At 39.3% G+C, this 118,976-nt stretch overlaps 1 protein-coding gene across 10 annotated transcripts; it reads left to right on the top strand.

Moving 5' to 3' along the window:
• Positions 1–12,957: 12,957 nt before the first annotated feature.
• LOC134211809 (uncharacterized) lies at positions 12,958–118,701 on the top strand. Of its 10 annotated transcripts, XR_009979106.1 has the most exons (10): positions 13,094–13,279; positions 17,175–17,721; positions 63,152–63,363; positions 63,417–63,706; positions 70,676–70,809; positions 70,882–71,022; positions 71,083–72,574; positions 110,350–110,550; positions 118,064–118,362; positions 118,463–118,701. XR_009979106.1 is itself a non-coding variant. In XM_062689075.1 (9 exons), the coding sequence occupies exons 2-9, from the start codon at positions 17,492–17,494 to the stop codon at positions 118,148–118,150; spliced, it is 2,787 nt and encodes a 928-aa protein (XP_062545059.1). In that variant the 5' UTR covers positions 12,958–12,975; positions 17,175–17,491; the 3' UTR covers positions 118,151–118,701. The 10 variants fall into 10 exon arrangements, 9 of the variants coding, with proteins under 9 accessions (XP_062545059.1, XP_062545056.1, XP_062545058.1 ...); XM_062689075.1 differs by lacking the exon at positions 13,094–13,279 and adding an exon at positions 12,958–12,975 and having other exon boundaries at positions 118,064–118,701; XM_062689072.1 differs by having other exon boundaries at positions 13,080–13,226; positions 118,064–118,701.
• Positions 118,702–118,976: the final 275 nt, after the last annotated feature.

Here is a 118,976-nt window from a genome sequence, read left to right as displayed (position 1 = left end):
TGTGCGGTTAGCGACGTCAATCGTCTAAACGCATGTGCTACGGAGTGTGGGTTCAATTCCCCGCCCTGGTAAGGAGGAAACTTTTCGTGATCGAAAAATTCTTCACTGGTCCACTGGATGTTACATGTCCTGTCCGTTGTATCATGCTACGTGTTAGCCCTTTTTATAAGGCAGACGAATCTAAACAATAAATTAACAAAAACAACAAAAGGGCATAATGTTGACATGGTATTAAACTTAGAAGAATGTTTGTTATACATTAAACAGTTCAGCGTTAGGAACCTCTGCCGGTAAATCACGCCACGTTGCGCGCCAAGCTTCATACAGGTGTGTAGGAAAGCTTGGTAAGCAATTTTAAATTATAAAAGAGCCAGCGCCACGCGGCTCGGTCTCTCTTTCTTCTGTTAGTGTAGTGTCAGGTAGTTTAAACTGTTGTTCCGGTTAAGAATAGATGTAAATGTGTAAAAGTGATAATTAAGTTTTTTAAAAAATTATTCCCGGATGACAACATTCCTTACTCAGATACGTTGAAAAATTGGTGGCAATATAGTTACCACTGCCCGGCAAGCGGGACAACATTAATGGCAATATAGTTGCCACTGTCCGGCAAGCGGGAAAACATTGCTGACAATATATTTGCCACTGCCTTGTAAGTGGGAAAACAGGCAACAACAAAAATAAATAAAAGATTTTTTTTAAATTAGGTTTTACGTAAATGCGAATAAGGCCTTTTACGGATTGCGTAACGTTTAGGTCGCGAAACATGCAGACGGAAACGAAATTTGCTCTATACAAAACTCTGATTCTACCAGTAGCCCTTTATGGACATGAAGCATGGACATTAAAAGAGGCGGACCGGAGAGCTTTCGGGGATTTCGAGCGAAAAGTTCTGCGTACAATAATCGGAGGGAAACTAGAAAATGGTGTGTGGCGCAGACGCATGAATCATGAGCTGTTTCAAGTATACAAAGAAGACAATATCGTGAATCGTATAAAATATGGCACACTTCAGTGAGCTGGTCACTAAGTGCGAATGTCGGAAGAAAGAATAGCGAAAACAATATTCAACAGAGAACCAGATAGGGGCCGGCGACTTCGTGGGAGGCCACGAACACGCTGGCTGCACGCGGTCGAATTGGACCCTGAACGTTCAGGGAAACTGGAGGAACATCGCCCAAGACCGACGATTATGGAGCTCTACAATACGCCAGGCATAGGTGTATCGACGCTGTAGCCAACCAGGTATCAGGTAGGTAACACCTCTGCTCACTCTGTTTAGGCTGCCCATCTCCAATGACCACTTCCCTTCATGCTGGAAGACTAACATGTTTCCTGTTCACAAAAAGGGAAACAGACGAGACGTGGACAACTACAGAAGAATAATGTTCGAACTTGTAATCATGGAACTTATGCTTTCTCACTGCAAACATTATTTGTCCGAAGAACAACATGGGTTTACGATTCACCATCTCTAACGTTGTGTGCCTCACTTCATATATTACGGAATGCATGAATGACAGGGCGCAAACGTACGTAATATACACCGACTTATCCGCTGCCTTCGACAAGCTGAACTATTCTATTGCTATAATAGCTAAACTCCAAAAGCTTAGGATATGTGGTACTTTCTTAGAATGGTTCCGTACATATATGACTGGACGCCGGCTGTCGGTCTCTGTTGGAGAATGTACATCCGACGATTTCACGGCATCATCGGGAATACCGCAAGAAAGCCACCTAGGACCGCTGATTTTCCTATTATACTTCAATGACGTGAACTTTATATTTGAATGTCCAAGGCTTTCGTACCCTGACGATTAAAAGATGCTCCTCCAAAATCAACTATTATTATTTTCAGGCTGGTGTTCCATCAACCGAATGGTGGTCAACCCGGAAAAATGCTCTGCGATTACGTTCTCCTAAAAAAACAAATTATTTCGATTATAAGCTACTTGACTCCACAATTGAACCGAGGACGCGGGTGAAAGATTTGAGGGTAATCCTCGACTCCCAACTTATGTACAAGCTGCACATCTCATATGACGTGGACACGATCTCTATACTGGAATCCTGCTCCGCAGCTTGGAACCCGAACTACCACAACGGTTCCGACAGGATCGAGTCGGTTCAACGCCGATTCCTACGTTTGGCTCTACGTAAACTGCCATGGATAAATCCACAACGTCTTCCAAGCTATGAATCAGGATGTCAGTTGATACATTTGGAACCACTTCGACACCGTAGGGAGACAACTCGGGCTCTTCTAATTGCTGACATCTTGCAAGGCCGAATTGACTGTAGCTCTATACTGGATCAAATTAGCATCAACGTCCGCCCAGTACAGTACGAGTCGGCGCAATGCTCAGAATGCCGTTCAGCCGAACAAACTACAGCATGCATGGCGCTATCAGCGGGTTACAAAGAAACTTCAATCGTGTCTCAGCCTTGTTCCATTTTAACATTCCCCGATAGACGCTCCGCCGCCGTTTCTACCAGTTCTTTTTAGCACAGTAGACTTCGTGAAGACTGATAAGTTTTTGTTAATTATTTTGAACGTATGACTTTTGATGTTTTGTGTTATTCGCCCAAATAGTTTTTTTTTATCACGCCATCATTGGGACAAAATTTGTCTGTTGATGTAGCAACAATAAAGACCAAAAAGGTATTAGGTATCATCCTTAGGGTGCTCATTTTACAGTTTTTGCACTGAAAGTACCTCAGGGTGTTGATTTTTGCCAAAAACTATTGATCTGTATTGAAAAAATCGATTCGGTGCCAATTTGTTTAAAACAGTTTTTTGTTTTCTCGAAATTGTGTAAAATGGATATAGGGTATCTGTTCTATTGGGACAATTGAATGAACACGTCTGCTTGGTTTGATATGATAGTAGAGACTGATTTATTAGCTAGACAATTAACGATGACATACTATGATCTTTACGAAATTCGATGGTTACTGCGCCAATATCCCCCCTTAACCGAGAATTCTTGCTACTCCAATGACACGTCTTTCCGATTCAAATTTGGGAGCCGGCACCGCCTTCGTTAGTAAATCTGCTACCTGCTGCTGACTGCCAACGTGCACCAAACCGATCATGTCCTCCTCGATCTTCTCACGCACGAAATGATGACGAATGTCAATGTGCTTACTGCGTGGTGAGTAACCGACTTCTCGCTCAGCAAGGTGGATCGCGCTCTTGTTGTCGCAAAAGATGGTGATCTTCTCGGCCACTCCATATAACTCCTGTCGTAGTCCGCGCCACCAGATTGCTTCTTGTGCTGCTGCCGATACCGCCATGTATTCGGCTTCCGTCGTTGACACGGCCACTGTAGACTGTCGTCGACAATTCCACGAAATCGGTCCGCCGGACTTCATGAAAACATATCCAGTGATAGACCGTCGCGTCTCGACGTCGTTACCCCAGTCCGCATCACTGAAGCCAGCAAAACGCTCATCTGCCTGCTTGCTATAGATAATCTTCATAGTGAAAGTCGGTAAGGATTGCAAGTCAGGTGATGGTGCGTTCTATAGTCATTCAAGACCGGAGCCGAAATTGATGGATAAGTCAGCGGTGAAGTGTTTCCGGTGCAAGAAATCGGGATATTATGCATCACAGTGCCAGAGGAAACCCAGCGAGAAGGACAACCGTGAAGTTCGTGGGAAGCCAAGCGGTCATGCCGCATTTTTCGCGGCGTTTAATGCAGTCCAGTCGGCGAAGGACGATGTCGATTGGATTTTCGATTCCGGTGCAACGACGCATCTGTGCCGGAACAGGGAGATCTTGAGAGAAGCGGAGAACGTGTCGGCTAGCATCAACGTTGCAAATAGTACTGTAGCGGTCGTCGTCGCCAAGGGTGTCGTCGATCTGGAAGCAGACATAGGAGGTACGTCGTGTGAAATCTCACCGATTAACCAAAATGCCAACAAACTCATGCACCATGAGTTGAAGCTGTACTTGAAGACGATGGATGCTGCATTTGAGGAGTATATCAACTTTCAGAACCGCATTTACCTCAAGGACCCCATGAGAAGAGAGGAATTCGAACCGAAATTTATTAAACTTGAAGAACTGTACGAGTTTGTTCGAATTTCTTTGTGTGACAATCTCACAGTGAGATGATTCACCACTTTGAGGATATTGAAAAGGTTGTTGCAAAAGAGACAGGTTTGAAGCGGGCAAAGGAGCTTTTCTTTGTAAAGCTTTGGATGTACGTGCTGGCGCTAGTGGCGATCAAGCAAGTAACGCACCGTATAGAATGCCACCATTTCTGTTGTTGCAACAAATACCGTTGCCGACGTTCGATGGTCGGTACGAGCATTAGTATGAATTTTTTGAAGTTTTGTAAGGAGGTAATATTAGATTATCCGAATCGAAACCCGCGTTAGATGTCTTTCGCCATACAAACTTCAGGTGGTTAACTCATGCTGGCTATTTTTACATATACGATAGCGCCTGGATGCTGGCAGCGGCGGGTAGGAAACCAGCCACTGTATGTGATTCATTATCATAGAAATCTAAACAATGAATCACATACAGTGGTTGGTTTCCTACCCGTCGCTGCCAGCATCCAGGCTCTATCGTATATGTAAATATAGCCAGCATGAGTTAACTCTGAAGTTTACGTAACGAACATCTAACGCGGGTTTTCTCAACAGTAGGAATTTTTTACAAAAAACTATTCGGTAACACTTATGTAGGAAGTTGTCCGCTACTACGCCTAGCAAATATTGTTTCGATTAAGGTGCTTATTTTCGAGATAATAAACCGAAAGATGTGTCCCGGTGTAAGCACGCTTAAAGTAGGCGATTCATTTTTGAAAAGAACAATATGTAACATGAATTCTTTCCGGTCAGTCGTACTGTTGATGACACGGTTGCTATGGAATTGCACGGATTCGGAGATGCATCCAAGATGGAATACGGTTGTTGCATATATCCATATCTGAGAAGTGTGAGATGTTATGGAAAAGAAGAAGTTCGTCTGATTTTCGGAAAATCGAGAGTCGCTCCGATGATTGAGATTCAACGAGAGATCAGGGTGGGTTCTACACCTGATGAGATGACGATCCCTAGGCTTGAACCAACACTTGAACTGTGCTGATTTGCTGTTAGCTGAACAAATGATAAAAGTGCGCGAAACCTTAGCATTAACAATCACAAAGATAGGGCTTTGGTAGTGCAAATACTCCAGTGTTTGTACAAAACCGCGTAGAGAAAATTCGAAGGTTGTTTGGCTGAGGGTGGCTGGGTTTAGATTAACGATGCCGGTCTAGACAATTTACGGATTGGAAATTGTCTCGACTTTACTCGGCATAAAAGTATCATCGTGTTAGCCTCATGATATACGGATGCAAAAATAGTAACTTGACTTAGAAACCTCGCAGTAAATAACTGTGGAAGTGCTTAATGAACACTAAGCTAAGAGACGGCTCTGTCCCAGTGTGGGGATGTAATGCCAATAAGAAGAAGAAGAAGTGTAGATGCCGGTTGGATTGACAACGGTAGAACTACAGGTCCGTGGCCTAGGAGCAGCTGAGGCAACGATTTCATCGACCGGTTGGGAATGGGCCAATTGTTTACCGGCGGAAACAGGAGGCGATTGTGTTATCGGCTCTAGTTGTGCAGCGGTACTGGATGTAAAAAAGTTATTCAAATCTGCATACAGACACCTGAAATTATCACTCAGGGAGTGGGGTTGACGCGGAAGGCAGAAGGCCAGTCCGCCGGACCCACTAAACCCACCCAAGCAACAGAAGGTTACTTGAGTTACCCTCTCTACTGATACCCTGGTTCCCCCAGGAACTGCCTACCAGCATTGCTTCTGGCGGATAGGCAGTACTTAATGTACTCGCTCATTCACGCTCACACAGATACTTATCCCGTATGAGTCTTACTTGGGTGCTCTCTCTAACACACCCTCAGACACACCCTGACACTCTTTCTGACGCAACACCATTGGGCTGCGAAATGGTGAGTTGACATCTGGGAAGGAGCGACCTACACAGCTCTGGTCCTCACAAGTTCCAATCTTACGCTTCCACGGGTCTTCCGATGATAATCGACCGCCAGTTAAGGGTTTTGTACATAGCTGGTGGTGCAGCCTGGGCACTGTTGTCCTTCTGACATCAGCTAGAGTGAGTGGATGCGACCAAGGGGACCATCGTTCCTAACCCCTAATCCCAAGGCGTTAAGCGACCCGTGCCGAGAGGATGCATGGCCAGAGGGGGGAAATAATGAGCTAGGCCTTTAACGGAGCCTGTGGGGTACCTGGGCACCCTCCACAGTAATTGTCCCTTACCGCGTCATGCTGGGCTCTGGCGTGGTGGACCTCTTTTCCCGAGCAACTCGTGGGACCAAAATGGAAAATCAAGTCAATTCTTCAATTAGTGGTAGTAGTGTAGGCGACAACCCCTTCGCAAGAGGTGGGTTGTTCAGGTCTCCGCCTAGGAGGCCAGAGGCAATAGTCGGCAGCTCGGTGCACAGGCCACTGGGCTACGCCGGTAGAGGTTATGGACGGCCCATGGCTTGTGAGGGCGATGAACCGCAAACGCGATGGGCTTTCGGCCTTCGAGGTGGCGACGGAACAGCTGGACGCCATCATCGACTTTGCGTCATCGAAGCATATTATCAGTAAGGGCCTCAAGAGGAGCTTGCTGAAACTTCGAAAGTCGATGTTGGACGCCAAGCTGGAGAGGGCGGTCTGAACAGCCAAGTGTAAACCCGTGAAATCCGTAGAATCAAGATCTACCCAGACTGAGGCCCAAGGATTCGCGGACTCAGGCAAGGTTGAATCGACCGAGGGTGTGCCAGCGAAGACGGTGGTGCCAAAGTCTACCCAGACTGAGGCTCAAGTATTCGCGAGCACGTCGGGTGTGACTGCTCCAACGGAGCAGACACAAAAACGTGGGAAACAGTCTCCAGGGGATGAGCTCCCTGGGGGCCGCTCCAAAACGCGTAGAATTATTACCCCAAGAAGGGTAGTTGGGCTGGGAAGCTGAACCCCGGCCAGGTACCTCCACAACCGGGGGCGGAAGGACCTGGAAAGGTCCGTCCACCCAGGAAAGCCGGTGGTAAGGGGTTACGGCAGGCTGAGAGCTCTCAGCCGCACCAAACCAGGGGAATAGAAGGGAATGACGCAGAGGAAACCGAAGACGTCAAGAGCCGAAAAGAAGGACCAGGCGAATGAGGGTAGCAAGAAGTGTAGGGTAGGCGCCAATCGCTCCAGGGGCGATGCCCTAGTCATCAAAACGGACAAGGCTAAGTACTCGGACGTCTTGAAGGCGATGAGGAGTGACGTCAAGCTCGGTGAACTCGGCGCCGACGTACGTCGAATCGGCTATCGCCCAAATCGTCTCGGAACTACACAGAAGGTGGCGCGTGGACTCAAGGATGGCTCAGGCGCAAATAAGAGGTGGTCCAAGGGTTCGAAGTCGGCTTCATGGGTCATACCGGTGGTCATGCCCTGTGGTCGAACTCGATCCATTTATCGAACAAGTGGCCGCGCGAAGAACAACATGGTATCGTCGCTTTCGCGGCGTCGGTCAACCGGGCGGGTTCCGAGCCCGAGGACGGAAAGAGGTCCTCGTCAAGGCTGGGGCAGGCGTAGGCACCGCGTCGGCAAGTCCTTCTGTGTGTTGGCGAATAGACCCTATCACAGAGAGGTCAATTTGGGGTACACGCGACATCATCATTCTTGATACCAGTCGTGCAGAGGGAAGAAGGCGCGAAGTCGACCCTTCCCACCTTCCGAGAACATAGGGCGTGGTAAGGCCACCTGGAAATCCGGCAATGCGCTGGCACGAAAATCTTCTAAACCACCATTCTAATCTTCTAAAAAAGCGAGTCACGATGTTCGATGCTGCAAGGACACGCAGCTAACCTCGAGGGTGCGTTGTGCACTGGCCCCCCTTTGAAGCATTACTTTCTGGTTGTACCGAAGGAACGATGGGCTTGGCGGCAATGGAAACGGTTTAGCGGGTTAGTCCTGCCTCCCTCGTTTGCTGTTGAAGGTGGTCCCTAACCCCGCACTTCCTGGACAACCCAGGATGTCTGTTGAGCAGATTCCCCCTCCATTATTTAGGAAAAAAACATATGAGTCTTACTTGGATGCTCATCACTGACATACCATGTGAGTGTAACTTGGGTGCTCACCCTTTACGCACCATGTGAGACTAACTTGGATGCTCACCCTACCACCTGATTCACGCTCTAGCACACGAATCTGAGACTCTTTTAGTTGCTCACTCTAGCACACCCTGCCACTCCTCCTGACACACGCTCTGACACACCATGTGGGAATTTTTTAGGTTCTCTTTTCTGACATGACCTATGCGGTCACTCTTCTGCCATGCCTCGTGGTGGCGACTGCGATTGCCACCAGCTGCGACACTCTTACCTCGACATGTGCAAACCTCTCATTCATTTCCCCGCGCTCAGCCTGTTCGCTCTAACTAACCAATCACAAGTTAGTCATGCTTGTCGACTGCTGCTCGGCGCGCCAGATTCTCTGCAAGATGCAGGAAATCTGAGTGGTTGCACTCGAAACTGCATATGATATGTTAGGTATCAGTCGGTGGGTCTACCTACCTTTAGAAGAGTTTTCCCACTCGCGCTGCCATCTGGCAACCGAAGTCACCCTGATGCGTTCGCTGGCTCCTCTGGTGCCACGTAGCTCGAAACACTCCTCGCCTTCCCGGATGACCAGCCCGACTGGTATCATGTTCGCAATCACGCAAGCTGCATCGTGTGATTTCGTGCGGTAGGCAGATATCACTCTGAGACACATTAAGCGGTACGTGCTCTCCAGCTTCCGCAGGTAACTGTTTACCCCCAGAGCTCTCGCCCAGAACGGGCCGCCGTACCTAAGAATAGATACGGCAACGCCTGCCAGTAGCCTACGTCTACTGGCACACACCTTGGAACTGTTGAACATCATCCTCGATAATGCCGCAACAGCAGTCGAAGCCCTCTTGCACGCGTAGTCGACATGGCTGGCGAAGGTCAGCTTGTCGTCTATTATGACCCCAAGGAACTTCAAACTCCGTTTTGATGCGATCGCGCTTCACCCACGTTAATCACTGCATGTTGAACCGACTTGCAGTTGTTGACGATAACCAACTCCGTCTTATGTTGAGTGAGCTTCAGACCTCTAGCGCTCATCCAATCCTCCGCCGTGCTGATCGCGTGTGCTGCGGTTAGTTCTACCTCGGGAATTGACGTCATCTGCGAAACTGACGATCTTAACACCAGGAGGGAACTTTAGCTTCAGAACCCCGTCATACATAAGGTTCCATAGTACCGGGCCTAGGTATGCTTCTCTGACCGGCATCGGTCTCGTATAATAGTACACAGTTCTGGAAATAGCTTTCCAAAATCCAGTACAGGCCCACCGGCAGGCTAAGCCGGTGTAACCAGAGTGCGATGGCATCCCAGCTTGCGCTGTTGAATGCGTTCTTCACATCAAGTGTCACTAACGCACAGTATCGAATACCTCGCTTTTTCTGTTGGATCGCTATCTCGATGGTCTTTACCACCGAGTTAATAGCGTCCAACGTGGACTTACTCTTGCGAAAACCGAACTGGTTGCTAGACAGGCCGTTCGTACCCTCTGAGTACGGGGTCAGCCTGTTGAGGATGATCCTTTCTAGCAATTTGCCCGTCGTGTCTATAAGGCAGATTGGTCTATGCGCCGATGGGTCGCCCGGCGGCTTCCCGGCCTTATGCAACAACACCAGTTTCTGTCATTTCCATCTTTCGGGGAATCTACACTCATCTAGCCATCTTTGCATAGCTAGCCTGAACATGTTCGGGTTCGCTATGATTGCTGCCTTGAGAGCGCTTTTCGGAATTTCATCAGGCCCTGGAGCTTTGTTCGTTAGCAGGGATTTGGCCACCGCGAGTAACTCTTTCGTCCGTCACCGGAGCCACCATATCGGCCGCACCCATATTGCCTTGTGGTGCAGGAGGCCAGGGACTTGTGGCTCGGGACGGGTATCGTACCTCGATAATCCTCGCCAACCTATCCGGGGACCGTTCAGGGGGTGAAGAGCACCCTTTGGTCTTGGCCATCACTATCCTGTAGGCTTCACCCCCATGGATTCATGTTGGCTCCTTCGCATAGGTTGTCGAAACACGCTCTCGTACTGCTCTTGATGGCCTTGTTAAAGGCCAGTTTCGCAGCTCGAAACACTTCACGGCGGTCCGCTCTTTCATCCTCTGTGCGGGCACGTTGCATCCTTCGTCTAGCCTTGAGGCAGGTTGATCGAAGGGCCGCAATCTCGGGACTCCATCAGTATACCGGCCGTCGGGATGGTGGCATCACACGCGCGTGATAGGGCAGCTTCCAACGCATCCCCGCATCCAGTGTTGGCTTCCAGCCCCAGAGCCGCGGTGAAAACTTCGCTGTCGAAGTGATTGGTTCTCCACCCCCGGACCTGATAGGGATCCCCAGACCTCGGATGTTGCACGCCATAGTTGATCTTAAAGCAAATTGTTAGATGATTACTATGGGTGGAACCCTCGTTCACCCTCCAGTCCTCTAGTAACGCTTGACCCCTTCGATTGGTGCAGCGGCTGCCCCACTCCACTGCCCAAGCGTTAAAATCTCTTGCTATGACGACCGGCTTACGACCCACTAGGTCAGACGATAGCCTATCTATCATCTAATTGAACTGTTCTAATGTCCACCTTGGTGGGGCATATCAGCTACAATAGAACACACCATTGATCTTAGCTATCGCGACACCCTGAGCAGAGGAGTATATCATCTCTTGGATTGGGTACCGTCCCGTCGTGCAAATCCTAGACCCGTCCGCCACCCAATTGCCGTTATCGACAGAGACGTTGTACGGGTCGGACAGGAGAGCGACATCAGTCCTCAACTCCGAGACCGACTGCCACAACAGCTGCTGGGCAGTTGCACAGTGGTTAAGATTCAGCTGTGTTACATGCACGGCTTATTCTTATTTTCTCTCCGATGGGACACGAAGACCCACCCATAATGTGATTACAGGCTTGGTTTTTGCTGGCGCAGATAAGGCACTTTGGTGCCTTATCACATTCATGCGCCTTGTGCCCTTCCTCACCACAACGACGACACAGGTTGCTACGGTCTGGTACCTTACAGTTGTAAGACTTGTGTCCCAACTCTAAGCACCGATAGCACCTGTCCACTGAAGGCGGCTGGAGTTTGCTCACTGGGCATACTGACCAGCCGATCTTCAACTTCCATCGCTCCTTTATCTTTTAGGCTTCCGCAACCGGTAACCTAAGGTAGGCTACCTGCGTACCAAAGGGACCGCCTCTTAGGCGTTCAGAGGTCTTGTCGTCCTCTGTACCGCACTGGTCTTTGACGGTAGAGACGACGTTGTCCGCGTTTGGGACCTTGTCCAGTTGCTTGCACTGGAGGGTCACTTCCGCCCCCAACGACCTCACCTCGGTGTCGTCACCCAAGACCTCTTGGGCCAGCTTCCTGTAGTCAGTCCCACTAGCCTGCGCTCCGCGTTTCAGAACCAAGATCATTTCACCGGTCTTGGTGCGTCTGACGTTTCGCACGTCCTGACCCAGCGCCGAAAGCTTTTCGGCCGCCCGCATCGATTTAAGAACTTCAGCGTACTTTGCCTTATCAGTTTTCACCAACAAGGCCTTGCCTCTGTCCTTATCTTTCTTTGCGTGTCGAGATGCATTCGACTTCCGCTTTGCCCTACTGACCAGGGAGCTGCCAGGGATTTTCGGTCCCTTGTGCCGATGGTACAGGCTGGCTGGTACCCTCTTGCGGCCCGGCAACTTGCGCCTGGTTGATGCCTTTCGCCTTTCTGGGCCGAGAAGTCACCTTCTCGTATCGACGCCCTTCGGGCTCATCTGTACCCCGATCTGCTCCGCCCAGACGACGTTTGGCCTTTACGGTTGCACGTCGTTTGCCTTTGCTCTGAGCGCTTTCGCAGGATTGCTACCTGGGCCGTTTCGGGTTAGGCGCAGTCTTTTCTTTATTGGCCATCAAGGCGAACTCAATCGCCTCTTGGGCCATGGTTGCTCCTCCAAAGAAGGAGAAGGCATCGGTTTGAGCACCTTTGTCGGCCTTCTTATCTTTCTGATGATCACGTTTTTCGGAATTCTCACTGAGCTGCCGGCATAGTTCAGCACGTGAATCAAAAAATTATAAGTTTGGCATTAATACCAGATTTACTACGTTCAACACCACTTGAAAGTATATCTCTCACCTAGAAAGGGCAAAATTAATCGGTTTTGTAAATAATGTTCAATTTGTGAAAATTCTTAAAAAATTTCCTATAATTTAATTTTTGGCTTCTCGCTTTGACAATTTGACGATGGAGTGACAACATTTGTATCGGTCTGACATGAATTTTAAGTGATGCCTAAAACTTCCATTGCCATTTTTTAAATTTTTTTTATTAGTTTCAGTTACCTAATTATGTAGACGGTTTAAGTCACTAAAATTCAACAAACGGTGTACACTCCTGCGAATAATATTTTCCCACATTCACCCTATACAACATCCACAGAACGGTTTGTCTAATTCAGTTTTGCTTTCGTTGGTATGTTATACTTGCCAACATTGGACGGTGTTTGCTGGATTTTCAATTTTGTTTCGATGTGGTATTCGGTGACAACAGCAGACATTAGATTGTGACGTGCACTGTCGCTATTTTCTTTTCCCAATGTGTATGTGCAGGAATGAAAAACTGAGAGGATTTTCCTCCGAGCTTCGTCAATGTTCACTCACCAGGCGCGACCATGGGGGTATGCACGGACGAAGTCACAATACTATGGCTCGAACGTGGTATTCGCATAAATTAGTGGTACCAAAGTGAGAGTGAGTGCAGGCTGGTGTCAAGAACAGGCGAGATTCACTTCAAGTGGAAGGAAAAACTTCGACGCGGAAAATCCTATTGTCAGTAACATGTGAGTGTGCGTTCGGCGAGTATTGCAAGTATTTTCACGTCAAACGGGTGAAAAGTAAAGAGGGAAGAAATATACGTGTGGGAAATAATGATTTTCGTTTGTATTGTCAAATATTTTGATTTAAACGTAAAAATACCTTTTTCCTCATCGTGAAACACTACACTGTGTCCACCAATTTTCACCATACGTTGAGTGAAATGAATATCGGTGATTTTAGAAAAGTGAAAATCGAGAATACTTTGAAATAGTTGTTAGGTTACCTTTTTTCGTACATTATGTGGTTAAAGTAGTGTTGCACCATTACGGTACTATTAATTCCACAAGCCTAGTTTCAATGGAAATAAGTGAATTGTGTGCGGTAAATGATCAATTTCATGGTCTTCGGTCGGTTCTCCTTGTGCGTTTCTACGTTTTATAAAGCTCGCTGTTAGTAGTCGAGAGAACAATTAGCCGCAGACACATTTCAGAGGAAATTCCCTTGATGTACATGGAGAAATTTGTCGAAAAGTCTACGTTCAGCCGAAAAAATGAGCTCATACTTTCGCGAGTGCTGACGATGTTGATTTGCATGATTTCACCCTAATGCAGTAGTTTGTTCTAGTGGTTTTTTGTCAGATACTTCCTATTCGTAAAGCTGAAAAAAAAACGAAAAAAAAACGTGTAAAATTGTAGTTTTCCTTTGAAGGCCAATAAGTGTACCAGGACGATATTCAAATTCGCAAAAGTTGTGGATTACTTCGTAGCATGTGTATGGGTGCAGTTTTAGACATTTTTTCATCCCACTTCAGTGCACAAAAAAATAGCTTAGCCCGAATGGATTGTGTAAGAAATTTAAAACCATTAAGAAATAATCGTCGTTATATACCGCAATCCATTGATCTTTGCATAAGAGAGAAAATGAAACACGTTACGCAGAAATGTACATGAGCCCTGTAGCTCTGTTCAAGGATGTTAGTATAGTGAAATATGACATACGCATAAATTTATAATAAGGCAGGTTGGGCTGGACTGATAGTCACATATGTACTCTGATAAGTCCAACTGTCCATATTTTTCACATCGCATTGGATGATGTTATTTTTTCAAATGGTTACCAAAAATTAATGAATCGCTCTCAATTTTTTTTTCTTCTGCTCGTTTTGACGTAGCTTTTCAGTCAGTCGAATAGACTCATCAGTACTTTCGAAAGACGTTTACGGATCGAGCAGAGTAGCTGATATTTATTTATATATACCAGTGTGTTCTCATCATCATTCAGAAAAACGACCATCAGTTTTCTGCATGTCGTGTGTTGTAGTGAAAGTCGGCAAGTGGAAACCGTTGGGTGTTGTAATTTTGAAATGATTACTCGTTAATTTTCTTCTAAAGATATGAAGTACTTAACAATGGGAAAATTCGAATTGAATGCTCTGTTGTTGTTAATAACAAAGTTACATTGCGCTCTTTGTTTGTTACCAAGCCAAAGCAACCGTCTTCCAGTTTGCGTTGTCAGACACATAAACAGTATTTTTATATGTTTATAATAAAAACATATTCAAATTCATTAATTTCACTCGTTGCGCCGTTTTTGAAAATCCTGGCAGATTCTTACCTTAGTATTCATGGAATATATGTGTTACAAACCTATTATCAGTCACATTGCTACTAACTGAATCTATTTGTTTTCGTACATTATTAAAATTTCTGATATACTAACCATGTACTAGGGGTAATGACGGCTTTGGCAGGTTTTGACTGACTAGGTTCAAATTTGGCCTAAACATTCTTTGCATATCAAAGAATATTGCGGCCAAATTTCATAAAATTTGGTCGACAAAAACCCCCTTGCCAATAACAGAACAAAACCTGCCAAAGCCGTCTTTCCCCCTATTACGACTAAGAAATGAATGTTTGGGACAACAAATTGTGCGTTTATAATTTACCAGACAGATGACATTTTTAAATCTCTTGCATATTGCGAAGTTCAAAAACGGGGTGAGAAGAATTATCACAGACAGCTTAACAACTGTGAAAAGAGCAATAAACTAGAATGAAAGATAGGCGGAGACTCCATGTTGTTTCGAATTGAACCGTTCAAAGCGGTTCCAATCCGACATGTTTACATTGTTCATGCAATGCACTCTGGAAGTGCTGACTGAACACTATAAGCAGCGAGGCGGCAATGTCCCAGGGGGATGTAATGTCAATAAGAAGAAGAAGAAGACTTGAAGTTAACCGCATTTTACAATGACTTGGAAGTGCTAATATCATTTACTAAACAAACAAACATTTTAATGATAGAATTAGAGGCTGCTTCCGCTGGATACAGTTTAGCATCAAATGGAAGGTATTCGAGTCTTTCAATTATTAATTTCATTATTCTCCAGAGTTTGCTGTTGGTAGTGGGTAACGAATACGCGAGAGATAATCGCAATCGCCTAACGAAAGCGCAAGACGTGAGTCGTGTGCGCAAAAGTACACTGCTAGAAAAATCATGTAAAATTTGAAGCATGAAAATAAACGTTAAACTCAACGAACGCGCTGTAATTTTAAATCTAAATCAATTGTAAAAATGAAGCAGATTTTAAGTTTAAATAAAAATAAATTTTAATTTACCTCCCCTCCCCTCCCTCCCCCTTCATACGGGAGCTTGGCAGAAGGAAGGTCGTGCGATATGTGCCATCACAAATATTGCCCTCCGCTCGCTTTCAAATCGACTTCTATAAAAACATTCTTCATGCCTGCCGTATCCTAACGGAACTATCAATTCTATACTTTCGCCTCTAATGCTATCATGAACATGTACGTCCAAGTTTGGAAGATGATATTAGCATTTCCATATCACGATAATTCTTGTTAAATACTCAACAAGCTCTCTGGATTGAAATGGTCTTGTATAGATAGAGCGGAATTTCGGATTTTGTGGTTTACTGGTGGTAGAAGTAAAACAAGGATATGGATGCAAAGTAAAACAAGGATATGGATGCATTGCCAAATAACAGTAATACTGTTTTGATTTTCCCATAAAAGGAATAAGTTATGATTGATTAGAGGCGCGCCTTGAATGAGAAAACTCTCAGCGAAGGGTTTAATTAATTGTGTGCCCTGTGATAATACTTAATTCCTTCTGAAGCTTATTAGAAAAACAAAACAAAATCTGTATCGACACTGATACTGCATTGCTTCTCAGCAGCACTGGAGTAATTCGACATGCAGTTATACAGAAAAAATACGCGTAATGCTAGAATAGATCTAATATTGTCTATCCGGAACAAAGTTAGAACGCTTTTTATACCGAAGTTGGATTTTTCTTCAGATACAGGAAACTTTCCCAACTTCGGAAGTAGTGCGCTGGATTCGCCTAAAGATGCGCTAAAGAACGCATCAATAAGTTTGACAGATAAAACTTCGGAAGAAAGTTCAATTCGGAAATCCCGACTTCCGAATTCTAAGTTGGTGCTACGCCGACAATAATTGGTCGTAGTGGCACGCTCGATTATAATTTTTTTAATTCAATACATCATTTTCCTAATAATAGTTGATTAACTGCCTATCCCCCATCCTGTCGAATGCTACTTGTTGTGAGAAAATTGTTTAAACACAATTAGGGTAACGATGGTATAAAAAATATTTTTTTGCAATTCCGGATCATAATACCAGGCTTAACAGTTCTTGTTTGAGTGATGAAACGGCCATACCAATGAAATGGGCGCTTTAACAGTTATTATGCAACTTAAAAGGACTCAAAACGTACAATTCTTCAAGCAAAAACATGTGAGTTCATAGTTTGAAAAGGAATTTTCTGACAACCACTTGTAGTGCCCTGCGTGCTTTCTCTGTGCCTATTTTAATTGATGAACAAAACATGCTAGAACAAATTTGTCTCCAATAGCTCGCGATGTTGTTATGCGTGATTGTTGAATCAGAAGAAAAGACAATTTGGTGCTCACGGTGTCGGTTTTAAATATAGTAGTGAGTTGATGTTTTTGCTGAAACAAGTTACATATTTTGGATACGGAATGTAATGCATTAGGATTAACTGTACAATTACAACACTATACAATCACCAATGTACAGGAAGCATAAAGTACGCGTGACCTCTTAAACTGGAAGTTCAAAAATGTTTTCATGGACCTATGTCATGTAGAAGGAAGCTTAGCAACAAGTGAAATGAATTTAGCATGCGATTATCGTTGCTAATAATTTCAATGTGCACCGAAATAATTGAATATTATAATGCTGTTTATGAATTAACCTGTGTTTTTGTTAACTAGATCTAGCGAAATGGTAGTGGATAATTATTATAAAATACCCTTATCGAAGAGTTATTTACACCAGTAGTCATTGTGAATAGTTGATACAATAGTGCTCAAAGCATTCAAATCATATTACCAACAGCAATGATTTAGTGAAAGCATGCTATACTCTTCCCATGAAGCTGCGAAATCATTACTGTTATTATCATCGAATGCGATACAAGACCAGAGAAAGCAGAATAAGTGTAGCCCCTTGAGAGAAGATAAAAGTGATAGCTGGCCTATATGCGAATAAATAAGTGTATAAGTGAATAAATAAAATAAAGCATGCAAATATGGCTAGTAGTGGTCCAGAACAAGGAATAGTGGGTCCTGCTGGCTCTGACGGTCATCAGAAAATCAGCGGTGGTCGCTATGACTTTGAGGATGGCGGTACATTTTGCGGTGGATGGGAGGATAATAAAGCACACGGTCATGGTGTTTGTACGGGTCCAAAAAATCAAGGTGCCTACTTTGGTGCTTGGCACTACGGTTTTGAAGTGTCGGGAATTTACACCTGGCCTAGGTAAGTTGTATAATTGTATCTACATATAAACTGGAAATTACGTACATTCGGCCTAATGATAGCATAATGATATACATATACCATTAGGCTCGTCAACCCAATTTACGTAGTTTTTAGTCCTAAACACACATTTCAAGCGAATTATCATGTTTAAAGAATCGTCGCGCGGACTATCAGCACCCTTGGCGAAACCTTTATTGTGTGCCCTTTTTTCACTAAGGAATATAAAATGTGTACACTGACTCCACAATCATGGGTCACACACTAATATGGGTCATTTCCATTTGATCAACATGCAAAATTGAGTGACTAATAATTGTTACAAAGTGACCCATATATGTGGGATCAGTGTATTATTCTACATTTTCAGAACAATTTGAATCATATACCTAGACTAGTAAACTAAATTAAATAAGTCAAAATTCAGCGGAGTACAGATGCTTCAATAAAATTCAATTCTGGAGTTAAATGGTCGATGATCCGAATATAGCTATCGGACCACCTCGAATCAACAAAAAACCCAATTTTATAGTGGGCTAGTTGATCGTTGATGGTCGGAATTGTCATTGGATCTACTCTGATCAAGAAAAATGGTTCGAAGGTATTTTTGGACATAAATAGTTGGGTCAATATAACTCCAAATCTAAAGCCAAGCCAACAACCAACCGATGATAGAAATTGCCACGGAAAGCAGGATAAAAACAATTCTGGACTAACTCGGGTTTACATATAATGTCATGGAGAGAAGAAAAAATAGTAATGAACTCATTATAAACATTTTTCTCCAATCAACTAATGCTCTACTAACAATGTTTAAAAGGGAAATATTTTGTTGGCGAAATCCCTCGATGCAGATGCTTCTATTAGCATGATCGTTAAATGAGTTAGACCGTAAATTCGTGGTTAAAATTACTATTTCGTAGACTACACTCTGTTTTTTATATGTACTATGAAATTTCAGTACAATTAACCATGGTCTCAGAGATATTCATCACTGTTGCTGTTCATTTGACAACATTCCGCAAGGGCCATAGTTGATTTGTACTACGTGCGTGGTAAAATCAAACGGGTTTGTTATCTGCTGAAAATCATCGGTGCATATTCTTAAATTAACCCTCGATATAATAACTTCAGCCGCAACATATTTTTGCGAGTAGTGAAGAAAACACTCTTTACTTAAAATACTCGAGATAATACTTTATCTTGAAATCATGTTTTCTAAGTTGGCAGACATCATAACTCAAGAACGGTTCGTCGGATAATTTTAACACGGTTTGAATTTTTGAATTCTACCCAACTATTCCTGTCATTTTTGTTTTTTTTGTCTTTAAAACACGGCTGTTCAGTACAAAAATCCCTCGTAAACTAAAAAAAGTGGCATAGTAATTTCTACCAAATCGTGGGTGAAATTAAAAAACATTTTACCATTTGATTTGTGATTTGTGTTACGTACAACTAGTTAAAATGACATGTTTGTTGAAGTACTGGAATATAACTAGCTCATCTTCATCGGCATTATATCCCCCAACGGAACACTGCCGCCTCGCAGCTTGGTATTCATTAAGCTCTTCCACACTTATTAACCGCGAGGTTTCTAAGCCAAGTTACTATTTTTGCATTTGTATATCATGAGGCTAACACGATGATACTTTTATGCAAAAGAAAGTCGAGAAAATTTTCTAGATCGGACCGGGACTCGAACCACACTCAGCATAGTCACGAATATTTATTAATTCAATTAGTAACAAAACTGATTTGAGATACTATACAACTAGTGAAATCCACCATTATACTGCCGTAATCTGGAAAAGTGACGTAACAGCCATTGTACAACATGCATGTTTTCTATTTTTCTGTTAAAGAGCTCGATGAGTAGTACTCGCTAACACCATTTTTGGAAAATGGCGTATACGTCACTTTTTCAAATTACGGCAGTATATGTACGTCAATGTTTTAAATAAACTATTTAATTAAAAAAAGCAGAATAATCCACCTAGCAGTGATGGTGTCTTTCTCGTGTATTTATTTGCGTTCATTTTAGTGCATTTCAACAGTATTTGAAAAAAAAAACCCAGATTAATCCACCTACAGTGAGATTTTGACCCTTCCTTAGTTATAAGGAATTTTTTCCAGACTCCAGTATTTAAAACGAGATAAAACTACTCAGCCTCCCACGGCGATTTACCGTGAAAGTGACAAAATAATTGCCTACCCAAAGGCGGATGTCTTGGGTTGAGTGACAACTTAACGAATGATAACGTACTGTACTTCATGCTGCCTATCTATAAGGCGCTCGTCGGATTGAATAACTATTGTGACATGGTTAGCAACTATCGTAACGCTGGTTGCATATATTGTACTCGTAATTTCCAGAGACCTCGATATTAATTAATCCAGAACTAACTAAATCAGTCATTGATCTAAGCGAAACTCAATAGCGTTCAATAATAACATATATTTTACCTTATGGATGCCTAATTTGGTAAAACTAAACTTGTTCAATACCTTAAAAATGAGCGAGATTTTTATGGTAGTAAATTTCAGAATTTGCACACATACGCACACATACATGCATACAAGTGATCTATTAGTGTCTCAAAACATGCTCACATTTGCTATCTAGCTTCTACTGAAGAAATTTTTGAAATCCCTTTCAGTTTTTACGTTCTTGCTTTTCCGAGAAGATTTTTTTGTACATGCTTCTATATGTTCCTCAATAAAAATCATTTGTTTCTTTGAAACAAATCAGAAAAATAGGCATAATTCCATATCATATCATTTGTAATAATTATATTTTCAATGTCAAAGTGAATTTGTTTAAAATACCATACATTTTATTTAATAATTAACGAGATTTCTTGATAAATTAATACGTAACACACCTGCGTAACGCATGAAAAGTGAAATTATAGACACTTCCGAAGGAAGGGTAAAAATGATCGGTTTTGACATTTTCTTTCAAAGGGAAGGACCCTTGGAAAAAATGGGGGCAAAGCAATGTATTTTAAATAATTCTGGAACGCAATGGCCGATTGAGCCAATTTTCGAAAGCGAAAAAATTGGATTCCGCGTCGAATGCAACCTGTTGCAAGCAATCCACGTGGTGTATGGACAGCCCCTAAGTACAAAAAGCGTGTCTCACATTTTTTTTTGTACACACACACATACATACATAATACATATACACACATACAGACATCACCTCAATTCGTCGAGCTGAGTAGATTGGTATATAACACTATGGGTCTCCGAGCTTTCTATCAAAAGTTCATTTTTTGATATAGCCGTATACTTAATATACGCGAAAGGCAAAAACTAGAAAAACAATATTTTTGAAAATTTGGGGGAATCAAAATTGGTGCATACAATGGAATAATTCAGGACAATTCCAAACTGAATATATTAATTCATGTTCTACCACCCAATTTTTGTGATGTGAGCAGGAAAAGCTTAAGAAAGATGCAAAAAACTCAAAGACATATGACCTATACTATTATATGTTCCTCGTAGATTTCATGGGATATATTATATTTATTGATATGAAAGACATAACAGTAGAAAATATTTCTCATTTACTCACTAATGTGTCCTGAGCACCTGTAGAGGTACATAGGGCCAACGTAAAAGGTCAATTAAGATTTCGGTTTAATCAAAGTTAATTGCCTATATTACCTATATTGGATTAAACCACCGGACTTGGACATTATTTTACAATGTTGTGAAAACTCATATGTGAATATGTACATTATGTGGAAGATATTGATTTGAAAAATGTATTGGAGGTAACCACTTTCCCTTCGATGGGACTCGAACTCACGACCCTCAGTACTGAGAACAGCAGAAACAATCAACTTAAAACATTACTTGGAATCGCAGAAGACCCCGTGAATGCCTTGGGAAAATCTGGAGTTTATAAAATATTATGCCCTCACTGTTACAAAATCTACATAGGACAGACAAAACGAACATTAGACACGAGGTTCAAAGAATATTTGACAGAAGTAACAAAAGCAACCAAAGACACAGAAAAAGGTTTACATTATCATTTCATATCTTAAGTAGCAGAACATATATTTATCGAAGATTTGACGGATTCACAGATTCAAAACACTGAAGAAGTTTTCAAGTAAAAAACGATTAATTATTTTGAAAGGATACATACGTTTTAACTAGAAATTAAGTGGAAAAAATATCATGGAAACAGATGTATCTGCTAATATTAATCGAGCAGTGTATCAAACCAGCAGTAGGTAGGAAAATAAATGTATTTTATACTTTTGTTTTGTTTTTATCTAATTTTATTTGCTAATTATCTAATACATGCATTCATCTCTTAGACTAGGTGTTCCGTGTTTTCTTAACACTATCATCCTTATTTGCTATGTTACATTTTTAGTTATTATTAATACATTTCAATTGCCTCTGGCAGTTAGTATTTTTTCTTTGGTTGAATTGAACCGTGTAGGAATTACAATGTTTTCAACTTAAACTATACTTAACATAATTTCTTCTAAAGGTACAAGGAGCTAATCGTTGTAATAGAAGATTGCAACGATTTTTGTCTAAAATTGGAAATTATATTTTGTTGGACATTTGTTGCAATGTCTTAATATTAAAAATTCTATGAAGTTCATTGGTACTATACCTCCTCTGAAGTGCCTTCTTTCTGGTATTACAACAACTAGTCCATTGGCACAGCATACAACATGGCTGGTCTAAAAATTTGTTTGTAAATCAAAAGTTTGTTCTTAAGATAATGTTTTGATTTTCTGTTTATAAGTGGATATAGACACTTAATATATTTGGTACAGTTGGCTTGAATGCCTTCAATGTGACTTTTAAAAGTTAATTTTTGATCTAGCAGAAGTCCCAAATATATAGCTTCACTACGCCAATTAATTGGAACCCCATTCATATTGACAATATGTCTGCTAGAAGGCTTCAAATAAGAAGCTCTCGGCTTATGTGGGAAAATTATAAGCTGAGTTTTGGGCCGATTTGCTCGCAACATTTGCATTCGACGCGGAATCTTGTCCCATTGTTTCGTATTGAAAATTAGCCCAATCGGACTATGGGCTTCGGAATTATGGCCAAAATATATTTTTTTACAAGAAAAAATCTCATTCACGTTTTAGGCACTTACTCTTAGCTGATTTACTCGCAATGAGGTTCATTCGATGCAGAATCTTGTCCTATTATTTCGTATTGAAAATTGGACAGATCGGACTATGGGTTTCGAAGTTATGGCCAAAATTCCTTTTTTTACATAAGAAACACATACAAAATTCTCACTCATTTTTCAGGCACTTAACGGATTTGCTCGCAACAAGTTGCATTTGACGCGAAATTTAGTCCCATTAATTCGTATTGAAAATTGGCAGAATTGGACTATGGGATTCGGAGTTAGGGCCAAAATACATTTTTTTACAAAAAAAAATCTCACTCATTTTTAGGAACTTACCCTTAGCCGATATGCTCGCAAGAAGTTGCATTCGACGCAGAATCCTGTCCCATTGTCTCCTATTGAAAATTGGCTGGATTGGACTATGGGCTCAGAATAGGGTGGCTCAAAAAACACTTTTTCAAATTTTTTGATGGGCCGCTCTTTTATTCGGTTTTATTTGATGCCCTGATGCTCTGGACAAAATTTCAGCCAAATCGGTCAACGTTTGAGCGGTGCTAAACTCGTTGGAAGTTTATATGAAAAAATGTATGCAGAAAAGATTAGACTTTATTAGGCAAAGATATTAGCATTTTACTGGAGTGTTGTAGGGGTGAATTTATTTCTTTTCAAAGGTAAAAGAAACGAAATTTGCTCAAACCCCACTTCAGAGAAATGCTAATAACTTAGCCGGGCAAACTCTAATCTTCTCGCGGTTTTCTGCATAACATTCTGTATTTAATTCTACAAGAACTGTATGTAGAGAATGAGTATAATTGTTCTTGATCGTAAACTGTGCCGTCCAACTGCAAATCACTGTTTTTGGATGTTTCTGCATACATTTTTACAACGAGTTTAGCACCGCCCAAACATTGACCGATTTGGCTGAAATTTTGACCAGAGCATCAGGGTATCAAATAGAACCGAATAAGAGGGCGGCCCATCAAAAAATTTGAAGAAAGTTTTTCCCATACTAATTTGAGCCACCCTAGCTCAGAAGTTATGGCCAAAATCCTTTTTTTTCATACCAAAAGTGCGTAGAAATTACTCACTCGAAAATAAACGAGAAAGGCACCATCACAGCTAGGTGGATTATTCTGGGTTTTTTAATTTAATTTTGCAAATCACGCCAAATAACTTTCAACGCGGGATCGCGAGTTCTTTGGTATTGCCTTCGCTTCACATTTTTAAGACGGATCAGTAGCTGAAGATCGTCGTCAATAATAATGGAGTTGAATTTAATTTCACATTTAGGAATTGCAATGCCTCTGGCTTCGACAATTAAATTTGTCAAAGATACGAGAGCATTGTCAATATCACTTTTTGTTCTAGAGGAATATCAACACCAAAATTCCTATCGATATACGTTCTATATAAATCCCTATCAGCTCTATTATAATTAAAAGTAGAGCTAATTGGAATGTTAATGGCTTCTTGTGAGATTTCAAACGTCACAGGAAGGTGATCAGAGTCAAAGCCAGCATAAGTTACCAATTGGCCACACAGCTGACTTGAATCCGTTAAAACTAAATCAATTGTAGAAGGATTTCGACTGGAAGAGAAACAAGTTGGTCCATTGGGATATTGAATAGTATAATAGCCAGCAGAACAATCTTCAAATAAAATTTTACCATTGGAATTGCTTTGAGCATTATTAACACATGAACGGTGTTTGGCATTGAAGTCACCAATTATGAAAAATTTGGATTTGTTGCGAGTTAGAGTTTGAAGATCAGCTCTCAGCAAATTCCTTTGCTGCCCATTGCACTGGAAAGGCAAGTAGGCAGCAATAAAAGAGAATTGTCCAAAATTTGTTTCATCAGAAACTCCCAAGGTTTCGAAAACTTTGGTTTCAAAGGAAGAATATAATTGATGTTTGATACGTCTATTAATGATAATGGCTGTCAAGACGATCATTTCGGTAAATAAAATAATTTGGTTCTCTTTTCATGAAAAGAACAGGTTTTAAATATGTTTCAGTTATAATGGCAATGTGCACATTATGAACTGATAGGAAATTGAATAATTTATCTTTCTTACACTTTAATGAGCGGGCATTCCAATTTAAAATTTTCAAAGAATTATTTGGATTCATTAAAACGAAGTCCAATAACAATCTTTTGAGTAAATTTGAACAGCTTCAGTTTTGGTATTTGCTTTGAACATTGCATCAATCATGTGATGCAATTTTTCATTTAGAAAATCAAAGTCGGAAGCAGACATGCTACATGAGTCGTCAAAACGAACGTTATTTTCCGTTGAAGACGTTGCATACGTAGGCAAGTTTGAAAAATTAGAATTCGACGAACTGTTTGTTACTCGGTGAAAGGTAAGAGCAGAATTTGTTCGTTGATTGTGGTGGGTATGAATTGCTCGACCGGCAAATGCTTGCGGATTTTGAGCGTTTGTTTACCCGGCTAAAGGCCACCTTACACCTCGGGGAAATTTTCCGCCGGATTTTTGTCCCTGTGCATTTTAAATGGGGCCGGGATTTTGATTTTTCGTGTCCAAATCCCGAAAACATCGCATATGTAAAAATGCATGGGAAAAAATTCCGCGGATCAAATTCCCGAGGTGTGAGGCTACCTTAATCTGGGATCCTATTGGAATTTCCCGTCATCAATTTTGCACGGGAATTCAAAACTTTTTTGCGTGAAGAGCATTCCCAGAAATTGGATTTATGATTGCCCCCACAATTGGCACATTTAAATTAATAAAATAAAATTCTTGAGAAATACCCCTCTGGGAAGTACCAGTAATAAGTAATTGAGAAGTTTCAATTTTAATCTCATCCAGTGATTTATCAAGACGTTTGCGATCTTCAAAGGATCCCGGAAAAACGCGGCAGTCATCCTTCCTGGCAATCTGAAATGAAACCTTGTTCCCTTGAAGGTTACTCAAAATCTCATTTCTAAAGCCAGAAAACTCGGCAACAGATACCACAATTGGCGGAATCCTTTGCTTTTTCACATGGATCGAATCACCTGGGCTAGAGGTAGATTCGATTTGCTCAATTTCGTCATGAATCAAATCGAATTGCTTGCTCAGTTTGAAAGGAGAAGAATTATTTTGAATGCTAGAGTTAAAAGGAATATCTGAAGTATCCAGCTTCCTTCTAATTTTTCCGCGCTTTGCCAGGACGGTCTTGAAACATTGTTTCTTTGAAGGAAGTGGATAATTCAGCGATTCCCCCTTCCTCTTGTTTTTATCAAGGGCCTCATACGCCTGTCACTGGCGAACAAAGCTCGTGTACTCTGCATCGAAGCTTAGAACCGGTGTTAGGGCGCAATCGTTAATGTGAACATTTTTATATTCGGTTAGTTACTGCAAATAAATTCTTTTTCGAGTCCCTATAATCAAGCAGGTTCAAGCATACCACATCGTTATATTGCTGCATGATAGAGTGTTTAATTTTGATAAAATATCGAAAACAAAAGTGTGCATAAAAATTGCCTCGCCATAACAAAAAGGTGGTAGAGAATTAACACTGTTGTTTACAGTTTAGAACCAAATCCAGATGTCGCACATGTTGGGGTAGGGATTCAGTGCTCCACCTTCTCCCCCTGGTTTTTATTAATGCTCATTGCTGAGCCCGGAGACGTGACATTCTAAGAGGTTTTGCCTTTCTCGTACAACTAAGTTGTACCGAAAGGCTATCATTTCACTCCAAATTCGAACTTTTGATAGAAGTCCCGGAGACCGATAGTGTTATATACCATTCGACTCAGCTCGATGAGCTGAACAAATGTCTGTCTGTCCGTGTGTGCGTGTGTGTGTGTATGTGTGTGTGTGTGTGTGTGCACAAAATGCCATAAAAAACATTAGCCAAATTTTCACATAGAAACTCTTAACCGATTTTCTTGCAACAAGTTGCATCCGACAGAGGCTAAAACGCTGTTGATCACTATTGAATTTCATAATAATTGCGAATTGCAAAAAATAGATAATATTAAAATAGTGATGAGACATAGTCACAAAGAACAATAATGTGTTATGAAAAATGCCTTGCATCTATGAATGTTTATCCGTGGCTTGCTCTCATAAAGCGTTTCATCGTACTATAAAGATGCTCGTGTTGCACGCATTTAGGCGTAAGTATGCTCTTCGTTCAGTTTCATAGTACTTTGAAATTGTCCGAATGTCAAAATTCGAACATAGGAAATTCGAGAAACTTTTGGCAGCGCCATCTGTCGTTTACTAGTGTAAATTTTCTATCATAACATTAGACGGTGTAACTGTTTTGGTTTTCTTGTACATCATCGAGGTGTAAGCGTAAAGGCTACATTTATTACCTTTTTGCGCGAGAAAGGCACCATCACCGCTAGGTGGATTAATCTGGGTTTTTTCCTAGAACGGTGTCGCTGCAGGTAGAGATGTCGCAAATTAATCGATTATTTCGATTAATCGATTAATCGTTGTGATAATCGATTAATTTTGAATCGATTATTACCCAACGACTAATCGATTCAATAATCGAGAAGAATCAACAGTAATCGATTAGTTACTAATCGATTAATCGGGATTTTACGACATCATAAGGATGTCGCAAATTAAGCGATTACTTCGATTAATCGATTCATCGTTGTGATGATCGATTAATTTTTAATCGATTACTACCCAACGATTAATCGGTTCAATAATCGATAAGAATCGAGAGCAATCGATTAGTTACCTACCTAATCGATTAATCGAGATTTTACGACATCTCTAGCTGCAGGATTACCACCGCATGTCGGAATTCACATGCATGCCGCAATTCACAGCGGCGCCCTTTGAATTTCAAATGTCTCTAATTCTCCTTCGGTTACAATATTTTAAGTTTTGATACCTGTAATGCTTGGTAAATAAGTCTAGACTAACATTTGAAAAGGGCGTAACAGCCAAAATTTATTCCTTCTGATTCTTCGTCTGCATATAAAGCTATATATGTACACAAAGAATCAGAAAGAATAAATTTTGGCTGTTACGCCCTTTTCAAATGTTGGTCTAGAAGTATAATGACCATATGCAATGAATTTAATGTAGCTATTGATGATAAATTTGAATAAATTACTTGAAATTGTGCTGTGCAAACACCTCAAAACCACGTGAAGGAAAAAATCCTTAAACATGACTTATATTCCATTTTTTTTATAAAGGTGATCGGGGCAATATGGGCCACCTAAGGAAATCGTTCTGAAAAGCGCTGAAAAGCTAAAAAAACATCATTCAAATGTAGTTGACTTATACTAGAGAATGTTACCTTTCATATTACGTCGATGAATGACGAAAAATGCGTTTGGAAATTGTTGGAATGCACTTTTAAAAATGTATTGATTTCAATGTGTGTTCCCGACTATACGGGGCAATATGAGCCACCATTTGGGGCAGTATGGGCCACCCATCCAAAACGTTTAATTAGGCGAAAAAAGTATTGTAATATGGAAGAATACGATATTCCTACAACAGTTTGAAGTATTCCATACCAAATAAAATTAATAAACCGTACAACAGCGGACTGAACCGATTTGCCACTCTTCACAGTTTGAACAGCCACATTTCAATTGGTCAATGGTTATTTTTTCTGTAGTGATCGCAGTTATGCGCTGTTGTAATTTTTCCGTAATGAATCTTACATATATGATAATAATCTTGTATTTGACTACTGAAATTAGAATTTGTTCGCATTTTAGGGCCTGTTATCTTGATCTGTGCAGGTATGCCCATATTGCCCCATAGAGACTGGTTTTGGAAAAAATAAGTTTTATGATAAATTCAGATTTGTATCAATACAAACATGTGTGCACAATATTCAATTTTAATATATCTTTTGATTGTGGTGTATTTTTGACCTGTATTTTAATCAGTTTTGTGTCAAAACCTTATTTATAAACTTCAAATCCAATAATAATTTTGACTATGCAGCGAAAATTTACATATTCAAGTGTATTTTCATGTTGGAATTGAATTTGAATGCGGTTTTCACGTTGAGGCATATGTGGAGCATCCTCTTAATGATCATATAACTTTTACATGATAAAACTTGTCAATAAGCTCAAAATGAGGGTGGCTCATATTGCCCCGTATGTTCATATTGCCCCTACTGCCCCTATTCCATAAAATCTGTAAAACTCGACACTAGAAGAAAGTAGACAAGATAATAAACTATACGTTGCCAAAAAACTTGTGAAAAACCCAGATTAATCCACCTACAGTGAGATATTGCCCCTTCCTTAGTTGTTATGAGGAAATATTTTCTTTCTCCAGTATTTAAAACGAGATAAAATTACACAACTTCCCACGGCGATTGAACGTTTGAAGTGACAAATTTATTGCCTAACGAAAGGCGGATTTCATGGGATGAGTGACAACAAAACGAATGATGACGAGCTGTACGTCAAGCTGCCTATCTATCAGGCGCTTGTCGGATTGTAGCTATTCAACATAATTATCAACATTGTTACATGGTTAGTAACTGTCGTAACGCTGGCAGCATATATACTCGCAATTTACAGAGGTCTCGATATTAACATGATAACAATGGATCGATCGCCGCGATTTTATGTTTTGGTTGCTAATCGAAAATCAATCGATTAGCAACCAAAACATATTAATTATTCCAGAACTAACTAAATCAGTCATTGATCTGAACAAAACTCAATAGCGTTCAATAATAACATATATTTTACCTTATGAATGCCTAATTTTGTTAAACTATTTATTATTTATTCAGACTACGGCCGAAGTGGCCTGTGCGGTATATAAGAGTCTTCTCCATTCGCTCCATTCCAGTCTCCATTCTCCAGTCCGCAAGTCATCTTCCACCTGATCGATCCACCTTGCCCGCTGTGCACCTCGCCTTCTTGTGCCCGTCGGATCGTTGTCGAGAACCATTTTCACCGGGTTACTGTCCGACATTCTGGCTACGTGCCCGGCCCACCGCAGTCGTCCGATTTTCGCGGTGTGAACGATGGATGGTTCTCCCAGCAGCTGATGCAACTCGTGGTTCATTCGCCTCCTCCACGTACCGTCCGCCATCTGCACCCCACCATAGATGGTATGCAGCACTTTCCTTTCGAAAACTCCAAGTGCGCGTTGGTCCTCCACGAGCATCGTCCAGGTCTCGTGTCCGTAGAGGACTACCGGTCTAATGAGCGTTTTGTAGATAGTCAGTTTGGTACGGCGGCGAACTCTATTCGGTCGGAGCGTCTTACGGAGTCCAAAGTACGTACGATTTCCAGCCACTATGCGTCTCCGAATTTCTTTGCTGGTATCATTTTCGGCAGTCACCAGTGAGCCCAAGTACACAAATTCTTCTACCACCTCGATTTCGTCACCACCGATGCAAACTCGCGGTGGGTGGCTCACATTGTCTTCTCTTGAACCTCTTCCTATCATGTACTTTGTCTTCGACGTATTAATGACTAGTCCGATCCGCTTGGCTTCCCACTTCAGTCTGATGTAGGCTTCCTCCATCTTCTCATAGTTACGTGCCAAAATATCTATGTCGTCGGCGAAGCCAAATAGCTGGACGGACTTATTGAAAATTGTACCACTCGTGTTAATCCCTGCTTTTCGTATTACCCCTTCCAAAGCGATGTTGAATAGCAGACACAAAAGACCATCACCTTGCCGTAACCCTCTGCGCGTTTCGAAGGGACTCGAGAATGCCCCTGAAACTCGAACTACGCACATCACCCGATCCATCGTCGCTTTGATCAACCGTGTCAGTTTATCCGGAAATCCGTGTTCCTGCATTAGCTGCCATAGCTGTTCTCGATCGATTGTATCATATGCGGCTTTGAAGTCAATGAATAGATGATGTGTGGGCACGTTGTATTCGCGACATTTCTGCAGTACTTGGCGAATGGCGAACACCTGGTCCGTGGGGGAGCGTTCGCCCATAAAACCCGCCTGGTACTGCCCCACGAACTCCCTTGCAATTGGTGTTAGTCGACGGCATAAAATTTGGGAGAGTACCTTGTAGGCGGCATTCAGCAATGTGATTGCGCGGTAGTTGCTACAATCCAGCTTATCGCCCTTTTTGTAGATGGGACACACGACACCTTCCATCCACTCCTGCGACAAAACTTCCTCCTCCCAAATCTTGGTAATGACCCAGTGCAGCGCTAGCTAGTGCCTCACCACCGTGTTTAAATAGCTCTCCTGGTAGTTGGTCAACCCCAAGGGCTTTGTTGTAAAACTAATCTTGTTTAATACCCTAAAAATGAGTGAGATTTATATGGTAGTAAATTTCAGAATTAGCACACATACGCACACATACATGCGAATAAGTGGTCTATTAGTGTCTCAAAACATGCTCACATTTGCTATCTAACTTCTACTGAAGAAATTTTTGAGATCTCTTTAAATTTTTACGTTTTTGCTTTTCTTAGAATAAAAGTTTTTGATACATGCTTCTATACGTTCCTCAATTAAAAACAATTGTTCCTTTGAAACAAACCAGAAAAATAAGCATATTTCCACATCGTATAATTTGTTGTAATTTTGATTTTCAATATTAAAGTGAATTTGTATCAAATACCATACATTTTATTTCATAATTCAAAAGATTTTTTGATAGATTAATACGTAACACGCCTGCCTAACGAATACAAAGTGAAATTATAGATACTTCCGAAGGTCATACTTCAAAGGTCAAAAATTTAAAAAAGTTAGTCAAAAACCAAGAGTGTACCCTATGTACCGGGCGCTATTGCATCATGTTCAAATAAGAGCAAGTTCCTGTTACATGAGTAATAACATCATCTAGGATAGTAATATATTTCCGTTGCTTTAGGTTGTAGTTATTCATATGTATTAGTGCTTTATGCTTTATGCTTTATTTGGTTGTATTTCGCTTTAGTTTTCAAAAAAACTGCCTTTTGCAATATTTTTTCGCAAGAGGGGAAATCGACGATTTACTCTCACGCTTTCTTATATATGAGAGAGCGTGAGAGTAAATCGTCGATTTCCCCTCTTGGGAAAAAATGTTGCAAAAGGCAGTTTTTTTGAAAACTAAAGCGAAATTCAACCAAATAAAGCATCCACCAGATATAATTATGTCTTCGCTATTGGATGATGTAGTTTTGAACCAAAAATACTTCCATCCAGCTGGAGATTGCTTTTTCTCCTCGGTGGGTGGTTTTATTACTGAGGGGTGGTACGAGCACGTGGCTGTCTTTCTCGTCAATGACTGGTTGACGGTAATTTGAGCCTTAAACAACTTTGGAGAAGATCATAAAAATGTAAAAAAATATGTTCAAAAGTTATATTCAAACAACTGTTTTCAAGGTGTTTTCCGAAAAAAAAAACGATTTATATCCCAACATTTTGATCAGATAGAGTTTCACTAAACTCTTCAAAGCTTCGTAACGAAATTTTCCACAGTTTTTATGAAAACGTTAACATTGTACCTAATTTGTTGGTGAAAAGAAAATTTTTAACTCACTTCTAGGAGGATTGATACTGAAATTTTTATTTCAAAAGATGCGTCTTTTTATGTCTAAAATCTTCTTTGAGAATGCCGAACCTTTAAATTAAAAGGTTTGAAAGTACATTGTATCATTTTAGATTGTAGTACCAATACATTGAACACTTCTTCTGAATGTAACATACCCTACCCACTCTTGCCTACAAGAGATTTCACATGTCAGTTAGAGAAGAAAGCTAGGACTTTCAGACGCCACTTGAACCAACTGCGCCGTTTTGCGCTGGAAAGATTTTCTTAAGGTAAAAATTAGTCTAAAAATAATGGAAAAACTTGATTAATTTTGTTAGCTTAAAAGATAGAAACTCTCTTTAGTAATCGAAACACGTATTTTGTTAGCCCGAATTACTTTGTAGAAGACCACGAAAATGAAAAAAATCAAATTGAAAAGGGTCTGTTCAAATATTACGTAACGCGAAAAACGCCGTTTTTGAGAACCCCCCACCTCCTCGTAACAATCTGTAACAATTTTCCGAACTGCCCCCACCCCTATGCGTAACGCGTAACAAATAGATTTTGGAAAAAAAAAGATTTTTGGTAGGATTTAAAACACGTTACAATAAATTATTATATGCATTGTATATTTTATTCTACTTTAAAGAAAATATAAATTTTTTAACATTTTTATTATTTTTTCTCTAATTTGTTACGTAACAATATTTCGAAACACCCCCCATATTTTGTGTAACAAATCGTAACAAAAATCAAACAACCCCCCCCCCCCTATTGCGTTACGTAATATTTGAACAGACCGGGTCTGTTCACAAATTACGTAACGCAAAAATCCGAGTTTTTGACCACCCCCCCCACCCCCCTCGTAACAAAAAGTAACATTTTTGGTACCCCATCCCTCCCCGTATAACGCGTAACTATGAAAATTTTAAAGGCAGATTTTTTTTCCTTTCTGAAGCATATGGGTTTTTGGTATTTTATGAACAGCGTTATAATAGGAATGGAACATGATTAAAAACCAAGGATATTAAGAATGCAGCTAGTAGAAACGCAATTTGCGATCATGACAATTCAAATAGTTTTTAGGCATATCGGTTAAACTGAACTGTTTACATGGTTGAAGTGGTTGAGCTAAAATGCAACTGCTTTAAATGAAAACTCTCAGGGTTGCCTCTATTAACATTGGCTTTGGTTTGAAAGAAATTAATTTTCATTCGCGTTATGCGTAACATTTGGTAGTACCCACCCCTCCCCCACCTTTTGGTGTAACAAAGTATAACGCAAGTTGAACCTCCCCCCTCCCCGCAAAAGCGTTACGACATACTCTTAGCTCGCAACAAGTTTCATTCGACGCAGAATCTTTTCCCATTGTTTTGTATTGAAAATTGGACAGATCGGACTATGGGTTTTGAAGGTGTATGTGTGTGTGTGCGTCATCCTCTATCCCTCACCCAGCTGGGGGTGTTGGTCAAGTAGTACTACGAATAATTTGATCAGATCTTATGCTTCGTAATAATGCCCTTTTTGTTACGAAGACTAGTACTACAAAAAGGATTCACAGGAAAGGATTCTTCAGAAAGTGTAGGGAATAGGATGTACTAGTCGTCCATAACAGGTACAGCAAAACTTCACAAGGACGCCCTTATTCGTAATAACTACTCAGGGAATAGAAGGTCTAGAAGAGCCACCGTTGCTTACTAAAGCGTGAACCGGATATCTGGGACTCCCACAATATCCGCGGCAATAGCAGCAAACGATGCCCTGTACGTATTTAGTCAATTCATAAAAGCAATTAAACAATTTAAAATTCAATAAGGTAAAGAATTCAAACAAGGTAAAGAATTGGAACGTGCTCACCAATTTAGTTCGTCCACTAGCTCCAGTTTTGAATAGGACGTCGACGCACCAAGGATATCCAAGTGAAGACAACATCATTTTCATGCATTTCTTATTCTCTTATGCTTTCATCTGGCGGCTGTGAAGATTCTCTTGAGGTTCGTAGCTGCGGATTGTTGCTGTCGTTGGAGCAGTTGAATTGGCTCATCTATACAAAAATTGCCTTTTTTTGCAGCACGAGTTGTACGTTTATCCTTCAAGACTTGGAGAAAGTCGAACTTTTTTCTTTGCCCTGACGAAAAAGGGAATTTTAAATTATAAATCGGAACCAAAACAGTCCAGTCTAATCTATTTTAGATAACTCTACTTGCCAATAATTCAAGGTTGTGCAAAAAACAATAAATTTCTATGGTATTGAGCCACATTGCACAATTCTAGAACCCATGATGCGATGTCTAAATCTGCATATATGTAAATTTTCGTCCATCACACTATTCCACTAATTGCGGGACGCATGGAATTCTCTATATAAACCCTCACCTAGGCAATTTGAGCAAAATGTAAACATGTAATTGGTGTTCTATATTTGCTTTTCCATTATAGCACCCAAATGAATTTTATAATAAAATTAAGGCAAATCATTTGGATACAGTTATTCCTTTAGTATGGAAAATAGAATATTTTATCACTCTGACAAGAAACTGTAAAACCAGGTACCGTGGAGAATCAAATTTCGGACGCACTCAAACTTCGGACGCTTCAATTCGTATGGGAAATTTTCTGAAATATTTCATCGAAATGTTTCGTCAAGCTGGGTAAGAAGGACTAATAGTTTTAGCTTGTTTTAGTATAGTTACATTCTAATAAGACATGTAAAAACAATGCAACGAAATAATTGAAAGACAGTCTGTGCTGTGCAGTGAGAATTGTTTTCAATTATTCTCCCGGTACTGTGTAATCAGGTGTCTGAAATCTGAATCTTTGTGTCCGAAATATGAATTCAACCCGCCGGTGTCCGAGGTTTGAGTCAAACAGAAGCCGGACATTTTCATAAATTGCAAACATTCTTCGCAATATCTTGCACATATTAAACACGTAGTCCAAAGATGAATACTTTACTTGATGATTGCAATGGTGATTTAAACAATGTGATTAAAAATGCGAGTAAACTGGATGATTTTATATCAGAAAGTGCTTAAGCGTCCGAAGTTTGAGTTTGCACGGTATTATGATCCGGAACTGAAAAATAGTAGTTTTTTCACTTCTCTTTCCACCAGCAAAAAAAGTTGATAGGACAATAAAAATACTAAAATCATAGCATAAACCTTGCTAAAATATTGCTTTACAATTGGGCGAATATTCCCTCTTAAGTAAAAAAATAATAATGTTGAAAATCCATAATTTGCAGTAAAATCAGCCTGTTATTACATTTCCTGGTGAATTATTAGGTGATTAGGACGAGTAAGTAATTAATCTGATCTTTGAAGACATCAAGTTATCACAAAAAGAAACAGTTCAAGCTTAGTTATGCGGAATCTTTTTTCCTATATAAACTACCGAAATCTTTGATATTTATTATAAAATAATGCAAGCATCAAACGTTAAAAATAATTTCGTAAAATTCATTTGTTTGTTGTATTATTCTTACATAACGTCCCAAATTTATGGGATTTCATACGATGAAAACCCAGAATTTGTAACTCAAAAATCATCCCTAGTTTAACGAGGAATGTGTTTTTATTATCAAAGGGTCGAAGATTTTTTTATGTCTGGTTAAGATTGCAAAGCGAGAAGAGTTTCGTTTGTAATATCTTTTACCCATAATTATTTTCAGTTTCATCATTCAACGCTAATATTGAGAAATGAAATATAAAATTGAAATGATACTTAATGGTTCTTGTAGCAATTGCAGATCACGGATGATCATGACGAATCGATTATCCATAATACGCCAACTGCAAAGTCAATGCATTGCGTTCATCTGGTCTTCTATCCCCGGCGCAGGATCGATTTGTCGACTGGAACTTGATTCATTTTTGCTATGCATTCAGCATCGGGATGTGAGGATCATGATTGCTTGACCGTCAGATTTCGAATTCTTCCCTAGCGAATTGCCAACTGTTTGATAATTGGACAAAATTCAACTTCACACATTGGCTTGGAACTTCATCGACTTGGTTTATAACTCTGTCTCTCTGGCTTTTGATCAGAGTCCGGAAGTTCCGAAAAAAATGTATCAGTATAGTATCAGTATCGTAATATTTTATCAGCACCAAAAAAAAAACGTAATTCGCGCCTGATCGGACTATGGGTTTTGTAGTCATGGCCAAAATATTTACTCGAAAGAAACGAGAAAGGCACCATCACCGCTAGGTGGATTAATCTGGGTTTTTTTACTGTTTTTTTGGGGATTACGAGATTGCCAGTTCTGCAAATAGACAAATGCAAAGTTTTCTCACAGACAAACAGACATAACACATTGAACATTTACGTATTGAATTCATCGTCGTTCAAACACTTACGACATCTATTGTTTTCACTAAGTTGGGCAAATCACGAACCAGATGGCAGTAGTGAGCAAACGTCAAACTCGAGAAAAAACGATGCGCGCGCCACGAGTGATCGATTGGCCAACTAATGATTATTTGAATTGACCAGCAAATCAGTGAACGATAGAAATTTGACGAGTGTTATGTCTGATTGTCTGTGGTTTACCTCTGGCAGTCATAACAGAAACAATAACTTACCAATATAATTCTCAGGAAACAATTTTGCGATCACCTAATGAGTGATTTGTGGTGTACTGTCGTAGATTTGTCAGCGGCTTTGATCCGGGTTTTTGAAACTTGCCCTCAAAATGGATATGCATGATATTATTTTAAACTTCTTTTAAGTGTTAAATTAATTTTCTTTCTCCACAAACCCAGTGTACGAGAATAGCGCCCTTTCCTGATTTTTCTTCTGACAGCAGTACCATTATAGTTTTTCGTAATAATACCATGGACCATTGACGGTGTAGCATTTTTAATAAAAAAAGTAGTTAATTTAAACTCAATTTGATGCAATATAAAAACATTGTAGAATAGTTATTTTAAAAATGGTTCCATAGTAAAAATTACTACAATATTAATTTAAATGTATGTATCTTGTGTGGCAAGTACAATGGATACCCACACGGAGAACCCCATTTTACCCATTAGTGGCTACTTTTAAATGCTATCCTTTTCTGTCTACAGAAAATTTTACCCATTTTTTCAAAGTTAATAACTCATTAATGAGTTATGGCACTGAACTTCAAAAAATGGGTAAATTTTTCTACGGAAAGAAATAGATAGTACAGAAAAATACTAGTCATAAGAGTTTGTACTATTCCATATAATTCCACTACTTTATTATAAAGTAGTGGAATTTAATGGAATAGTACAAACTCGTCTTATGACAAGTAAATACTTTCCATTAAGAGCTTAAAATAATATTCATAACATAAAAGTACCTATTGAGAAAGTTTCCAACGCGAAAACTTCCTAGACCGGACCGAGAATCAAACTCGTCATTTCCGGATTGGCAAGCCTACGTCTTTGCTCGCCTTGATCACAGTAGCATGTTACTTGATTGATGTTTTCTGGGTCTGAAAAAAATAAATCATGATAGCAAGACCAAGATCAGCAGTCATTTTTTGAGTAGATGTAGAATATGCAGTCTAAGTCTTGAATTTTATTCCTGATTTGATTTTGTTGCTTGATTGATGTTCTTGAGTCCGAAAAATTAACACATGATAAAAAGTCCAAGATTAACACTAGGATTCATTCGTTCAGAAAATCGTTGTAACTAAATTTTCAAATGGCTATATCTTAGTGGTTTTTCAACCGATTTTCTCAGTTTTTTCACCAACCTCTTAGCCATCTCTTCTAGTTTCTGGGCATTGCAAAATATTGAATCTAGGGGTGTTCAATTTTTCACTAGAGCTGTGGGAGTAAAGCAACGGATTTAGAAAAATGCGTTTTTGGAGATATACTTATATTTCATCACCCAAAATGATATCTATTCATATAGTGATGATGGATAACACATAAAAGACATCACCTGGAACATAAGAACACATTTTGAGCATCCCTACTGCTACTATGCATATGATGATAATTCGGTGCCTTTAGGAACCACTTTATACTACAGGATGTATGAAGCTTCAGAAAATGTTTTCAAGCATGTTGTCTACTGTGAACATGTTAAAATAGATGTAAACTATATACGAAACATGTGTGATAATAAATTATGATGTTCTAGGATCTCCGAACTGTACTGGAATTTGAAACAAATGGTCTATCGAATCAACCAAAGCATCCATGATGCCCTTAGTCGCAGTATCAACCCAATTATGTCCTCCGAGTATTTGTCTTTCACTTGCGTCTCAAATCCAGGCATATGAGATATTGTAAGATTTCCAAATTGTCCTGGAGTTTGAATCAAATGGTCTACCGAATCAACCAAAGCTTCCATGATGTCCCCAGCCGCAGTATCAACCCAATTATGTCCTCCGAGTATTTGTCTTTCACTTGTGTCTCAAATCCAGGCATATGAGATGTTGTAAGATCTCCAAATTGTCCTGGAGTTTGAACCAAATGGTCTACCGAATCAACCAAGGCATCCATGATGTCCCATACCGCAGTATCAACCCAATTATATCCTCCGAGTATTTGTCTTTCGCTTGCTCTCAAATCCAAACATATGAGATGTTGTAAGATCTTCAAATTGTCCTGGAGTTTGAATCAAATGGTCTACCGAACCAACCACGACTTCCATGATGTCTCCAACCGCGGTATCAACCCAATTATGTCCTCCGAGTATTTATCTTTCACTTGCGTCTCAAATCCAGGCATCTGAGATGTTGTAAGATCTCCAAATTGTCCTGGAGTTTGAATCAAATGGTCTACCGAATCAAACAAGGCATCCATGATGCCCTTAGCCGCAGTATCAACTAAATTATGTCCTCCGAGTATTTGTCTTTCACTTGCGTCTCAAATCCAGGGATTTGCATTGTTGTAAGGTCTCCAAATTGTCCTGGAGTTTGAGTAAAATGGTCTATCGAGTCAACCAAGGCTTTCATGATGCCCCCAGCCGCGGTATCACCCCAATTATGTACTCCGGGTATTTGTCTTTTACTTCCGTCTCAAATCCAGGCATATGAGATGTTGTAAAATCTCCAAATTGTCCTGGAGTTTGAATCAAATGGCCTACCGAATCAACCAAGGCTGTCATGATGTCTTCAGCCACGATATCAAAGCAATTTAGTGGACATAATTGTTTTTAAATTACTTACCAAATCAACCACGACTTTCAAATCAACCCTGCCTTGAAATATGTCTCCATCCGAGCCCATGCACATGTTTGGTACATAAAAATGCGATGTTATTAGTCCCTCAAATCGCCCTGGATGTGGATCAAGTAGTCTGTCAACCAAATCAACCTCGCCTGGAATTATGTGGCTATGTTGGCCGGATCAGACTTTGGGCTCAGAAGTTATGGCCAAAATACATTTTTTTATTCCAAAAACAGGCGCGTGAAAATTTCTCACTCATTTTTTAGGCACTTATCCTTAACCAATTTGCTTGCAACAAGTTGCATTCGACGTGAAATCCTGTCCCAAAATTGGCCATATCGGACTATGGGCTCAAGTTATGGCCAAATTACTATTTTTATAACTCACGAGAAGGGCTCCATCACTGCTAGGTGGATTAATTTGGGTTTTTTACATATACTTTTACTCGAATATTTTCATATTTTCGTTTATTGGTTTCCCCATTGTAAAGTACCGTTATCGGGGGTGAGAATGGGTCACTGTTTCAACTACTTAGAATACTTGTAGAATGGATTGAATGTATCTGAGGGCAAGAAGACTAAAATATAAGAGACCTTTTTGAACGATTTTGCTCTATGACCTCCAGACTGCCGGTGAGAGCGATGACCCATTCTCACCCCCAGACCCGTTGTCACCCCTGTCGAAGGTAAACCGAAAACTTCTACTCTGATAACCATGTAACATTTTCCAAAAGACGCTCTTAAATAATAATTCAGTATATTTTCTTATATTTATATTTTCATTTTAAACATATTCATATTTTCTTAGTATTATTTTTTTCAAATTTTATCACATTTTCATTTTGTATCATTTTCATATTTTCTTTTTTCATATTTTTATATTAAAATTTTATATTGTTTTCATAAACTCGTGTTGAAGCGATCATAATTGCATATATTTTATTTTTTTTATTTTCATAATTACATATTTGTTGTCTTGTCTAGTTTTGTCTTGTTGTATTTTAATGTTTTAATTTTTCCGTGTTTTACATCTTTGTATGCTTATTTTTATCAGATATTTAATCTTTATACTTTCATGATTATCATATTTTAGTTTCTCAAATGTTTTATATTATCATATTTTATATTTTCATATATAATATAAATTTATTATTACATTGATTAACAAAATACAAAAATAAAGTTACAAGAAGATTGGTCATTTACCTACACAGCAATAATTTTGAAAAAACAACGAAGTGTAAAGTTGCAGCTCATCCCAACAAGCGAATTATTATTTGATATTCAATTAGATTTGGCTGAATTTTGCAAACAAGTACATTTTAAATTTATTTCGAACAGTTATATCGATTGAATATTGCGTTTATTTGCATGCTTCAAATATGTAGAGAATTAAGTCACGATTGAGTTGCTGCAACCCAAATCATGCAGCAAGGGATGACAGTTAGAGGTGTGCGCCGGTCCGATATTGGTCGGCGGCGGCGTTCGTCAAAATTTTGGACGGCGGCGGCGTGAATCGGCGTGGCGATTTTTTCATTAGGATTTTCTAAGATTTTTTTTTTGCATTTTTCCGGATGTCTTGAAACATTAAAAGAAAAATCTTTTGAATTTCGCATGAAAAATCTAATGAACTTCTCCAGAAAAATCTATAAGTTTATCCATAATTTGGAAAATATTTTCGAGCAATCTTTAGAATTACCAAGAGAAGGTCTTTGTAATTCCCAAATAAAATTGTTTGGAATTTCAGCAGAAAAATCGTCGCAATTTCCAAGAGAAACTTCAGAATTTTCACAAAAAAATGTTCTAAACTTCTACAGGAAAAACTTTAGAAATTTACGAAAAGTTCCTGTTGAATTTCTGTTGAGTATTCTTCGAAATTTTCACAAAAAAATCTTGATAATTGTGGGAGAGTGCGGTTGGTAGAATAGGTGTTTAACCGTTGGCTTTCTCAGTCTAGAATAATAAAGACGGCTAGCTTGGCATGGCCAACAATAAAACAGTAAATTCTTAAGAATTTCCGCGGGAGACTAAAGAGTTTTCAAGAAAAAATCTCTGGAATGTTCACGAGAAATTGTCCGTAAGTTTAACGGAAACTTCTTTAGAATTTCCGCGGAGGATTGTTTAAAATGTCTCCACGAAAAATTGTTCGGTTTGGGTTTCTCTGGGATATTTTTTGTACATTAGACGTTCGATAACTGGAAGTAATTTTAACAGCATTTCGATAGTTACATCAGTTTTGCAGTTATCGGTCAGCTGAGCTTCAAAACGATGTCAATGCCTATGATAGCTGCATAGCGCTGAACAATCAGGTGCACTTCTATTCTGACGCCGTCTGACAATTGTTTGCCGTCTTGAATGCGTCGCAGTTATCGAACGCCATTGGCTAACTGAAACGAAAACATGTTGCAGTTATCGAACGACTAATGTATTGTCCATAAGAAATTGTTGGAAAATCCCATTGGCCGCAAGCGACACACGGCCGAACTGGTAATTTGGCCCAAATAGTCGTTTGCCCTAACAGGTCGTTTGACCAAATGCTGTTTGGCCGAAATGGTCGTTTGGTAGAATGTGTCCGAAAATATAGTTTAGGCCAACATGTTATACGGCCAAATGTCAATAACTGAACGGGTAATTCATTCCAAAATATGCATCCATTTCGCCCAATTACAAACATTTACGTTGAAAAAGCTAATTGTCAAACGACCCTTGATGAATGATATGACATCAAACTGTGTACTTATTATGTTATCGGAAACCAATATCAAAATTAGTGTTCGATTTGCTCTCATCCACAGCAGGAATAGTTAATGATTGAATGTCACAGTAAGATATTTCTGTTAATACGTTTTGTTATTTTAACCATTAAAACGACCAAAAAGATATCTAATTAAGTAAACATAATCGAGTATTTCACAACATTAAAAAAAAGTTATCGGTTTGATCGGGAAGGCTTCTACCGAATAGTCTTTTCGGTTAAACGACATATTCGGCCTAATAACTTTCAGCCTTGTGGCTTTCTGTCGAACGACTCTTTTCTGTTCAAAAATTAAATTTCAATTAGACTTTTTTGAATTTCAACGGGAACTCCTTCGCAATTTTCACGCTTAGTTTTTACGGAGAGCTTTTCAAACTTCCAACAAGATATTGTATGGAATTTTCATGGAAATAATTGGTATCTTCACGAAAAATTCTCTGGAGTTGTAACGTGATGTTATAGAGATCTATTAGAAAATTATATGGAAATTGCACTGAACCTTTGAAGTTTCCACTGAAACTTTGAATAGGCGTGGAAAATTATAGATCAGCGGCGTGAAAAATTTGAAACGGCGGCGCGCCGATGCAAAAATGTCGGCGTGCTAAAAACTGTCGGCGGCGGCGGCGTGGCGCGGCGGCGCACACCTCTAATGACAGTGTAACGGAGTGTGAGATTTCTGCTGCCGTGACTGGTCCTACGTAGTACTTAACGTACTCCTCCCAACACCAACTTTTTTGGATTGTTTCACCATTCTCTTCATAACTTTTGAAAGCAATGACCGTCGACTAGAGTGTGCCAATTACAGAGGGATCACCCTTCTGAACTCGGCGTACCCAATTCTGTCGCGTATTCTGTTTAACAGACTGAGACCGTTAGAAGAGTCATTTGTCAGCGAATACCAGGCAGGTTTTCGTGAGGGTCGATAAACGACGGATCAGATGTTTAGCCTGCGGATGATTATTGATGAATTCCGGAAGTACAACTTGCAGACTTACCAAAATTCGTGTTGGTGTATCGGGTAACCACCCTCCTCCCCCTATTTTTTGGCGATAATGGACATCAATGTGCTTGCCTATACGTTCCATTCTAGTCTCTTCTTCCGTTTACTTCGAGGACACCATTACTAGGAACTGATTGTACCAATTTGATCAATTATGATCGGATTTAACGAGACATGCCCAAAATTCGACTTCGACTGAAAAAGTGAAGTTCTTAAAATTTAGGTTTTTTGAGTAAAGTTTCATTAGGACAAACATACACTGTCGGATAATTATAATAATAATAATAAACAATAAACATCATAAATAATGTACAATATATCATATGCCTGGATTTGTAATGAAAGTAAAAGACAAATACTCGGAGGTCGTGATTGGGTTGGTGGCGCGGCTGGGGACATCATGAAAGCTTTGGTTGATTCGATAGACCAATTGATTCAAACTCAAGTGTAATTTGGAGATCTTACAACATCTCATATGCCTGGATTTGAGACGAAAGTAAAAGACAAATACCCGGAGCTCATAATTGGGGTGATACCGTGGCAGAGGACATCATGGAAGCCTTGGTTGATTCGATAGACCATTTTACTCAAACTCCAGGACAATTTGGAGATCGTCCAACAACTCAAATGCCTGGATTTGCGACGCAAGTTAAAGATAAATACTCGGCGGACATAATTGGGTTGATACCGCGGCTGGGGGCATCATGAAAGCCTTGGTAGATTCAATAGACCATTTTACTCAAAATCCAGGACCATTTAGAGATCTTACAACATCGCCTATGTCTGGATTTGAGACTCAGGTGAAAGACAACTACTCGGAGGACATAATAGGGTTTATACTGCAACTGAGGACATCATAGAAGCCTTGTTTGATTCGGTAGACCATTTGATTCAAACTCCAGGACAATTTAGAGACCTTACAACATATCATATGTTTGGATTTAAGACGCAAGTAAAAGACAAATACTCGGAGGACATAATTGGGTTGATACTGCGACTAGGGGCATCATGGATGCCTTGATTGATTCGATAGACCATTTTACTCAAACTTTAGGACAATCTGGAGATCTTACAACATCTCAGATGCCTGGATTTGAGACGCAAGTGAAAGATAAATACTCGGAGGACATAATTGGGTTGATACCGCGGTAAGGGACATCATGGAAGCCTTGGTTGGTTCGGTAGACCATTTGATTCAAACTCCAGGACAATTTGGAGATCTTACAACATCTCATATGTTTGAACTTGAGACGCAAGTGAAAGACAAATACTCGGAGGATATAATTGGGTTAATGCTGCGACTGGGGGCATCATGGATGCCTTGGTTGATTCGTTAGACCATTTGATTCAAACTCCAGGACAATTTGGAGATCTTACAACATCTCATATGTTTGGATTTGAGACGCAAGTGAAAGACAAATACTCGGAGGACATAATTGGGTTGATACTGCGACTGGGGGCATCATGGATGCCTTGGTTGATTCGATAGACCATTTTACTCAAACTTCAGGACAATTTGGAGATCTTACAACATCTCAGATGCCTGGATTTGAGACGCAAGTGAAGATAAATACTCGGAGGACATAATTGGGTTGATACTGCGACTAAGCGCATCATGAATGCCTTGGTTGATTCGGTAGACCATTTGCTTCAAACTCCAGGACAATTTGGAGATCTTACAACATCTCATATGCCTGGATTTGAGACGCAAGTGAAAGACAAATACTCGGAGGACATAATTGGGTTGATACTGCGACTAAGGGCATCATGGATGCTTTGGTTGATTCGATAGACCATTTGTTTCAAATTCCAGTACAGTTCGGAGATTCTAGAACATCATAATTTATTATCAAACATGTTTCGTATATAGTTTACATCTATTTTAACATGTTCACAGTAGACAACATGCTTGAAAACATTTTCTGAAGCTTCATACATCCTGTAGTATAAAGTGGTTCCTAAAGGCACCGAATTATCATCATATGCATAGTAGGGATGCTCAAAATGTGTTCTTATGTTCCAGGTGATGTCTTTTATGTGTTAATCCAATACTTCCATCATCACTATATGTATAGATATCATTTTTGGTAATGAAATATAAGTATATCTCCAAAAACGCATTTTTCGAAACCCGTTGTTTTACTCCCACAGCTCTAGTGAAAAATTGAGCACCCTTACACAATGTTTTGTAATGTCCATAAACAAGAAAATATGGCTAAAAGATTGGTGAACAAACTGAGAAAATCGGTGGAAAAATCACTGAGATATAGCCATTTGAAAATTTAGTTACTACTATTTTCTGAACGAATGAATCCGCGTAAGTTTTTTAGCGAATCAATCCTAGTGTTCTGTCGTTTTCGTGTCAAGATGGAATATGTTATCTGAGCTATAGAATTTTATTTCTGATTTCGTTGCTTGATTGATGTTTTCTGAATCTGAAAAACTCAACTCATGATAGCAAGACCAAGATCAGCAGTCGATTTTGAGGAGATGTAGAAAATGTAATCTAAGTCTTGAATTTGTTGCTTGATTGATGTTCTTGAGTCCAGGAAACTCAATTCATGATAGCAAGACTAAGATCAACAGTCGTTCTATGTTGATGTAGACTATGTAAACTAAGTTCTTGAGATTTATTTCTAGATTTGTTGCTTGATTATCATTCATTATCATTCTTCTATGAATAGAATATGTAAAGATTGAGATTTTTTTCTGATATTATTGCTCAATTGATGTTTCTGAGCTTCAAAATTCAATCCATGTTAGCAAAACCCAAATCAGCTATCGTTTTAGTATAACTTGTTAAATGCGCTATAAAACAATTATCATCCCTTTATAGCAAATACATTGACTTCGATGCTTGAATAATGTTGTTGAGCCTGAATTCCTAAGTAAAATCTAAGAAAACTAACCTTCAAGTTGAAATGCTCGGTTAAATAGTTTTTAAATATAGATAAATAAGTAAATAAATAATATAGTCTACTTAATATTGTCTAATACTTAAAATTGTATTCTGAGAGTAGAGGCAAAGGGGGTTGTAGGAATTGGGAGAAAGAGAAAGCGAGATTCGAAAGGGGCTTTAAATGAAGCCCATTTGTTTTAATGAAGTTAAAAAAAAGCCCATTTGAAATGAAAAATCAGTTTGGTGTATAAAGACCGAGCCTTGGAAACGGCCGGCGGATCACGACAGTATCATGATTAGTTTGTTTTGAATACTAGGGTATGATGGGGCAAAATTGGTCGCCTAAGGCGAACCCTGAATTTCTCAAAACAGAAACATTTTAATTCAACTTTTCAACATGGATTTATAAAAATAGCTCATAATCTGTAAGCCAGGGGTATGAAATAACAAAAACTCCACTTTTTATTCCATTTGGAGTCATTAAAGTAGAAGTCTATTTTTCTGTCAATCAAAAAATGGCGGGGTAAGATGGGTCAAACAGCGGGGCAAGGTGGGTCACCTTTAAATACTGCAATTAATATTGTTTTTATTCCCAATATTGAATTACACACAGATATATAGCTTTATTGCCAATGATTATATTGAACAAAAAATAATGTTTAAGTCTTGGATGAAGAAATGGCTCTACAATTAAAAATGTCTGCAAATTCTTATGAAAACAAGCCGTCTAAGTATTGCTTTCCTAAAGACAAAAAATAGATATTTTCAATAAACTAATTTACATCATTATGTCAAAAGTAACCTTAAAATGATTAAACCAGCAATGGAAAATATGTTTTGAATATGAACTATGCCCTTCAGTATGTGCTGAGCTGACCCATCTTGCCCCATTTGTAAGTTCATGTTAGAATGTCTAATTTTCGATCAAATTTATTTATTTCAACGCAGTTAGTATAACATCACCTACATTACTTATAATACGTTCACTATGTTACTAAAAATGTTTAAATTTTAAATTGCTCGACGAGATTACACGTTTTATAGAAAGTGTGTTTCGCATAAGAAACAATGCTGAAAAATATTTTACCTTGCCATACTCTACCAAATAAAATTTTATCATCAAATCGAGTGATAATAAAGTAGAACCAAATTATCCCTCCTACAAAGTCATAATCTCCACATTAAAATGTACACGATGCTCAAAAACGGCCCTGACCCATCTTACCCCGTGACCCATCTTGCCCCGCCTAACCCTAATTATTATAAAATTATTATCAACCTATTGACATCCCGGGCTATAATTTTTTTCATACTGCCTTTTAATGATGACTGCGGGCTATGTCCATTGATGATGATGACACCGCGCTTGTCCCGGCTCGATTTTGATCACTTGATATCGGTCCTGTAAAGTGTTGTACACCACTGGGCCTAAGAGTTTAATTCATCTAGTAGTGATACTAGGAAATCGGTTAAAGATTAATACATGAAAAATTGGGGATTTTTTTAAGGCTGTTTTGTTCAAATGCCAGTGATGTTTTTCTTAATACTCATTGTATCATTAGAAGCGAACGCTGTAATCGACAAAAAACAAATCGCGCGAATAGCGAACTTGCTATAGGATCAACATCGACCCGATAATTAAATAGTGATTGCGATTGGTCGTATGGGTGCTGCCGGCAATACTGCTTGCGCATGAAATGTAGGTACTTATAGATCAGTCCAATCGCCTGATAATGTACGATTTCTTAAGTGTACAACTTGTTAGGTTGGTTCTGCAACAAAGCAGCCAACCATAATATATTCCTACAATGTAAATATTGTGATCCAAAGCCAAACTGTATCAAGCGTGCAAACTAAAATCAGCAGAAGTGAAGAAGCTCACATGGCCATGTGTCTGTTCGTAAATATTCTGATATGTCGGTGATCGTTACAGCTGCAAGCCTGACCAACATGTGCTTTTCAACAAGGGTGTCTTTGTTCTATTTTTAAATTCCCGCTCATCTTTACTCTCGTTTGAGTGGAGAGAGGAAAAGCAGATCGAATTGGCATTAACAGATTCAATAATATGAATCAATGGAGTATTGCTGAACTATGGTTCAGAATTTAATGGTTGAAACATTAAATTTCCGATCGTTTGCTAGATGTTCTGATATTTTTTGGATACTGTTCTTTTATTAGGCCAGACAAATAAAGACAATGTGCAATAACTATAGAATTAAATGTCATTTGCATAAATTCTCTGCGATAATTTATTGGGTTATTATAGTTATGTTGGACTTGTAATTTCGCAGTTCATTCTTAACCAAAATTAATGGCTGGTTGATTCTAGTTCTGCTTGTCATTTCATGTAACGTTTAACTTCATCAAGTTTTAAGCTTTGTATGTGTGTTTCCATTTTCTATCCCACTATCCAGCACACGGGTATGTGGGCATAAGGGTAATCACGGGAAGGAAAGAGATAGATGCGGCCCACACTGACAGTTCCATAAACGAAAAGCAGAAGAAAAGAGACTGCATATTATACTAGGGATCCTACATTTTCTAATATATACTATGAAAACACAACCAGCAGCGTTTGAATGGAAAAATTCTACACGCAAAAAAATGTTGCGGTCGAAACTACCATTCCGAGGGTTAATTTAAGGTGATTATAGAATAAAACCAGAAATCGGCCATTTTGTAAACCACGTGCTTTTCCAATATATGTTTAAGAGCACGAGATAAAAGAACCATAACGCGTGTGGGGCTGAAATAATGGTAGATCGTTTGCTTAGTTATGCTGATCAATCATAATTTGATTTTCGGCACTTTGCGAAAAATATTACGCCAGATTTGGGCTTTTGGAAATATATGTAGATAAACGTGTGATGAATTTGAAATTCACCACGGGCTTCATTGTATAATCACCTTAAGAATACGCACCGACGATTTTCAGCAGACAACAAACCCGTTTGATTTTACCATGCGCGCAGTAAAAATCAACTGTGGTCCTGGTGGAATGTTTTTACATGAACTGAATCAGTGGTGAATTTGTCCGAATGCATGTTTAACTGAAAATTTGTGGTTGTTTTAAAAACATGGCGTAGTCTACAAAATAGTAATTGTTACCATGGAATTTTTTTCTGTGTATCTTCATCTATGGTAAAATGATCAATAGTGGACCCCCTAGTAGCGGAATTTTGCACTGCCACCCATAAGGCGAGGAAATTTCTAACATATTAATTTTGCGAGATATAACAAGTTATGCACGATACATAATCGCGTAATCGGGTAATCACGGGAAGGAGAGAGATAGGTGCGGCCCACACTGACAGTTTTATAAACGAAAAGCAGAAGAAAAGAGACTGCATATATATAACGAAAACACAACCTAAACATCAGACCCCCGGTCCAGCAGTTTTTGAATGCAAAAAACGAGCAATGGGTAATGTTTTTAACATAACCGTGAGTAGACGTAGGACTTGTATAAACGTAACGTATTTACATTTAACTTCTAACTTATTCTAACTAACTTATGGAACCAATCACTTTTCGTGGATGAGCAGACCAAATTTCTCTAATTTTATTCTTCTTCATCCACCACCGCTGCCCTTGCTGCCTCAGTCATCATCAGCATCTAGCAGTGAACCCCGAGCGATGCGATGGGCGATTGCATCCATCGCAACCATCACCACTGCATCCGACCATCATCAAGCACAGAATGACAAAAATGCGCCCACTTCTTTCATGCATATTCGCAGACCCACCGGTAGTTCTACAGCGAACGAAACGAAAAATGCGCGAGCAAAAAGCACGTCAGTACGCTCTGCTGCCACAAATTGTAATGACTCTGACACGACAGGCACTGCTTCGTTTATACACAAAGAAAATCTTCCGATGGACCCGAAGGCCTGTGACATACCGCATTCTGATGTCCGTGTTAGGAATGCACGGGATTGGTTACATATGAAATTTTTGCTGGCTTTGACAAGAATTGAAATTTTTCTAAATGTGCAGCGCAATGCAGCTGTCATTGAGTCTGACATCAGTTTGAAGTTTAGCGGTCCGATAACTGCAAAACTGTTGCAACTATCGAATTGCAGTTAAAAAGCATTGCAGTTAAATGACTTGCAGTTATCGAACGTCTACTGTAGCTATGCCTTTCAACATCCTGAAAATATCGGTTGTATTCCGAGCATTTTATTGTCAGCATTAATATTTGCAGCATATAATGAAAATGGCACAAAAATTAAAATGGCCAGGCTCATAACTCACCGGCAATCAGATTATTCAGTAATGAACAACATGATCAACTACGAGTTTTGATTTCACAAAAGGAAGAAACGGGGACAGCCGTACTAGAAATACTAGAATAAGAGATAGGCGAAGACGCCATCTTGTTTACAATCGAACCGTCAAAAGCGGTTCCAATTCGACTCGTTTACTTTTTGCTTCCACAAGAAGCAAGCAAAAAGTTCAAGTGCTGCCAGTAATATTTTCACGATATCATGTATTTTCATACGTTGCCATTTCTACAGTTTTTCACTCCGCCGGTCTCTGGTTATAGGGTTGTTAAGTCGTACCAACCGTTTCACATTCAGGGGGTATAAGCTGTTCTTCTTTTCATCACTGTTGACCATCGAGTTTCAACTGTTCCCTTGAATGTTTCATCTAGGGCACGGGTAGTCTTTTCAGAGCATAATAAAAGTGTATCAAATTAGCGAATTAGTTCATTCATTTTCAAAAGAATTTTTATAACTGGAACAAAACACACGTTTATAAATGATTAAAAATAAACTAACCGATGATTTGGAATACTCGTTAAAGTGAAAGGCTTTGTCAAACAAAAACCCAACTTAATTCACCGAGTGGTAATACTGCCTTTCTCGCATTTAGCCAAGACACCAACCTTATATGGCGTTGATATGGTTCGATCTACTATTTTCTTTGTAACTTGCAAACGCAACGGTCGATCGCTTTAAAATTCAATAGTGATCAACTAGGCTTTGTCCCCTGTTGAATGAAACTTATTTCGAGAAAATTGGTTGAGAATTACTATATGAAAAGTTGTCTAATGTTTTTCTTAGCTTTTGTGCACACACATACACACATACATACGCACGGACACACAGACATTTGCTCAGCTCTTCGAGCAGAGTTGATTGGTATATAACACCACAGACAAACAGACATAACACATTGAACATCCACTCATCAAATTCATCGTCGTCTAAACACTAACGACATCTGTTGATGTTAGTTAGTTGGGCAAATCACGAACCAGATGGCGGTAGTGAGCAAACGTCAAACTAGAGCAAAACCAATTTGCGCGCCACGAGTGATCGATTAGCCAAATAATGATTATTTGAATTGACCAGTAAATCATTGAACGATGGAAATTTGACGAGTGTTATGTCTGTTTGTCTGTGCTGGGACAGAGCCGCTTCGCAGCTTAGGGTGAAATCAGGAGTGATTCAGTTTCATTCTAAATTTTCGACCACTATTCTAGTTTGAATCCGGAGCAAAATAGAACAAACTCGCTGGTTTCTCCAGCAGTGTTCTATTCATGTTTTTCAAATTTTCAATTAATTGAAATCATTATGTTACTGCCAAGAAAGGCGCCGTAATTGCAAAGTGGATTGATCCGTAGATAAAATGACGCATCCATACACCAAAACAATTGAAAAATATTTGAATCTCGTGATTCAATCGTGGTTCAAATCTGCAGAAAATAGAACGGAGCGTTATACCAGTTTTAGTTTTTTGACAGTTGACTGGTATAAAAACTGAATCTAGAACAGCTGCTGGGAAAATTAATGTTTCAGATTCATATTCAAACTGACAGCCCCGAACGATTTGAATCACTGCTGATTTTACTCTTAGGCTCTGTCTCATTTGGAGAATTAAACTTAAAAGTGACAGTTCGAAAATTAGCAAATAACCCAGTCATAAGAATGGCTGGTGCTACCCAGCAATTCCAATAAGACATCGTTGCAAAATGATTCGATATCTGTCAAAAGTAATCTTGCTCTGCGAGCAGGGTTATTTGATAATTATTGAAATGTCACTTTTAAGTTTAATTTCAGTTTAATTCTCCAAATGAGACAGACCCTTAGTGTTCATTAAGCACTTCCAAAGTTATTAACTGCGAGGTTTCTAAGCCAGGTTACCATTTTTGCATTCGTATATCATGAGGCTAGCACGATGATACTTTTATGCCCAGAGAAGTCGAGACAATTTCCAATCCGAAAATTACCTAGACCGGCACCGGGAATCGAACCCAGCCACCCTCAGCATGGTCTTGCTTTGTAGCCGCGCGTCTTACCGCATGGCTAAGGAGGCCCCACGGCTAAGGAGGGCCTTCTTTCGAGCTCTAGATTGTAATTAATTGTTGAATTGACAAGTAGCATGACAATGATTAACAATTCCGAATTCAAAATTGTGGTGAATATTTTGATTTTTAATTATATCATATACGAGTAGAGATGACTGTATGGGTAACGCACTTTGCATTGTGGAAGAGTAGAGATTGAGCTTTTTTTTTAGTCTTTATTAAGGTGTTTTTTAATCTACAGACTAAGTTCAACACCGGGTAGAGATTGAGCGTAGGATATACAACATTAAGTTAAAGCCTATTTTGAGGCAGCGATTTTGTAGTACTTGGAGTTTTTTAGCTTAGACTTATATGCATGTCCCCAATTATCAGATACTGAAAACAGGTACAAATGAGCTAACACGATATATCATTCCACACATAGAGGCAACCTTACTTTCTATACTTTTGATGTGACAGTTTCATGATAATGTCGAATCCAGCATAAGGCCAAGATATTTCATCGAGGATACTTGTTCAATAGAATATAAATTTGTGCTGGGATGTCTATGGTTTTTAAGTTTTTTAAGAGGACTATGGAACAACACATATTTTGCTTTAGATAAATTTATGGAGAGTAAGTTGGAATTGAAATAGTTTACTAATATTTTTAAATCATGCTCTATATGGGAAATTATTCATTCAGTATCCGAATGTGGATAAAATATAGCGGTATCGTCCGCAAACAATCTTGGTACTTCAAATAATGCAAATTACCTATATCATTGATATACGTTAAAAACAGCAAAGGACCTATGTTACTTCCCTGTGGAACACCAACGTTGACCGTACGCAAGGAACTTTTCTCGTTATCAATGGATACATATTGCCGCCTATCTCGCAAGTAACTCCGAATAATGTCGTTTGCGACACCTCTTATTCCGTTATATTCTATTTTTTTAGGATAATTCCATGGTTAAGCGAATCGAGAGCTTTCTTCAAATCAATAAATAGTCCACCGACAACACATATCCTATCAAGTTTTTCAATAAAAATTATATTAATTCAACTTTTGTATTGGATGTACTGCAACCTTTACGAAATCCGTACTGATATTTGTAAAGTATTTTGTGCTTGTCATAGAAATCTATAATTCTGTTAACAAGCAACTTTTCTAGCACTTTGTTGAAAACAGAGAGATTTGATATTGGCCGATAGTTACGAAGATCACTCAAATCACCAGATTTGTTGATAGGTACTACTTTGGCCACCTTCAGGCACCTTGGGTAAGTTTCAGAATACAAAGTTTGGTTGAACATGTGGGAAAGAATAACTGAGAACCTATGAATATTGTCTTTCAGAAAACTTGCAGGAAAATTATCCGGACCACTACTTTTGTTGACTTTCACATCTTTGATTATAAGAAACACTTTATTGGCATCTGCTGGTCTGAGAAAAATGGAGTGGCTCAACTGATTTATGTTACTCAATGGACTACAAACGGTGGGTGTAGGTACCATAGCAGCAAGGCTTGCTCCGATAACAGAAAAATACTCAATACTTAAGTTTTTCACTAGCTTCAATATCGTTACACGTTTCAACACCATTAATTTTTAATTTAATTATGTCTTTTTTCTTGGATCGTCACATCACAGAGAAACAGACGTCTCACTCAACACATGTTCCATCGTTCACCTTTTGAACGGTTCATTTTTTTGTAGGTGGTCGATCGGCCACCGATGGCGCTTCCATCGGTTTTGTTTGTGTTTGACGTTTGCGCACTACCGCCATCTGGTTTCCGCTTGACCACACACAGTGATTTTAGCATTAGGCGACAGTGTTTCCGTGACGATGATTTTGAATGCATTTTGTTCTAAGTGAGACGTCTGTTTAATTTAATTTTAATGAATCGACTGCTTTGAGCGTGCTTACAGCGGCACACTAGGAGTTAACTTTCTGAAATCAGTATGGCGAAAGGCATCTAAGGTTCGATTTCTCAAAATTAAGCACTTTAATCGAAAAAATATTTGGTAGGCGTAGTAGCGGACACCATCCCTCATAACCGGTACCAAATAGTTTTTCATGAAAAGTTCCTAATTTTGAGAAAACCAGCGTTAGATGTCTTTCGCCATACAAATTTCTGGCGGTTAACTCTTGCTGGCTATTTTGTGCATATACTATAGCGCCTGGATGTGGCTGCGGCGAGTAGAAAATCAGCCACTGCCAATAATTCATTTAATTTAATTTATTTAATTTATTTATCTGTGGTCCTAGTGTGGGGATGTAATGCCAATAAGAAGAAGAAGAAGCTCGAACGAATCTTGGTCAAACAAAATTATCTTATAACTCGCTTCCAGCATACTTGAAACAGATCGATAACCGCACCAAATTTAAAATCCGCTTAAAACAATATCATAAAGGTAAAATTAAGGATTATTTAATCTGACACATATTTATCATATTCATCTTTTTTGGTTTATTTGTTTTTTTCGTTTTATGTTACTTTTTTTTATTATACCAGAAAGCTGCAGAAACGTTATATGGGGTTATGCGTCGTAACTTGTATGCAATCAAAGCTTGCGTTGCAATTGTTGTACTAAAGTCGTGTACAAAATCGAATAGAAGAGCTTGCATGGGTTGATACTTCAAGGCATTTTATGGCATGCTATAACTTAATCACTATGTTTCATAACTATTTTAATATTTAGATTTTTTTGGAATGCGCAATCGCTATGAAATTCAATAGTGATCAACTAGGGTTTGTTTTTCGTCGAATGCAACTTGTTGCGAGAAAATCGGTTAAGAATTACTATATGAAAAAGTGGCTAATGTTTTTCGGTTTTCGTGTGCACACACACACACACAGCAGGGACTTTGTCCAAGGGTTTGACGACTGCGAGTTAGACCGGGACCATCGTCCCTAACCCCTAATCCCAAGGCGTCAAGCGACCCGTGCCGAGGGGATGCATGGCCAGGGGGGTGAAATAATAAGCTAGGCCTTTAACGTGGCCTGTGGGGTACCTGGGCACCCTCCACAGTAATTGTCCCTTACCGCGTCATGCTGGGCTCTGGTGTGGTGGACCTCTTTTCCCGAGCAACTCGTGGGACCACGAGTGGTAGTAGTGTAGGCGACAACCCCTTCGCAAGAGATGGGTTGTTTAGGTCTCCGCCTAGGAGGCCAGAGGCAATAGTCGGCAGCTCAGTGCGCAGCGCCAGCGTGGGTCACTTAACCTTTCTCTCGGCTAAACAAACGCCGGTAGAGGTTATTGACGGCCCATGGCTGGTGGAGGCGATGAACCGCAAACGCGATGGGCGTTCGGCCTTCGAGGTGGCGACGGAACAGCTGGACGCCATCATCGACTTTGCGTCATCGAAGCATAATATCAGTAAGTACCTCAAGAGGAGCTTGCAGAAACTTCGAAAGTCGATGCTGGACGCCAAGCTGGAGAGGGCGGTCGGGACGGGCAAGTGTAAACCCGTGAAATCCGTGGAGTCGAGGTCTACCCAGACTGATGCCCAAGGATTCGCGGACTCGGGTAAGGTCGAATCGACCGAAAGCGTGCCAGCGAAGACGGTGGTACCAAAGTCTACCCAGACTGAGGCTCAAGTATTCGCGGGTACGTCGGGGGTGACTGCTCCAACGGAGCAGACACAAAAACGTGGGAGACAGTCTCCAGGGGATGAGCTCTCTGGGGGTCGCCCCAAAACGCGGAGGGTTACTACCCCGAACAAGGGTAGTGGGGCTGGAAAGCTGAACCCCGGCCAGGTACCTCCAAAACCGGGGGCGGAAGGACCAGGAAAGGTCCGTCCACCCAGGAAAGACGGTGGTAAGGGGTTACGGCAGGATGAGAGCTCTCAGCCGCACCAGACCAGGGAAATAGAGGGGGATGACGCCTCCTGGACCCTGGTCAAGAACAAGAGGAAACCGAAGACGTCAAGGGCCAAAGAGAAGGCCCAGGCGAATGAGGGTAGCAAGAAGTCTAGGGTAGGCGCCAATTGCTCCAGGGGCGATGCCCTAGTCATCAAAACGGACGAGGCTAAGTACTCGGACGTCTTGAAGGCGATGAGGAGTGACGTCAAGCTCGGTGAACTCGGCGCCGACATACGTCGAATAAGACGTACCCGGATGGGCGAGATGATCCTCGAGCTGGAGCGGGGCGTCTCGCAAAAGGGCGCTGCCTACAAGAAGTTGGCGGAGGAAGTCCTAGGCGAGACGGTCAAGGTGAGGGCACTCACGACGGAGGTGAATCTAAGGGTTAAAGACCTGGACGAGAGCACCGAAGTCGAAGAGCTCGTCACGGCACTGCGGCGACAGTGTGAAGTGGAGACGCCCACCGCAGCCGTTCGGCTACGGAAAGGTCCGGCAGGGACGCAGGTAGCATTGGTTCGGCTATCTGCAGCGGACGCCTCCAAGGTAGTCAAGTTAGGGAGCGTCAAGGTGGGATGGTCGGTATGCCCTGTGGGCATATACGAGCAACCCGAAGTTTGCTTCAAGTGCCTGGAACCGGGGCACAAGCAATGGGACTGCAAAGGCCCTGACAGAAGCAATCTCTGCCGACGCTGTGGATTGGAGGGACATAAGACACAATGCTGCACGAACCCTCCCAATTGTTTGATTTGTTCCAGCAAAGCTGTGAACAGCAAGCACCCCATGGGGGGTTCGATGTGCCCGGCGTTTAAGCGTGCTGCAAAATCACAGCGTCACCTGACGCAGCTGGCTTGCTCGGCCTCGCCCGAGTGTTTGGTGTGCGCAGGTTTAAAGGAAACGGCGGAACACATGTTGTTTGTGTGCTCACGTTTTCGCGCAATGCACTGGTCCCCCTTTGAAGCATTACTTTCTGGTTGTACCGAAGGGATGATGGGCTTGGCGGCAATGGAAACGGTTTAGCGGGTCGAGGATGTAGTCCTGCCTCCCTCGTTTGCTGTTGGAGGTGGTCCCTAACCCCGCACTTCCTGGACAACCCAGGATGTCTGTTGAGCAGATTCCCCCTCCATTGCTTAGGAAGAAACAACAAAAAAAAAGACAGACATTTGTTCAGTTTGAGGAGCTGAGTCGATTGGTATATAACATCATGGGTCTCCGAGAGTTCTATAAAAAGTTCGATTTTGGAGTGAAATGATAGCCTTTCGGTACAACTTTGTTGTACGAGAAAGGCAAAAAAGAAAAAAAAAATACAATAATTTTTTTTCGGCCACCTTTCAGACACGCCTTACAGTTTTCGAAATCACAAAACATTATCACCGATCTTCCAGACGCGCATTGTAATTTTGCAAAACACAAACCAATTTCTTACGTTCTTTCAGGCGATACTTTGATGTGCTTTGATGTTCTTCAATCCACAAACTATTTTTCCAGCGGCCTTTCAGATGCGCCACCACAAACCATTTTTCTTGTGATTTAGCAAACCACAAACCAATTTCCGACGGTCTTCGAGACGCGTCTTGTGATTTAGCAAATCACGAACCATTTTCCTAAGGTCTTCGTGACACGTCTTGTGATTTTGCAAACTGAAATATATAACTCGTCACAATTTAACCACTTGAATTCAACTCACCTTATGAAATCAGCGACAGGATCAAAAAACGCCAAAATGTGTGACCCTAAACGGCCGGAACTAAGTTGTGACAGCGGCTCTCCGTCGATGCGTGTGCACGCCGCGGAGGTCTGACTGTGATAATTGAGTCCCTGAGGTAGGTCCCAAACGGACCGAAACGTTGGACAAGATTAAATAACGGTGTTTTGATTTTGTCAAGACTGAAAAGCCATCTCCAAAGATTTATGAAATATGCAAACATATCTCTAGACCACAGATAAACAGAAATTAACACTCATGAAATTATCATCGTTCACTGATTTACTGGTTAATTTAAATAATCATTAGTTGGCCAATCGGCCACAGATGACGCGCGAATCGGATTTGCTCGAGTTTGACGGTTGCTCACTAACGCCATCTGGTTCGTGATTTGCCCAACTAGGTGAAAACAACAGATGTCGTTATGTTTGTACGACGATGAATTTCATGAGTGAATGTACAATGTGTTATGTCTGTTTGTCTGTGTCTATACCAACCACAAACCAATCAGAATTCTATTGCCTACCGGTGCGGTGGGAATCGAACCCACACCTCCCAGTACGCTAGACGGGTGCTCTACCACTATGCTACTCTCACTAAGTTACCCTAGCGGTAATGTGAAAATACAGTGCAGCCCCTTACGGCAATGAATTATTAGCAGTGGCTGGTTTCCTATTCGCCGCTGTCAGCATCTAGGCGCTACCGTATATGTGCGAATAGCCAGCATGAGTTAACTGCCAGAAACTTGTATGGCGAACGAGCATGCTAACAAATATAGTATATTAACAATATAGTCCACTTCGTGAATCCCCATATGTTAGGCAAGAGACAGAACATCCACTCCATCTTGCGTCACAAAAAGAAACTAACGCCTGAAAACGATAACCAAGGGGTGCGGCAATTGCAAAAATTACACAAATTTCACACTTTAAGAAAATTTGAATTACATTTTCCGAAATTTTATTTTTGAACTCGGATATCAAAATAAGGTCATTTGATGATTTCTAGCATATAATTTCGACATGTCATATTGAATATTGAATTATACGTTTCAATACCCCTCGGAATGTCTCTTTACTACAATGCTTGCCTTTTGTGACACCGCAAATATTTGATGCTAACAACATCCATTTGATTCCCAACGACTTTTAGGAGGAGTTGGAGATCTCAGCTGGCGAATTGACGGACAATTTAACTACATATAGCTAAATCTCGCTTATAGCGCAATCAACATAACAACGTGAAAGGTTTTGATTGCAGTACTCAAATTAATTCATGAAAAAATGGAACTGAGGTCCTTTTAAGAAGTTAAGCGAGAAATCATCGAAGAACATGACCCGAGCAGGAGTGACGACCTTGATAGCAGAAATTGGTATGAACTAGCCTAGCATAAGAGGTAAAATACCAAAAAATAATACCAGACCCTTATATGCAGAATAATTGAGGCATAATATGCTGAGGTATTTCAATACTTAACGAATAATAATTTGTTATGCATTTGGTATTGGAATAGAATTTAATAACAGAGTATGTTGTGGCTCAAGTATTGTGCATATTAATTTTTGGTATTACCCCTTGGTATTTTACCTCGTATGCAGGGCTAGTTCATAACAGAGTATGGTATCAATAACAGAATTAGGTATTATTGAGTCAATTTCTCCTGCTCGGGGAAGGTCCCAGGCTTCGACAGCATCCTGAATCTCGAGCTCAAACACATGAGTGCTCCGTTCTTTGAGCACCTCTCGCTGATCTTTAATCAGTGTCTCCGGCTCAGCTACTTCCCATTATCCTGGAAGTCAGCGAAAGTCATCCCCATCCGGAAGCCTGGGAAGGATCCTTCCTCCCCCAAAAGTTATCGTCCCATCAGCCTTCTCTCAGGATTATCCAAACTACTCGAAAAAGCTATTCATCACCGGTTACTTGAGTCTGCCGAAAATCTCAACATCTTGCTCGAGGACCAGTTTGGTTTCTGTCGCGGTCGGTCAACCGTACACCAACTGACTCGAGTTACCAACGCCCTCAGACGGAAAAAGTTTGTCTCAAAAACATCCGCCATAACCTTACTCGATGTTGAGAAGGCATTCGACAATGTATGGCATGATGGCCTGATGTACGAACTACAATGCTACAATCTTTCCAGCTACCTGGTGAAACTCCAAAAGGCCTGGATGCCCTGTCAGAGTACCTCACCAGCTGGAAGATCTGTATCAACGCGGCGAAGACCCAGGTCATCATTTACCCCCACTCTAAATCCTCTAAACATGTTCCGCCTGGGGACTGTGAAATCATCCTCGATGACACGACTGTGGAATGGGTCAATGAGGCCGACTACCTTGGCTTGACCCTCGACAGCAAGCTTATTTGTAGTGTGTAACGTCTTGTTGAAACTACTGTATCCTTTGATCAACCGTCGGTCGTCGTTGTCTCTGAAAAATAAGTTTGCTGTCTACAAGCAAATCATCCTACCTGTGATCGAATACGGCATGCCGGTCTGGGAGAACTGTGCTAAAATCCACCACCTCAAACTTCGACGGGTCCAAAGCAAATACTTGAGGATGATCCTCAACACCCCTCCCAGGACAAGAACACTTTGGTGAGTGCAAAGAAAAGTTTAGGGTCCGTTGCTTGCATTCGGATCAGGCTCTAATTAGGGCGCTAGAACCAATCTAGGATATCAAATTTTTATTGTAAACTAACACACTAGCGCTTCGTAAAGGCCGTCATGATATATTATATTTTAAAACTCAAATAACAATATAAAAAAAATCAAATCAAAGTTGGAGGGTTAAGCCGGCCGATCACTGTACATGTAAAAAATAATTGTAGAACAAAAAATGATTAAGTAAAGAAGAATTTTACTACTTTTAACTTGTATGGCGAAAGACATTTAAGGCGGGTTTGCTTGAAAATATGAATATTTTTCGAAAAATTATTTGGTACCAGTCAATTTGTGATTCTGTCTGATTCAGTGGTGATCTACAGGCTTCCATACTGAAGGCTGTGTTGGAAGTAGGTGCAGCGAATGGCCATATTCTACGAGGCAGCGAAATCAATTAGTCGTACGCCGTTTTCGTTCGTCAGCCGGTGAGCTCTGAACTTCCCAACAGTCGGTCCTGATTCCTCCTCTTGGCCAATATGAGCATTCAAATCTCCTATGATGATTTTGACGTCGTGGCTTGGGCAGCTGTCGTACTCACGTTCCAGCTGCGCATAGAATGCATCCTTATCATCATCAGTGCTTCCGAAGTATGGGCTATGGACATTGATTATGCTGAAATTGAAGAACCGGCCTTTGATCCTCAATCTGCAAATTTAGACTGTACCAGGAAACAAAAAGTTGTCGAATTTCACGGGCCAGGATAGTGTCTTTTGGTGAGAAAATCAATCTCTAAAAAATTCAGTTCAATCGTTTGTTGCATAAGCTGGCGCATTTGATTTGAAGTTTATATGGGGATTTCAGTCAAAATATATAGAAAAATACACCTCCGACACTTATTCGATCTGGAAATGGGTTCTGATTACTCGATTGAGCTCATTATTGCAAAACGGCTGTTGGTACGTTACAGAACATTTTCACAGAACATTGTACGATGATTAAATGAACTTTTATTTAGCTTTCGGCTGATTTATTAGGAACTGTTTTGTGTACTTTTGGATTTATTGATCGAATCGAAAATCGAATTTTCTCATCAAAAGACACAACCCTGGGGTTCCCCGTGGAATTCGACATTTTTTGTCTACCCATACTAAGCTGGGCCAGTCTACTGCACATTCTCTCATTGATCGGGCACCACCCAATCACGGGCCTTTGCATATCGCCCATTACTATGAAAGCTATTCCCAGCTTGTGTGTGTTGCCGCAGCTCTGGTAGATGGTATGATTACCCCTAAACGTTCGCTCCATTAATCCCTTCCAACAAACCTCCTACAGCGCTACGATGCCGATTCCACGGTTCTTGAGCACATCGGCGAGTATGCGTGTGCTCCCGATGAAGTTGAGAGATTTGCAGTTCCACGAACCGAGTTTAAAACCGCTAGACCCTTTTCGTCGCAGTGGTCTTCGCCGATGGTTCCGGTCCGTACTCTCTTGTTGATTATTCGTTGCGTAAGTTTTTTTTGGCTGGCTTGCAGGGCCTGACACCAAACCACCTAAATTTCCGGAGGACCATATCTCCTTATTTGCGGTGCACCACGGTGCACAGTTTCACTGGTACTGGCACTCGGACGATGATTAGCCGCCTCTAACATGGAGAACAGACGCTGTTGTGAGCTGCTCTTAACATGGAGAACAGACCCTCAGTAACCTGAGGGGAGCGAACCCCTCCTTCCCTATCAACATACGACCATAGTTCCCATCGGGGTTGGTTACCCGATCTTTCCTAAAGTTGCTCGTATCCAGTTTTCCGCGAGCGGTAATGGCCGCCAGCTTGCCTGCGGGTTAGTCTCTGATTTAATATTTCTGGAGGTCAACTGCACCCACCGTTCGAGCATTTTGATCAATGAGGTATATAAAAAGGCTTGAATTTACTTAATCAGCACCTCCTTTTATGCCACATTGGTCAGGATGCTCGGAGCGGTGGGTGCAGTTGACCTCCAGAAATGCAAATATAGTATATTAATAATAGAGTATATTTGAGAAATGTCAAATCAGAGACTAACCCGCAGGCAAGCTGGCGGCCATTACCACTCGCGGAAAACTGGATACCGGCCAGCGCCACGAGGAGGTAGGGTAGGAGTTGCTAAATAAGAGGCTGAGGACCGCGAGATGGGGTCTATTTAATTCCTTCAGGTACGCGAAGTACCGTTTTAACTCAAATTCCGAACATGACTCATATTCCGAACACTCGCTTTTACATGGCCATTTTGACTTTATTCGTGTAATTCTAACCACGTTAAACCACCAGAGTTCGGAATATGAGTCATGTTCGGGATTTGAGTCAAAACAGTACAAATGGTACGCAGCATTTAAAAATTATAATTATTACCAGACACCAGACAAAAATCCATCGCAATAAGATTTATCTAGAAAGAGCGTTGAATAAAATAAATGCGATTCGAAATAAAATAATTTCCTTTCAAAGCCTGTCTAGTTTGCAAGATTATATTTATTTGTATTATCTCACGTTCCATTAGATGATTATAAAATGTTTTTTTTTTTCTAAATTTTGTCATTTCAGCGGATCTTCATACGAGGGACACTGGCAAAACGGAAAAAGACATGGTCTTGGTGTTGAAACCAGAGGCAGATGGATATATAGAGGTGAATGGACGCAGGGATTCAAAGGAAGGTACGGTGTTAGGCAAAGTGTTTCGTCTACAGCAAGATATGAAGGTACATGGGCTAACGGTCTGCAGGATGGATACGGCTCGGAAACCTATGCTGATGGAGGTTAGTTGGAAACTTACATTCGTCAACACTTATCAATGTTGCCATCATTTTAGGAAGCTACCAGGGCCAATGGTTACGTGGAATGCGTCATGGCTACGGTGTGCGAACTTCGGCTCCGTTTGGAATGGCTGCGCGATTTCGAACAAAATCTATACGTGTTTCGATGACATCGTTACGAAGTAATGAAGGCGGGACCAATCAAGCACCTACTCCTGATCCAGTCGAAAAGCGTAGTCATAGGATAGATGACGCACGAGGAGGTTTCGTGCTGAAAGCAAAGTCAGATGAACCTCCCGCAAGACGAAATAGTTTAGTAGAAAAAACGAAAAAAGGATTATTATCGGTTAGTATTTAATAGGTTCCCTAAAGAAACTTTCTGAAAAAAGTACCATTGGTTCAATCATTTTTTTACACAGTGTATTTTTTACATATTAAAATATTCACATTTTTTACATATTTAAATATGCCTCAGGGCTGCTTCCTGCGCCGCTTCTATTGTTGGGAATTACAGGATATCTCCCAATAATGAAGCAGACCGGATCCTGTGCGTGGTGGCAGGTCGTGTCCTCAAGTGGTCAGGATCCACTGTTATGGAGTAAACATGTATACGAGATCAAGGCCCGTCAACTCTTATACCCGTAGATGTTTAGTTAGTTCAGATCTGGGACCACGATGTTTTTCGCACGCCGACATGACATGATCAATAGACTGATCAATAATCTGCCCTGCAAACACAGAGATTGCCTTCCGAGAGCTCCACTCTGATTTGACACTGATTTATTGTTTCTGAGCTGCTCTTTTGCGTTTGGCCTTCAGGATGCTCTTATCCTTATTCCCGCACAAGCCTTTGCAGAATGCATTGGATTTCCGATAGAAATTGCGAGTTGCTTGAGGATTGCACAGCTGCTCAATCTTCTCGCAGGCTGCATTTCTTCTCCCGAAAGAGGCGGGTTTGTCACAGGTGACATCATTGCGCATCTGGTGCATGCACTGTATAGCGCATCTGGTCATATGGTCAAATCCGCCCACCGAGGAGAAAATAATTTTTACAGCTTCCCAAATGTCTTGTTTTGAAACTACACCAACTGATAGGAAAAAACATTACTATATCCGTTGGATGCTTTATTTGGTTGAATTTCGCAATAGTTTTTGTAAACATTGCTTTTTGCATAAATTCTTGCAAAGATGATAACATATTTTCCTGGAGGAGAAACCGTCGATTTACTATCGCTCTCTTCAGAGCCGTAGCGTGGACTCCCGGCGCCCTTGGCGGAATCTTTTTTGGGCGCCCCTCTTTTTCTAAGGAAAAATTCGCAATATTTTACAATCCAATAACATTTTGAATCCCACCTTAAAGTTTTATAAATTTTTATTAACGAGATTTTCTTCTCTATGTAGGCTCATCTTCTAGAACAATAAGATTAAAAAGTTTAGTGGATTAAAGATGCTTCATATAATAAGCACTATATTAGGTGGTATGTCCCTGGAAAGTATTTAAATGTTGTGAGCTTTTGCACTAATTTGCAAAATATGGTAAGTTATCTTAGGAACTTGGCAGAGTCGTGGGCATTTCTGGATCCTCGTATGGAATCTGTTGGAACATCATTAAAATTGCTGAAAGTTATCACACTTAATCTCTAAAATTTATCTCGGTAAATGGAAATGACTATAGACACTATAGGTTCCATAGACGAGCTGAGGCGAAGGCGAGTGTAGCCAAACGAACTGTCAGTTAGTGTAGCCAAACGAGCATGACGTCACGATTGCAATCCAAGCAACGGAGCGTGTGACGTCAAATTCACGTGGTACACTGTGAAAAAGTGGAAAAACACACTTAATCGAAATGACCCAACCGTTCCTCCGCTCGTCTATGGAACCTATAGTGTCTATAGAAATGACGAATGTGGTCGGCAAATTCTTATTTGACTGATATATCGTCAAAATTTGACATTTACATTGTTTTTCTAATTTCTGATTGCCGAAAATCCGCAAAGAAAATGAATCACCGAAATTCGGTAACATATTTTGCAATTCAAATCGGTGAAATAATATATTAGCCGAGATTCGGAAAAGTGTAAAACGTCAAATACAAACTTGTAACAACAACGCGCAAAAGTAAAAAAAAATGGATTCAACTACTTTTTGGCTTTTCGAAAGAATGTATTTTATGTAAGTATTCCATTATTAAACGGGTGATTACCACATTGAAAAATGTTATCATTTTCTCAGTTAGTTGCATTGTATAACGTCGCGCCGCTTAAACCAAACCACCGTGACTATTGCACCATCATTGAATTCGTGCATTATTGTCTCCGGTTGCACGTGAAATCACAATATGCAGCACGATCGAAGGTGGCAATGGATGTATAAGATGCAATTCCGTCTCAATCACGCAATGTACCATCGATCAACCATTTCAAAAACATGTCTAGTACCCACCGGAAGATTCCTTGTACGAAATAACATGTGTTATACATATTCAAAATAAATATATTTACTTCATATTTTTATTGCTTATATTTTTTTTTGCATTTGGCATATCAAACGAAAAAAAAAACTGAATCTCGGTAAAAATATATGCTGAAGCACTCGGTAATTCATTTGCCGATCGCCCGGTAAAATTTGACAGCTAACAAGACTACACGTTTTGCAGCCCAGTCGGCAATTTAAACTTTTAACGAGATTTTTACCGAGCTCTCAGCTGTTGGATTCTCGGCAATTTATTTTGCCGGGCTCGGTGAAATAAATTAAGTGTGTATTTACTTACAGCTCATAGTGTCCTAACGGCTGTTTCTTGCTCTTAGTGGAAAGAACTAACGTATTTGCCAGTACATAGCAATGAAAAGAGTTTTGAAAATCATGACAAAACATATAGGTACTAATGTCACCTGGTTGACCATAGACCTTTGGACTTTGTCGGTTTGTAATTATTTGGCCATGTAACGAATAAAATTGTTCTGTTTCCCATACCGTAATTCTTGATTCCGGCGCCCCCTGAGAGCTGGCGCCCTTGGCGGGGGCCAACCCGGCCAACCCCACGCTACGGCGCTGGCTCTCTTATAATTTGCATCATTCAGTGTTGCGTTAAAGGGCATTAAAGTGTGGGAACCCAACGTTGGGTAGTCTCATGTTTACAAAAGTTGAGTGAAATTTACCTAACTTTTGGTTAGTTTGTATTTAAAATTAAATATATTTTACTTAATATTAAGTGAATTTTACTTAATTTCAAGAAAAAAAAAGTTTATTTTTGGGTTCCCTCACTGAAACCCCGATTTGAGTGAAATGTACCTAGTATTAGGTACTTTTTTCTAACAGTGTAGGCTTAAACAGAGAGAAGGCCGATCATATGGTCAAGTAAACAATCCATTGAATATGGTCAAACATTTGAGAAGTTCTTCAACTACATCGTAGATTTACCAGATTTACATTCATGTATTTATGAAGGTATACCTATACTGCCGCTAACCGCAAGTCAGACTTATCTGGATATGGCATCCATATACAGAGAAGTCTGACTTGCGGTTTGCGGCAGTATAGTATTTTCTATAGAAAATAATGTATACATAGTAGGTATCACATACGCAACAATTTAATCTCAGCTGCATATTCGTTTTTATACATGCACGTCTTTATGGTATACATATGCGGTGTGTTGGTATTAAAAATAACATTTTGTAAAGAAATATGGCATCTTATGAAATGTTTGCGCACTTCACATCTGTATTCTGAGCCAGGGGGAGAAGGCGGAGCACTGAATCCCTACCCCAACATGTGCGACATCTGGATTTGGTTCTAAACTGTAAACAACAGTGTTAATTCTCTACCACCTTTTTGTTATGGCGAAGCAATTTTTATGCACACTTTTGTTTTCGATATTTTATCAAAATTAAACACTCAATCATGCAGCAATATAACGATGTGGTATGCTTGAGATACCTGCTTGATTATAGGTACTCGAAAAAGAATTTATTTGCAGTAACTAACCGAATATAAAAATGTTCACATTAACGATTGCGCCCTAACACCGGTTCTAAGCTTCGATGCAGAGTACACGAGCTTTGTTCGCCAGTGACAGGCGTATGAGGCCCTTGTTCTGAGCGAATGAGAGGGTCTCCGTAATATAAATAATGCGAACATCAAGAAAAAGAAGACAATTTGATGTATGACATTCGAACCTTAATCCACGACCGTGGGGGATGGGGATGCTAGACAAGTACCATTCATTCGACAACCAAATGGTGGATTGTTATACGAAACAGCTTTCGAAATGAGATGCGCAATGAGGCCCCAGGATTCACACAGAGCGCAAGGCTCAAATTACCGTCATCCAGTCATTGACGAGAAAGACAGCCACGTGCTCGTACCACCCCCAGTAATAAAACCACCCACCTAGGAGAAAAGGCAGTGTCCAGCTGGATGGAAGAAGTATTTTTGTTTAAAAACTACATCATCCAATAGCGAAGACGAAACTATATCCGGTGGATGCTTCATTTGGTTGTATTTCACTTTAGTTTTAAAAAAAAACTGCCTTTTGCAATATTTTTTCCCAAGAGGGGAAATCAACGATTTTCTCTCACGCTTTCCTATTTAAGAGAGCGTGAGAGTAAATCGTCGATTTCTCCTTTTGGAAAAAAAACGAACAGTGGGTAATGTCTGTGACATAACCGCTAAGTGGACCTAGGACTTGACTTGACCATGCCTTTAAGATACACAATAGGTCCAAATTTCTCACATCAACTATTTTGGATAAATAATCGGCGTTGCATACCATTCCTTGGCAAAATCTTCTCATCAAACCGACACACAAATTAAATCTACCTCGAACAAGAATCATCAAAAACAATTCAGGAAGTATCTGTCCGGTCACGAAATATTAGCCTCGACAGTGGCAACCTTCCCACTGAAGGACTGCCTGAAATAAAACACAAGTTGGCTCAGCAGGGGATGTAGACTGTATCTCAGTCCTTCCACTGAAGAGCCTGCTAATCCGTGCGATAGCTATTGAAGGAGAACATTATTTCTAGAGTGCTTTGAGAATAGGTCGTATGTGCAAAAGAGAGCCTCTCTTCGGTTCCATTCTCTTTCGATTATTACAAAGCTATGCACAAATTTACGTTGGATTTTTTGGCAGATATCTAAAGACAATAGCTTTGTCTAGCGTGCTAAAGTGAAAATGTTGCAGAAAATGCTAAACTTGCCGATCTATTAGCGAAAGAGAGCGTGAACAAAGAGAGTCTCTCTTTTGTACATACGACCTATTCTCAAAGCAATCTAGATTTTTAACTCTTAGAGCCTTGAAAAAGGCTGTTTGCTTCGGCTAAGTGCAAAAAGTTAGAAAACGTTCTTTTCAAATAACCGCGAACTTCTAGTGATGGTATAAAAAAGACTAAATGCTCTGCGAGCGAATGCACTTTTCTTTTATACCTTATTTTGAATCTTCTCTGCTTCCCAATTGGTGGGCCAATCAGCTAGTGTCTTGTATCCCGCTTCTTTGTCAGCCAAAGCGTTATCATCATCAACGCGTTCGAGAAGGGCTTCTTCTTTTTTACGCTTGTTGCTCGCTGCTGGCGTCTATTTCCTAACGGGACTTTTCCCTAGCTACAGGCCAATATGCCGGGCAAGCGAGCTTAGAATTGCAGTTCAGGTGGGAAGTGCGTGTTCTTTTCTGAGACAACATTGTTAGTAGTAGAAGGAAGAAAACACCCGGACATGGGATTTTGGGTGATAAGATTTAGAATTGGTAACATGGGACGATCATTCAGTCTCGTTCGCTTTGTGTGCGGTCAGTATCAAACAATGTTTATCTACATATTTTTTTATCAATGCCAAAAAATCCAACATTTCATGAAAAATCGATGGATAGTTTATTAATGTTTGAGCTGTTATCGGTGTTTTTTATCCAAATAAGATTATGTGAGAGATTTGGACATCTTATGAATCTTTAAAGGCATGGTCAAGCGAAGTCCTTCGTCCACTTCGCGGTTAAATCTGAAAAATTATCCACTGTTAGTTTTGACGCTATTTATGAAAATCACGCATCAAATTTTATCTCTAGAATATTGGATTTGGCACCCAAGTACAATTTCGAAGGGTATTGAAAGCATTGATAATGATCTCTATTATTGGCTCTCTGAAGAATCGTTTGTTTTTTGGACATACATGCTGCATCATGTGGCTTTTCTTCAGCCTGTCTCGGCTCAGCACCGATGCCGGCCGGTCTCGGCTCGACTCTGCTGCAGCTGCCGGTATCTGCTCAGCATTGCTGCTTTGTCGGGTCTGTAGGGTGGACTGCTGATGTACTGGCTAGGTTTCGGCTGATGATGGTCGCTTCGATGGTGTCGAGCCGAAAAAGCGGTCGGTGCAGACTTCATTCCCTGCTAAACGGTGTGAGTGCTGTTCAATCGATGATGCGGTTGCTTCGCTTGAAAGGAAAAAATCGCGTTGCGCAATTTTATGGCTTCTCGGCAGACCCAGCGGCTGCTCATTCGCTGGTGTCTGCACCAATCAGAACGTGGTAATGGAATGATGCAAGAATTAAGCGGTACCCATATTTATAGGTTCCCTTGATCTCAATGTTTTTCATTGAAAACAGTTTCATGCCTATTGAAACAAGTTTTTCGGGTCATATCAAGCATGGACATGAAAGGCATACTTGAAATCTGTCGATTGAGGGGCTTACCGCAGAAATTCGTCCACTGAGACGAACGCTATTAACGTTTAAAATCTTTCAACACAGCGTAACGCGGTCGATTTGAATATTTTGAAATGACACCCGGTATAGTAAATAGAGAGACGTAAGTCCTACGTCAAAATGTTGCAAAAGGCAGTTTTTTTTTGAAAAATAAAGCGAAAGACAACCAAATGAAGCATCCACCGGATATAGTTATGTCTTCGCTATTGGATGATGTAGTTTTGAAACAAAAATACTTCCCCCATCCAGCTGAAGACTGCTTTTTCTCCTCGGTGGGTGGCTTTATTACTGGGGGGTGGTACGACCACGTGGCTGTCTTTCTCGTCAATGACTGGATGACGGATGACGGATGGGGTTTTTCACTCAATCATTGTAATTTATGACCTACCCGTCATAGTGACATTCAGCCAATCTTATATGCCTTTGCGTAATGTGACCAGCAAGCGTCCTGCGAAACGCGGGACGCCTATCTGGATTGCGCCGATGATTTTGGCAAAAAAAAAATGAAAAACTAAGTTAAAAATGCAGCGGGACTTCTGGTCACATTATTTTTGCATATTTTCTGATGAACGAGCATCCTCGGTGCTAGGTGGATTAAGTTAGGGTTTTCTTTATTTTTAGGGCCTTAAAATAAGAAAGCAACGAAGTACTGGTGATTTAGAAAAACGTGGGACTGGATCTGGAAGCATTCGATCAACTGCATCGATTGCATCATGGCTCAGCACAGAGTCCTCACAGTCAGGAATGACAAACAAGTATGTTATCCTTAGATATGTAAAAATGTTGTCCAGCCAAAAATAGATAATAATCCGTTGTTTTATTTTTAGATCAATGCATACAGATTCCAATGCTAGCTTTATCGTGGAAGACGAACAATTGGATGGAAGCGTAGTTGAAACATATATGGGTGAATGGAAGAATGATAAGCGATGTGGTTATGGTATTTCCGAGCGAAGTGATGGTCTCAAGTAAGCAGCATTTTATATATCATGGTAAAACAATAGTTTTGTGTAATATTAATTTCTTAGGTATGAAGGCGAATGGTTTGCGAATAAGAAGTATGGATATGGTGTTACGACGTTTAAGGATGGCACAAAAGAGGAAGGCAAATATAAAAATAATGTACTAATCACTAGTCAAAAGAAAAAACATCTATTTCTAATTCGGTCTGCCAAATTCAGAGAACGAATAGACGCAGCAGTTGATTCTGCCCAACGCGCTTCGAAATACGCGTTGCAAAAAGCTGATATCGCTATTTCAAGGACAGCGACAGCACGTGGGAAGGCAGAATTGGCTGACGTTGCTGCTGATCAAGCTCGTGTAGATTCTGATGTAGCTATACAGATGGCCAGAGAGTTTGCTCCCGATTTCAAGCCACAACTGTTGGAACGATTCGAACGATTAAGGCGGGAGCGGCTGGTCAGGTCACCACTTGATTATTCTATCAAACAAACACCAGATATGCCTCCTAAGCCTACGATAGCTGATGGTGTTATTAAACAAAATATGTATAACCAAGAATCAGTTAGATCCCCAACGCAGCCACAGTCTCAAATATATAATCCCGAAGTGACAAATCTAGCTTTTAATAAAGGGTATTCAAATACTCAACAATCCGTTCCGATTCCGAACTATAACATGATACAGAGACCCAGTAATCGAAAATTATCGCAATCCTTCGAACCCAGTCAGAAGGGACCTGGTACAATACCAAGTATGCCAAACAATATACAGAGCCCATATTCGAATGCATCGCCGAGTATGAATGTTGGCAGTATGGCTAACAATGTTATGCTAAATCAACAACAATTAGAATCAAATTATGTGGATAGACAAAACTACCAACAAATAGATATAGATCGATTTCAGCAAGATAATTTTACTCATCGAAATTCCATTCAGATTTCCGGTGCAGCAAAAACTGCGCCAGCAATAGGACAAATTAATCAAACTTCTATAGATTATTTTGACCATTACAAACGACCTCCTAGCAGAGATGGTTCTGTGGATCGATATTCCAGAGCAGCGAGTAGACTAGGTGGAGCACAATCCAGACAATCTTCAGTAGATAGAACTGGTTCTCATGTAGCTAATCAAAGTGTAACAAATGAATCCGTGCCTGACCGATCTGTTCGTGGCGGTTCCCAAATGCGAGGGATAACACCAATGAGAAACGTAACGACTGTAAACAGTACGATAACAACGGGTAATGGCATTGTTCCACATTCTCCGTCCAGAGCAGCTACACCGCTTCATCAACAGCCAAATGATGCTTCGTTTTCCAGTTCAAACCAACCGTTTGAAGACGTTTTGTTACGTCAACGAACTCTGGGCCAAGATATTATTCCATCACCATCGCAGCCAAAACGGACAGAGAGTTTATATCTATCAAAGCCGCTAGGAACAACTGGTGGAACAAACGATTCAGCTCCGCCGGCAGCAGTGAGTAGAAGCGGTGGGCGAGGGGGAGGCGGTGGAGGCGGAGGTGGAGGTGGAGGTGGAATGCAGAGGACGATAAAGGTAAGCTGAATCAGTTGATGCATTTCTTAGGGGACTACCCCAAATGGCATAATGCCATTTGACATGAGGCCGTTTGGCATAATTCCATTTGGTATAACGACAAGGGGCCATTTGACATAAAGACCGTTTGGCATTAACACAAAAATAATCAATGATTTTAGGGCCATTTGCTATAACTACCATTTGTCATGATGACCATTCAGCTTAAAATTAAAAGATTACATGCTTGTAAAGATGGAATCATATTCATACTCAAATAGTTGCTGTGCCGTATTTGATGCATCTTCCCAATGATAATGCTAAGCGGTCATTATACCAAATGGCCTTAAGCTACCCAACACATTATGCCATATGGCCCTTAGGCATTTAACTCGTTATTCCGAATGGCATTTAATGCCGAACGAAATCAACAAAATACCCTAGAATAATACTACTTTGTTTCGCGGTAAAACAGGGGTGCGGGGGATCATGTGTCCCAAGTGAACAAGTCTCCCCACCTTTCCCTATATATCTAAAAAAAGAAAAACCATTAACCTATGAAAAGACGAAATATGGAAATTGAATGACTGTGTAACTTGTTACTGCACCATGAATTCACCCACTACGCATCATTGCACTCGGCGGAGGTATCCCATTTACTCGGGTCACTGTTGAACTGTGACTGAGGGAGAATGATAATTGGTTGCTTGAGTGCTTGCTCGTCATCAGTACTAAGACGGCATAAACAACAGGGCTGTCTCGCCCTTCACAATGACTAGGCTTTCTCAAAAGGACCAGTTATAACCTTCTGTCCAGACTTAGAATAGGGCACACGTATATGACGCATTGGTACATAATAGCCAAAGACAAACCTAAATTCAAATATTGCAATGAACTTCTCTCTGTAAAGGCTGGTTTACAGTTCTGATTACGTATCACGGGAATCGGTCCCCCATGCATTTTTAAAGGGGCGGGGTTCAAGGATTTTACATATCAAATAGGGTAAAATGCCCAATAGTGGATCCCCTAGTAGCGGAATTTTGCTCTTCCTGTCATAAGGAGTAGAAATTTTCAACATTTTAATTCTGCTTGATATCTAATACCAAGTTCTGCATCTCCTCTTCACGATACATACATAAAACACTCAAATACACGACGTTCTTTGTTGAATTTAACATTTTAAAGTCTGACTAAATTCGCCCTATAGTAGACCCCCTGGGGGTCCATAATAGGAAATTGCTTCCCTATAGTCGACACTTCATTTGATTTTTATGTTCCGTTTCGGGACGTTCTTCTTCCCTATTATGGACCCTCCAAAATATTCCTATAATGTACACTCTCATGTTATTTTTTTTAATAGAATTGTAAAAAATCATCTAATTTTACTTTCCATAGTATTTCCAATGCATGTAATCAAATCATAGGACTGTAAGGTAGGTTCTCGCGATGGAATTTCATAGCAAAATGTTTACATTGTGCTGTAATAATGCAAAAATGGCTGGAGGGTCTACTATTGGTTGGGGGTCCACTATTGGGCACTTTACCCTAGCATGCGAGAAATTCTTGCTGACTTAAAGGGCTAAGCCGAAGAAGTTCTGAGATTCCTGAAAAACATGAAATGCTACAACAAAATCTGACTATTGCTACCAGCGGAAAGAAGAAGGAATCATGGAGATCTCGGAACCCAAGAAAACAGTCGATGATCAACAAGTATATATACTAGGGTGGTTCAAAAAATCGATTTTGCTCCACTATATTTTGCAATCAGATGAGCACTGTGGAGCAAAATCGATTTTTTGAACCACCCTAATATATACAGTCGTTGTCCTGCATAGTAGGCGGAAATGCACGTTGTGAATTACCCATGCTAATTTCCATACGAATATTAATTTCAGATTTACTCTACCTTACTGGTGATTTCTATGTAAGGAAATATCATATAAACCCATCGGAAACTATAACGAACACATCTGCTTTCGAGTTATGCGGATACGAACACAGACCATTTCATTTTTATTATATAGAGAAGATAGAAGAAGAAGATATATATTGGCAATCAATACTGCCTCCGGAGCGCAATTCAATTATTGGAAATTGCCTTCTTTTTGGGTATTACCAAATATATTATATTAACAATATGGTTCACTTCGAGTTTTTCCATACAACGAAATGGCGAACAATGAATCGCCTGCTTTGAGCGTGCTTACAGCGGCACACTAGGAGTTAACTTTCTGAAATCAGTATGGCGAAAGGCATCTAATGGTTAATTTTTCGAAAATAGGCACTTTAATCGAAAAAATATTCGGTAGGCGTAGTAGCGGACACCTTCCTGCATAACTGGTACCAAATAGTTTTTCGTGAAAAGCTCCTACTGTTGAGAAAACCCGCGTTAGATGTCTTTCGCCATACAAATTCCTGGTGGTTAACTCATGCTGGCTATTTTGCGCATATACTATAGCGCCTGGATGTGGCAGCGGCGAGTAGAAAATCAGCCACTGCCAATAATTCATTTGCCGGTGATAACAACATCATCTAGCGAGCAAAGAGGAATCTAAACATGTTTTTTTCTAGCTTGTGCTGGAAAACCCTCCTGCCATCTTCCGGTGAGTAGTCATACAGTTGTTCGATGACATTTTACAGTGTGGGGATGTCCATACATTTTTCAATAAATCGATTACCGGAATATCGACTTTGTTAAATGCAAACACTACTGTAAATATTTCGATGAAGCAGTGCAAAGCAGACAAACTACACCTTTGCTTCAATCGTTCAAACTGTGAAAGCCGTTCCGCAAACATTAAAATGATTGTTCCACTGTAAACATTTCTATCACTTTCTTCAGCAAGAAATTTGATTAATTCTTTCTGAATATGATCGATATTATTCCAATGCATCATTCTTCTTCCTCTTCGGTGTACTAAATTCCTACTGGAACTTAACACTTGCGTTGCAACTTATTATGAATTGAAAACTTTTTGCTGCCCACCATTGATTGAATGAATATGTATCTTGAGTGGAAAGCCATGAAGATGACACTCATCCGATTGCGTTTTGTTATGTTGCGCTTATCATAATGGGTATGATTATTTTGTTACATTTAGACATGGAAAGTGAATTGAACAAGTCGCTTGGATTAAACGCGTCCAAACACCTTCGCTCAACTCACTTGAACGGACAGTAAGTTGAACATGTTCAACTCTTGGCAAGTAAATTGCATTAAACTAAGCTGTTCAATTCACTTGCCCTTTCAAAACGTAGCATTACGGTGAGATATTTCGGCTAAACTTAATTACGCCTATTTTATTGTGCTTTCTCGATTTCGTATCCAATATCAGATATTTTTTGGGATTTAATAGATTATTTTTCGATACTTTGGCAATAAAAACTAGTTGAACGTACCCGACCTTGCTCGGGATTATACTACAGTCGCTCTCCACATCTCGATATTGAAGGGACCATCGAGATAGGGAGAGATCGAGGAATGGAAGGAAAATTTAAATGGGTACTAGATCCAAAACAGCTTGTTGCTATGAAAAACGACAACAAAACAAATATCATTGCTTATTGTTGATTGATATCGTTCAAATATGGTCTAGTAGCCTAAAAATTTGAACATATCGACATAAGGAGAGTGAATCCAGAACAAAATACGATTACAACACATCGGGATAGAAAGATTTCAAGATAGGGAAGTTATCGAGATGTAGAAAGCCAAAATGTATGTAGATTGAAGGGACCGAGGAAACCATCGATATAGGGAGAGATATCGAGATATAGAACATCGAGATTTACAGTCAACTATATTTTGCATTCTTACTGTCAATTGTTGAGTTCATTCAGCGCCGCACTCTAGATCATTTTTAGCACGATCGTATTGGGTTCCCTTACAACTCGCATCAAAATTGTATCTTCACTATTTCTCAACTTTCTCCTCAAAATTTAGTGATATTTTATAACACAGCAGTCCTCAAGACGAATCGATTATTGAGAAACCCGTACAAATCGGTCAACCCGTTCGTGAGTTATATTGCCTTAAAGGAAATGCATACTCATTTTTATATAGAGAGATTGTACCACAAACGTAATTATGTTTGAGTTTTATTTATATCAGACTCTCATATCGGGCAGTTTGTTCACAAAAGTACGTTTCTCTCTGTCAAATCATATTCACAAATTGATAACAATTTGGAAATTCTCAAAAATGGGATTATGCATGCGAGTTAATTTGAAAAGAAATCATCATTGATTTTAAAAACCGAACAGTGGGTAATGTCTGTGACATATCCGCTAAGTGGACGTAGGACTTGACTTGACCATGCCTTTAAGATACATAATATGTCCAAATTTCTCACATCAACTATTTTGGATAAATAATCGGTGTTGCATACCATTCCTTGGCAAAATCTTCTCATCAATGTGTCGCACAGAAATCAAATCTACCTCGAACAAAAATCATCAAAAAAAATTCAGGAAGTATCTGTCCGGTCACGAAATATTAGCCTCGACAGTGGCAACCTTCCCACTGAAGGACTGCCTGAAATAAACCAAGTTAGCTCAGCAGGGGATGTAGACTTTATCTCAGCCCTTCCACTGAAGGGCCTTCTAATCCGTGCGATAACAACTGAAGGAGAACATTATTTTTAACTCTTAGAGCCTTGAAAAGGGCTGTTTGCTTCGGCTAAGTGCAAAAAGTAAGAAAACGATCTTTTCAAATAACCGCGAATTTCTAGTGGTGGTACAAAAAAGACTGAATGCTCTGCGAGCGAATGCACTTTTCAAGACAAAATTTTCAAAACGACTTATCTGCTTTTGTAAACAAAGATTCAAACGACGATTTGACGAATCTGATAGTTCTCCCACGCAAATCAACACCATCAATAGGTAGGTGAAGGATTCCGCTACCTGTTCATGGTGTTGGTTTGCGTGGGAGAGCTATCAGATTCGTCAATTCGTCGTTTGAATCTTTGTTTACAAAAGCAGATAAGTCGTTTTGAAAATTTTGTCTTGTTTTCTTTTATACCTTATTTTGAATCTTCTCTGCTTCCCAATTGGTGGGCCAATCAGCCAGTGTCTGTTGTATCCCGCTTCTTTGTCAGCCAAAGCGTCATCATCATCAACGCGTTCGAGAAGGGCTTCTTCTTTTTTACGCTCGTTGCTCGCTGCTGGCGTCTATTTCTTAACGGGACTTTTCGCTTGATACAGGCCAATAAGCCGGGCAAGCGAGCTTAGAATTGCAGTTCAGGTGGGAAGTAGGGTGTTCTTTTCTGAGACAACATTGTTAGTAGTAGAAGGAAGGAAACACCCGGACATGGGATTTCGGGTGATAAGATTTAGAATTCATAACATGGGACGATCATTCAGTCACGTTCGCTTTGTGTGCGGTCAGTATCAAACAATGTTTTTCTACATATTTTTTATCAATGCCAATATTGCATTGATCAATGCATTGGTATTTAATGTGTATTTGCTTAGAATTTAGTTTTGGGTCGCGCGGATTTGGTGCAGAATGGATTTTCATGTCGTGCGGAAATGGCGTGGATTTGATTTTAGTCGGCGCGGATTTGGCACAGAAAATATTTCAGGATCTCCGTAACAACCATGCAATTTCTATCCCGAAGGGAATTGAAAGCTTTGATATTGATCTCTATCATTGGCTCTCTGAAGAACCGATTGTTTTTGGACATACATGCTACATCATGTGGCTTTTCTTCAGCCTGTCTCGGCTCATCAACGCTGCCGGCCGGTCTCGGCTCGACTCTGCTGCTGCTGCCGGTATCTGCTCAGCATTGCTGCTTTGTCGGGTCTGTAGGGTGGACTGCTGCTGTACTGGCTAGGTTTCGGCTGATGATGGTGGTTTCGATGACTTCATTCCCTGCTAAAAGGTGTGAGTGCTGTTCAATCGATGATGCGGTTGCTTCGCTTGTCCCGGTCAGAATGAAAGGAAAAAATCGCGTTGCGCTATTTTATGGCTTCTCGGCAGACCCAGCGGCTGCTCATTCGCTAGTGTCTGCACCAATCAGAACGTGGTAATGGAATGATGCAAGAATTATGCGGTACCCATATTTATAGGTTCCCTTGATCTCAATGTTTTTCATTGAAAACAGTTTCATGCCTATTGAAACAAGTTTTTCGGGTCTTATCAAGTATGGACATGAAAGGCATACTTGAAATCTGTCGATTGAGGGGCTTACCGCAGAAATTCGTCCACTGAGACGAACGCTATTAACGTTTAAAATCTTTCAACACAGCGTAACGCGGTCGATTTGAATATTTTGAAATGACACCCGGTATAGTAAAGAGAGACGTAAGTCCTACGTCAAAATCAAGATAATTCAACGCGGTGTGCGACAAAAAAAAATGAGCATCGCCAATACCTTCACTACGTGAAAATATAGCTCTTATGGGCCAAACACATGGGAAAACTGTCAAAACGCACGCACACGTGTCCATTGTGTTTGATAAAGGGTCAAACATTAAGTCTTAAGAAGTCGAGTCAAGTACGAGACACTGAAGACGACCACACAGTTGTGGTCGAAATACGTATCTGCAAAGATAACGAAAATTAACTAAGGGAATTAAATGGAGAGTGCTTAATTTGTCTTAGACGGTTGAATACATTCCACTAAAAGAGCTTTATATATTTTTCTAAAAGTATTGCAGTCAAATGAGCAAACAGCAACATGGTGTGCGAAACAGAGAGCGAGTAGGTGCACCGGCATGGTCCCGCCAGATACAGTTCAACGAGCTATATCAAATTTATTATACATTTCAACAAAAATATGCCTACCACGCTTCTGCTACAACATTCGATTTTCCATTTGCATTCGATTAAACATAATCGATTAAGTTTGCAAAAAAAACATCAAGCATCCCTATTTTTTTTCATGATGACATTTTGAAGTGTGTGTAAAACGATCGTCATATTTTGGGTAGTTCGATTTACGTGTGTATCGATCCTTTCGGACGCGAGTTGGCGCCACATGTGGTGTCGCCAAAATTTCGTGAGAGTGAATCATATTGTTAATATAGTATATTTGGTATTACCAATGATTGATTCGGGACGAGTTCAATAATATATGATTGCCTACTTTCAGTACATTAACTAATATTGTGGGGCCCTCCTTAGCTGTGCGGTAAGACGCGCGGCTACAAAGCAAGACCTTGCTGAGGGTGGCTGGGTTCGATTCCCGGTGCCGGTCTAGGCAGTTTTCGGATTGGAAATTGTCTCGACTTCCCTGGGCATAAAAGTATCTTGGTGTTAGCCTCATGATATACGAACGCAAAAATGGTAACTTGGCTTAGAAACCTCGCAGTTAATAACTGTGGAAGTGCATGAACACTAAGCTGTGAAGCGGCTCCGTCCCAGTGTGGGGATGTAATGCCATTAAGAAGAAGAAGAAGGAGTGACCGGTCGAACTTATGAGTGAGCTGAGTGAGCATACAAGTAAGATACCCGCCAGAGTAAACGCGACTCACGCAAAGGAATAACAATTATTATCAATGAACTGTCAAATTGCACTGTGGTGTCACATCGCATCACGTGGTTGCGTCTACTCTGGCTTCAGCCTTAGCCTCACTCTAAGCCTCCCCCTCCTCACACTTTTTGTATGAAACATCTGGAAAATTTGTATAGGCCGTCACACTCCAGGCAACCCTCCTCTTCCCTCAAAGCGTTACATAATTTATGGATGCTCCCTTACACCAGTGGGGTCACTCATAGATTGAGAGTTCTGTACATGCCGATTCGAGGTCGTCGTAGGGCTGGTGCCTTAGCTTACCTGTGTTTAACTTAGTAATTGCCAAATTGGCCTCTGCGATTCCGCCGGCATGGGTGTGACGGCTCCACATTGAGTGAGGACTGCTTGAGTAGCGAGTGGTCAGCAGTAGGAAGCCTTCTGTAAGGTAACCGTGTCATGTCTCTGCTGATATCCTCGCGGCTTGAGTGGGCGAGTGTTGTCGAGTCACCCCCAGAAGTATTGCTTAATTGCGGGGTTGGGGACCTGACTGAAGAAGGAGTTGGTTTCAGTGGTGCGGGAGTAGTTTAGCGTCCCAACCTTTAACAACCGACTAGTTCAGGGCTAATTACTCTTAGGGCCGGCTACCAACTACAACAGAAATAATGGAAGACCACGAAAAGCCAAGAATGGAATCTTTGGAATGGAATGGAAACGCATCCCAACAAAATATTCTTTTCATTCGTTGGGACCCATGAGCATGGGAGGGAGAGGGAGGAATTATAAACGGATACTTGCTAGTACTGGATCACCGGCTAGTTCAGGGCTAATTACTCTTAGGGCCGGCTACCAACTACAACAGAAATAATGGAAGACCACGAAAAGCCAAGAATGGAATCTTTGGAATGGAATGGAAACGCATCCCAACAAAATATTTTTTTCATTCGTTGGGACCCATGAGCATGGGAGGGAGAGGGAGGAATTATAAACGGATACTTGCTAGTACTGGATCACCGGCGGGACGATGTACGAGGGTTCCGTTCTGTAGCATAGAGAATGTAGATATCCGAATTTGCGTAATTACCGGACTGCGCCAGGGCCGGATGGTGCTAAATCGTCACTTCCTATGCGAGTTCTTGCGGGATCAGATCGATGCAACTAGTACCTTCTGGATGAACATTAGGGTGGTTCAAAAAATCGATTTTGCTCCACAGTGCTAATCTGATTCTTTATCATGTTCTGAGTGTCCCCTGAAAATTTGAGCTCATTTGGATTAAAACTGATTTAGCACAAGCCGTTTCAAGTTTGCATGCAAATTAGTATGGGGAAATTTATTTTTTCATTATACTGTTAATGACGCTTCCCCATTGAGCGCAGGTTAAAAGAAAACCTACATAGCTAGAAGGAATACTCAACAGCTTTCACCCAACGGAAACCGCATGTTGATTAATTGCCCCAATAATTAGTAATCGATTTTAAGACAGGATGCAAATCTTTAGTCATGATAGTTAAACTTCTTTGAGGGCATCACTGAAATGTGCAGTGCAACATAGTAGCCTGAATTTGTGTGTGCTATCTTTCGCGCCACGAGCAGCAATGTTGCCTGCTGAGGAGTTATGCAATTAGCTCCAGAAAACCACGGTATAGATTAAATTCGATTACTAATTATTGGAAAGATTAATTAAGATGCGGTTTTCACTGGGTGAAAGCTATTGAGTATTCCTTTTAGCTATGTAGGTTTTCTTTTAACCTGCGCCTAATGGGGAAGCGTCATTAAAACAATTAGCTACTTCATTTGTAAAACCATTATTTTGGCTTTTTAATAAATCATTAGCTCATGGAGTATTCCCACATTTATGGAAAAAATCTTATCTTCTTCCAATTTTCAAATCAGGCAAACGCTCAGACGTACAAAATTATCGGGGCATTGCAATTATATCATGTATACCGAAATTGTTTGAATCTATTGTGAACATGAAACTCTTTGAACAGGTTAAGCACTTGATCACAAATCGCCAACATGGTTTCTTTAAAGGCAGATCCACTGCCACTAATCTCTTAGACTTCGTGACATTTTCACTTGCTGCAATGAATAGAGGTAACTCTGTTGAAACTTTGTACACGGATTTCAGTAAGGCTTTCGATAGAGTTGACATCTCTTTATTACTCTTTAAGCTTCAGCGATTAGGTTTTTCGGAATATTTGGTTAGATGGATTGAATCATATCTTAGAGATAGAACACAGTTAGTGCGCTTCCATAATAAATTGTCTTCGCCAATTAAAGTTACTTCTGGTGTACCACAAGGATCACACTTAGGTCCATTATTGTTCATTCTTTTGTTAATGATATAACACTCATATTAAAACGCCTTAAGGTCCTTATTTATGCCGATGACATGAAATTGTACATGGAAATTTGTGATGATGCTGACTTAGCCGTATTTCAACAAGAAATTGACGATTTTTATAACTGGTGCTCAAAAACCTTCTCGATATAAACGTGAAAAAATGTAGCATAATTTCATTTACTAGAAAGCAGATATTACAAAACATTACCTGTAAGCTAGGCCAGGAACGAATTATACGATGCACAAAAGTGAGAGACTTAGGGTTATTATTAGACTCCAAGTTGACCTTTGTAGAACATTATAACGTCATTATTCATAAAGCACATAACATGCTTGGATTCATTTAACGTTTCAGTTATCATTTCAATGACCCTTACACGATAAAAACACTCTATGTGTCCTACGTCAGATCAATATAAGAATACTGTAGCATTGTCTGGTCACCCTATCAAGAAGTCCACTCAAATCGAATCGAATCAGTACAAAAACAGTTTTTGCTTTTTGCTCTTAGAAAGTTAGGTTGGTCAACCCTACCGCTTCCGTCATATGAATCTCGGTGCCTACTAATTAATATCGAAACACTTAAGAAAAGAAGAGAAGTTGGTTGTGTAACATTCGTTAATGGTTTAATCTCACATCAGATAAAAGCAGAAAGCCTTCTGTCAGGCTTGAACTTTTATGCACCTACGCGTACCTTGAGAAATCGTGACTTATTTCAACTAAATCTGCAACGCACAACTCTATGATGAACATATATAATAAATATTGTGAGGTCATCGACATATCAATGTCTAACACGCTAGTGAGGAAAACAATGAATAGTATTGCATAATAGTTGTCTAGTGATTAAAACAGATAGTGTTTAAGTGAAACAATGTGTTTGTAGTCTACAATGCTTGACGAAATAAATAAATAAAATAAATAAATTAACAGTACAATGAAAAAATAAATTTCCCCATACTAATTTGCATGCAAACTTGAAACGGCTTGTGCTAAATCAGTTTTAATCCAAATCAGCTCAAATTTTCAGAGCACACTTAGAACATGATAAAGAATCAGATAAGCACTGTGGAGCAAAATCGATTTTTTGAACCACCCTAATGAACATCTCATGGTTCGTGAATAGGACAGACTATTCATGTTTTCAAAAAGTGTCTAAAATTCAACCGGTCAGCCCAGAATCACAATTCTCATGCTAAAATAAACCTCCTGTCTCACCATAGTCAAAACATCAACGGAACGAATCGCAATGTTGATAAGACTTGTTGAGTACACCAAAAGCTTCCGTTTAGAGGTTGTTGCGATGATTTTTGGCGTTTATATCTCTTGTTAGACTTTTTTTCAAAATTGAAAATAGCTCAAAAAACACTAAATCGACTTGAGCCACCTCGAAATTTCATCCGAATCAGCTGAAAATTAAACAGTGGAGCAATTCTCTGTGAAATCATGATTATTTTTCGAGATTTCAATTTTGTATTTTTTGATTTCCCTGAAATTTTGTATACACATTCTTTGTGAGCGTATTGTGTGAATAGTCAAGTTGAAGGTATAGGGATAGAGATGGAAACGGTATGGAAATCCATTTCCAGTTCTAGCGATTGCTAGAACATGAGGAATATAGAGAAAGATACAAAGTAGAAGAATGGAACGGACCTGGGATTGAACCCACGACCTCCTACGTATGAGGCAGAAGCAGTAGCCATATGACTACTGTAGAGGAGATTGTTAATGTACATGTCAATCTATTTGAATTTCTCACCATATAAAAAAAATCGTAATTGTCCGGTTATACACTCTTTATTTATTTGTTTCCCTAGAACATTATACTTTTTGTACTGAATTAGTTTTAGTTTGTTTTCATTCCTCTCTGTGTATTTACGATGTGGGTTTTTGAATCAAACCGCTCAACTTTTAACTTGCTGCCTTAACTGCGCTGGCTAACTTAACCCGCTGTGACTCCCTGAAGGTTCCTTAAATAACTTCCATAAATCAATCCGTTCAATAATTTTCCCATTGCATCAGCAAACGAAAATAATTGCATTTTTCATATGGAGTTGCCGACCACTTTGACCCACGAAGCAAGTAATATGCTCCGGTTGAAACACTACCCCATCACCGGGTCATCGTGCGCGGTGCTGATTTGTTCTATGCCCCGCAATAGCGGAGACAAAAAAAATCAAATTGTAGCGAATGAAAATTCCGACTCATGGAGTTTTCGTACACACCAAATTTGAAGAATATGTTTCAGCAAATTATTTTGCTGGTAACCAATCAGCAATTTGAAACTTTGCTGATAATTTTGGCAATTTGTTCCAGTTTGCTGAAATTCAGTAACCATTGCAACGTGAGCTGTAAGTCCAACCATTGCAACGTGAGCTGTAAGTGGAACAGTGAAGATGCTATCCGTAAGTTGAGCAACAAAAATAATAAGTTGTATTTTTTCCAGCTTTCAAAAAATGGCGGACATCATAAAATGTTTTAATTGTCATCAATCAATTGCATATGATCGATGGCCTTCGGAGACGAGTCAAAATGCATGAGTTCATTGAGACAAATGCATGAAAACTTTATCCTTGCATTAAACTGAATATATACAATAAATGTTTCATTGTACAATAATAAATGTAAATTTGATTTTCGAGCTGTTTTTCATTGTTTTACCACTTTGCATACAAGCCATCAAAATCTTAAATATACCTTTGAAAATAATAATCGTGATAATAAATAAAAAATGTTATCAGTTGGCTTTCAGAAGTTTTGAACATTTTGCTGAATTGGCCTTTTCATGTGAGACTGTCGAGACTGCACTTGTTTACAACCGCTAAACAGGCCTGCAAGTCCGAAGCTGTCACTTTCATAGAAGAACTGTCAATTGACGATAAAATCAGCTGTTTTTAAACGTCTCGTGAAAAGGCCTATTGATTCAGCAAAGTGCTGTCAAATCATATTCCAGCCCGAAATGCGTAATTTTCACGCTAACCTGGATTTACCCAAAATTATGTCAAAGTGACCCAGATTCGGCAAAACCGTGGTTACTCTAATATGGGTAAGGGTACCTTGACTCAAATCTGGGTAACCGTACAAGCGAAAAAATCTGGGTAACCGGTACCCAGCTCTTTTCGCTCCAGAAAATTATTATTGTGTAAAAAATATTAAATAGAACAAAATCCCCATATATATCATATCATATCATTTGCCGGCTGTGCCGACAATGCTTCGCCATGATATATTTAACACTTCTTACCTGTTTCTTGCTACATTCTACGAAAAAAATCCAACATTTATTCTGGCATGCGACATCGACGCCGGTCCCCAGTTACCCAGATTTCGGGTTCGTCTGACTCAGATCCATTTTGTTGACATACCAAGATTTTGACAACTGCTAATATCAGAAAAATCCGGGTATAAACGACCCAGCGACTGAGTTATTCCAGGTTAGCGTGTTCAGCATACCAAGCTGATGATTCAGTAAACGACTAACAGATATGCCAGTAGTTCAGTTTGCTGAAAGTTCCGGTAATTTTATTTTACTGAAATGATTGTTGAGTTATCAGCTCGGCAAAATTTAGCTGATTTTCGGCGAAAAAAATTGTGGGTGTGTGGTTGCCTTCACGGCAACCATAATGTACTCCCAGCACGAATGCAACATTTGTTTCAGAACATGGAGCATAGGCTAGAAAAAATGGACATAATTTACATGAAGAAAATTATGAGGCATTGCACTACCAAGCCCGTTTTTGCATATACATTCTTTGTGATCATTTTGTCTCTAGTCTAACTTATGACGAGGGCCTAAGCAAAAACACCTTGAGCACTTTAAAAAAAAATTAACTTGGAAACGGCTTGTCCGATCGTTTTGGTGTTTGGTGGCAATGTTTTAGGTAATCATTAAGGCTACGTAAAATATACACTGTGAAAAAAAAGTTCAATCATTGAAAATGAAATTAAAAAGTCGATTTTCTCAAAAACGAATTTTTCAATATTTTTCATATATCAATTGTAGCAGATAATATATGTACTTTTTTGCACTATGGGTCATAATGGAGAAATGATGAACAAAATAATTATTTTTAATAAGTTTGTTTTTCAAAAATGGTCGAAATTTTTTTTTACGTTGTTATCGATTCGATTTTATGAAATACGCAAAATTTTCCAAAGGAAAAGGTGTTCAACCTATTCAACCTTGGAAAACCAACTTATTTGAAAATATTATAACTTTTTTGTCCATAATTTCTCCATTATGACCCATAGTGCAAAAAAAATGCATTTGTTTTCTACAATATATCAAAAAGTAAAAAATATTGAATATTACTGATAAGAAAATTATTTTGAGCTTTTTAGTGGAATGTTTTCACCTGTCATAAGACGAGTTTATACAATCCCATTGAATTCCACCACTTAAGTGGTGGAATTCAATGGGATTGTATAAACTCGTCTTATGACAGTTGAATATTACGTTTTTGAGGAAATCGATTTTTATGTTTTATTTCCAATGATTGAATTTTCTTTTTCACAATGTATATTTTTTCACATAGCCCCAATGATTACCTAAAATATTGCCGAAGATACCAAAACGATCGGACAAGTCGTTTTCAAATTAAATTATTTTGAAAGTGTTGTCACAAGTTAGGCAAACCAGTCAAAATGGCAAACCAATGATGCAAATTATGTTTTATGATCACATTGAATGTATATGCAAAATTTCAGAGTAATCAAAAAATAAAAAATACAATACAGCATTAGAATTGTAATTCTGAGCTGACCGGTTGAGTTTTTAATACTTTTTAAAAACATGAAGAGATCTAGGCAGCAATCATCGGATTTCGGGCTATCCGTGAGCGGGGGTGATCCCGCCGGACCTCACAGGAGCCCTCACCTCCAAAACGTCGGTTGCCATACACCCACCACGTGTGAAACGACAATATCGTAGGGGCTTGCCGGTCACCAGCCTATGAGCTCGCCACTGTATACGCCTTCCCGGGGTCTTGGTTTTCCCTGTCCATCTGACACTAGAGCTGACACCTGTCCTCTTGTCTTACGGGAACCGGTTTATCCGGGAGGCACCTTTTTAGCAGGTGAGCCCATCCCTGTTCGCCTTCGAGCATAGTGTGGATGCTCGAGATGTCTGTCGCGCAGATTTTTGATGGCCTTTCACCCTTGTAAAAAAAACACATACCATATGACCATATAGAGAACAGACGCTTGATCAGATTTGCGCCTCTAGAGAGGAGCAAACCAGATGTTCCTTGTCAGCATACGACCATAGTTCCCACCGTGATTGGTAACCCGTTGCTCGTAAGGTTGCTCGTATCCCGGCCGGCACTACGGGAAGGTAGGGATATGAGATGCTGGGTAAGAGCTAAGGACCGCGAAATGAGGTCTATTTTATTCCTGCAGATACGCGAAATACCAACGGTACGCGTTATCCAGCATTGTGTCATGTCATATCAATCTGTTAAAAACATGATGCTGGGTCATTAGGCCGAATGAAAAGTAGGAAGGGAATAGAGAAAAGTTAGAAGTGAGCAAAGAAAAATAATGTGTGAGAAGTGAGAAACGGCTAAAAGAAGTGAGAAGTATGTAAAGGAAAGTGTGAACCCGGGTAGACGATAATAGCTCATCAACAGTAAAACGTGATATTGATAACAAAACATGATATTAACTTGTTTGAAATAAGAGTAAAAATAACAAGCAAAAAGAACAAAAATTTGCACCGAAATATCACAAAAATATCAGGTTTTGCCATTCACAAGAACTCATAAATATCTTGAGCCATTGGTTTGTTTTTGTTAATAGCAAAACCTCATATTTTTACGATATTTCGGTGCAAATTTTTGTTATTTTATTTTTACTCTTATTTCAAACAAGTTAATATCATGTTTTGTTATCAATATCACGGCTTCTACCCGGTAAGTAAGAAGCAAAAATTGTGAAGTGAGAAGGAAGAAAGAAAAAGAAAGAAGAAGGAAGATAGAAGAAAACAAAAGGAAGAAAGAGAAGTGAAAAGGATAGAAGGCGAAAAAGGAAGAACGAAAAAGAATAAAGAGGAAAACTAACTTTTTATAGAAGGCCCAGAGACCCATAGTGTTATATACCGATCGACTCAGCTTGACAAGTTGAGGTGATGTCTGTGTGTATGTGCACAAAAGTTCTCAAAAAGTGTAGCTCATTTTTGAAGCACTTATCTTATCTGATTGCAACAAGTAGCATTCGGCGCAGAATCCTGTCTCATTATTTCCTGTTGAAAATTGGCCAGATTAAATTATGGCCAAAATACATTTTCTTTAGAAAAAAAAAGTCGAGTGGAAAGCACTTATCTTTAATCGATTCGGCGTGGAATCCTGTCATATTGTTTCATATTGAAAATTGGCCGAATCGGACTATGGGCTCAGAAGTTATGGCCAAAATACATTTTCGAGACGAGTGAAAAAATAAATAAATAAATAAATAAAAAGTAGCGTTCGAAGGGGGGTCCCGACCGATTGCTTTCTATTGAGAACTGACGGGATCAGAAGCTATGATCGAAATACATTTGTTTTCTCTTTGTCTGTCAACGAGCTCGGACCTAGTTGATCCATCTAGCTAAATACATTTTTTACGCAAGAGAGGCAAGTCTCGCCAACTTTTCAATTAGTTTTGCTCGCAACAAATTGTGTTAGGCTGATCGGAATCTTGGCTCGGAAGTTTTGGTCAATATACTTTTTTCTACAAAAAACAAACTTTTTATAAGCGGCCCGGAGACTATTTTTTTATTCGTAAAATGCATTAAATTGAAAATTCACTTATTTTTGGCACATTTAGTTCTAACTTATTTACTCACATAGGACGGAGAATCCTGTTTCATTATTTCCTATGAGAAATCAGATTATGGACTCAGCAGCTAAGGCAAAAATACAATTTTTTATATGCAAAATGCTTTTCAAAAACTCATTTTATGGGCATTTATCCTTAACCGATGTATTGCATCAAGTTGCTGCCCATTATTTTTTATTGAAAATGACGATAAAAGTTATAGCCGGAATATTAGGTATTAAAAACTAAATCATTTTTCGAGCATTGAAAATTTTCTCAAGTCACGTTCCTTTGGCACATAAATATTCCATAAAGGAGAGACGGAGCAACTTCAATGTTCATAGAAATGATCATTTTTTATTGCGTTTATTTATCTTAAATCTTTCAATAAGAATTCTTCATAACTCATGTTCAATTTGAATTCCGTGGATATAATTAAAACCTTGAAATCCAAAAATCGCTAGCTCGGATGATGGAATTTTGAAACCTTTTGTAGGACTAATTACACATACATCGGAGTAAGCGACTCAATTGGTGTGTGAGTTAGGAGATGACGAGTTCTGCTTTAATCAGAGCAATTCAAAGTATCAAGTTAGTTTCCGGCATAACCCACTTTTATCTACCACAAGCTTTTCATATGCAACCGAACATAGGATTTGAGCTAATTTTGTCCGTAGTTTATCGTTAATTATCGTATCGTTATAAATTTCAAATTAAAAAATTAAAAATTAAAAAATTAAATGAGTGAATTTGTATTAATTTATTTGAAATTCTCCAGAATGTTTTGCAAGACTTAAACGTGAGAATCTTTAAAATTTCTCCAGAAAAAAAATACTAATGAATTTCACTGAAGGAATAGTCTACATTTTGCCGTAAAACTGTTCCAGATTTCCCAACAAACAACGACAAGCTACAAATAAGTATCTAAGTTGAATTATTGTTTATTTCTAGAGTGCATTGAAAATAGGTCGTATGTGCAAAAGAGAGTCTCTCTTTGGATCTATTCTCTTTCAATTATTACAAAACTTTACATAAGTTTACTTCGAATTTCTCGGCAGATATCCAAAGACAATAGCTTTGTCTGTCATGCTGAAGTGGAAATGTTGCAAAACATGCAAAACTAGCCCATATATTAGCGAAAGAGAGCGTGACCAAAGAGAATCTCTCGTTTGCACATACGACCTATTCTCAAAGCAATCTAGATTTGTGATCTTCATAGTTGAATAAGATGGATCCTGAATAATTCGCTAGACAGGTTTCATTTCAGCATTTGATTCAACTAATATTCGACTTGGCCTATTTATTTATTTATTTACCACCTTTATTTGAAGTCGAACTAACGTTTTAGTTTTATCACATTTCAGCACTTTAGAGAAGTTTATCAATGTGCTGAAATAATAATTTTCTAAATTCTCTGTTCGACTATGATGTGATGCTCTAAAAGGGTGGCCGAATTGAGTTTGAGTAGTAGATTAATAAGCAAGCATTAGACATTCTTCTTAACTTTTATCCTTCTTAACCATTGGATTTCACCTTTGTCGGATCTATCGCACAGTGGAAGAAAACATTATAGGTAATAGGTTATGCTTTTTCCGTTTGAAAGAAAATCGCGATGGCTGGAATTGATGTTATAAAATTTATAGCTGTCAAAATAAAACTACAACTTGGAGCCCGCAACGCAGTGTTGTAAACAAAATAAAACTTGGTTTTATTTTTTCAAAATGCAAAAACAAAACAAACTAACATTTTTCGCGGTAGTTTTTACCTAGCATTCGAACATCAATGAGCTTGTCTATCATCTCAGACACACAAACACTATTAGTGTTCGATGGTTATGACTGGCTGAACAATGGTTGAAATAAAAATCTTCTACAGTTATTAACTCTGTAGTTTGACAGATTGACTTGTTGAATAAGAGTCCAATCATGATTCATATTCAGCCATACGATTATGTATGTTGGATGGCGCGGATGACAACGTTACCGGCTGATGATCAAATGTCAGCAGTTCGAGACCCGATTTAGAAAGATTTTAAAATTATTATATGAAAATAGCGAATTTCATCAACATACGTTCAATAAAGATCTTGATGATGTTACACTTAATACGTTATTATTTTCGAAATATTTACATGTAGCTGAATTAAGGCTTAGTAAAATGCTTATTAAAGATTTAACAAATCAGGTAATAAAGTTGTTTTCCAAAATAAGATGTTGTAGCTGTATAACTTCTCCAAAATTGTGTGAACAAAGCCTGAACAGAAGTTGCGGTAAGAAATAATACAGACATTATTCAACACAGTGCTGAATTGAATCATCACACTGATGTTAGTTAAACTAGTGAATGTTTGTTGGGTTCTCTAAAAAGTTCTTCCGTGTTGAGCAGGTAAGCTCTTCTGAGCATTTTAAAAAATCATTTAGAAAACTTTTCAGTATTTCCACTTGAAATTCATTGCAGATTCCATGATAAAAACGAACAGTGGGTAATGTCTGTGACATAACCGCTAAGTGGACGTAGGACTTGACTTGACCATGCCTTTAAGATACATAATATGTCCAAATTTCTCACATCAGCTATTTTGGATAAATAATCGGCGTTGCATACCATTCCTTGGCAAAATCTTCTCATCAAACCGACACAGAAATCAAATCTACCTCGAACAAGAATCATCAAAAACAATTAAGGAAGTATCTGTCCGGTCACGGAATATTAGCCTCAAGGGCCTCATACGCCTGTCACTGGCGAACAAAGCTCGTTTACTCTGCATCGAAGCATAGAACCGGTGTTAGGGCGCAATCGTTTATGTGAACATTTTTATTTTCGGTTAGTTACTGCAAATAAATTCTTTTTCGAGTCCCTACAATCAAGCAGGTATCTCAAGCATACCACATCGTTATATTGCTGCATGATTGAGTGTTTAATTTTGTCAAAATATCGAAAACAAAAGTGTGCATAAAAATTGCCTCGCCATAATAAAAAGGTGGTAGAGAATTAACACTGTTGTTTACAGTTTAGAACCAAATCCAGATGTCGCACATGTTGGGGTAGGGATTTCGTGCTCCACCTTCTCCCCCTGATTAGCCTCGACAGTGGCAACCTTCCCACTGAAGGACTGCCTGAAATAAGCCACAAGTTGGCCCAGCAGGGGATGTAGGGCCTCCTAATCCGTGCGATAGCGACTGAAGGAGAACATTATTTATAACTCTTAGAGCCTTGAAAAAGGCTGTTTGCTTCGGCTAAGTCCAAAAGGTAAGAAAACGATCTTTTCAAATAACCGCGAATTTCTAGTGGTGGTATAAAAAAGACTGAATGCTCTGCGTGCGAATGCACTTTTCTTTTATACCTTATTTTGAATCTTCTCTGCTTCCCAATTGGTGGGCCAATCAGCCAGTGTCTTGTATCCCGCTTCTTTGTAAGCCAAAGCGTCATCATCATCAACGCGTTCGAGAAGGACTTCTTCTTTTTTACGCTTGTTGCTCGCTGCTGGCGTCTACTTCCTAACAGGACTTTTCGCTTGATACAGGCCAATAAGCCGGGCAAGCGAGCTTAGAATTGCAGTTCAGGTGAGAAGTACATGTTCTTTTCTGAGACAACATTGTTAGTAGTAGATGGAAGGAAACACCCTGACATGGGTTTTCGGGTGATAAGATTTAGAATTGGTAACATGGGACGATCATTCAGTCACGTTCACTTTGTGTGCGAAAAATCGATTGATAGTTTATTAATGTTTGAGCTGTTTTTTTTAATCCAAATATCCAAATATTATGTGAGAGATTTGGACATCTTATGTTTTTTTTAGGCATGGTCAACCGAAGTCGCTATTTATGAAAATCACGCATAAAATTTTATCACTAGAATATTGGAGTACAATTTCTATCCCGAATGATATTGAAAGCTTTGATATTGATCTCTATTATTGGTTCTCTGAAGAACCGCATGTTTTTTGGACATACATGCTGCATCATGTGGCTTTTCTTCAGCCTGTCTCGGCTCATCACCGATGCCGGCCGGTCTCGGCTCGACTCTGCTGCTGCTGCCGGTATCTGCTCAGCATTGCTGCTTTGTCGGGTCTGTAAAAAGATATTTTAGTTACTAGATAAAGATTGTCGCTGTCGTCGCTGTCCGGAACATCTTTTGCTGTCGAGGATAGGGGAGCTAATCTAATCTTTATCTAGTAACTAAAATATCTTTTGGTCTGTAGGGTGGACTGCTTCGATGGTGTCGAGCCGAAAATGCGGTCGGTGCAGACTTCATTCCCTGGTGTGAGTGCTGTTCAATCGATGATGTGGTTGCTTCGCTTGTCCCGGTCAGAATGAAAGGAAAAAACCGCGTTGCGCTATTTTATGGCTTCTCGGCAGACCCAGCGGCTGCTCATTTGCTGGTGTCTGCACCAATCAGAACGTGGTAATGGAATGATGCAAGAATTATGCGGTACCCATATTTATAGGTTCCCTTGAGCTCAATGTTTTTCATTGAAAACAGTTTCATGCCTATTGAAACAAGTTTTTCGGGTCATATCAAGCATGGACATGAAAGGCATACTTGAAATCTGTCGATTGAGGGGCTTACCGCAGAAATTCGTCCACTGAGACGAACGCTATCAACGTTTAAAATCTTTCAACACAGCGTAACGCGGTCGATTTCAATATTTTGAAATGACACCCGGTACAGTAAAGAGAGACGTAAGTCCTACGTCAAAACTTTGGAGTGTCCACAGAAACTTCTTTGGAAGCTACACCCAACCGGCGGATGTTAGATTTTCTAACAATTCTGTATAAGAATCTACCAAAACCTGTATAAGAACTGGGCATATGCGAAATTGTTAGATTCTTATACAAGTATTGTATAAGAATCTAACAATTTTGTATGCTTTTCTAACAATATTTGTTTTAGAGCTTACATTTTTTGTATAAGAATCTAACAATTTCGCATATGCCCAGTTCTTATACAGGTTTTGTTAGATTCTTATACATAATTGTTAGACAATCTAACAATCACCGGTTGGGTGTACACAAGACATTGTTTAGAATTTGCACGGGGAATTATTTGAAATTTTTAAATTCTTGGAAGCTTTTTGGAATTTGTTCTAGAGAGTTGGAGAGTTCTTTGAAATTTCCGCGAGAAACCCTTCGGAATTTCCTCTGAACATTTTCCGGAAAGTCCCTGAGAAAATACCTAAATAGAAAATACTCATCGAAAATTCCGTGAGAATCCCTTCGTAATTTCCTCTGAACATTTTCCGGAAAGTCCCTGAGAAATACTTCTAAAGTCCTAGAAGAATATTTTCGGAATTTCCTCCACAAAGAAATCTTCTTCATTATTTCCACATTTCGGTGAAATTTCTTCAGAACTATTAATAGAAAATATTCGAAATTCTTATAGAATCTGTTGAAAACTCCTCCGAAATTTGTCCAAGATATTCACCGAAATTTTCACTGAAAATACTCCCGAATTACAACGGAAAATTATTCGAAAATTCTTGAGAATGTCTGTAGGAAATTCTTTGGATTTTCTTAGGAAATTGCTCAAAATTTGTAAGATTTTTTTTTAAATTTCCGGAATGTCTGCTTAATCTGGTAATATCAACGCACCCTCTGCACAGCGCAATTGAATATAAATGGAACACTCATCTGCAGTTCACATTTCATAGAGGAGGGATTGGGAATTGTCCTTGAAGTCATCATGTTGTGAACGCAGGAGTTTTAGTTATGAATACTACTACAGATACCGGAAATATGAGATTTTCTTGAAGTAATTTCTTCATCATCGGTCGTCTGGAAAGAGGCAGATAAAAGAATAGAGCCGCTTTCATTCGCCGGCCCTAAAAACATTAGTGATTATTCTTACAACAAACACAATATCTGCTATTCAACTTAACTAAAAACATATCCTCAATACTTAATAAAAGAGTAGCTGTATATATTATTCCATTATTGGTAATTATAAGTCCATATATACCTACTATTCAATCTATTCCAAATCGGATAAATTAATTCAGTTCTAACTAAAAGCTTATCCTCAACGCTGTCAATAGTCTCCACAGTATGAACCCGAAGGTTATAATTGTTTTATTCAATCCTACATCTGTTAATATTTAAACTCAATCCTAACTGCCCCGCAACCGCTATCACCACACCGCTGGCGCTGCCACGAGCACAGACGCCACGTGCCACCCGATGTTTATCACACCGCCTTGACGACATCTAGGATCTACAAGTATCCAACGATATAATAATTCTATTTAACAATGCGCCAACCGACAATAATAGTACGAAACTAGCATAATATTAACCCCCATCAACACTAAGCCAATACCGACGGACGCCCGCCAGAACTATACAACAACACCAGCGCGATAAACGCGTCTCCAACACACCAACCCCGCGCCAGCACCATCGAACAGTGCATCGCCCGACAGAACCAGTGAGCACGCAAACGAGCCACTTAGTAAAAGCGCCATATCTGCGGGAACGGCACCACAAAGAAAGACGCGGGATAACCATACCCAATGCAACAGTTCAGCAATCTACCGAATCGGGGAGGGAATTCACTACACTCTAACTTTAATCTACTCAGTGACTGAGTCGATGTTTTCTTTTTATTATTGTACCGAATTGCGCTAGTTTATCGATGATTTAATTGTTTGGGGTGATAAAGAATGATTATATCTTGCACCAGAATCAACAATCACGGTTGTAGCTTTTGAAACAATTGAGTTATTAACAAAATATAGAATCGATTAAGAGAAATCGATCAATACAGTTACGCCCCTATGAAACTAAGCGCGAGAAATGTATTGCCGACTCTTTTCTTCCCGCGGAAATTTTACTCAATTTTGCGTCAAATGCAGGACTACTTCTCTGCATTCTTATTCTTATTGGAATTACATCCCCCACTGGGACATTACCGCCTCGCTGCTTAGTGTTCATTCAGTACTTCCACAGTTATTAACTGCGAGGTTTCTAAGCCAAGTTACCATTTTTGCATTCGTATATCGTGAGGATAACACGATTATACTGTTATGCCCAGGGAAGTCGAGACAATTTCCAAACCGAAAATGCCTAGACCGGCACCGGGAACCAAACCCAGCCACCCTCAGCATGGTCTTGCTTCATAGCCGCGCATCTTACCGCAAGGCCAAGGAGGACCCCTTCTAACCGGCATCGATCTTGTATAATAGTACACGGTTCTGGAAATTACTTCATATCAAGTGTCACAAACGCACAGTATCGAACCTCGCCTTTTCTGCTTGGATCTATCTTGGCGGTCTTTACCACTGGGGTAATGGCGACAGGCCTTGCTGGGCAGTTGCACAATGTTTAAGATTCAGCTGTAATCTTCCTCAGCACAGCGACGACACAGGTTGTTAGAGTCTGGACCCTTACAGTCATGGGACCTAGGTCCAGATTATAAGCACCGATAGCACCTATCCACTGAAGCTGACTGGAGTATGCTTATTGGGCATACTGACCAGCCGCCTCCGCCTCAGGACCTTTTGAGCTTCTGCAACTTGTAACTTGAAATAGGCTACCTGCGTGCATAATGGTCCACCCTTTAGGCGTACAGAGGTCTTCCCCACCTCAGTACCGCATTGCGACTTAACGGCAGAGACGATGTCGTCTACATCCATGACCTCATCCAATTGTTTACACTGCAGGAGGTTTTGGGTCAGCTTCTTGTAAGCCGAATCACTCGCCTGCGCTCCATGTTTCAGCACCAAGATTTGTTCCCCGGTCTAGAACCACATTGATGCTTACGTTTTTGTGATACGGCCATTATCAGATGACTTTGGACCAAATTCATTGTATTCCCTTGTTAGTCCAAGGGCTCGTTCTGCTGAATCGTTTGTAACACTCGAAGTAAGGCATATTGTTTCCGCAGCCAAAAAATCATTTCCAGGCAATTGGATCTTCGTGCATGAAACTGCCATCAAATTCCAGAATTTTTAAAAATTTCATCATTCCAGAGAATTTAAAATACCAGCACAAAAAATATAGACATAAACATGCCGCATCAAAGTTTTACAATAAAGTTAAGACATCAAATAAACTGTAAAAATTAATCAATGGACGGGTTTCATCGAAATTTTTACCAATATACCGTTTTTTCGACGTTACCTATAAGAAAAATATTTTTTTTTCATAAAATACGCCAGGACATCTTTAGTAGAGTTATAAATATTATGGGCATCTTTAGAGTAAAATCAGCAGTGATTCAAATCGTTCGGGGCTGTCAGTTTGAATATGAATCTGAATCATGCACTTTCCCAGCAGTGGCTCAAGATTCATTTTTTTATAACAGTCGAGATTCAAAAGCTTAAAACTGTTATACCGCTCAGTTCTATTTTCTGCAGATTTGAACCACGAATGAATCACGAGATTCAAATATTTTTCAATTGTTTTGGTGCATGAATGCGTCATTTTATGTACGGATTAATCCACTTTGCATTTACCGCGCCTTCCTCAGCAGCAACATAATCATTTCATTTAAAGGAAAAACAATCGAACAAGAAAAGAACACTGCTGGGGAAGCATGTGAGTTTGTTCTATTTTGGCTCATATTCAAACTGAATCACTGCTGATTTCACTCTAAGAGTAGCTAGAGTAGTAGAGTTATAAATCGTATGGGAGTTAGGAAATGAAATTGAAACTGTAAAAATGCCATCTTCAACAGACATTATAGTTTTAAAAATTCGAACAGTTTCGTCGGGAAATTTATAACTGGAATACTGCTCAGTTGTATTTGTTGCACGAATTTGCAACAGAATCTACTCGAGTTTTATTTCGTTCAAAACAATATAAGATGACATCATCAGCTACAAAAAATACTATTTCATCGACATCATAACAGTTTGACATTTGAATTGGCCTCGGAAGATTATTTTTTCGTTTTACAGTATAAAACATGTGCAGCTTATAACTGCTACTGAAGATGCATTTCTTGTTCTATATCTTTTACAGTTATAAAATGTAAAACTTGGGAAATAAATATAACTATAACTGTAACATTACTAAAGATGCCCTAAGGGCCCTAAGGAAATGAAATTGAAACATTCAACAGATGTCGTAGTTTAAAAAATTCGAACAGAATGGAATACTGCTAAGTTGTATTTTTTTTCACGAATTTGCAACAGAATTTACTCGAGTTATATTTTGTTCAAAACAAAAGAAGTCACTTCATCAACTTCAAAAAAATCACACACACATACAGGGTTCAGCAATTGAAGTGCTACATTAGATTAAACTGATAAATTGATCATCAGAATTTCATTCAATTTCACAAGAAAACATATCACTTTTTGAAAGTTTACTGGTCAATTTAATCTTTTTCGTCCTTGAGCTTAACCATTCGTCACAAACGATGGAGGAACGCATCGTCCAAGGCCCGCAGGTGCTCTTGCGTTATTTTACCTGATGCCACCAGGACTTGCGCAAAAAAACATGATGTTTTAGATCAGACGTGGCCTCCAACATACTCCAGACATTGAAATTCATAGGGTTCAGGTCCGGCGAGCTTGCTGGCCGCTCCTAGCTCGAAATCAACTCTGAAAACCCGTTAGTTGGGATATCTTCACTTTTTGAGCCGGCATTCAATCCTGCCGTAAGTCCTAACTCCTGGTATCAAAATACATACATGCCCACGGTTCGACGACGTCTTGTAGAACTAGTTCCTAATACGTATTTTGTATTATATTATTTTTCCTCACTTATGTTGCAGTTTAATTGCCGGAATTACATACACACATAATTAACAGACATCACCTCAACTGAGTAGATTAATATATATCACAATGGGTCTCTGAGCCTTCTATCAAAAGTAAAGTTTTGTAGTAATCGTATAGCTTATACGTATACTTAGTATACGAGAAAGTCTAACAATACATTCAACGCAAACAAGTGTTATTTAATTAAAAAGCTTTGCGAAAAGCAACTTTGATATTACGATGAATGCTGTTCGGCTTCAGTTGCTTTAGATTTGGTTTAAGGCGCATTTCATACCGATTACCCAAACAATTACTTTTTGTTCGAATAAATCGGATATGATACCCCTGCTTAAGTGGAGATATTGATCCTCAGTCAGAGAAACCATGCCGTATTTTATTAACACTCTTTGTCATTTGTTCGTCTTAGGGGCAAGTCAGAGTAAACGCTACGCGCGATGCGACGCGACTCACGTAAAAGAAAAACAATCATTATCAACAGGCTGTCAAATTGCACTGTCGCGTCGCTCTGGCTTGCCACTTAGGTATATGATATAAGATCTTCACGATGCTATGAAGAATTGCCAATATGCTTACAATAAAAGCATATGCGCATGCGTGTACGAACTGAAAATAGCCCAGGTTTGTTTTTCCGCTGTTACCGTTGTTACTCGACGACTGGTCTATTCGTGAATTTAGTTTAAAAAAAAAGCAAATTTATCTCCCTGCGATAATGCCTTTCTCTATATAACCGTTTAATTTCGCCTCGGTGTGATACATACACCAAACATGTTCGCCTATCTTACGCCTTTATATTAACATAGTATCAGTATAGATGATGTTTTTTTGAAACCTGAATGGATCTTTTCGGACTTTTGGATATATTTTGCATTTTTTCTACTCGGCTTTCTTTGGATAAATAGTAATCATGTGACTGTTTAACCTCTTCTTTAATCAGATTTCTTAACATATTGGTGTTACAAAAGGATGAAAAAACTACCTTCTATGTGAAAAATTTGCTAATATTTTTGTCGGATTTTGTGCATGGACACACATACACATGGACAGATAGACATTTGCTCTTTTCGCCGGGCTGAGTCGATTGGGAGTAGGGAAGTATAGAGACTTGATGCCTTGGAAGACTTGAACACATAATGCAACGTACACACCAGTCAAGCAGTTTGACGAACATTGACTCCACCTCCAAGAAAACGCTTCGGTTGCTGCTTTGTTGGAACGTGTGTGAAGTTGTTCGAACAATCATTTGACAGTTGGCGGCACGGTTGGAAAAAATTAAAACGGTTTGATTTTGGTTTGAGTTGTCGGGGGTGGAGTCAAGGTTCGCCGAACATGTTTGAGCATTTGTAGTGAAGTTGCACAAAGCCCCATATATTTTTGATGGTTGGTGCTCAAGTTGGCGCTTCGGTCGTTCGTGAGTGATATTGTTGGTCAAATAAACTGATTGTTCTTGCCGCTGTTGGGAAAACTTCATGGATGTTTGAATAAACGGGAGGTGGAGTCAATGTTGGTTGAACTGCTTGACCGTGTGTACGTTCCATAAGAAATAAGACCATTTTTATTCACAGTGCGAAGCCATAATTTATTTAGATTTTTTTAAATTTCGAGGTTTATAAACCAATATGGGGGCAGTTAATTAATATGCAATATAAATCACTCGAAAAAACAGATATTGGAAGAAAATCATATAAAGGGGATGAACCCAAGCAGCACAGATGGACCGAAACTGGTTGCAGTAACTTGAATGTGACTGAATCTGGTCACATATGAGATGCAGAAATATTTGTAGAACATGGATGCTGCTAGGGAAGTTTCCTCAAATTCTAAGATAGCATGCACTGTCGAATTCCATAACAGCACATGTTCATAAATACGCTCACCAAGTTGGAAAACCAACAGGGGTTAGACAAAAAGGTTGGGATAGGTAAAATTTTGTGTAAGTTCAAATCAGCATAACTTTGCGTAGAATGATCCGACTTCAATGAAACCGGGACCTTCGGACACGAAAACTCTTCTAGTATACTGTCCCAATGCAAAACCTCAGATTGACCCTTGACCACCGCAGATGTTTCGGGTTTCCCGAGGGTATGTTAAAAATGCATTTTTTCTTTTTCTTGCCGTTTTATCTGACGTTTACTATCATCATGTTTTATACTTTCCCTGGAAACTAGAACTAATATTCTGACCAATGCTGGCTGCAGATCTAAAATCCGTTAGATATACGCAGAGATATGGCCATTTTCGTGAAAACGGTACGAACAAATGTAACTTTCGCAGAACACCCGGAACGTGTTACAAATTGGCCAGAGAGTCTTAAGAGCCCCGCACATAGGATACGTTTGCGTTGCGTTTGACACATTTCCCATGGGAAAACTGTCAAACGCAACGCAAACGTATGCTATGTGCGGGGCTCTTTACAGTCATCAAAATGTATCTTTAATAAAGATCCTGTATTTATCGTCTTGGGAAAACATTAATTTTGACACCCATACATGCATGGTTCCAGATGGTGCCAAAATCGGCCCCTCCTGGAAGGCCATTGGAACCTGCTATAAGGGTGGCAGTGGACACTATCATTCTGGAATTGTTTCTGTAATCATCGTCTCGCAAAACTATGAAGTTAGTTAATCATATTTGCATTATTCCGATCTGATATCACCTCATGATGTTCCCGGAACCGTTTTTTTTGCGGAAACGGCCATATCTCTGCTTAGTTTTGATGGATTCTCGATCTACAGCCACCATTGGTCGGCATATTAGTTCTAGTTCTAGTAATCATAAAACATGATGAAAGTGAACGTCACATAAAATGACAAGCAGTGGAAAAATGCAATATTGTAGATCCAGTTGAAAACCGAACTGAGCTCTCGTGACAATCGCATTTTCTCCAATTTCCGAATGTCTCAACTGCATCGCGAGTGGTGCGCATGATGGCGCACGGCTATGGCATAGATGCGCACTACTCGCGATTCAGTTGCAACATCCGGAAACGGGAGAAAATGCGATTGTCGCGAGAGCTCAGTTCGGTTTTCAACTGGATCTACAATACCAATACTGGAGGTATTAGTAGATCCACAAAAGAAAATATATTTTTTTAAATTGATAATTATGGGAAATTTACAGCTTTAATATCTTAGTCAATAGATAAACTAGTGATGCTAGATGCTAGCAAAAATGAGATAGATGTCATTAAACATCAACAATTACCAAAATTTAATAATATAATTTAATATTTAATATTGCTTGCACCACTATGGGTACACTGTTCCTTTAGTGGCGGTAAAAATTAATTTTGGTTCCCATAGTGGTGCTATCCATTGGTTTCTTATGAGACTCGCCACTATTTGTACAGTTGCACTACTATAGGTGCAAGGGAGTCAATTTTGTTAAGGAAAATCATTGTTTTCAATAATTTTTCAAGTGAAATCCTAAGATAAGTTGCATTCAACAGGATATTTGAAGCACGACGCATCAACTGAAACCATCGTAAAGTGTATAAATATGATAAATCTCATTAAAACCCCACTACCTCCACTAATGGTGCTACCTCAACTAAGGGTACGGTTACCCTACTCATTCAATTCTAGCAGAAATTCAAGGGAGAGATATCGAGAAAAAAAAGCATTGAGATGTAGAAAATCGACTGTAATAACTTTGTCGGATAAACTTAGTTTCATTGAAAAAACTTAATAATTACATAACTTTTATTTGTACCATGGTTTGAACTACACCGTTCATTGTTTGAACTAAATTCGTACCATGGTTTGAATTACTGGCAGCAGCAGCAAATATAATACTAATTACATGCATGAAACGCTGAGGAAGCCTATAGAAAAGCAAATTTGTTTTGCTCTTCATCTTCTCGCATTAGATTAGTAACTCGAAACGTGTGAAAATCGTCTGAATTATCGATATGAAAATTGCGATTTATTCATATTGGAAATGTAAACAAATACTCCAGCTAGGCGCATGCAGCGCTCCCAGCGGACAGCAGTAGAACATGACTGCACCACGGTACATTTTAGTTCAAACCATGGTCAGTTTTTACCTTGTATAAATGTTATTATGTTGACTATATAAAACTGTTTCTCAATTGCACGACAATGTCAATCCATTACAGATAAAAATGGCTTTCTTTTGATATATTGATCTCACTCCTCATGAAATACGTCCTTTACGAGTTTTTTTTTTTAAATGTGCCACTGGAAGCGGGAATTCAGCGCAAATTTAGGACGTTTTTAAATCGCTCCATTTTAGCACCTCAGCTTTATGTACGAACGTTTAAATGAATTCTATCTCTTCCAATATACCTTAATATGCCATTCATACTGTTTTAGGTTCATTTCCTGCCAATGAGATTAAATTTCCACTGATTTCAAAATGGTTCAAACCATGATACGCTTTTCACTAGTTCGAACCATGATTGGATTCTCTAATAGAACACTAAATTGAAAAGTAGGCGAAGTTCCAGTTGGAATGTAGAGCCATAGAAAGAAATGTTAGGAAAAACCCTTTTCTTGTGCATAATAATATTATTTTGATCATAACATTTGAGCCCATAGTCCGATTCGGCCATACTAAACAGTCCTTTTTTTTCTGAAAATCGACCACAATATTCTTTGATAGATTTCCAAAAGACCCTGCTAATCATATGAAAAAAAAACCTTCAGGTTAAAAATTTTAAAATAAATCTTCGATCGGTACACCGTTACAAGAAAAGCTCCCCGCTCATATTATATATGGTTCTCTCTTCTTAGGCTAGAAATAACTTTTCAACTGCAACTTGTGAGCTCAGTATATTTTTGATTTTCTTTGCTACGTCTCTTATTTCGACTTTATAGTTCGTCAAAAATATTACCAGCTGAATTTTGTGCGTTTTTCTATTGAAGAAATTTGAAGAAAATACCGTATTTGATATAAGACCAATTGTTTTATCTCGCTTAACTGACGTATGTCCCGGAAGAATTGAAGTCCCACCAGAACTGCAATGGAATGAAGGGAAAACAGGAACGAATATAATTTACAGTCATTACGCAGGTCATAGTTGTAGGTTGACCGTAATGGAAGTGAAAATACGTCTCAACTGGTGTATGTACATGAGACAAATTTGAATATTCTCAACATTGTTATTGTGGTCGCATTTCTGTCACAAAACTCATGGCCGAAAAGTGTGGGAACGACATTGATGATAGCCGAAAACGTGTTTCAATGGAGCGTGTTTTGTGACGAGAAATTTTGTGTGATGAATTATCTGAAACAAATGAATAATACAAATGTTTATAAAAGTAATATAGTGAAGTGAAGTTGGAGTATAGAGAGGTGCATCATTTTTTTAAAACTTGTTACACAGTTGAATACAATAATGTAGATTTTTTTTTGCAAAAGACATTTATTCGAATGTGAAAAATACTTTTGGTGTCCAGAATTAGGCAAACGTTTAGAAAAAACTACTGCCGGAAATCAGTAATAAAACAAAATCAGTGAAAATGTCGTGGTACCAGGAAGAAGAAGATGAAGACTATCTTCTATATTCACCTGCTTTATTAGCTCGGAGGGCCTCTGAAAGCTGGATTGATACCCCTCCCGTAGAGGTAAAATACATACATTTCATCCTTATTTAACTAGACTTGATAGGCGTAGATTTCAAAAAAGGATCTGTGACTCAGTCCCCGGCTAGTGCTGTGTTTGTCCCTGTGTGAGGGGTTGACGAGTTGGATGGCAATAATGATTTACTTGCTTTGAGCGTTCTTTTCTTATAACAGCACAGTAGAAGCAAACTTTCAGGAACAAGTAGGGGAAGTGTACCGGTTTTGTGCCTGATTTGGCCAACCCTGAAAAATGCATGTTTTCCAAAAACTATCGGTCTGTTTCCACAGCGAAGAAGCATAAGTGATATATCTCCTGTTACGGCTAATAAAACCCACGGAAATTGCTTTACTTTCGGAGTTATGCAAGCAACTGGCAAAATTAGGAACATTGCCAAAACTGGTACAGTTACCCTAGGTGTGGCGAAATTAAACAACTTCATCAAAAAATATTAAGGACACTCCTGACGGAATCCAAACTTCAAAGTACTCGCATTTTCAAGGGCACACCACTCGACAAGGAAGCAACGCACAACTGTCATTTTTATTATTTTAGCTTTGGTGCGTTGCAGCATGCGTGAAATAATAAAAATGACAGTTGTACGCTACTTCCTTATCGAGTGGTGTGCCCCTGAAAACGCGAGCACTTTGAAACCTGGATTCCGTGAGGAGTGACCTTAAGGATGCGTATTACCGAACGAACACCTCTCTGCATAACTGGTACCAAATATTTCATCGATGCCTTTAGCCATATTAATTTCTTGCAGTTAGAGTAGAGTGGGGCAAGAGTGCACGTGGGGTAAGAGTACGTTTTCGATTTTTTGAAGTAATAAAAAAAGATAAACTAGCAGCACTGCATCAGTTTCACAGGTATTCTGGCCAATTATTATCATGTGTAATTGTAAACGATTTGAATAAACAACAAGGGAGATATGGAGTTAGATAACTTTTTGGTCATTTTGCTAAAAATAATTTGATTTCCGCAACTATTATTTCATTACCATATATACGTTCATTCAGGTGAACATTATAACATTTCAATAACCTATTGTATAGAGTACTTTATGATACAGAACACCAATCCGGTTGGTTTTCCAAGAAGTCAAAACCATTACTTGAATAATTTTTGGGACTGTGGGGTGAAAGTACGCAGGAACCGGTGGGGCAAGAGTACGCATATGAATCTTCAAGTTATGATGTCAAACCCGTATCTCCGGCCGAAATAAGACTTCTTCCAAAGCGTAAAGATCCACAACTAAGAAAAAAGGGACAGAATTCGAAATTATCACAAGTTTTTAGGATAAGTTGAAGTAATTCGGTGTTAGAAAGGAATAATTCCTTTCTACACTGAAGCGAACAAAGCACTGAAGCGAAATAATGAAATTGTATTAGGACTTGTTGTACACCTAAACATAGTACGAAAACACAATTTCATCTAAATGATAATTTCATTTAATCAAAAGAAACATTCATAAATTACGCAACGTTTAGCTGGGAGGGGTTGCGAGATGTGTGACGATCCATATAATTTTTAGAGGATTCATACAAATAGTGTCAGATAGGGGGGTGATGAAATCTCCAAACTTTACGTTACGTGATTGGTGGACTTTCTTTAAGGGAAATGCCTTTGTATACGCCACGCGAAACCTGATATATATTTTTACCTCTGTAGTTTTTTGTATATATCAAAAACAATGGTTTTTCGTATGAAAGTGCACATTTTTAGGACCCCCTCCCCCTTTAAGAGTTACGTAATCTTTAAACATTCGGTAATATATGCTCATTAAACATCAATTAAATGTTATTAACTCTTATTTGTGTTAATATATACCTAAAGCACCTGATTGGATAAATGCGTACTCTTACCCCACCCGATGCGCACTTTTACCCCACCGGTGAGGTAAGAGTGCGTTTTTCACTTCTCTTGGAATAAGGGTTCTACTAAAACGAATTTCAATAGTTTCAATATTTTTTCCAGTGGGTAACATAAAGGAAGAGTATATGAATCATCGACACTGATTTGATATGCAGAAGCTTGCTTCATAAGGGCCACATGATCGATTGAAAACTAAGTGCGTACTCTTGCCCCACTCTACTCTAAGGAACAGGCAGGAGTTCGCTAAAAGAGATTATACACTATAGAGAAAAGTTGCCGCTGTCGTCGCAGTCCAGAACATCTTATGCTGGCTGGGATAGAGAATATGAAAAAATGCTTCAGCAGACAGCAGAACAAAGGTAACCGAAGCGACAATCTTTCTCTATAGTTTCCCTATATCTTGTTTGCTACTACGCCCTCCAAATATTTTTTCTATTAATGTTTTCATTTTCTAGAAATTAAACCGTGACTTATTTTTCTAGAAAAAATATGCATTTGGGTTTTTTCAAAACGACGAATAATTGTAAAACGACTTTTATGAATAAGTGTATAGAAACTTTTCCATTTTAAGCCTAGTAAGCTGCTCAGGCGGAAAGGGTTCACGAATAATTTGATCAAATTACCTAGGGCAACTGTATCAGTTTTGGCCATGTTCCTAATTGGGCCAGTTCCTCGCATAACTCCAAAGATATAACAATTTCCGAGATTTTTATTAGCTCTAACAGGAGATATATCCCTTATGCTTCTTCGCTGTTAAAAGTTACATATAGTTTTTGGAAAATTTGCATTTTTTAGAGTACACCACATTAGACACCAAGCTGGCCAAAACCAGAACACTTACCCTAAGTAAATTTGACAGCTGATCAAGAATGAGAGAAATCAATACAATAATTTCAAAACGACTTATCTGCTTTTGTAAACAAAGATTCAAACGTCGATTTGACGAGCACTCCCACGCAAACCAACACCACCAACAGGTAGTTCAAGCGTTCACCTGCCCATTGATGGTACTGTACATTTAAGTGTACATTTTATGTACTTCTCCTTGCGGAATAATGGGACGGAATATTTTTTCCGTAAGGAAAAGTGACAGCCTTATTTACTTTACATAGCAGGAGTTATTAGCGTTACGAAATTTTCTAGCTCCGTAATTCTCAAAGAATTTAGTAGAGGAATCATTCCTTGACCATTCCATGTTCTATTTTCTGTGCATTACACTTTAAATATAAAAAAATCAGAAGGGTTGTGTGCAAGACACGACCGCCCGACGTAAACTACGAAAAACCTTTTGGTGCAATGATAATAACCAATTAGTGGATGAATGTCTGTATACTATGAGTTAGTTACGAATCGAAATTCATGTTTCCACTAAAGAGGTGTACAACACAACATTAGCTGATAATAGGCGACTCACTAATTCCTCAACATAAAATGTTTTATGGAAAAATGCTAAAATTTCGCATTAGTTAAATTTGTCATGCTATTATACTGTCGATTTAATTCGACAAGCAAACCTCCACATATGAAACAATTTAAATCTCCTACCTCGAGTTGAAGGCCCTTCTCCAGCATCCCAACCAATGTTTGGGAATGCTTTTCGTTTATAGCCTATTCAGATTGGGCTATTTATGACTTTGTTAAGTGAGAGGGTATCCAATTATTACGAGGTGTTCAGACTGCAGCAAGATAATATATCTTGACATTTCCATGTTTCCTCATTTGCACGCTAATACAGGGTTGAATTTAAGGAGAGTTTTAAAATTTAATTTGCGAAATCAAGCATTTGTGTGGCGACAATCGAACATTTTTTCTGAACAAAGTTTCTACAAAAAAAAAAAATATAAAAAAAATATGAAATGGGATTTTTGAAGAATATTTGAAGCTCTCATTAAGGATAATGAGCGAAGCTACATTCATTAGTTGGGTGCGCCGTTCTTCGGGGAATCAGACTATTCCTCAATTTATTTTCAAGTTTAAAAAGTATTTTGATTCTGTACTATGATCGAACGGAGATTTGATAGAAAAATTTAGATACTTTTGGGAATTCTCACAAATAAATAAAAAAAGGACGATTGGACCAGTATCTCCATGTATGAAGGGCAACTCAGCCATTTAATTTTTTTTTCAAAAATGGAAACTGAACCATTGCGTTCTACTCGACAATCAATGATACAGCTTCTAACAAAATCGAATCGTGTGAATGTGATATAATTTAAACTGGATTTTGGATGAATTAATGCATTACCAATCCATGTTTTATTTAAGGTTATTTTACTTTATATATACATCTAATTCAAATCGTACAGTTGTCCCACGTGAAAAATGTTGAAATCCAAAGTATATTTTCTAAGCCATTCAAGGAGCAGAATTGAAACAATTTATGAAATCATGTTTATTCATCAAATATATTCGTTTTACAACCATTCCTACGTTTTAAATTGTCTTCCGCATTGGCCCTTGAACTTTGAAAATTTATTCGATTTGTTCTGTTAAATCTAGGTTTAAGTTAAATACTTCATGTTAATTCTAGAGAGCATCTGTTTTTTAAACAATTCATGTTGAATAAGTGGAGAATAAATAATTATCATCATTATTTTTCATCATATACCACAAAACCATCACAATCCGAGTTATTCTTCAGCGCTCAGAAGATTTCCATCTACCATGCATTCGACCCTGCTGCGACAGAAAGAGCATGACTGTCAACTACGAAACGAAATGAAAACAGAGAGAATTTTCTCTCTGGCAAAGAGAGCGTGACGCTTGTCAGTTTTGTTTTGTTGAATTTCTCCCTGCATCCCAGTTAGAACGAAAGCTCTCTCGTAATAATTGTTCGTAATAAATTCTTTTTAGCGGGTATCTTTTGACAGCGCAAAATGTATGGAATATTACGTAAATAATGACATCATAAAGCGTATTTACCCTGAAACGCTAATTATTATGTCATTAATGGCGTAATCTGAATAGGCTATTAGCCGCTTTTGTTCTCGCCTGATAACACCGCGCTCGCTCCGCATCGGTCCTCGGTTGCTTCGATGGATTTCCCGTCTGCTGGTCAGCCACGCGCTTTTTATAATCGCGAATGTATTTATTTGTCAAGTGTTTTGACATGGTTCACTCCGATTCTCAATAACTACTATTACTAAATGATCAATTAGTGAAAAATTTCACACTATGGACCCTATCCTATGTTTTCGAAAAGGTATTCCTAAAACACAATTGGAATTTGTAGAGATCGTTGCTATACACAAATGATGCCTGTGATAGAGAATGATATTGAAATTAAACGATGAATCATAGGGTGGCCGTCATCGTTAGCAGCAGCACCCAGCACCAAAGAGATACGTCTCATTTCTATAGATCCCCCAGACTTAAGGAAAGGCCTCCCGGAATCCAAATTTGAAACTACACTCGCGTTTTCAAGGGAACATAACTCAGTACCCTAGCAACGTACAACTGTTATTTTTATCATTCCAGCTTTGCTGCACCGCAGAATGCGTGAAAAAATGACAGATGTGCGTTGCTTTCGAATTGAGCTCTTCGAACTGAGCACGAGTAGATTGAAATTTGGATTCCGGAAGACTTGTCCTTAACAGATTCGTCATGGAATGCGGGGAGTTGTGTGGGATGCCTGGAAAAGCGGAACATCTGAGCCATCTGGTCACTTTAATTTAAAGCATTAGAAAATTTAAAAATATATATATATGTATAGGAAGTATTGAACTATCTATGAAACAATGAATTTACTTTTCAGGAATAAGCCTTATTTCTCAAACTTACTTATGCATGAAATACTAAACCACAAATACTGTGACTAAACTGAATCGCTTAGCTACTGTAAAAATAAATATTTCTTGATGTTATACACTGGGAGTTGTGAAACGACGAATATTTTATTTTACATTTGGGCAGCGAAAGAAAAAAAAAACTTTTGACAGGCTTGGTCTTCAAGTAATCTAATTGATATCGCAAACCTATCTTCCCTAGAGTTTTTAAGTCCTAATTCTATCCTTGATTTTTTAGTCCATTCCTGTGAATACGACTCTGCAGCGAAAAAAATCATTACCCGATGTTCAGCAGCTTCCGTTCGCTACTAATGTGATGAGCAGAGAAGAAGTCTCAATGCTTGGATCTGCCAGAAGGGAGGAAGTGAGGCGGCAGATAGATGAGTCAGAACGTTTGAAGGCTAACCCGTTGTTATATCTAGTCAGTCCAAAAGTGAAGGTAAGCATTGCTAATGGTAATAGTAATCTAATTGCCCCTACATTCTTCAAAATCTTTTTGTTTTCGTCCTGTTTATTTAAGGCTCACTCACCATTCAGTTTTATAGAATCGATATCACCTAATACTGCTTAGTACTAGAGCCCTACCCATTTTTATTATCCATCCATTTAATCCAGGTCTAAGTTGAAGAAACACTGATTTGTACCTAGGGGGAATAACGGCTTTGGCAGGTTTTGTTCTATTATTGGCAGGGGGTTTTTTATGACTGACTAGGCTCAAATTTGGCCTAAGCATTCTTTGCATATCAAAGAATATTGTGGCCAAATTTCATAAAATTTGGTCGACAGAAACCCCCTGCCAATAATAGAACAAAACCTGCCAAAGCCGTCTTTCCCTCTGTATATATGTCATATTTGTACCTTCTATCTCATCCGCTTTGACCGCCGTCGTTTGTTCGTTATCTCGTTGTAGTCGGACGATAAATAAAATGCGTTGTTTTCGATTTCAGTCCTCTCGTCGTCGTTTCGTTGTATAGTTCTTCTATTGTGGGATCATTAATAGTTGGAGGCGATGATGGCATTTGATTATTGTTTATCAGCGAGAAGTTGGCCTGACTAAATATCTCGTCATTTGAAGAAATTAATGACGTTGCAGTTGTCTTGCTCGATTCTTTTCTTGGGTGCGATTACTGTATGTTACAATGGTATTGTGGTTAAGGGTCGTACACTTATTACGTAAGCAAATTTTCTGGATTTTTCGACCCCCCTCTCCCCATGTAAGATTTTTTTCATATATGAATTTGTATACAAATGAATTTGTATTTATATGGAGCGTAAGATATTGACCAACCCCCCTCCCCCTATAAGTGCTAACGTAATATGTGTACAGCCCCTTACCAATAACAATAAAAAAAATCATCCGCAGCACTGATAAACTTTTCAAAATCCTGGGCAAATAATGCTTCCATGGTTCATTCCGGATAACATCCTCATACTTGATCTTCAATTGATCCTCTACAAAGTGTTTCACTTTCCAACATCGAGAAGAATTGTAAGCACACTATAGTTACATATTCTATAAAACCGACCACTAGTGTAATTTCCGACTGCTAATTATTTTAAGTATGCAACAAAGTTCCCGTTTGTTTTTAGTTGAAATTCAACTTTATTATGAAAATATGGGTGAAAAAGAATTGATCAAAGTATCGTCCATCGCTCGCCACACTCTTTTTCCATCTTTTCTGGCAGAGCTTAGTACCATGACGATGAAACTGTTTGTCAAAGGACAGACAAATCGAGGGATTTATCGATGATTTGATATGATTTGTCTGGTGATCATCTGCATGTGTTATCAAACGGAACAAATAATATTCGGGGTGCAATATCTGTGGATCTGTAGCGCGTAGCGGGTGGGCCAGAACTTCATATTTAACCGTTTCTAGGTATCAGGGTTCGTACTGCTCACTCGATCTCAGGAGCACAGGATGCTCCTCTCACGAAAACTTTCGGGAAAAAATCGCTTTTCTGGAAAGAAAAACGGTCGAAGAGTAATTCATTTTTCGCTCACTTCGATTGACGCGGGAAACTGGTTTGCTCGTTTTCTCCATAAACGAACTTTTTCGGTGCCATCAGCAATGAAAACGGTAGCAGCCTTTGTGGTACAAATGACCTGTTACCAACATGCAGATAGCGTGGTGGTGTGGCTAGAGTGAGCGCATTCCATAGGCTATTATTGTTGATATTCTGGGTTCGAGTCCCGCCGTGGCCATACAATTTTTATATTTTTTCTGCGATAATTCTCGCGAAAAGTGTGTGAGAGGTAAAAGTGATGAAACAAAAAGAAATTTCACCTTATATGCACGATTTTCGTTTTCTTCCAAAGCTGGTAGGTGAATGACATCCCTCGCTATAAATAACGAAAATAGATTCTTTCTGGGCCCGTAAAACACTTGTTTTGTTCTCATCGAAACGAAAAGTCGAAACCTTGCTAGGTATGTACAGCTACATGAGGCCGAGCGTTGTTATACTGTAGAATTTGATTTGAAAATGTATTGAAGGTAATCACTTTCCTTCGATGGGACTCGAATACATGACGCTCAGTACGCTAGATTGGTATTTTTAACCTTTGGTTTGGGAAATGGATTGTGATCGACTATGCGGCTTCTGACGCTAAGGTAAATCGAAGGTAAATAGTTACCTCCAATATATTTCTCAAATTTTCCGCATAATGTACATATTTACATCGAAGTCGATACCTGAAAAATAGGCAATAAAATTTGATTGAACTGACTATTAATTAAGTTATATTAAGTTCAGAGACAGTAGTTCATTCAAAAGGTAGAGCGAAACTAGTTGTATATTGTTCGTAATATTCTGATATAAATAAGCCAAAGGCTTACATTAAATGGGTGCCGTTGGCCTGTCAAACGGAGCTTCGCAATATCATTAATGTAAATTGAGAAGAATAACAATCCTAAGTTACTGCCCTGAGGAATACCACACTATTGTTTGAGAAACCTATAGAGAAAGATTAGAACTGATTTAACAGTAACGATCATTAGCGCGAAACAACGGACACGAATTAGAATATTAAACGTTTTAACTACAACCCAACAGGATAAACTAGTATACCTTGCCAATGAGAAGCGTCTGAAGTTGAAGATTCTAGGAGTCAGTTAAATCCTTTGCACAGAATACAGTCGGGACAAATTTGGCATCGTGGTGTTGGCGCCCAGCCACAATGCACGATGGGCCACGCCGGGTAATTAGGAGGAAAAAATATATATTCTAATTCTAGCATTGTACGATGTTATAGAAAGTTGTTTCTTATTAAATTTTGAGGCACTTTGCTGAAGAAATCATTGTTGTACGTCGTTTGTATCACATTTCAAATAATAATGTTAGGGTGACCTAAAAAATCAATATAGATTTAAGAGCATAAAAAATGGACGTTTTGGTTACACAACCGAGTGAATACATAAGTGGACTGCAGAGATAGCACTGTTTTTCATGAAATAAAAACGTCATTTTCAAAGGCCTGTATTTTATGTCTGAAGCACCGAAAAACAATAGAACGCAGCATCATTGCAATCGATTGAAAAAGACTAATAAATGTACCGAAACTCTGGATCAGAATAAATATAGCGTTTTAAGGGGTCCGCAAAGCCGATAAACACTATATCGAGCTAATTCTAGTTAATAACCACCTCAACTGGAAAAGCTCCTAGATTTCCGTGGGAAGATCTTCTCAATTTCGGGACGTAGGAATTTTGATCAGCGGCACACGGATGTAGATATATCTACGAGTTAGTAAAGTGCACGCCCCTTGAATACTATAAACAGAGGCGCGGTCACGTTCCATGACGTGGGTAGGACAAAAACTGAATTTCGAATTAATCATCATTACACTTCCAGAGTTCGTAGATCATTTCCAAGAAGCATGTCTTCAAACATCTTTACGAATTTTATAGATTCTGTAATTTAAAAAAAAATAATGGTTTCAATCAATTATCATTAGCTTCTAGGAATTCAAACCTTTAGTAATCTTCAGAATCATCGTTATGGTCTTATGAGAGCTTATGATCGTCCAAGAATCTTTCAGGGTGTTCAGTACTATTCACGGGTTTTCAGAAACCTTAAGAATAACGATACTCCGAATCTCTTCATAGGCTTGCTATCACACATCCGGGTGTACTACAATCATTATAAACTACTTCATATTTGCATATTTCTTGTTTAGTTTATCTTTCGGAGATGAGCTCGGTAGTCTAGTGACTGCTGGAGAATACATCACATAATGTGGCATTGACTACATCACTTTTCCAAGTGAATCCTTGATCTATACTTCTGTTGCAGAGGTATTCTCGATCTCTAATAGCATAAAAAACTACATATTAACATTTCTCTCCTTTCCCAAGTAACTGGCGCCGTAATTGATCTAAATATAAGCGTTATAAATAGTGTGTATTCAGAATAGATGGTAAATCCCAACTTTTATTCACTTAGATCGTTGCGCAATTTACACCAGTTCTGATAAGTCGCGTTTTTTTTCTTTATTGGAGTGATTTTTCTTAATTTAGAACTCATTACTAGCGGAGAAGCAACCATTGACAAGTACAGTCAGTCTAAGCTAAATTAAGCTAAGCTGTATATCATCGTTTATATCGTCGTTCAACTTTTGTTTAATTCACCTGTCGGTCTGTCAGTTATTATAAAATTTCAGAAAATTATCTGAGCCTCCCTGAACTAACAGAAATGATTACGTACTTCCAGAAAAATTTCAACAATTTCATGGAAAAGCAGAAACTATTGTAGGTATTCGTAGTAGGCATTGAATAGGGTTAGACAGCAGCAATCAATAAATGTAATGTCAGACAATCTAGAGACACGCAATAAAGAGGACGTTATCAATCCAGCTCTCTGTGTATTGTCTTCAATTCAGAAGTGGGATGATGATCTTACGCGACTTTCCAAGACGAAGAGTTGAAAATGAAAATTAGGATGGCCGAGCTGTAGGTATTCGTAGTAGGCATTGAATAGGGTTAGACAGCAGCAATCAATAAATGTAATGTCAGACAATCTAGAGACACGCAATAAAGAGGACGTTATCAATCCAGCTCTCTGTGTATTGTCTTCACTATTAGGAAATTCAAGACTTTTTGGAAAATATCAATGCTTCGACTGTCCTACCCAGGTATTTTCATGCGTAGGACATGTCCTACTTGTCCCACCCACTCCCGGCGCCACTGATTGCAGCAGAAGTAGACCTTGAGCACAAAACAATGAGACTTTGCTGTGGAAGATGGTTTGTCCTCGATTTTGAAACACTACCAAACATACTGGTGGATGTGGAAGTCATGCTTTACTAACAGCGAGCATGAGTCAGAGTAGCAGAGCGCATGCTTTTCTGTAATTTTCTTTCACCTTGGGTATATGGGCCCTCCCGTTAGTCGATTCTTCAACGATGGACTAACTGAACATGAAAATCGAATGGAGGATCAACTATTGGAAAGCAATGTCATATTATAGACCTCCAGGGTGTCTACTATAGGGTAAAATCAGTCAGCCTTTAAAATGTCGATTTTAACGAATAACGTCGTATATTCGGATGTTTTATGTAAGTATCGCACAGGGGAGATGCAGAACTTGCCATTGGGCGGAGAGTCCATTATTGGTCATTTTTCCAGTATTTGCACTACTGTTTCGACTCAAATTCTGAACAACACTCATATTCCTTCTTAAATCGTTTGTAATCTTGATCCTCCAATGCCATTGTTAGTAAGGTTTGGGGTTATTTGGCCGAATGCCGTTTGGCCGAATAGTTGAAATACATTTACTTATTAAGTGTGTGAAGTGAGAAGTAAGTAGAGAAAAGCAAGAAGTGTGTGTAATGGGAAGCAAGAAGGGAGAAGTGACAGATGAGAAATGAGTAGTGTAAAGTTTTTGGTAAGAAGTGAGATGTGATAGATAAGAAATGATAAGTAAGATAACAAGTAGCAAGCAATACGAAGCAAGATCATCTTGGAATGAAGAATAAACAAATAAGAAGAAGGGCGAATAAAGAATCAAGAAAGAAGAAGGAAAAAGAAAAAGAAGGAAATGGAAGAACAAGGAAGAAGGAAGAAAAGAAAGAAGAAGGAAGAAGGAAGAAGAAGGGAGAAAGGAGAAGGTAGAAAGGATAACGGATAAGGAAGAAGGAAGAAGGAAGAAGGAAGAAAGAAGAAGGAAGAAGGAAGAAGGAAGAAGGAAGAAGGAAGAAGGAAGAAGGAAGAAGGAAGAAGGAAGAAGGAAGAAGGAAGAAGGAAGAAGGAAGAAGGAAGAAGGAAGAAGGAAGAAGGAAGAATGAAGAAGGAAGAAGGAAGAAGGAATAAGGAAGAAGGAATAAGGAAGAAGGAAGAAGGAAGAAGGAAGTAGTAAGAAGGAATAAGGAAGAAGGAAGAAGGAAGAAGGAAGAAGGAAGAAGGAAGAAGGAAGAAGGAAGAAGGAAGAAGGAAGAAGGAAGAAGGAAGAAGGAAGAAGAAGGAAGAAGGAAGAAGGAAGAAGGAAGAAGGAAGAAGGAAGAAGGAAGAAGGAAGAAGGAAAAGGAAGAAGGAAGAAGGAAGAAGGAAGAAGGAAGAAGGAAGAAGGAAGAAGGAAGAAGGAAGAAGGAAGAAGGAAGAAGGAAGAAGGAAGAAGGAAGAAGGAAGAAGGAAGAAGGAAGAAGAAAGAAGGAAGAAGGAAGAATGAAGAAGGAAGAAGGAAGAATTAAGAAGGAAGAAGGAAGAAGGAATAAGGAAGAAGGAAGAAGGCAGAGGGAAGAAGGAAAAGGAAAGAAAGAAGAAGGAAAAAGGAAGAAGGAAGAAGGAAGAAGGAAGAAGGAAGAAGGAAGAAGGAAGAAGGAAGAAGGAAGAAGGAAGAAGGAAGAAGGAAGAAGGAAGAAGGAAGAAGGAAGGAGGAAGAAGGAAGAAGGAAGATGAAAGAAGAAAGAAGAAAGAAGGAAGAAGGAAGAAGGAGGAAGGAAGAAGGAAGAGGGGTGAAGGAAGAAGGAAGAAGGAAGAAGGAAGATGGAAGAGGGAAGAGCGAAGAAGGAAGAAGGAAGAAGGAAGAAGGAAGAAGGAATAAGGAAGAAGAAAGAAAGAAAGAAGAAGAAGAAAAAAAGAAGAAGAAAGAAGGAGGAAGGAACAAGGGCCACTCGTAAACTGTTAGGAAGTAGGAAGAAGGAAGACAGAAGATAGACAATGGAGGAAAGAAGAAAGAAGAAAATAGGAAGATCAAAGAAGGAAAAAGGAAAAGGAAGAAAAAGAAGGAAAAGAAAGAAGGAAGGAAGAAGGAAGAGAAAGAAGGAACAAAGAAGATAGATGATGGAAGGAAGCAGGAAGACAGAAGAAGGAAGAAAGAAGAAATAAGAAGGAAGATATAGGATGGAAAAAAGAAGAAAAAAGGAAGAATGGAGAGGGAAAAAAGCAAAAGGAAGAAGGTAGATGGAGTAAGGAAGAAGGAGTAAGAAAGTAGGGCCACTCGTAAACTGAGGTAATTTTTTAAACTATTCGGCCAAACGGCATTCGGCCAAACGACCCGTTTGGCCAAATGGCCTGACACCGTTAGTAATATGAGTCTTGTTCGTGATTTGAGTCAAAACGGTACCATCAATCAGGATAAATTACGCTCCATCGGATTTGTCAGAATTCTGGCTATTCACTTTAGAGAGACAATATTGAAATCTCGCTTAAGTATTCAAAACGACATAAGTAACATTTTTTCATGAATTAATTTGAGTACTGCAATCAAAAGCTTTCATATTAGTCTGTTGATTGCAATATTCAAATTAATTAAAGAATAAAATGTTACTTAGGTTCTTTTGAAAAGTCAAGGGAGAACTCTCTTTAATATTTCATGAATTTTCAATACATTTTTTTATCACATGTTATATTTATTTCCATTTTAATTGTTCTAGTACATATTCTCGTTATATTTGTAACGATATTATTTTTAATAAAACGAATGTCTAAGTAATGCATCTATTTCTTCTTTTCCAGGATTGGTTCTCGCGGCAACAACTCGTCATGCTGGTGTTGATAATAAATATAGCTTTGGCAATTATGTTTTTCAAAATGCTAACATAGCATCTACCGTACCCATGTTTGCCATTCAGCATTTTTCTGAATATAATTGTATATCAGAAAAATCAGAAATGGGGATGATATTTAAGCGAACATTATGGGATAACTCTAGTAATTGCTGTACGTGCTTAAATCATTGAAACAGCACTAAGACACTTCTATACTTTGAATTTGCAATTCAGCCAGCTGCCATCGATTGCCACTAGACTGAACGTGTAAGTCGAGTGAATCATCCTTAAGATTGGTGTTGTTATAAAATATTAGTTATATTTTTATGTTACTTATATGTTTATTTATTTTCTTAACATTATCTAGTTTTCATCTTACATCTGCTCTGAATGTCCAGCCCACCTTACTAAAGATTCTTACCTGTTGAACCAGCTAAAAAGTTTAATGATTGAATTTGGTAAAGATAAACTTCGTTAAATTCCTTTCACGAATTGTTGAAATATAACTTGTGAAAGCCTTCAGAACCAAAGCGAATTTAAGCACTAAACAAACAAAATAAATATTCGATGTCGAAATAAAATATCAATCTGTATTGAAATCAAAAACTTGTTTCTAATTCGTGTCAAATTTAGTTCTTCCGAACAATCCGTATATAATAGGAAAGATATACCTTTTTCACTAGTATCTTGATATAAAACGTCTCTAGTGGAGATTAGACGTGTGATTTTACATCTAGAACAAGGATTGCAGAGTTTGTTCTAAATGAACAATGATAGACGATAAACAAGAGGCATAAATGAATGCCTTCCCTTCAGTGTGATTTTTCAAAGTTGATTTTTGATCTTGCATAAGTCGTATCTAACTTTGCTAGGCCCAAGAG

This window comes from Armigeres subalbatus, chromosome 2 (genome assembly GCF_024139115.2).
Source record: "Armigeres subalbatus isolate Guangzhou_Male chromosome 2, GZ_Asu_2, whole genome shotgun sequence".
NCBI classification, from domain to species: domain Eukaryota; kingdom Metazoa; phylum Arthropoda; class Insecta; order Diptera; family Culicidae; genus Armigeres; species Armigeres subalbatus.
Note: the sequence above shows the minus strand (reverse complement) of the source record. Positions and strands in the feature narration are given on the sequence as shown.

Excerpts from the sequence above, each read along its gene's own strand:
- LOC134211809 (XM_062689075.1), top strand. The coding sequence starts at position 17,492 with ATGGCTAGTAGTGGTCCAGAACAAGGAATAGTGGGTCCTGCTGGCTCT. Across the intron at positions 17,722-63,151 it reads GGAATTTACACCTGGCCTAG|CGGATCTTCATACGAGGGAC; the intron begins GTAAGTTGTATA and ends TTGTCATTTCAG. Across the intron at positions 110,551-118,063 it reads TAGTCAGTCCAAAAGTGAAG|GATTGGTTCTCGCGGCAACA; the intron begins GTAAGCATTGCT and ends CTTCTTTTCCAG.